Source organism: Megalops cyprinoides, chromosome 8 (genome assembly GCF_013368585.1).
Source record: "Megalops cyprinoides isolate fMegCyp1 chromosome 8, fMegCyp1.pri, whole genome shotgun sequence".
In the NCBI taxonomy this organism is placed as follows: Eukaryota; Metazoa; Chordata; class Actinopteri; order Elopiformes; family Megalopidae; genus Megalops; species Megalops cyprinoides.
In genome coordinates this window covers 22,014,890-22,132,761 of record NC_050590.1, presented here as the reverse complement: position 1 = coordinate 22,132,761, position 117,872 = coordinate 22,014,890, and the positions used below count along the sequence as shown (strand labels likewise).

General features: G+C 39.2%; 6 protein-coding genes across 8 annotated transcripts; 2 read left to right on the top strand and 4 right to left on the bottom strand.

Moving 5' to 3' along the window:
* Positions 1 to 26,590: 26,590 nt before the first annotated feature.
* Positions 26,591 to 30,516, top strand: tmem208 (transmembrane protein 208). Its single transcript, XM_036535360.1, has 6 exons — positions 26,591 to 26,739; positions 27,169 to 27,264; positions 27,477 to 27,536; positions 27,690 to 27,826; positions 28,717 to 28,801; positions 28,927 to 30,516. The coding sequence occupies exons 1-6, from the start codon at positions 26,734 to 26,736 to the stop codon at positions 29,062 to 29,064; spliced, it is 522 nt and encodes a 173-aa protein (XP_036391253.1). The 5' UTR covers positions 26,591 to 26,733; the 3' UTR covers positions 29,065 to 30,516.
* A 1,408-nt stretch (positions 30,517 to 31,924) lies between these two features.
* On the top strand, positions 31,925 to 33,588 carry fancf (FA complementation group F). Its single transcript, XM_036534640.1, has one exon. The coding sequence runs from the start codon at positions 32,158 to 32,160 to the stop codon at positions 33,190 to 33,192; it is 1,035 nt and encodes a 344-aa protein (XP_036390533.1). The 5' UTR covers positions 31,925 to 32,157; the 3' UTR covers positions 33,193 to 33,588.
* Positions 33,589 to 34,591: 1,003 nt separating this feature from the next.
* Positions 34,592 to 35,677, bottom strand: LOC118781627 (P2Y purinoceptor 3-like). The gene has a single exon (XM_036534638.1). It carries the CDS (start codon positions 35,675 to 35,677, stop codon positions 34,592 to 34,594), a length of 1,086 nt encoding a protein of 361 aa, XP_036390531.1.
* Positions 35,678 to 38,529: 2,852 nt separating this feature from the next.
* LOC118781956 (anoctamin-5-like) lies at positions 38,530 to 61,165 on the bottom strand. 2 transcript variants are annotated; one of them, XM_036535123.1, is made up of 22 exons: positions 60,937 to 61,165; positions 58,323 to 58,390; positions 57,136 to 57,192; positions 55,906 to 55,947; positions 53,038 to 53,145; positions 51,579 to 51,647; positions 50,207 to 50,491; positions 49,032 to 49,151; positions 48,351 to 48,466; positions 47,488 to 47,622; positions 46,454 to 46,559; positions 45,670 to 45,730; positions 44,919 to 45,070; positions 44,664 to 44,744; positions 43,022 to 43,250; positions 42,333 to 42,502; positions 42,093 to 42,190; positions 41,425 to 41,555; positions 40,279 to 40,484; positions 39,954 to 40,156; positions 39,595 to 39,700; positions 38,530 to 39,053 (listed from the first exon to the last, which is right to left on the bottom strand). In XM_036535123.1, the coding sequence occupies exons 1-22, from the start codon at positions 61,010 to 61,012 to the stop codon at positions 38,820 to 38,822; spliced, it is 2,853 nt and encodes a 950-aa protein (XP_036391016.1). In that variant the 5' UTR covers positions 61,013 to 61,165; the 3' UTR covers positions 38,530 to 38,819. The 2 variants fall into 2 exon arrangements, with proteins under 2 accessions (XP_036391016.1, XP_036391017.1); XM_036535124.1 differs by lacking the exon at positions 57,136 to 57,192.
* A 3,073-nt stretch (positions 61,166 to 64,238) lies between these two features.
* LOC118782405 (plakophilin-3-like) lies at positions 64,239 to 84,289 on the bottom strand. Of its 2 annotated transcripts, XR_005005138.1 has the most exons (14): positions 83,759 to 84,289; positions 79,716 to 79,801; positions 73,774 to 74,540; positions 72,569 to 72,692; positions 72,147 to 72,351; positions 71,248 to 71,422; positions 70,811 to 70,928; positions 70,391 to 70,555; positions 69,577 to 69,759; positions 68,513 to 68,666; positions 67,821 to 68,016; positions 66,848 to 66,935; positions 65,727 to 66,025; positions 64,239 to 65,138 (listed from the first exon to the last, which is right to left on the bottom strand). XR_005005138.1 is itself a non-coding variant. In XM_036535749.1 (13 exons), the coding sequence occupies exons 1-13, from the start codon at positions 83,985 to 83,987 to the stop codon at positions 65,987 to 65,989; spliced, it is 2,529 nt and encodes an 842-aa protein (XP_036391642.1). In that variant the 5' UTR covers positions 83,988 to 84,289; the 3' UTR covers positions 64,239 to 65,986. The 2 variants fall into 2 exon arrangements, 1 of the variants encoding a protein (XP_036391642.1); XM_036535749.1 differs by having other exon boundaries at positions 64,239 to 66,025.
* A 7,495-nt stretch (positions 84,290 to 91,784) lies between these two features.
* LOC118781991 (CD81 antigen-like) lies at positions 91,785 to 102,436 on the bottom strand. Its single transcript, XM_036535180.1, has 8 exons — positions 102,202 to 102,436; positions 101,584 to 101,698; positions 96,242 to 96,339; positions 95,533 to 95,607; positions 94,452 to 94,559; positions 93,461 to 93,538; positions 92,430 to 92,513; positions 91,785 to 92,118 (listed from the first exon to the last, which is right to left on the bottom strand). Exons 1-8 carry the CDS (start codon positions 102,265 to 102,267, stop codon positions 92,059 to 92,061), a joined length of 684 nt encoding a protein of 227 aa, XP_036391073.1. The 5' UTR covers positions 102,268 to 102,436; the 3' UTR covers positions 91,785 to 92,058.
* Between the last annotated feature and the right edge of the window lie 15,436 nt (positions 102,437 to 117,872).

Sequence of the window (117,872 nt, the reverse complement as noted above, 5' to 3'; positions counted from 1 at the left end):
TTCTGGGCCTTTATTATGAACAGACATAAAACAGTCTTGTATGATATTGAAAAATAACCTCAAGCAAAAAAGCAAAAAAATAAAAAACATTCTATTCCCCATGGTAATTATTTATTGTCTGCTTGGATATAATTTCAAAAGTGTGTGAAAGCCCATTTGGGTTGTCAAAAAAGTTGCTAAAAGAGTGAGTAATTAAAGCATGACAACTCACCCAACACACATGCCTACATGCATGGACACAGAATGTTTTTCAGACTCATATTTCATATCATTGTCTATTGGCAGGTACTTGAACAGAAGTAGTGAGGTCAACTGGGTACTGTAATTCCAGTGCTAAAATACACTGATTTATTTTATCTTTTTGACCTCAAATGAGGGAGAACCTGGACACAGGTTTACCCTCTAATGAATGCAACTATTCCCCAGAGGTATTCTGATGAAGAATAAGGTGAGCAACTATCACTGGGTCTCTGACTGAAAATATCACACTAGGGGTAATCAGAGTGTGTTTGTATTTCTATCTGCTAGGTTTATCTCTGTAATTAAATCAAAAGGGTTGTAACTTTCAAAAACATGTCCTGAAAAACATTCTCCACCCCTCTAAGATCACGCATGACTTCCATGCTGAATAAGATGCAACTTGATTTTTAATTATTTTATGACATTTAGTAATGTTAGACATGTGGGGATCCAGATCTGGGTTAACACAATAAAGGGAAAACCATTAGTCATTGCTGTTTACCCAAAAACACTTTACTGGAAGAGCAGAAGAACTGGTGCAATTATAAAAACTGCTTGTTAATTAGGGAGGTTTTGGTCCAAGAGTGGCTGAGGAGAAAAGGGCAGTCTGGCATAGGGGTTGTGAGTTAATTAATGCAGGGCATTTCTCTCTTGTTGGAAGCTGTTTTCCGCATGAGCTGAAAAGAGTGAGCCCTCTGTTTTTACTCAGCAGGTGGAGATATGCTTTCTGGCACACACAGGTGAGTCTCAGTGTGTCTCTCTCATTCCTCCTTTCTATAATGCCACTCTGCGCTTTTTCCCATTGGATGTGAAAGAGACATGGAGCAGCATGAGTTTGATGGGTGTCATGTTGCATCACAGTGAAATCACTGCAGATGTGTGGCATGAAGGAAAGCTTGGCTTCATGAATCTGTTTATAATGTAAACCAAAAAATTAGCTTGATTAGCTATGCAGGGACTGCACTGCATTGCATCAGACTATTTAATTGCTGGATGCAATAGTAGTTAGCAATTGTTCTTTTAAGGAGAAATTTATGGTGACTTACTAATTTTGTAAACAGTTGTAAGTTACAAACCCAAAATTCGACTACATATTGGTTGAACTCTGGAAATTCTCACCTATGACTATTTATGATAAGCCCATCATTTTATGAATTTCCTACCACATTGTATTGACTGTAAAATAATGTTATCTCTTTTTTATGTAGATGAAAAATGTGGATGGAAATGTTGCTGTCAATTTTTAATATGGCATCTGTCTCAGCTGTCATCTTTACAAAGCTCTTCCAACTGAATTGTGCTATTAAAAAGAAAAGGATGGAAATAGGATGTGTCTGTATGAACATGGCCTGCAAAAATGATTGAATAAGTTTTCATTTTAGTTAGCATATGTAATTCCCCCAGATCTACACCACATCCCTCATACTTGTGCCTGAAAACAAAATACTCACTAACCTAAACAGTATGACTGACTGATAATTCAATTAAATGTAGAGATGTGTTATTTGAACAGTCTAATAAAAAAACATACCTAATACAGACTGGATGAAATCTGAAAATCTGAGTCAGACCTAAGGAAGACTACAACATTTGTGTAGACAACATTTTTAAATAGCTTGATAGCTACTGGTTAAAAGTCTGACATGTTTTTGTTGATTTACACATTTTTAAGCTGACACTTTTGAAAGTATGTACAAAGTTTCCATACTAATAAAAATGAGGAAAATGGATTTATATTACAGTGTTGTATGGTTATAACTTGAAATGTCATTAATGATCCAATAGTTACAAAGGTTCTTAACTGATTATGAACCTATTATTATATTCATTTATGCAATTTCATAGAGCTCATTTGTAAAATGATTAGAAATTTATCAAAGAATGTTATTAATAAAAACAATCAGCATAAATTCTGAGAAATGTGTCATCTGTAAAGTGGTTGTCTCCACCTAAAAACCATTAATCACCATTAATTTTCACTCTCCTATTTTGTGTCAAAGTAAATATTTTATTCTCCAACAAACCTACATATGCAAACACTTTTATCTTTCTGTCCAAAGCAACTTTCAAATCGTTTCAAAATGTTTCAAATGTTTAACACTAAAATGTAGTTATAATTATTTAAAAGCAGTGTGTAAATTACATACCTTACTTCCATCTTTGTCTTAAAATCTAAACTGCACCTTGCTTCCTACTCTCACATTTTCCTAAAGTGGATTAAGGAATCCCATTCCAATCCCACAGATGGGGTTAAAACATACAAAAATCAAGGGCTTTAGAATGTGTCATTTGAATATGTTCATATTTTTTGCTTGTTCCTCCAAAACTCTATGTGTCATTTGTAGTTTACAGAGGGTTTCATACTCTACACTACAGTATTGTATGTTTCAGTTTTTTTCTTTAGACCTTTCTTGATTTCTGTGGTTTTGTAGATGCTTCCCATCTTGTCTTTGCCGATTCAGTCAAAAAATGTCCTGTAATTATATGGTGAAGTCTAATTTGAACAAATCATTCATGTCTTAAGTGGCAGTGTCTTAAGTGACTTTTAAAGCCTTAGTGAATTACAGCACAGGTAACAACCATGCAATTCAATGAACCTTTGTCATTGATGTTGACGAACAAATAAATCCAAGTGTTAAATATTTGACCTTTAACACTGGTAGTTGATATAGCCAGCAATGGTAGTTACCAAATACATGTCACAATAATCATTACATGTTCCTTCTCAACAAATCCTAATGAAGAAGCAGTCATGTTTTATCAAAAATGGTTTATAGACCTCACAAAAGCAGCAAAGCTTGTCAAAATGACTAAAGCTCTTGATTGCCCCCTTGGGGCTGAATATTGGCTTGCTAGATACCCCAGCCCAATAAGCAACACAGTAATCAGAAAAACAGAAAAACAAGATAAATAGCATTCACATGCATACTATGTTGCAAACTGAGACAACATTTAAACCATGATGTTGCTTTTAGTTTTTTTTTTTTTCATTAGTTTTTTTTATTATTAAAAAGGCATTCACAAGTAGCCTAAACACTGCATGAAAAATAGGTTAAATACTGTAAAGCAATACCAACAAGCATTCTTTGCTGACATTTTAATTTTAATTAACAGCAAACATCATCTTTTCTGATAACAGAATCATTTTGTCATGAGAAATACATTCACATTTTCATATTATTAATATTCATAAATAATTACAATCATAGTCATCATTAATACCAGAACTATAACAGACAACTTTTTAAAAGGTTTACTCTTCTGTACACTTGCAGTTTTTTTTCATTGGAGCAGTAGATAAAAATGCAAAAACAAAACAATCCGCTATGACATATGCTTATAGCTGCAACGTATAGCTGGAACATTAGTCTTCGTTACACTATTGTGTGAATGAAGTTTCGGTGAGCACTAAAATGCTGGTGTTTTGCCAGCATTATTGGTGTGAAAGTAGCTTAGGAGTCACCTACAGGGTTGCACAGTCATAAGCAGACCTATTTTAAATGTGTGATTCAAGAGGAGTATGTTGGCAGACACTTGTAACTGTAAAAATGGCTGAAAAATAGATCTGGAGGTATTCCTTTGTAGCAGCGTTGCTTCGTAGTCCAACTGAGGCACACACTGAGGGGAAAACTACAACCACAGTACTACCCACAGCACTGCCTCAGGGGATTAGGTAATGCATCAAAAATAAACACTATGTGACTAAACTGTCCAACTAAATGACCATCATGGGGAGGGATATCACTGATTTTGACTGTCTAATACAAACACAGCTAATGTTCAATTCATTTTATTGTGGAGGAAGAGCACAGAAATAGGTCATGATGGGAGCAGCAGGGTTCTCACTCTGGAGCACCATGCAGTTGGGCTCTTGTTTTCACTGTTACTGTGACAGTGGTTTAACCTGGCAGAGGCAGTTGCCAGCCTGTGTGTGATGGGGAAGGACATTAGGTTATAATGATCTTCATTTTGGGTAAGGAGAGCTTATGGTCTTTGGACTCTGTGACCTCACTTTCTGTGTTAAGATGATAGACGAGAAATGGCAGATCCCCTTGTCCACGGAGAAAAGCTTTCTCTTAGTTACACGTTGGGTTTCCCTTCTTCTTTTTCCTCGTTAATCTTTTCATCTTTGCTTGCCTCCTTTTCTGCCACCTCCCCCTCCTCGGGGCGCCGCTCAACAGACAGCATCTCCTCTCCTTGGTAGCGGGGTGTCATGCGGATCACCAAGGAACTGTCTGAGGTTTCGGAAACCGTGTCCTCATCCTCCTCCTTGCGCATGCGTGGGATGGGGGAGCGACGGCGAACAGGGGTGCAGGGCTGAAGAGACAAATACGGGGTGTCAGATGTGAAGCAAACACAGCAACTATGAAGGACTCGCTTGCATTCACAGTTTTGTCTACAGAGCAACAGACCACACAGATTCTTACTTTTATAGTTTGCTCATTTTAGTGTCATAAAGCAACAGGGCCATTGTCATTCATACTCAGCTCAGCATTGAGTTCTCGGGTATGTTAACATGTTCAAGGTCTACTCGTGTACCTCCAGGGAATTACTGGACCTGTGAACCTTCATCAGCTTGGAAAAGGTGCCTTCAATGCCAGAATTTTCTGTCACATCCAGCACTGCCTTAAACAGTTTGGGGGTCTCGGGTTGCGAAGAGATCATCTCTGTGGTCTCCTTCACCTCTTCCTTTTCATCAGTCAGCTTCCTGTCATTCGGCAGGATGTTTCTAGGGGTTGCAAATACAAATAGGGGGAAAGAGGAAGCGCAGATGCTCACTCACCCACATAAATCAGAGGATCTTCTTTTTCTCCCAAAATTATTGCAACATTGTGCCAATGTGCTCATGTTGCAACAATGAAACAGCAACTTCGTGAAGACAGTATTTGTTGCCTACAAACTACGAGCTAGTGGAAAAATAGGAATACCACTTCAAGTCAACATCAACAAAAAGTATGACATAAATATGCACATAAAGACAAATACATTAAAGCTCTGTGCTCATCTGACTAATCAAGTGACTTTCTTACAAGCTATGATAAAAAGCGCTATGTTGGCTGTGTGGAAGCTGTTTAATATTTAATATTGGCATGTAGGCTGCTTGCACAGCCAGATTCCCCTTCCCCTCTGAAGAAATAAAAGTCTGATTATGTAACCCAAACCCATGACACAAATAAGCAGTTGTTACAAAAGAACTACAACAGAGATGTAGAGGCTGGAGGCATCTGCAGTACATTGGCTCCTCTCTCCTTCTTGTGCACCAGCTTCTGCAATTTGGGATAGCAGACTAGGATCTCTGCCTGCTCTTTCTTGTCCAGGATAAACAGGTTGGCAAATCCTCGAACCACCTCAATGGCAGTGAACCTGTTCCCTCCACCCTCCGCCAGAAAGCATCCCCCAGGGATCAAACACAATGCAGTCAGGTGTTAGAGGTGTTCCCTCTCCCTAAACATGAATACAGTTCAAAATAAAATAAATCGCAGGAACAATAACAAAAAAGGCAGACTCCAGCAAAGACGTTTACCAGCTTGAAGATAATCTCAAAGAGCGAAGCAGGGTCAGGCAGGCCTCCAGTGGTGATCAAGGTCTTCACAGCAAAGTAGTAGCATCAGATATAACTGGTGATGATAGATATGATAGTGTCAGATATGGTAATTAATGTTAATTAGTCACTGGAATCACAGGCCTTGAAGGTGCACTATGGACTACATTATGGTTAAATACCCTGCTTGCAGAGCAATGTGTGTATTGTACTTTATTAATAGTGGCTACAAATGTTATCTGCATTGTGCATCTTCTATTGTAAATGGAAAGGGCCCTTACAAATAACAGAAATGCTACTACTTGTGCTTTCAAAAAACTTTTAAAAGCACAAGACTGCAATAAAAAAGCATTATATCTCTTTTACAACAAGGGGCTAGCAACAGGAAAACAGGCAGGCCACCATCATGGTACTTTTGTGTGTTCAAATACATTTTCACAAATCAGGGCTGTTGCAGACCTCAAAATGACATCACACTCAGAGAACAAAAATTCTGATGTTTGTACTGTAAGGGAAAAAATGCAGCACTGAAATGAACAACTGCACTGTCGTGAAACATTTTGCTGAATCCATTATTGTTGGCTAGTGGCATGGGCCAAGCAGAATAGTGAATAAAGGCATTAATATGTTCAACATGACAGCAAAGCACAGCAAAGCACAGCACAGCACAGCACCCACAACAGTTCACCTGAGGGTCAAGCAGAGGTGGTGCCATCTCTAGTGTGTAAGATTGGATTGCAGAGCCTCAAAGCTGTCTCAGGGGATCAATGAGAGGCAAGGGAGAGTAGGTGGAAATGTTCAAGAGCTCTAATGTTCGGAAGGGGAGGGGGCCCGTGATGTCGTGCTAGCCAGTCTAACTCCAGGTCCATTTTCTACCGCTTAGGCATCTTGTTGAGGCTTGAGGCTGTTGATGTGGTTGAGGACATTGTGGTAGCATTGCTGGGCTTGCTGGGGCAGTTTAGAAAGCTGTGGAGGCAGTTGGGGCAGATGCTGGGTTATATGGGCCAGCTGAGGCTTGGCAGGCAGCTTGGGCAGTGTGATGTTGTTCTCCTGTAGCATCACATTGAAGCGGTCAAGGCACTCTGATGTGTGGGGTATACGCATTAGCCAGTTCTTTACAGCAATGCAGTTGGTGGGGACTGGAGACAGAGGGGAGAACATAGCATAGTCATACAGTGTTACTGCCATGCTCTTACCAGCAGTACTGAGAGATAGGCCACACACCATCCTCACACACACACACGCACACATATCTGTACTGAATAACACACCACAGCATACAGCTACCACCTACACACTCCTTGAGCAAAGCCAGGGTCTAGATAAACTATATCTGACTGTTGATATTTATAAAATTATAGTACCTTCCTTAGGGTGCTTTCATGGTTTTTAGTTTTCAGTTAATTTGATATAATTTGTTAATCTGATAATATTCTATAGCAGTGATTGCTGGGCTAATGTAATATAGGCCTGTAATGTGATACTGGCTCCCATCCCATAGGTTGGCTGCCCAAACAAATACAGGCCTGTTGCAGTCAATAATGAGCAATACATTTATTTGTGGGGGTAGATACAGGGTTGCTTGTGAAGAAAAAAGAAGAAACATAATTGGCAAGTCACTTGGAGTGCTGCCTTTTTGCAATTTGAGGCGATATAAATATAGCGGAGCAATTAGAAGCTGAACACAGAAAAGGCTGGCAATTTTGGAGGAATCACTGCACAACCTCAGGTGAGGGGAATTAGCAGTTAGCAGTTGTTAGCAGTTGTTAACAGTTACACTAATGGAAAAAAAAAATCATCATTCACCATTCATTTGTCACTTTGAGAATCAATCAATAGTACCCTAAGAAACAGAATAAAAATGCCTCAAAGGTATGAGTTCTATCAACTCCTTTGCTCAGCACCAACAGCTTCACCAAAAGTGACTGACATTTGTATGCATTTACTATTAAGACTATTAAGTGGTAAGTGGTCTTACCTCCACATCCCTCGTCAGCAGTGTCATCTTCCTGTAGCGGAACAAAGGAACAGGTACAAGTAAATCAGCAGTTGGATAAGAACCAGTTGATAGTGTAGACACTTGGAATAATACCATGAGCAGAACCCATTCCTATCAGGCCTTATAGTGCAGAGTTACCTCAGAAGCAGGGGGAGGGCACGCGTCCTTGCTTGGCCCAGGCTGTGTTGTCACCACGGGGGTCTCTGCTTTAGCCAGTTGTGTTGAAACCTGGGCCAGGGAGTCTCTCTTCACAGTTTTCTCCGGCTCAGTCGACTTTGCAGATGGAGGGGTTTTCATTGTTTCTGATGCTGGCTGTTTTGCCACCTCCAGAGTGATCTGCCTGCTGGGTGGCTCTGGCCCAACCGGTGTGGACTCTGGTTGTTTTGGCTCTTTTGGAAAGGTAGTAAGTGCTCTGTCTGGTTCTGGGGAAATCTCCTTTTGTGAGATGAGCTGTGAAGCTGCTGATGCCACCACCAGCTTCTCCTCTGCTTTGGGTTCCATCTGGGTGGTGTTAAGCACACCTTCTTCAGGGCCTACATCCACCAGGCTCCTGCACAAGGAGGGGTGGTAGGAACCATTTTAGGAGAATGTGCTGTCACAATAGAGATGAGGCCATTAATCATGACAGTAAATTGCAAAGGTAAAACAGTGTCCTCCAGTGCTTCTTTGAGGTGTGTTCTCAGTGTAAACTCTTAATTAACATGGGACAGGAAATCATAATACTGGGATTTGTACATGGACAAATGAATGCACACACGGACTTCCACGTGACACAGACGGATACACACACACATCAGGTAAAATTCCACTGGGATCTGTCTGACTGAAAAATAGTACAGGTATGTGTTAAGATTCAATTAAATGAACAGCTTACACAAAATATGAAGCAGTTACCTGCACATTTATAAATTTTAAGGTTTTGGGTTTTACATCCAATGTGTGATCATGTTCAAGTCAGTGAGCTAAAGGACAAGCATTTGTAAAGAGACTCCCAAGTGCAGTCAAACTCTGATAAAAGAAATTCAATTAGATTGACCAAAAAGGAAGCAGGAAAAACAGAAATTGGGCTGTGGATAGGACTTACACTGAGTATTCTTCATTGTCTTCCTCCTTTATACTGGGCAATCTTTACAAAACAAATAGTGTGTAGTTTATTCACTGAAGCGTGTTTACAAAAATACAGGAGTTCTTAACCATAACAATAACCACAATACCACTACCACTATTCTTACAATACAGAAACCACAGCGTATTTGTCTACATAGCGCTTTTCATCACAGCTCAAGATCCAAACTTTACTTTACTTTACTTTGTACAGGGCTTCTCAGATGAGCAGGGAGGTTAAGTCACCTGTGTGCAACTGAGCTGAATGACTTACTGCTCTCCATTAATTGCTTCATGATTGGCCCCCTCAGGCAGCTTGGCTGCCTGCTCTTCCTTTAACTGACAGACTGCCATTTCCACAGCCTGCCTGGTCAGCTCCTCAGCTGTCTTTGCTTCCTCCACTCCGTCCTGACTTAGACTGGGAGAAAAACATAGGAGATGGCCTGAGGTTCCAGAGACAGTTAATGCAATTTGCCTGTAGTTGTTCTAGAAGGAAAAAAATTCAGTCTTTATTCCATTCCAAGAATAATTCCTCCCATGTCAAGTATTTGTCACAAAATATATTCCTGACATACAGTGTAACAACAAAATAACAAAAATAATGTCTAACACATAAATGAGGATATCATGACTTTTTCTATATATACAACATGCGGTCATTTCTAATGATGATTGGACAATAACAATTCAGACTGAAATTTATCTTTCTGAAATTATCATGGAATTAAAATATGTATAATATGCTGACACAAGTAAATACAGCTTCTACTGAAAAAGTAAGTCAGAAGAAAAACTGAAGAAGGAGGGGCATCTGAAGGAGGTTAAAAAATGGCAGAACAGAGACATACAATGTGAAACCACATAAAGCTTATGTGAAAGAAAGGCAGAGGGAGGCTCTTCTCTCACCTCTCCTCCACTGTGTCCTCAGCAGAAACCTCAGGCTCTCCTGTACTGTTCCCCATTGGGTGTGTAGATTGTTCTGCCTGGATATCGACATCCTTCTGCTGCATGGCCAACACCTGAGGCTGTGCGTTTAGCTGGACATTTGGGGTCTGTGGTTGCTCCTGCTTCTCAGCCTCCCAGTCTGAATCCACCTCCTCCAGGACCATATCCACTGGCTCCTGGCAGATACACACTGGTGGGGAGACAGCCAGGTCCAAGGGTCAGTTCTGACATCAATAACATCAACTTATAGATTTAACACACATGATAATCACCCATACGTAGCACCCAGTAAAATGGGAAATCAGGAAAGTACTGAAATATAAGGAGTAGCACTTCAAGTACAAATGAAGTATTGTTGATTATTGGCTGATAAGAAATTGTGTTTCATACTTGAAACTATTATGGCATATTATTTTCTCTAATACCTCTGCATATATGTTCCCATTACAACAAAGCAAACCTAACTGAACTTCGCAGGATATGGAGGCTACAGCTCTCATTGTGAAAAGTACAAGTGATTTATTCATTGGTCATTTAAGCAAGCAGATAACCCTTAGTTTAATGTATTGCTACAATGGAATCACGCAGATAAGGTACCTATGCCTGAAGGTGTAGGCTTCATATCATTACCAGATGGACAATGTTATGTTCATCTGGACATTTGTGTACTGTTTAGACCTACAATCTATTTTAGGGCTGAAATTAAATCAAAACCTTATCCATCTTAGCACTGATTATAAGGCAGCTTGTGCATTTCTCTACATGACTTGCTGCTTACCTGGCCATCTCTCTGCCTCCCTGTCTGCCTGTCTGTCTCTGCCTATATGTTGAACACTATGAGGGGGTAGTGACTAACCCTAACCCTAACCCTAGCCTTCATTCTCATTTTGTTTTAAGGCCTTCTCCCCTGAAACAGAAGGAGAAGAGGATCTAAGGTCTGTGTGACAGTGCTGGCATGATCACACACCAACCCCTTACAGTGATGCAGTTAATCCCCAGGACTGGAGAGAGCTGGAGGAGCACTACTTACTCTGACAAAAAGTGTCACTACTGTTGAGAGAGTTAAAACTGTTGGTGTGAGTGCCAATGTCGATTTCATGGCTCTCTGCACAGGCACAGATTGCCGACTTTGACAACAGGAACAATTTTGATGACAAGGATGACAACAATGATTTTGAGCTCCCTCTCTGTTATTTCACCAGATGGCTCCGCTACCATTCATGGTTATTTTGTTCGATAGTCTATGAATATGATATGAAGATATGAAGTGCACAACTCAATTGTTGTCTGTATAAATGAACATTCCTACCTCTATTAAAAGATTATTGTATTTTTTCATCAAGACCCCTGTTTGTAAGAATTTGCAGATTTACTTACCATTTTGCACAGTGTCAGCACCCTCCTGTACAATAAAAAAAAAAATATATATATATATAAAGTGGTTTATATTTAACTGAATTTTTAACCTACAAAGCAAAGGCACCTACAACAAAAACACAGCAGCAAAAAATGAATTAAATTTCCAGTACATCCTGTATTTATTATCTTGCATATCTCCAACAGTACACCACCAACGTGTATGGTACTTGCTCCAATGGTGTGCTTGAACCAACGGTTTTTGTAAACACACAGTATGCAATCCTTAGAGACAATTGTACTGCTGTGGCACAATACCTTTGTCTCAGGAGCATTGGGCTCAAAAAGTTACAACAAACAGAGTCCTAGAGGTGTCATCACCATTTACAGTGAGTCTTTTTTTTACAGGAATGCACGCTGTAACACAGAGTGTACCAGAGCTTAGAGTTTACAAGGCCTACTTTGACTTTATCATCATCCCCTTTGGTGCGAAAGGGTTACAGTATCTAGTGCTGACATTGCGGAATATGTTCTGACAGGGACCAGCCCTAAGTGCTCTCACTAGAGGATGGAGTGGTGTGGTGCAACATTGTTGATGGTCATGGATTTGTGCTCTGGTCTCCCATGGCTGATGAGACTGCACTGCATGAGAAATGGAGTATAACGATACTAACTTGTGTGTCCCCCTTTGGTCTCAGCACTGGCTGTGGCATCATGCGGCCCAGGCCCTGGACAAGCCAACCCATTACACTGCAAGAGGATCACAGACCAAGACATTTCAGATCAAATCTTCAAAAACAGATTCATCTATCAGATTACTATGTAGATGGCCTGAAAGCCATGTTCTCCTCATTAACTAATATATTCTTTACAGATGCATACATACATACATGTGTATAGGCACTGCACCGTACATGCACTACCTGTGTAGCACCTGCTTCTGCTAATACTGGTGATAAAGTTTTTATACACATTTTAACAGAACATTTTTATGTAGTCTAGCAGCATGCTACTGAATCTCAGTGAGTTAGTAAACAGCACCTCTGTCATTGACTGAAAACCATAGTTATTCTTACTTATTCAGTCTTTTCAAAATAGCATGTTTGTAAGATAGGCTGCTGGTGTGTATATAGTCCTTAAATGGACTGCCGTATCTCAGGAAGTGGGTAAATAGTGTTATCTGTGAGTCTTACTTGGGTGCTTTGGTCTCCTCTGCTGGTTTTGGTGATTCAGGTGGTGGAGAGGTAACTGTGGGAGTGGGAGACAAAAATATGCTCTTTTGACTCAGTATCACTACCCAGTCATGTAGTTGCAATCAAGTAAAACATAGCTGAAATCCAAAATCATGGACAATATATCAACCCTTATGCAACACTGATGATGAATCCAGTATTCCAGTGAGTCACATCCCAAGGCCTGCCTCTTGCATCCTTATGAGTGTAGTACGCTCAGAGATATGGATCCTTGCATGTGGTGCTGTACCTTTCACAGATTCAGAGGTTTCCTTTTTCATGGGGGCCTCTGATTGGAGAGGAGCATGGATCTCAGCTGGCTGGGGGACTATCTTCTCCAAGCTATGCTTTATCCAATCTATCACTCTGTCAGGCCAACCATACAAAGTTAGACAGTTAGATTCAGAAAAAGAGCCAGGAGGCAAAAAAAACAAAAAAAAACAGACACTCTGAAGAACCATGCGATGAGATTTTTGATGAACATGATGGATGTTGGAGGCAGCAGTCTGACTCAGAACTTACAGTATGTTTTTATGTCATGGAGCATTGGTAAAATCAAGGAACATTTCATCAAGAAAATGGGAATGAGCACAGAGACAAGGGGACGTACTTGGGAGGGAAGGGCTGGATGTTTTCTTGCACCTCACAGATCTCATCCTCTGACTCCACCTCCACAACAGGTATGTGTGGAAGGGGGTCTGAATCTGAAGACACAGAATAATACACCCAATAAGGCCAACCCAGTTGGTGACCCAAAAGCATCCAAAATGCAGTTTTGCTTGTTGGGAGACAAAAGAGCCAACAATAATGCTGCAATACATTTCACATTGCACAACCTTCTGCAGAGTTTTCTCAGTCCGGCAGCCCAGTCTTCACATTTACTACCATTTGTTAATTCCGCACTGCACATCAACACTGCATGTGTAAAAATGCATGGTGTAGTTGTTAGTGCTTTGTGAAGCATTTATACCTAGACCACATTATAAAGTGTTACCGACATTTTAACTTGTCATGAAATGGGAGTTTCTAACATCATGCTTTATATAGGAAGCGGGTTCAGGAAGTCATCATCTACAACCTACCAGGAACATCCTGTACATCCTGAACCTGGGAAACAAAAAATTAAATATGATTAGTAATATTATTTATAGTGATTAGTATTTATAATGATATTCATTATACACTGTAAATTTTATGCGGTGTTTGTTACTTTCTGAGGCCCTGCTGATACCTGAAACTTAAATGAAACCCTGATGCTTCTCAGTATAACATGAAGAAATAAAAAATTGCATGTTTATGTAATTAGTAAGTCTTTTCATCTCTGTCATCTCTGTTGTATGCTATGTGTAATGCTGTATTTAAGGTGAAAGACATGTACATTATTATATTGACATTATTATCTATACAAGGAGGCAATTTTTCTGTTTCTTTTTAATTTGCCTTTTTGGTAAGCATGCTATTTAAAAACTAATGAGCAAATGTTTTACATTGTTTGTCTTTGTTAAACTTTAGATCCTTAAAACATATTTTTGGAATATCTATTCCTAAAACAACACATCAACCATAAGCCACAAAAAAAAAAAACTTGAAATTTTTTATAAATCTCTCACCTCTGTATCCTCCTCTGGCTCTGAACCCTCCTTGTATTTTTCTTCTGGCTGGGGCACCACTTTTCCCAGTCCCTGCACGATCCATCCAATCACTCCATTTCCCTGCCTGCCATGGGGAACAAGAGTGCAAATTTAGAATGCAGCAAGCCCTCTTCAATTGGCTTGACTCTAGGGGGCAGCCAAAGCAAACAGCACTAGCCAAGTGGTTTTACTACAATGAAGTTGATCCTGGATGGAAACACCCTCATCATTGTCAAATTAGATACAGAGCTTTGTTGTGATACTACATGTGGCTCTATAATATTGTTTTTGTCTGAGCAGGTTTAGCTGTACACAATAATGGTATGAGATGTTGAAGCTATTGAGATTCTCAATTTTCTCACTTAGAACTGATTTCTGGTTTCTCTCAAATCTGATGTAATGTAGAATGTGTATAATATGTGTTTTGCACCATTTTAAATGTGGGAATTGTCAGCACTCTGCTGTTGAAAATCCTTGGAGCAAAATAGGGTTCTCTAACTTATTGTTTTCTGCCTTTATGTGGTTTTTTTAGGATTTAGAAGATTAGATTTAGATTTAGATAGATTTAGATGTTTTTAGGACATTATACAAAAGGTGACCCCCATCACTCAGAAAAGTATACACTACACAGTTTTTGAAAACTATATTATCCCACTGGAGTTTACATTTCCTTTTTTTTCTTTGAAGAAATTTGGCATGTGTACACAGGTGCAACTTGAAATTTGGCACATGTACATCAGAAAGAGACTTCTGTTGATCTAGTAACATCTATGTAACATACTGTACCTGGTGTCCCCAGCACCCTCGTCCTGTTGCTGTTGCAGGAGAAACGAAACAGAAACACATCACAGAGGCAATACGGGAGATAGTGGGAGGTATGAAGAGTTAAAATGGAGTATTTTGTAGAATGAGAAGTTAAATAGTCTTGCATCATTCAGCAACATCAACCTATCAGTGTCATATTCATTTTAATCTACAAGAAACTGTGATTGAGTAGTAAGTGTCGAACATGAAGTGTGATAGTCTGACATTGGTGAAGAGGTTGAGACTCCGCCCTGCACTGTTCACTCTCTAATGTCAATGATGCCATGTACAGCCATATATTCCCTATAACTGCACGATTTGCCACATTTTTGCTGTTTCTACAAGCTAGCCATCACTAACAGTCTCCATCTAGCCAGATAGCCAAATGTTTGGCCTGAATAACTTTATTTTCATGTATTATATGAAGATTTGATTTTTTATGACTTGTTTTTATGACATGTGTGTAAACTTTAAATGTCACAATACTGATATTCAGCTATGTTCATTTGTTTGAATGTTTTTATGTTTGATTCAGGTACTTTGAATTGTTATTATGTTGTATGTAATATGATCACACACTAGATAGCTCTAGTGAGCATGTGGCTGGAACACAGACCAGTAGGATTTCTCTGTGCAAGACAGTACAGGCAGAATATCTCTACATGGGAGCTCACAAATGTCATTCAGAGCTGCAGAGCTGTGATTGTTTAATCACAACATACAAGGAATGCTACAGTAAATATTAGTTTGCAAGATGAACTCACCTTAGCATCAGAGTTAGCCCTGCTGAGTCGTGGGGATCCTGCTGGTTGGGGAAGTGCATTTGCAAACCCATTTGAGATCCAGTTCAACATACCACTCTGGCTACTGTGAGACCATGGAGAAGAGAGACAAGTGAGAAGGGGACAAAGAGTTGGGATGGAAGGATACATTCTCCAATCCAGAGCCAGTTCTTACATTGCCTGAAGGTTTGGCTCCATCCAGGGACTTAACTAATATACTTCTAGATTTCATGTCTCAGCTCTGAGGGGGCCAAGGGTTTACAGGGGGAGTTACAGTGAGATGTCAGCATGGCTAAATGCCTAGAAGGACTAGAGTGGAGTGACTTTGGCGACTTTGTACTTTCAGCCACCTTGCTCAAACTCTTGCATATCTCTACATCACATGCTATCATGTTCACATCACAGATAATGTCACATCACACACAGATGGTCACATTAAACATAGTTACACTGCATCGCCACCACATACACATTCATATCAAGTGTACCATTTGAAACCACACAAAACAGTCACATCCCATCAGTATCAGATTCCTACCTGCTGTCCTCTGAAATCTCCTCTTCCTTGGGCCTTTCTTGCTTTGGCTTGGTTTCTGTCATTAAACAAAAAATAAGCTACCAAAATGAGATCAAGGAATGGTATATTTGGATGATTAAGATTAAGTCCTTCTTGTTGCATAACCATACACAATGTTTGGGAAAGATAATAATTACACATTTTTCATAAAGGCAAATCTCTAAGTCAATGAAAGCTTTGTGTTTTTACAAATCCATTTCTGTGGTGGTTTAATGACTGGCTTATCAACATGATTAAAATAAGAGCATACTTGCATTGTAATAGCAAACTTGTCATATCGATATGTCACAGAAACATTAAAATAATATTAGCTATCAGCTAGGTGTATGATAGTTACAAGCTGTAGTAATAATACTGGACGCGGTATTAAGAAAGTAGTCCTGTGTAAAAATCATCACCTTTTCTTTCTTCATCCTTAAAGCATACTTTCTTTTCCTGCAGAGAGAATAGGATATTATAAGAGAGGACTGTCACAGACAGACCACATTATCAATAAACTGTTGATATTAATTCTCTTTTATGTTAAATTGTATGTAATGCCTGGTACATGCCATCTTCACTCTGAATCATATTGTTTTACTTTTGATTGGTGTTGATGTTTTGGTTGGGTGTTCATACACACACAAGTATGGACTTGAGTCTTACAGGTGCTGAGGGTGGTGGGTTTGGCTTCTCTTCTTCTCCCAAATTTCCAGGAATTTCAGGGGGCTGGGGAACCACTTTCACCACCCAATTAAACATCCTGAAACAGGGGGAAAGGGGGTGGTCACTCCAAGAATGCAAGAGTTCTCCCAGTTAATTATGTCTTTATGAGTCATAATTGGAATAAAGCACCTAAATAGTTCAATTTAAGTGGAAGTTCATCTCCTCAACCCCCCTCTTTCACAAATTATTCCTATACCATAATAGGCACCTACATTTTGTAAAGAACGTCCAATTCTATTAGGATTTTAGATATACACCAAGAAATGTGCTGTTCTCCTCAGGAGAGAAAAAAACACAAATACTGCCCAAAGAACTTTAAGCACTGTATGCACCATGTGTGTTCCTGAAATTGTCCTGATGTTTCAAATAAAATATTTCTTGGGTTTTGCTATGTCATCAGATATCGTGTACTACATTGCTTAAGAAGTGAGTGAAAAGCAGGTTGTACATTGGAGGGACTTCCTTGTTACGTTTGCAGCTGCCCATGATTGTTTTGGGTTACTGGTGGATTAGCGTAGTTCATGTGGCTGTCCCTCATATTCATATAAGTACTAACTTTCACCCTAATCCCACTTGGTCAAGAACAAAGGCAGAAAATATCTGGCAACCCACATAAACATCATTCTTACATGCCCCTCCACAGAAGTATAGATGCTTTCTTGAAAAACAGAGTAATGGCTCAGTAACAAAATCTTAAAGGATGAATGATTTATTGTAAACTTTGAGTACATAGAGGCTCTAAACTGTATATACATAAACACACCTATACATAACAGCAGTATAGCATAGTGGTTAAGGAGTGGGACTCATAACTGGTTCTATTTCCCACTAGGCCACTCTACGGGCAAGGTACTTAACTCACAATTGCCCCTGTAAATATCCAGCTGTATAAATGGATAAAAAAAAACCTGTACCCAATGTACTGTAAGTCACTCTGGATAAGAGCGTCTGCTAAATGCCAGTAATGTAAGGTAAACTCAATACCTAATGCTTTTTCAATTCTTTCTGTCGATGCTGCTGACTGCTGAGACCAAAGGAGTTGGAAGAATTTCCTAGACCAAGCGGAGGCCAAGGAAAAATATACACCCTGTCCAATAGTTTGTTTTATAACCATAATTGTAAACGATGTTTGCAAGCTTAACATAACCAGCATCCACATAGCTAAGGTTTGCAACCTTCTAACTGGCTTCAGTAGAACCTTACTGAAGCCCATTAGTTGCTATGTTTTACAGGTAACCAAAATAATGTACAATTCATGGCATTCTAGAGTGCTGCTTTGGATACATTTTCACACTTTAAAATGACATAAGCTTTGAAGCTATTGTAGGGTTCTATTCCCAAGCCTTTCCTGGGTTTCTATGCATTTGAAGGCACTTTGTAGGATAGTTATCCATTTCTCCTCCCATGACTGTGGAGGTCAATGCCCACAGCTGATGATCCCAATATACTATAGTTAATCACCAACACTAAATAACAAATTAGATTAATTTGAGCAAATTTACTCGCTCACATTGCAATCAATGTGCCATCGGTTTTTACTGAGGAAAATAAGCTTTAGCCCATTTCAGAATGGTTACGCTTTCTTTTTAGTGATCTGAACGTCCGGTCCGTATGGCGGTTTCTAGAGATATTTTAGTACCATCATTTTTACCACCTTAACCTTTTTAAAGAAATCTATCCTGTCAAATCTGCCCTGGTTACAACCCACAAATGGACATCAGTCCGCTTCTGACTTTTATCCCTTCTTATTCCTAGTGACAATGACCACAAGCTCATTTAATACAAGCACCACTAACAGCATCACCACCTAAAACAGCATCAGCCCCCCACGAGGTTGCAATCACTTTGGGGTTAAATGAACATATCAAATGAAAAGTCTGTGGAGCTTTACCTGTTTTTGTTTTTAGCAGTGGTCGTACATTCCAAGGGGTATCTAGTAATGTAGGTCTGGAGGAATAGATCTGTGTGGAGATCTGAGATGAGACTCAGCTAACAGGATTAGGACCTGAAAGACACCACTGTCTTCCTGGGGAGGGGCTGGCTTAGATTAACTAGAAAACCTCAGAGAAACCAGACCTGCCCTGAGCAAGGAATTAGACTTACATAGTCCAGTTCAAAGCCTGAACCCCTGACCGGGCTCTCAGACATCTATTCATGACACTTTCCTTATATTTCATTGACAAAATAATTATGGACAATTTTGGGAAGCAGGAATGCAAGCCACATTTTGAGATTTACTTATTACATTTTCTAGGAGTTGACACATCACTAAAACTCACCTCTGAGAGTTATTTATGTTTATTGATTAAATAAATAATTTAGCATCCGCATTGTTTTATGGCACTGGTTTCAAAGCAGATACTGGATTCTGCAGGCTAATTCATATAACACTTTGGATAACATTCTCTGTCAACATTATGTATTATAGGCAGTTTAATTTCAATACCTGCATCTAATCAAACACAACTCTACTGCCTTGTGTAGCATCTCCTCCACTCTCAGCAGTGTGGGGTCCTGTGCAGTGTCTTGAGATGGTGGAACTGTCCAGGTACTTCATATACCACTTTTGTGAATTTCTTTGTGCTCACAGGGAGGATATGTACCCAGGTGTACTGCAGCCACCAGTACTGGAAAAAAAAAACACTTTTTATGCCAGAGCAAATACAATTGAAATGATACCTTATAACATTCAATGACAAATTATTATTTATGACACAAACAAAAAAAAAAAACATTTCAAGCAAATATTTCTCAATCAGTTCTGTCATTTAGCAGCAACCTCCTATCTTGCTTTTGGAGACCATGACACCAACCTGACACCACCATGCTGATAACACCACAAACTCCTTGTGATGTGGAAAGCCTGTATTTTATATTTTCAAATAAGTGACAAATGCAGCATGGGTCACTAATAATATAACTGGTCACCAGTTGCTATCTGGGGTTTAAACAACCATTTCATTGTGTTTCCTGTAACTGAGGAATATAAAAGCCACCAACAAAAGTAGAATTCACCTTTCCAGAGTTTATCTTGTTCAAGAATTCATTTTTTCATGATAAGGGTTAACTTATTCTTTCACAACAGACTCCCTTGATGTGAGACACAATACAGAATACAGAATTTAAAGAATGCAATACATGTCTATTATTGAAATTCTTGTCATACTATATAGAAAACTATACTATTCAAACCCTTGAATGACACAAAGATATTCTTTTCAAATTCATTCTGGTAATGCAGGAATTTCAGCTGGCTACTCATAAGACATCTGAGTGTAATTAATGGTACATCGTCACAATTTTTCAACTACAGCACTTGAATATCATAACTATTTTGTTACCGCTGCTGGGACCAGTGAAGAGTACCCCTGACCCCTCCCTGACATTGGGGACACAGGCACCACAGATGGGTTAAAACATCATGGGAGAGTAATCATGGTAGAGCAGGACCCTGTCAGACACTCTTCCATTCCCTGTTGCTGTCTCTGACTCTTCCTGCATGTCATCAGGTATACCAACACACAATAGTGAACAGATCCTTATCTTCCACCTTATTCACTGTCGTCTGTCCTCCAGTATGAGTAAAATTTCACTCCCTCTCTGACCATGTCCCCCTGTCTAAATCATGTTCCCATAATTTTTTATGCTTTTGTGAGTTCTGGAAAAGACCATCTGTTAAATGATTAAATGTAATGTAAAAGCATTCTGGCCCGTGCCTTTAAGGATCTGGTCACCTGTCCACTGTTCCTCCTTTTCTCCTTGTTGACCCTGTTTTTCTTACTATCCCCTCACTTGCTGCTTCATGGCTTCCTTTGCTGCCTGTCTTTCCTGCAGTGTCCTACACAGCCCTCCCTCCTTACTTTCTCCTCCATCTACCTCCCTCTCTTTCTGTCATTCTCTCCCAGTCCTCTGCCCTGCCCTGCCTGACCCTTAAAGCCAATCACCGATTCTGAGAATGATGTCCCTTTATTTTTGGTATCAAACTCTGGGTGGTAATTAGCTGTGTCACAAAACTTCCTGACTCGCCCTTCACATCTTACCAGGACTGGTGCATATAGATTGGTTTAAGAACAAAACTGACAGAGGAAACACAAACACAAGCAGAGAGATGTGTTTTTATGGGGGCGTTGAAGCAAAGAGTGGACAAAGCACCTACTGACTTTGAAGGCAACATGTGGGAAGACGAAATATGTTCTGTGTAAGATTTGAAAGAGAGCAGTACAATGCTGCAAATACTTGCCCATGCTTTTATATATGTGCATTTTCCTGTGTGTGTATGTGTGTGCATATGTATGTGCATGTGTGTGCAAAATGACCAACCTTATGTGTTCCTATGAGGCAGCAGTTAAATCCTGTGTGTGTGCATGTGTATGCGTAACAGTTACAAAATAGGCTTCCATACATCAAACCATTCCTTTTGCTTGTCCTCTCTCTACACTGCTTATGGGTGAGAATAAAAATGGTTGAAGAGAACTTGTTTTGTCAGTTATCTCAAAGGGCCACTGACCTCCACCAGATCAGGGATGGCTAGAAAAATACACAAAAAGCTGGAGCCTCCAGTACCCAGTGTAGTGTCTAAGTTTCTCAGATGAGCACTAACTTTCCAGGAAGAGTACACATTAATTTACCACCTTATTCTGAGAGGAAAGGAAATTTCAAGGGTAACCCAAGCAAAATTAGAAACCCCAGCTACTATGTCATGATTCATACATCTGCAGTAGTCATCGTATATCAGTTTAGTTTCCCCACAAATCCCCACATTTCATAAGATCTTTTTAACAAGAAGGACCTTGAGTTAACTGAGTGTTGTATAACTGATGCAATGTATGATAACAAGCATAACTAACAACCTCTAGCTCAAGTCTGGTGTGTCATTATCCAGCTATAACTGTGAGCCCAAAACAGCAGGTTATATTTGGCTTAAACCTGTAGGTGTAAGGTGGGTTTACTTTGGCGGGATTCATTAATTGATTGCTGTATCAATGCCTTGTCAAACACCTATAAAGTTGCTAGGTTACCATCAGTGGAAGGTGCCTTTCTCATCAAAATGCTGATAATACATTGTGAAGTCAGTGTCCTGAAAAAATCCATTATGGTTGTAGTTATGTCATGGTGTATTGAAAGGGAACACATGCTGTCTTCCTGTGTCAGCACAAGTGTGCCAGTGAGTCGTAGACTCAAAAGGCTGAGGAGAAAAAGGGGGAAAAGGGGGGCAAAATGTTTATACTGTTCACAACTCAGTAAATTATAAGCTTTTTTCCCCAAAACAACTAAATAAAGAGCAGAATGCACAGATTTATATGAGTGTACTATAATCAACTGTAATTGTGAAAACAATTTTCCAATAGTGCAGATTAACCAACAGAGATAAACCAGTGTCATGGAAAATAACCAAGGTCATGACCTCACTATCCTCAATGGTTGTTACGACCATGTGTACTACACGGTAACCACCCATTATCACCTCTGTCCCATTCAACCCTTGCTTCAGTTGTTGCAGAGCTGAATGGATGGGATGCTGCTGTTGAAGCTTTTGTTGTGGTGTTGCTGCTTGGTGTTATCAGACAAAGCATTGCTGGCAAGGTGCTGACAGGTGGGCCATTGCTAGGTTACATTAAGCCAAGCATAGCATTTCTGGATAAGAGTCTCCAAGCTGGATGTTGTTGGGTTGGTGTTGCTAGATTGGGTGTTGGTGGCTGAATATTGTCAGACAGGACTTGGCTGGGTAAACTGGTGCTGTTGGTCATAGTGTGGCTGAGCTCACTTGGCGCAGCATGGGGGTCTTCTTGGGGCAGTCAGATTCACAGGGGATACTAAAGCTGTTAATGCGACTTTGGGGGATTACCAGATAATGAGATTAATTCCCGCGTCACCAAAAGAAAGGATTGTAGGGCTGTGTATGGTCCCTCAACCCCAGCTGTGCTCAGCTGTGTTTCCCTGCTGGAATGAACTACAAAAAAATGGTGAGAGTTTATTTTGCCCACAAATGAGATCCATATTTCAACCCCACCTATCCCAACCACAGCTGTACAGGACCCTGAAATCTTCTGGCCACTCTCAGAGAATCAGATATGCAGACAGCCTGTGCGAGGAGTGCTCAGTCAGATGACACCAGTACTGTTACTGTCACTGCAACAGCAGTGTCCCTTTTTCTCTGGAGAAAGTGACTGCGGGTCAGAGACAATTCCAGCAGCACGAATGTACACAAGGGTGACAGCTTTCCCTGTTCATCTTAAGGGATGTGCCCTGTGGTAGGGCTGATAATGGCTAATGTCATGAATAGTATGAATCTCAAGATTTCTGATGGGCCTTTACTGATTTTCCAAAGGGGAAGCAGACACTGGCCATAAATGAAACCACGTACCTTGAAACACAAAGGACAAAGGCAGGACAAAAAAAGGATTGATATAACCACATCCATTTGCAACATCTCTCTGTTAAATTACAAGCATAATTTTATAAATAAATAGACAAATGTACATGTTAGATGTATATGACACAATATGTTGTAATTCTAGATTGTGCAGTAACTATTCCCTGTGCATTCATGTATTCAGGGTACCATGGAAGTGATTCATATACAGTAACTCACCATCAGGTTTTCATAATGATAGAAGGTGACACTACACCAATGCCTTTTTGTAAGACACATAGTTTTCCAGTGTGATTTAGATACTGATTATACAAACTGTATAATAATAATTACTGTATATTTAACAACACTTCATTTCTGTGCCAACTGGGTGTCTGTATGATCTATAGGATTGTACTCCTATAGAGTTAATCATCTAATAGATACATTTCAAAGTTTACCACTGTGATGACATTTTGAAGACACTAAACTAGCTCATTAAATTTTCACACCCAGAAGAAGCACTACAATACTGACATTTTTAAAGATAAAATCTCTGGCTTTCCCAAGATGAACACTTAATATGTCGCTCAGCTTTACTAGACATTCTTTGTCCACTGTCAATAGTATTGGTAAAGCAACACATTGACAACCACAACATCACATGGTCAATATTTAACTGAAAATTACTGTATACTGTATTTTTATTGGTTTTTGTTGCCAAAAATTTAATTTATTCCAACTACAATGCAATGCTAGCCCGCAGCTGTAACAGTAACTGTCTATACTGTCTACTGACTACATTTTAGTACATTATCGGCATTTAGCAGATGCACGTCTCCGAAACGACTTACATAGGTTACAATTTTTATATGTTATCCATTTATACAGCTGGAGGTTTAATGAGGCAATTGTGGGTTAAGTACCTTGCCCAAGGGTACAACAGTAGTGCCCCAGCAGGGAATCAAACCAACAAACTTTGGGGTACAAGCCCTGCTCCTTACCACTCTGCTACACTGCTGTCCTACATTTTATGAAGCAACAGTCAGTAGATCAAAGAGCAGTTACTGTCTTTGTTTATGAACAGGCCTCTATATTGGTCTTTATATAGAATAATTTAATGAAAATCAATAGATTAGTCAACTGATGCAGCTGGCCTGTATTTATGGTTCTTCCTATAAATATACCTGAAATGTATAACAGGACAGGGTATATTGCTATAATAATAATAGTAGGCCTATAAAAATCAAGAATTTATCTTTAATTTCTCTGCATAGTTATCGTTTTCTGCAGTAGTCTCTAGGCAGACTGAGGGAGCCCTGCACGTTGAGTAAGCATCAGTGAAAAGCAGCTAAAAGTCACATGATCCCATTAAGAGATAATGGCAGGTAATCCTGTGAAGTTTTAAGGTGTGGAGGAAGAGGTAGAACTGTGACCTCTGGAACCTCTCCAGGAAGCGGAACCATTAAAGATAATACCATCCATGTGATTGCAGGAGGGAAGGCGACAGGAAGAACTCCTGACTCCTGACCTAAGTCTAGAGTTTTGATTGTGCATTAAATTTTGGCCTGAACTGAACCTAACAACAGAAAGCCCAACACTGCCTTGATTTAACCATGCATTTAGTTTTGAGATTCCCCACGTGGCAAATATTTTTGACCACAATTCTCTTAGTTTACTCTGCATGTAATATGTAGATCACTGCAATTTTATTTGTTATTAGAAAAATAAGAAGTTACATTAGAGAACTCAAGAAAAATCCATGTTATTTTCCTCATTTTATTAATGAGGAAGAAATTAAAATATATACAGCTATAGTACTACAAAACTACTATACTGTTTTTACACACTCTCTCTCTCTCTCTCTCTCTCTCTCTCTCTCTCTCTCTCTCTCACGCACACACACACACACACACACACACAATACAATGTTACAACCTGCCATGTCCCTTTCCTTACACTTTGTTGGATCATTACAGCACAGCCCAGGATTACTTCTAGCCAACAGACAGTTAACTAAAATAATTACAGCCACAATTCAGTATAGCTACCTTTCATTTAGTATAAGGTAGACTGTTGAAAAGATTTCATAATGTCATTAAGAATATTTTTCTCATTACTTTTCTCTGTAACAATATTGGTCTTTCTGGTAAAATAATATTCAAACTCATTATATCTGCATTTAGAACAGTGTTACACATTTCCTAAGAACTGTTGTTTAAGGTAAAAGTATTCCGTATATTGGTCGTTTCCAGAATAGGCCTGCCATACATTATGCTGCATTTCAACAAACACCCTTAACTCAACTTTTACAGAAAGGATGAGGAAGAAGGCAAGGAGTATCCTAGCAGATAGCTCCCATCCTCTCTTCAGCCTGTTCGAGCCTTTGAAGTCCGGGAGGCGAATAAAAATGTATTTAAGAAGTCCTTCATCCCAAGTGCCATTAATATTCTTAACTCTACAGGTGACTTATAAGATTCAAGCCACAGACAATTTGTTTATTTATTTTTCAATGTGTAATATGACCTTGTCTACGTGTTTGTTTTATTAACTACCTGTCTGTTTCTTATGTTGTTGTTCCTGTGTTTTGGTGAGCCAAAGACAAATTTCCACCCTAGTGGGCATTAAAGATATTCTATTTTAACATGTGTCTTCCCAGTGAGACAAACTAGGTGGGATACTTAGTTCTCTAATACTTATTATTAAAGATTTTTTGCTTGAATATTACTTGAAAGCAACAAATGATTTGATACGACCTCCAGGTCATTTGAGAAATTTCAGACCTTTAAGGCAAGACGCAACTAGAAAAAAAACAGATAATCTGTGGTGACGTCATATAGTTGTGACAAGTAGTTTCTCAAGATAGCGCTAATGTTTTTAAAGGGCAGTGGCCTCGAAAAAATAGCATTTGAGTTCATTTTATGTAGCAGTGTCCTAGCTCACCAACACCATAGGTATAAGTAATGGCACTTAGTGGCGTTTATCTTGACAGTCACACTGAAGAAAAAAAGGCACCGTACACACAGAGATTCTAAATGACCAGATATTCAACTCAACTATTGTCCTCACTTGCTTGTCGAAACTCCCTTTAGCAGCTGCAGGTTTCCGGTGCTGTCTGTGCTGCTACGCTTAAAATCAAAATGTAAAATATTCTGCTTTAGACCATGCACTTTCAAGAATATTAATAACTAGCCTGAATCGCTTAGATAATGGTGTAAACAAAGCTTTTCATGTTAAGTTGAGCACAATATCATGCTATATTGAATGTCTGTGCTGTAAAGAACGTCATGACAAGATATTACCGCGCCGGAAGTGCGTGTGTTGAACGATGATGTGTTACAATGACCACAGCACCGTGGTAGTGATCAATCGGCTACTTTAAAAATATAACGGTCAGGTAGATGTCAAGAACAGTTGCTTGAAACCTGGTGGCACGATAATACGGGTGAACTTTTTGTGGAAATATGGCGGTATGTTGTGCTAAAAAAAAAAAAACCTATAACAGACTGACAGCAATATAGCTAATAAGACTAGTCTAGCTAGCTAGAATTTGTGGATACTAGCGAGCATCTTCTAATCAAATTCATCATTATTTCTGGCAAAATGTACACTATCTAGCTAGTTTGTTAGGTAAATGAGTCCAGATTCACGCTCATATAACTAATTTTATGGGAAACCAATAGCCGGTGTGTAGCTAGCTGTCACTCTTAGTTTACCATAAATGGGTAGGCTTGAATGTATTACTTAGTTTGCGATCTGACAGTTAGCTAGCTAGCTAGTTAACTACCTAGATGGTTAATTTTGCATACTCGGCTGGATGTTGTATTTATTGTAGTTTTAAATGCAGCTTGTCAGTGATATTAAGCGTCGTTTGAGGTTTTTTTTTTTCATTTATACAGCCAAAATGCAAGGTTGGTACCAAAGGAAAGAAGCAGATCTACGAGGAGAACACGGCAACTCTAAAGTTCTATACCAGAGTCATTCTTGGAGCAAATGTAAGACAGCCATTTTTGTTTTCCTCGCGTTTACGACTTCTTTTGTCTTGCACCATGCTATATTATCGATTTGTCCATTTGAAGATATGAAATTGAAAACTCCATACTGGATATTCTGTATGTTTCATGAAAATCGTTGATTGACATTTAAGAGGCTTTTCCTATGGATTTTGACTTGACCTAAAATTAATATGCCTAATCTCGGTTGGCAGGCCATATTCGCTGCTGTAAACCTCGTTCTCTTCTACAGTTCATCAACATTTTGGACATGGGTAAGGTTTGTTTCAAGTATGCATGCTCTCCTAATTCAGGGAAATATGGAACCTTTGTGTTTCCACTTAATAGGTATAGAGTTACTACTAAAGGGAATATGTCTGTATTTTATTGGGTCTAAAGTTTTTTCTGTTTATACCATATTCTTGCAGCTCTTGCTGATGTTTGCGCTGGTAGTTTACGTGGGAAGCTACCGGTCGATGTCGGCAATGGCCAAACCCGTATTTGCAGATGACGGCACCCTCCTGGACGGTGGGATAGATCTGAACATGGAACAAGGGATGTCAGAGTGAGTGTTGAGTCCACACCTGGGTGCCAGGTGAGCAGCACCTGCTCTCTCCTGCATTGTCTACAGTCTGTATTCAAGGTTTAGCTTAATTTGTAATAGATATATATGACGAGCCTGTACTCTGTATCTGTTATCTAATCTGAGGTTTATTGCAAACAGTACGTTTTGGTACAGATTTGCTTGAATACATTTGAAAATTGTTACAGTTGTCTGTCTGAAATGAGGAGTGCTGAGACAATTATTTTAAAATAATTATATGTTGGAAATAGATAAGTTGTGGAAACACATTAGATATGACTGTTTATATCAGGGATTTCATACTCATTCCCTGGAGTGTTGTATGTATGATGTGTATGATGTCAAGCCACTTCTCCCCAGGAAGGGGAATTACACTCAATAATTAATATATGGTGTTTCTTATTTCTGGAAAAGCTTTTCAGCTGAATCCAGCATGCATGTACTGACATGTAATTGCTGTTCATGTATCTCTGAGGTGGTCCTCTTGGCTTGTAAAAAATATACATATTTTAGACTTTTGATATATAGACTTTTGATGAATACGGCTAATTTCAGTGTTAAAATTATTACCCTTGGCAAGGTCAGTGTTTTTACCTGGTTAGGTTGTACTGTAATGGAGCTTAATAACATTCTGTGTCATCCAATATTTAATGGTATTAACACAATCCAGTATAGTGTCAGTAGCAGCTGATGTATCAAATTTTGGAATCTTCAACAATAACAGCTAAACTAAACCCAAGGTTAGGAGTTAATTGTCTCGGAAGAAAAAGTGAAAGTGGAAGCATGTAAAAGAGTCGAACACCATCAATGTCTGGTGCCTTGTGCTTTTACCAGTAGTGACTAACATTTATTGTTGTTTTCTCTTAATTCAGACACTTGAAAGATGTCATCCTGCTCACTGCGATTGTTCAGGTCCTCAGCACAATATCATTTTACTTCTGGTACCTGTGGCTCCTGGTAAGACATGGTTTAACATCAGCTGTGCTGCATGGTTATTTTAACCATTATAAATTTTTTTTCTGTGTTTTTTTTTCACTTCTTTAAAGTTGTGTGTCTCACTCCCTCTGCTTTCCTTGTGACAGGCCCCTGCCCGGGCGCTGTACTTGCTTTGGGTGAACTTTCTGGGCCCCTGGTTTACAGCTGAGACCCCATCTGCTCCTGAGGAGGTAAATGAGAAGAAACAGAGACGACAGGAGCGAAGACAGATGAAGAGATTCTAACCTGGTCTCTAACAGATTATATATTCAAAATGTTATATTGAATTATTCTGTAAAAAAATCTTTATGCTTGCTGGGTTAGAAATTGCAGAGGCACAGAGCTTAGAAAAAACATGCTGTAACTTCTCAGTCTGTCACCATGGACAACTGATAAAACAAAGTGTTTTGGATGCTGCATTTCTGTGTTCTGTAAGGATATCTTCTCTATTCCTGATGGCACAATGATGGACAAACACTTTTTCAACTGAAAACAAATATTCAGTTGAGAAAAATGTTAATGGAAGTGAATGATCTTGTGAGATTATATTTAGTAATTCTCAGTAGAGTAAGTGTTCACATGTGTGAGCACTAAATATGTCTTTATGAAATGTCATACCCTGTTGAATATCCCATGGAGTCACCCTTTTTGGGTGAGTTTACCCTCTTCCTAATGCCAAGAGTAACCACAGCAAACACAGATGTTAAAATTTATATTTATTAATGCCAGGGGCAACTGTGACGCAAAGGTATACAAAGGAGAGACATGGTACCATAGGTTAAGTTTTCCTGTGTGTTAATTTTAGGACTATCCATCCACTTACCTGAAATCAAATTTCAGTTACAGAAGCCTTTAATCACTGGAATTGCTGATAATGGAATACTGGGTTTAGGATTTACTCAGATTTAAATGATGATATTTTTGAATTGGATAAAAGGTAATATCCCACATTAAGCAAAATCTGACAGGAAAATAATTTTTAGTACAGTAAGACTAACTTCATGTTCTCATTCTATAAAAGTTGTCTTCTTCAATACATGTCGTTAACTTTAATACAAGATAAAACACGGGGCACTATATTCTCTAATGCTGACAATACGCAATGCCATAAGTTCACATTACTCAAGATACTGTACTTTGTTTAGCAGTAATATAATTGTTGCTGTTAATGCTAAATGACTACTTCTGTTAAACTACTAAAAGTAGATCTGTGGCGATATCTTGGTGCAAAAATCCTTGTTTGGTATTTGTAGATCTGTATAAATTGATTCTGAAATGTCTACCAACATAGGTTGTGCTCATGCATATGGCTTTGCACACAGGATGGCTGCACTACCCATCAAACATGAACACCCGCACTTGTAAATTGTTGTCAGATATTCTACTTCTAATTAGTTCTCTTATTTTAAAGTTATCATTCAAACAGAAGCCTAGCTAGTGTGTTCTGTTTTGAAGTGTAATTTCCTTCCTTTGGTATATGTGCAGAAACTGAAAATGGGAAGTCTCTGATAAAACTAATTTTATGGCATTAGATATGTTTACAGTTCCTTGCCTGTTCGGAACACCTTTTATGGATTTGGCCTGTGGATAATGCAAAGTGTATTTGCCACCATCCTTGACAAGAATTTGCATGATATTAGAGTTCTGTGGAGCTTCTTTCCTGCCAGAGTGTCTTCATGTTACCAGAGTATGTCTTAACGTATATAAAAATAAAACATCTTTTTCCAAAACAAACCCTCCACTTTCTATACATTTCGATGTGGTATTTGGAAAAACAAGTATTTTACAATGAGGAGATCACAAAAGTAGACTCCCTGATTCAGGTTTATTCCTGTGAAGCTGCAAGCATGTTAATTGTATCCTGGAATGTGTTTTGGCTGCCTGATAACAACAGGCTGAAAGGGCTATGCTGATTAACTCACCTTCTCATATGGGGTGCATAACACAAAAAACACAACCTAGTACAGTGAACACATTTAGCTGACTGCTGTACTGTCTCATTGATTTGTGATAAGCAGTGAAAAAGACTTGGTAAGGATACATCTATGTGTAGCATGACTATAAAAAGTAAAATATCTGAATGTCTCCAACGAAGTATCTTTGGCACATAAATATGAAAGCTGATATTTGGTTATCTTGCACAAATTATCTCCCTTGCACATTCGCAGATGTTACTGTCAGACTGTACTATTGAGTTATTTTGTGAGTCTAAAACTTTACTGTCGCGTAGCCTGCTGTATCATGGAGGTCTGTGACCAGGAATCAGCAGGTGGAGAGCTGCAGGAGATGCTTTCTTTGTAGTTTGCTGAGAAATAAACAGTCATCAAAACTTTACACATTCATTTTTATTGTGTTAGCAAACCTGCCAGCTATCAAAGTATGGGTAAGAAAAAAAAAAAAAACAGAAGTACACCTAGAGGATAACAGTTGAAATGGCAGAGCTATGTTAGCCAGTTGGTTAAGAAATCAGTCTCAGCATTGTCTCTGGCAGGCGGTGTATCTATTGCACCACCTGAAGACAGTGCTGTAAAAGCGCAATTGGTATTGTGAGTAAGCATTGGCCAAATGCATTTATCTAAAATGTCATTACCAAGACACAGAAATATGTTTAGTCATTAGGGATAAGTTATAAAGCATGAGATAAAAACGTGATCGGAATGTTGTTTAATCGTTATTTTATGTTTTACATTACTGTAAACTGAACTAAAACTTACACAGGATATGCACCTGTGCTTGCGCACTAAGGCTTATAAAATACAGATGGAGCAATCGTATGGTCGCGTGCAGGCCTGCCGCTCAGTCAGAATCAAAGCAAGAACTCACTGCCGGGATTTATGAGGAGCGGATTCAGAACGAGGTTAAACGGAAGTACAATTGAGTCTAAAACGGAAGAGTTTTCTCCATAGTACTGCTGAAATGTTACTGCAGTAAGTTTGTGACTTATGATAAAATGTTCCAACAAGACGAAAATACTCACTTAACAGTGCAGACCTCATTTGCACATGCGCGTTTCGGGGATATTTTTCCTCATCAAACTAGTGCAACTATGCATCAGAATACATCGACGTAGCTAAAACGGTTAGCTCGTGGCGATAACCCGGAAGTTTTTAAGTCGCGGTTCCGCAACTGATGCTACTTTCAAGTTGCAAGGTAACGATATGACTCTTCTAACATAGTTGAATTGAGAGAATATTTTTAACTAGCAACTGTTTTAGCCAAATTATTAGCTAACAACGTTCACATAAAAACGCAGGAAGATATACGGAAATTTGTACAAGCAAATATGTATTACGTTAAGCCGCGCCGCAACTAGCTGATAGCCGTAACTGTACAGGGCAATGCAGGACGTTTTTAAAAACTTGGAAGGCACCGCACAGTTGTTGGCTGTGGCCCAGAGCGAGTTTGTCTCATGTTGGGATGACCGTGCTGTGGAAAGAGCTTTTCAATGGACAGGTTACTGTGAGCACATTCACACCAGGTTTAATGAAAACCAAGACATCAGAAAAGCCCTGGAAAATAGACTACAGATGATTAACGAACGACTGAGAACCACGTTTATGGAATACCGAGATTTGACTTTTTCTGATCTGGCACAGTGTCAGAGCATATTACTCATGAATCTGCTGAAGAATCCAGCAATTTCCAGCTCGGTGGCTAAACTACTTTTTGACAGGTGCAGACCTTGCATGACAGCTGGAGCACGGCAGAGTAAACAGTCAGTTTTTGATCACCTTGCAGAACTTCTTAGATACACATCTGCCGCCAGACTCCTCTCTCACCATTGGAAATTAAGAAACTGTGCCCTAACATCAGACCCTGAAACCGAGACGCAGGGAGTCTTGCTGACGGAACGTTTGCTGAGGTTACTCTCCCGTGATGATTCTAAACGTCGCGCGGAGGAGCTATTGGACAGTATCCTGCAGGATTCCCAAGACGCAATGGACTACATGTCTAGAATTTTGGTACTGGCTATTTTGCGGGATGCACGCAGTACAGATGTCACAGACTTCATGCTGAATTGGTTGCAAAACAAACATTGTCTTCTTCAAAACATGTGTCTCACTTTGCCGGTGTCTCAGCTTACAGTGTTAGCCCAGCAATCTGTTGAATTCAGGGAGTCGTATTCTGGCATTTTGAAAGACTGGGCTTCTTCTCTTCAGTTTGACGTAAATGAAGGGGAGTGGGTTCAGAAGGACGCCACTGGCGTTTCTTTTACGACGCTAGTTGATCATTTTCGTTCGTTACTAGAGGGATGTCCATCATTGAAAGAGCACACAGAGCTAAACCTGATAACACTGAAGTCAGCTGATGGGGACTTCGACGCGAGAGGTTTGAGCGTGTGGGGCGATCTCCTCCGCAAACTAAAAAGATGAACTTGATGTTGATTTTCCTCCATTGTTTGACCGTATACTTGTACATATAGATGAGAAGACAAAATTAAATAAAACTATACATTTTGCACCCGAGTAGAAATGCACGTTTTTCGATCAGCATAAGTTGCAGTATGGCAAAATACTGAGAAATGTGGCAACAGTATATATTTATGTTAATACAGCACAAAGTTTTGTTATTTACGGCACATGCATGGGCTACAGTGATGCATGGACAACAATGATGTGTTGAGAAACTAGTTAAGTGTATTTGTAAAATTTGTGTCCAAACGCAGTATGACCAGGCCCAGCACTGTGGGGTGCTTTGCACCCCCAGACGGTCCCCAGTGCACCCCCAGCTCCTTATATCCTGATGTACAGCAATTATGACTTTTTGTGCACCCCCATGGACTGCAATTGCAATTGTGTTTTCTCCTGGTGCTGAGCCTGGGCATGACACAGTGCTGTTCTGTGATTTTCATGGCCTAAGGTTCCTACCATTAAAAGGTAATAATTTATTTGAAAATTTCAAATTGTTGAATAAACAATGACTGTATATCTCAACAACAGCAACATGCCAAGTTACTCACTTACAAATCATGTATTCTCCATGTCAGCACATATACATTTTCAAAAATGGCAATGACAATCAAATCCTTGATTTTTATGAGGCCAGTTTTAAGATAAAAAAATGTACCCTCGTTATCTCACGCACACTGAAGAGGTGGTATTCAAATTAATGCTGCTCTGTGTTTCCTCTAGTATTCCAAGTAGTTTGGCCTTATGCTTTGTTATTTTGCTAACTAAACATCGTGTGCTTTCCTCAATGTTCTGAGCAAAGTAGCTAGTGCTGAACATGGTCAGTTTCTTAGAAATGACTAGATTCTTGCTGAAAAAAAACAGTAGTTTGAAAGGAAAACTGCTGTTTGCAAAGAGGATCCTAGATTAACTGTTGGAGGCAGTACATATTCAGAGTTGAGTACATTTAAAAACCTTTGCTCCTTTCCAATAAATAATTAATACTTACATAGTCTTCTTCATGATTAAAAAGAAACGTATTTCTTATTGCTGATTTCATTTTCAGTAACAGTAGTTTCAGAACCATTGTGTATAATACTTCATACATAGTTCAACTATCATCCTTAATGGTACTCTGTATTTTAAACTATTCATGTGGACTTGACACCTCCAGCAGAATAGATAATTGGATTACGTTCCATCAGTTATAAAACAAGAAATTATATTTTTCACATCCATTTGGCACTGAATGTATCCAAATTTATGTAGTTATTACTTGCCTCTGTAGTTCCTTTGACACCAGACAACCTTAATTGCAGTGAAATGCACCAAGGTTTAATTTGATGATCTGTGGAATGGATGGTTAGGAATGGCAGTCAGCCAGCTAAAGTGTGGGTTCCCTCACTGGTCTCTCAGTGTAGGTGCATCTCCAGTTTTCCTCCTTTGTGGGCATAGTTTTTGCCATGAAAAATTCAGTCACAGACAAAGGTAAGATAGCTGCCTTTGTATGAACCTCTATCTGAAGTCTCCTTCCACCTAGTGGTTCTACCAAACGTCGATCTGAGTGGCGGTGGCTTCGGCAGGCAAAAGTGCCCCAGAACTCCTGACGAAACCGACGACCCACAAAACAGCTGAAGAAGGGGTTGACACAGGTGTTGAGGCTGCACAGGCACATTTCCAAGGCAAAGGCCAGGTCTGCGGGCTTCCAAGCCACCGGGTTCCCAGGATAAATAGCACGTATGACAATGGCTGCATTGCGGGTCAGGTGGTAGGGCAGGTATAACAAGGTGAACAGGACCAGCACAGCACTCAGCACCTGGGTAAGGCGTCGCTTCCTACAGTGCCGGTAGGGAAAGGTCTGGCGGGCACGCAGCTCCCTCACACTGCACACACAGCAGTAACAGATGGCAGTGAAGGGCAGCAGGAAGCCTGTGCAGGAGCAGCAAAGGGAAAAGGGCAGGCTCTCACCAGTGTCCTCCAGGAACACGTACAGTGTGCAGATAGTGCGGTTGCCCAGGGGGCAGTGCTGGGTCAGGCTCATTTCTACCACTGGGTAGCTGAACACCACAGTGACCACCCAGATGGCAGCACACAGCAGGCAAACCTGACGCCTGCCCATCAGGGAGAGGGCACGCAGTGGGTGCACGATGGCCAGGTAGCGATCCACACTGATGCAGGTGACAAAGAAGATGCTAAGGTAGAAATAGTTATGGTACAGCAAACGAACTGCCTTGCAGAATGGTTGGCCAAGGCTCCAGCGTACCCCATCAAGGTGGTATTGCACCAGGAAGGGTAGGGCCAACAGCCAGGAGGCATCTGCTAGTGCAAGGTTGAAGAGGAAAAAACTGCTGCGGGTCCAGCGCTTGAGGCGGTGGGAGAAGACCCAGAGGGACAGCACATTGAGAGGCAGCCCCAACAGCAGCACTACCAGAAAGAAGGCTGGGAGTATGTAGAGCTGCATCACTAGCATGGTTCTATGTCCCGGGGAATACAGCTCACAGAAGGCAAGTTCTGGGGGCTGCAGGGTAAAGCAAATTTCCCTAAATTCACTCACCAAAACACTCCCCTGGTTAAAAACTTTTCCCACATTAACAATACATGTTTCTACCACATCCAAAGAAAAGGATTTAGGGCATTACTGAATCTGTCAATCCATTATTATGTACTTTCATAGAAAATGGAGACATTTTTGTAATTTTACAAATTTTACCACAGCAAACAATATTTAAGCCAGATGCAATAATTCCAAATAATTTCATAAAACTATGACAAACATTTTTTTTTGCAATTTCACATTAAAAATTTAAGTCATAGTCTCTCCCTGCTTTGGCATAAAATCATTTTATATATTTTGTATTTTTCAGTCAAATTTTACCATTACTCCTGACAGTTTAAGGGAACTAGACATTGGGAAATCAGCTTGAAACATATGTTTGAAAACATGTTTCCAATGTTTTGAATAAAACAGAAGTCAAATTGATTTGTAAGACTATAATAAAGTAAAAATAATCCTTATTAGACTTAAAATTAGTTCACATTGGTCAGCTTCTCAACTTTAAGTATCTCTTTACATAAAATGGCCAAAGTCAAAAGTGGTCACACTTACCTGTACTTGGTTGTTGCCCATCTCTGAAGATGTGTTTTCTCCAGTGTTGGAGCTGGCAATGTGTAATGAAGGAAATGGTGAGCTTGCTTGCAACACGGTCCTGAATTCCTGGGTAGTGAGCACGCCTGTGTGCTTGCACAAATATGCTTTGCAGCAGTGTTTCTCAACCCTTTTCATTGAGGGAGTAGTGTTTTCATTCCACCTGAGCTCTCAGTGAATAAGGAGTACAACAGATATTCCACTTACTATACAAAAACATAAATGTTTTTGTATAGTAATATATCTTCTTTGAAAACATTTTTTGAAAGTCTGAAAATTTCCAATCATAATAAAAAAACCTAAGGCATGCAAGACTGTCTTGAGGCATTCTGTACATTCAAGTGTGTAAAATGTCAAGTGTGTGTTTGTTTTAGCATCCACGGCACTGTAAACAAACACATCTGTATAGTTTGGCTAGCTGGAGTTCCTTTTTAATTGTGTAAATTTTACAAAAAATTACATATGCTTATACTGTAATTATACACTCCAAAGTGAGGTTGAAGGTGGCCACCATAACACCCTGACAAAGGGATTAAACCATGGGAATGTAATAACTGTACCCTTTATTTACTTTAAACAAAAAAGGGTCAATTCATTACTGATGCATCAGAAAACAAAAGAGAATAAATACATCAACACAGTTTTAATGTGTAAACATAAGATATGTCAAACCCTATTTTACAATAAATATATACATTCAGTTAAACACACTGTAAAGTTTGATTTTTAAGCTTGAAGTTGAAATTACTGGATATAAAGGTAATGCATCTACAGTGGAAGGTGATTTAGTAAATTATGCAAACAGTAAAAATTACACAAATGTACTTTCAGATAATTTAAATGCATTTCCTAATGAGGGAATTACTAACAGGTGTAATACCCAATTTTTCCAGTCCAAATAATCAATTGTCATCTTACCTCAAAAAATTGATAAAACAGTGTAATAAGACCAATTAGATGGGCAAGTTTGCTTTGAATAGTGCAAGTCAGTTTTCATTAAGTGTTCTGTTCAAAGGGAAAAATGCCTTTCTCTCCACAAATATGGCGAGTAAACAGAAGTACAACAAAACAAAAAGATCCACATTGTTCCGTGTGCAAGGAGATTGAAACCGCCTAGGCACTACAGGTGAGCTTTCATTAACTCTAACACTTAGATAAATAGAGACACATTAAAAGGCATTTACTCACTACGCATTGCACCCTGTTCAGCGTAAGCACAGCACATACAGATATGGAACAGATGCTGTCCCCAATTCCCTTCACTGCCCAAATACTCACTCCCATCCAACAGGTCTGTTGCTAAAATGGTTCAAACACACAACTTTCAGTTTGTCAGGTCCTGTGGAGGACTACTTCAAACATAAGTGATATTCCAGATAAAAATGTTTTAAGTGACTATACAAGTTGATAAAGTTGAAAAAGAAGGGAAATCATTTTTAAAGTAGTACTGCACCATTTAAGACCAAGTGTGCTTCCCCATCAGTGCTCAGTGAAGTGGTATGCCAAGGATTCCAAAATTCACTCAGACAGCCTAAAGTAGTATCTTTGAGGACTGTCGGCCTATTGTTACAGTATGTAATACATGTGCACAGCTCATCGTCAGTATTACGCATCTTAGAAAACTGGTAATTCTCTTTTAATTTGATCTAACAGATTTAACAAGCTCTATCAAAATTTTAGAGACCAAAAACTCAGCTTTTTACTCAAGATTTGAAAAGAACAGTGTGTGGAAACTAATTTCTAATAGTATATTCTGTCTTCTACTTACCACAGTGCTTTTGGTCAGATGTGAGAGTGTTTTCTGCACTGTAGTTGCAGTGTCATGATTTCCTTGCAGAGTTCCAAAGCTTTGATATAACCTTTTTGACTTATTATATACAATGTACAATAATGAAAAAAAAGGTTATGGCATTACATTGACATTAATTAAAAAAAAAACACTAAATTGCCAAACTGATGAAAACTGACGATTGCAGAGATGTACACATGCTTTTCACCATTTCTCACACTTTAAATAGCTGCTTAAACTACATTTTCATCTTTATGCAGCATAATCCGAAGTAATATTTAGAGAATGTCAATGCAAATTACTGTAATATGTAATAAATCAGGTAACATTTCAAAATGTAATAAATAAAACAGTGGCAGGCACAGAGACTCTTTTGTATCCATTTACCTGAGAATGTTTAGATTTTTAAATTTTAGAACAAAACCTTACAGCTGAGATGGTATCTTGGAAATGCTACATGCTTAATCTTCTCCATCTGCCAGCCTTTGGCACAGTGTCATTCTCATTATTGTGAACTTCCTTAGCAACAGAGAGCAAACAGTGAGCGCTATGAGCCATGTAGCCGGAGGGCATGCTGGTAGATAGATAGATCTCATCTTTAATTAAGCTTTGCATTGCTTTGACACTCTACTCTTGCTTTCCAATCTCCACTCAGACAGATCTGTGGATTGAGAAGTGTCACATGTAATCAGAGAAAACCTCACGTTTTTCAATGACAACAGCTTCTGGGGTTGTGGAGTTGGGGTTATTTTGGTTGTGGCTCTGGCTCAGCTGCACCTTCAGCTTCTCCACTTCATAGTTGTGTAGGTACTCCTGTATGAGATAGCGCTCCCGTTTGATTCGGGCCTTCACGTCAGAGGGTACGTCTGGAATCAACCAGGCCACGAAGAACTTCACCACAAAAACCACATGCTGAGGAAGAATGTCAGAGGAAGTCAAACAGTGGTTATTTTTTTGCCATTCTTAAATTGGAAAAATGGATCCTGAACTCTATCACTGAATAGACCATTACGTACCATTATCTCATCAATGATTAGTCAGTACAAACCAATCTAGGCACCTATGTTTTCCAATAGCCAAGTCATCCTGGTTTTGAATGTTGCTTATCGTAACTTGCCAGTTTACAAATTGAATAACAAGTACTTACACTGCAAAGACAAACTGGAGTAATAATTAAGCAGAGAAAATATGATGTGGAATGGAAACTACTGCCATAAACACCTTAATTAGAGTCATGTCAGGATAGTAAAAAATAAAATCTGTTATTATGTAATAAAAGAACAAATATATTGTAGTAGAACAGACAGTATCCCATCGAAATTAAAAGGTATGAAGATGGCCAGCATTAACATTAGTGTGATAGAAGGCCCCTCTGAAATCCAGGAATATTAGTGTAATACGTGGCCCCAGCCAGAAATTCAGGATGCTGGGAGGACAATGCAGGTTGCTGTACCTCCATGATAATGATGAAGGCCAGTTTGGCGGCCAGGATGTGCCAGAAGTGCATGGTGTGGGAGTACTGCTTCTCATGGCCTGGGGGGTAGCGGTAATCACGATATCTACAACACCATGTGACATGGTATCACGGCACAATGAAAGCTTACACTTAATACTTGCATGCACCTGGTTAATTCAGAAAGGAAAACACACATACTCAAATTCTCTTAAAAAGTCTTATACATAGATACACATGCACAAACACAAACCCTCTCTCCTCCCTTTTGACTCATACTCAGTATATACACATTCAACAATGCTTTCTCTCTTACAATCATACCACATGCACCCAAACCTGCCCATGGTGGGTCTGACCTGCAGGTGGTTATGATGGAGCTTTTGAACCAGCTGGGATTCTCGTCGTCATCAGGCAGATTTTGCTCGGGGAATTCTGAGATATTATACACTGACAGGCTGCTATTGATGTAGCCCTGCATGGTGGGCTCAGTGCCGGGGTGGTAGGCATAGAAGTACACCAGGCGTGGAATCATGTCAGAGGTGAAGGCCACGATGAACGCCTAAGGAGTGGGGCAGGTTTAGTGAGGGGGGCTGATGACACCATAAACACAAGAAAAACTGCAGAAGATAGGTATAAACCACAAAATCATATGTACAGGCACATAAACAAGTGGAGGCTCACATTGGTGACGACAGAAAGGATGGCCACTCCATTGAGGATCTCCTGCCAAGCTCCTATATTGCGAGCTTTGGCAGCCACAGGCCGACGGAACTGCGTGGTGAACTTCCAGGCATCCACGCGGATCTCTATAATGTTATTTAAAAGGGCCAGCAGGGGCGCCAGCGGAAAGGAGGCCACGAACAATGTGATGAAACCAAACTGGATAACTGTCAGAGTGAGGAGGAAAATACAACTGAGGCATGGGAAATGTGGAAGCAAGACAGTCTTGCAAGAGCACACAAATTTCCATGACAGGTTTGATACTAAGTCATGTGCACAGTTCATACAACAAATTTATAAATATGAATCCTACAACAATGTAAATGCTATGTACTTGTCATTTACTGGAGTTTTGCAATTTAGCTAACATTTGCAATACATAATTAGAATTAGGAGCAATCATCACTGATGTGTTAAGACACTCACTAGCTAGCTAACTAATATTGTGGTGACTTGCAAATATCCCACTTGTGAGCTTGCAAGCCAGCTAGCTAAAATTATCTGTGGGACAGAAATCAACAACAGAAAGCCTTATATGTATACTCCAAACTATAACCCACGGCAACTAGACCTGAATGCTTATTATTATAATATCACACTGAAGTATGAGACAAAAAAGGTGGTACAAAATAAGCAAATGTACCTAAATATACCCTTTCCCTAAGTGAATACTGCCCCCCGTAGATAAAACAATAGAAATGGCAAAAATTAGTAGGATTAGTAGTATGGGCAGTATGACCTCTATAAGACATAATTGTAGAGGTAGATAGGGTAGAGGCAATGTATATTGTATATTGTACGTACAAGTACAAGTACAGTTATATTAGTCAGCTGTCGAGTCAAGAGTCAGCTATAGATAATGTTGTTTTAAGATATAAATAGTTATGTCACTTCACCTATATTCACCATGTTTAAAACATATTATCCATATGTTTGATTTACAACACAATGTTTGAGTGGAACTGGTATATATAGGAGTGGAAGTACTTGTAGAAGTACAAAGGGTAGCAATAGCAGATCTATTCTCATGCTTGCTATAGGACATATTCCTATGTGTGCCATGAATGGGTAACGCTGATGTGTAAATCCATGATGTGTTCCTCTCACCCATCTCCAGGTACTCATAGAAAAGGCCCAGCTGGCTGAAATTTCGCAGGTCACGGTCTTGCTCCCAGCGACTGTAGAGACTCTCTGGGTGATTACATGCCTTCCTGTTAGCCCACCAGTTCCACAGCCATCTGTGGACAGGCATTTAGGGGTAGTGAGACAAGCACCTGCCTAGTTACTTGATGGCTTTACCTTTTGTCACTGAAGGCTAATGCAGACTAGGCCACATAGAAACATAAAATTGCCCTGCCTTCCATGCGAGTTGAATACAAACCAACAGTTGGATCCAATGACCCACCTCCCCCAATTCTACATGTAGAACAGTGGTGGACAACCTGAGGTTTTGACTGGGACACATTTTGAAACTCCCATAGTATAATGGGTTTCTGGTTATCATGTCACCTGCTTTGCATCAATCGATTTGTACACAGTAGCAGCAAGTGAATGGTTTCCAAATTCACTTGCTCCTGTGTATGATGACCAAATATCTTCATAGTCTTATTTTCAGCTAAGGAGTCTGATGAACAACGTTTATGTTCAATATTTTCTTGGGAGCTGCACATGTGAGGTTCCTCACACAGCACCCAGAAAAGTTATCTTTTTATATGACACTTAATAGTTTCTTTGCAGCCCATCCACCCCTCTTGGACACTCAGTGCAATACGTACGGCTTCAGAGCCTCTTGGATGTTGCACAACACCTGCTTGCCAGTCATCACGATCACCAGCTGTGTGGTGAGCTCAATCAGACAGCCACCAGGGTCACACTGCAAATAGAATAGGGGTTTAGTTCTACTGCCAAAAATTGACACTGGCCCAAAACCTGATCTCCCTTTTCTCTACACACACTAGAATAAGCATAGGCATGAAGAGCAGGGAGGAAAAAGAGCTTAGCGTAAATTAAAATACCTCTTCATTCCTCAGTTTACCAAACATGTAGGTGTAGTTGCCTGGGTAGCCCACAAATTTTCCTTTGAAGAAAGCCACATAGAAGCAGGAGGAGTAGTAGTTCACAAACTGGAAGAGGAACATCTTCCTGGTCAGGTTGTTCTCATATTCCAGATGGGTCTTTGGGATTTCTGTTGAAGTAATAATCAGTAGGTTTTCTGTATAAATAACACAAAATTCCATTTGGGGCAGGAGCAGGATCTCATAGTGGGTCAACAAGATATTTGGTCACAGCTTTGATTCCCTTGTTCGAGATGTCTAGAAGAGTTTTGGTAATGATGAAATTGAGGAAAAAGTCATTGTGACTTACTTTGCTCTTTGCTTTGTATTTCCAGTGATGTGTAAGAACAAAAGGTAACACTTACTTTGCTCTTTGCTTTGTATTTCCAGTGATGTGTAAGAACAAAAGGTAGCACTTTAAAATTGTTATTAAAATACAGTGCTTTGTTAGAAGATTGAATTCTACCCAAGGACTTTTAATTGGCAGCCACCTTCCCCTTTTCTGTGCTTGTCACTGCCTGGCTAAGTTAAAATTAGTTGACTGCAGGTATGTACTAGTGTTTCTGTTTGGCGTGTGCCTTTTATTCGTGCTGGTTGTTATTTCAAATGAACGTGCATTTACTGACAGATAAAAAAGAGCAATATCTCACCCATGTCAGTAATCCAGATGGCCACACGTTCATACGTGACGTTGAGAATCATGATGATAACGAAGTTGATACAGGAGGCAGTGACGGAGGTGGCCAGCTGTGGGGTGATGAGGGATCCAACCAGCTCTAGCTTATTCGTGGGACTTTCTTTCATGATGCTGGCAAAGGCTGCATACACAGCCAGCCGATATGCAATCACGCCAATGATACAAGCAATGATGAGTGCCACCTAGGGGGGATGAGTTCACATGTTCCACATACAAGCTCACTGGTGTCATGGACAATATAAATGACTCAAATGATTATGTATACGTAAATGTCTGTTTGTCTGTGTTGAGTGTATATTGTAACCATGCGATGGGTAATAGAGCATCTTGTGATGCTGTTACAAGTGCAGGATCCTGTAGACTGCAGAAGCTTCCATTTTTACTTTAAATAATATAAAATATGATCACATGACCCTAATACAAACAATCATGGGATTCATTTCTTAAACAGAATAATAGCATCATGCAGCCATGCACTGTTTCTACGTCTGTGCTGCTTAAGGCATGCTGTTGCAGTAGGTGCCAGTATTATCATTCCTCAGTGCAGAGCCCCACCTACAGTTGAACTGATCCCTTGAGCAAAACTCACATGTATTACACACACAGATGTTATGATTACAAATATGAAGTTGATGAGGTAATAACAGTAAGAAGATAAGGATGATGAGGATGACAACAATGATAATAGTAAAGGTGGCACAATAATAGTAAGAGACAATGCTCACCCTGAATATAACTTCGGACACTGAGCTGCAAACACAATTGTTAGGGGTGAGTAGTCCACTTCCTACATAGTGACCAAGCAAAGCATGGAAAATTCAGTCAATAGCCACATGTATCATACCTTGCTGACCAAGGGACCCCATGCAACCAAGTTAGCATTGGACACCAAGTTAGATCCTGGGGTGTGCTACCTGCAGGGGTGGACCACTCTGGACACACACCTAGAATCTTGCATAATGACCATTTTACCTGGAAGAATACAATTTCTGACCTTTTTAATCCCATTGCAGCAAAAGGACTTTTTTAATATATTAAAAACTCACCCAATATGAATAGTTTCCAGTTTAAAAAATGGTTTTGCATATCATTTTTCCTTTAACTAACAACTGAAGAGAGTTGCTGAAGAAAAATGCCATGATTTGAGTGAGATCCTTAAAGGATTTTCAGAAGATCAAAGTCAATGTTTATAGTTTTAAACCCATAAATGACCTTCATAAACAAAGGAGTGTGTGTCAGTCATCCATTACATTACATTATTGGCATTTAGCAGATGCTCTTATCCAGTGCAACTTACATCAATTATGGGTTTTCACAATGTTATCCATTATTACAGCTGGACATTTAATGAGGATAGAACAGCAGTGCCCCAGTGGGGAATTGAACCGGAAACATTTCAGTTACAAGTGCTGCTCGTTAACCACTATGCTACACTGCCATCCCCTTAGTCAGCCTTAATGTTACCGTCCAGAGGTGTCCCTTCTCCAACAGCTGCCACTCCAGACTTCCCCTTAATGCACCTCTTCATCTAGGCCACTGCAGACACATCTTCTTCGTTCATGCAGGCCTCACTCATCCTCCCTTGCCAGTCTTACCCACAGGACCACTGTGGTCCAGCACAGGAGCAGTTTTGCAATAAAATCTGCTGTGGTCCTATTCAGAACCCATTCCATTTCCTAGAATGGACAATGGGCTGCAATGATTGTTCAATCTATTCAAATCATATGAATACGACAATACACCATGGTAAAAATGCACTATGAAAATTCATTGCTTGATTAGTTGTGAAATTTAAGCTTCAGTTGCCCCCACAATTCATTTTAAATACAGGAGGATTTCCAGAGGTTTACCTGAGTGACACGATTGAGTCTTTGGCTTGTGCACTTATTCTCGTACTCTGGCCGGAGCTGGAGCTGCTGCTGCATCTCTTCAAAGTCCACCAAGTCCCATTCATACTCCAACCTAGCCTGCCGCCGCTTCCAGAATTCCAGGAACAGGGTCACTATGAGGGCAGGATTAGAGCAGGAGGCTGAGCATATTACACTTTGGCACACACCCATACTAAAATGTACAAGCAGTTTAGTACCACACAAAGATGTCAGTGTGCTACTAGAGATGGAGGATGGGATGCTGATGACAATAGATTCAGAAGATTACACAACCAGAAAGGTGTCCATTGAATAAAAAATAGGCCATTTTTGTGTTTGGTCAATGGAGAAATGATCAAGTATAATTTGTAAATCTTAAGTGTCAGGTCACAGAGAGGTAAATCCACCAAATTTGTGTAGGTCAAGAGAAAGCTCCTGCCTTTCAATCATATTGCACAGGGGGTGAATGGGGACATAGTTTACTATTCTCTGATTACTTCTTGTGACATATAGGCTGATATAGATGGGCACCTCACAATAATGCAATCAATAAAGCTGTGTGCACACATAATTCCCAACTTTATAACCCACACATTTTTGCACCATAACATACCACAGCATGCATATGAATGGAGGAAAGGAGTCCCAGGCTTTTTACACTCTTTATGCTTAAACTGTCTGTCTACAGGCAGAGGAAAGATATGCACTGCTATTTGTTCATGTAGCTACTCACCCCAAATACCCATGAATATGGCAAAGAAAACTGTCGCCATGTTGTCAAACAGATGTGAATACTGAAAGACAAAGTAGATAGGTTAAAAATACAAGTATACTAGAGTAAAGTAGCAGACAGGTACCATTCTGAAAAGAATAACATTAGACACACAGGTCTCACTTATTCACCTGTCACAACATGACTTGTTTGGGGCACCTGAAAGATACTAAGGTAGGTCCAGGGGCTTATTTGCACACTTCTGTCTGTCTTTGGGTGCTATGTGGGACTTGTTGCATGAAAAGTAGTCGCACTGGCTCGAATATGTTCCAGAGGATTGTCTTGCCCTGCACTCCTACTCAGGTTGTTGCAGTGGGGTGAGTTTCATGTTCAACTGTTACATGACATGTGTCATTGGACAAGACCGGGATGGCAGCCTGGACTTAGCCCGCAATCTAAGTCAGGATCTTTCCTGAAATGCCAGACTCCAGTATTTCCCTATTTTATGTACACTTCAGCTTGCAACCTCTCATTAATTGACAGGGGTGATCAGTGATGGCATTGTGCTCCTCAGTTTATATCCTCAGTTTTAGCACAAACTGAGGAAATATACAGTCATGCAGTTTGCACAGTCTACGTAGAGCTCACTTGTGTATATGTCTGCACATGTAACAGTAGCAGGCTGAGCTAATATACCCAGATCTTGTTTGGCTTATCAAAACGCATAATAGAAAACTGGGGAACCAGGGCAGTCAGCCCTGTTCTAGCCTTACATTAGAGAGAGTTAAGAGTGCAATTCACTCACCTTGGAGGAGTTGCATGTAGAGTTTAACTTCCAGTAGCCGCACTTCTGATCACACAATGGACACATTATAATGTTGCCTCCAATCTCAGGGTCACAAATCTCTGTACTGCAGGTGGTAGAGAGAGGCCAGTCCTCAAAAATGCCCGAAATGACTTCTGAATCAACATTTGCTTGCTACAGTAAAATCATCCAGCATTTCATTTGCATGTTTTTAGGAATGGTGGTGATTATACTAAGTCCCAGTTTTATAACAGTGGAACCTCAACGAGGTGAACCTCACAGTTACAAACACCTCAGACAACCATATGAAACCAGAATTATGCAATAATTGCAGAAAACTGACAATTCAAAGTGGCAACTAAATGTTAACTAGTAACAATGTCAATAAAAATAAAACTTGAAATAATAACTATATGGGGAGATAGGACTTAGCACCCTAGAAGTAGAGTATAACATATGGATTGCCACTGTTTCTGACATCACAAGGGACCACGATAAGATCAAGTCTAAATTGTTCACATTGTTCAAAAAGTTGAGGATGAGAACTTTGATAAAGCAATGCATTTGTGGTTCTCCCAGGTGAGAGCCAAAGGAAGCTACCCTTTCGTATACAATAATGAACCCACAGAGAGGGATATTTTAAGGCCTGCACCAGGTGGCTACAAACGTGTAAAGAGTGTCATTGTTAAAGACAGATTTAGCCTAATTTGAGTGGGTGGGTCTACTGATGTTAATTAGGTTACATTGTGCATGAAGATATGGGGAGATGACTTAGTTTGTGCTGTAAATTTTCATTCTGAATAGATTATTGTATTCTGACTGCGGCCCATTGTTGTTTTGCATTTGGATATGCACATAAATGCAGATAATTAGTGCCATGATTACAAGTTGGGTTCTTAAGGTCTATATTTTGTGTTACTAATGATCTTTAATTATATATTGAGTTTAAATGACACAATCATAATGAGGCAAAAATCTTTTTTCAGAGAACAATCCCCATTTGTCCAATGTAATAACCCTTTCATAGGACCTACCTCCAGGTGTTCTCATGGTAGGTGAGGATGCCATAGATGAAACACATTACACCCATAACAGCAGCGAAGAGGAGCATCTTCGTGTAGAATCCCAGCCAAGCAAAGTAAATCCCAATCTTCTCCCCATAGTATTTCCTGATACCAACACACATCAGATAGCAAGTATGAATGCCTATCTGGCTCCCACATTCATGATTAATTCCTCTACTTTTAACTGGTAGCTTAGTGCCATTGATATCATTTGTACTTCCAACAGTATATCTTTAAAATATATTTTAATTAAGCAGGTAAAATAAGTGATGTATATATTCTCAATAAAATCCAAAAGTGTATTTATCAAGTATTTTCAAAATATATTTCAGCATATATTTCAACATATATCTCATGTTCATATATTATGGATTATGTAACAAATTGTATTCCCTTTAAGTTATATTTTAAGGAGACAATTTAATATTACAACAATGCAATATGATGACACAATGTGACAATATGATAATATGATCTAAGTAAATTTTCATTATTACTCTTTAATTGTACTTGTAAAATGCATTTACTTACATATTGTTGGACTGAACAACATATTTTCAATATATTACAACACATTTCATTGACGGTATATTACATACAGGTGTGTGACTGGAGAGCAGAAAGAACCTGTAGAACTATTGGTTTGATTGTGGTTTCTTATTTATGAATTATTTGGAGTTTTTTTTGAAAATTTCCTTCTATGGTTTTATATGCAGTACATTGGTCAGCACCATAATATAGCCCTAATATTTGGTTCAACTTCACGTTCCTTGGCATGCAGGGATCCATATATATGTGAAAAGTCCAGTCAGTTTCATGCCGATGTTCCTCACCGAATGAGGTTGAGGGGCTGCTCCTTGTAGAAGCGGGAGAATGAGGCCCAGTGGTTGTATAAATTGTATCTTTCACTTTCGCAGTTGGGATCTCTCGCTCTCTTCCAGTACTTACACTGCACACAAAGATAAGAGCATTGTTTTGCCTCATGCTTTATGGAAAAACTTCATTTTGCATATGAGTTCTTCTGTAGGGACTGACATGGCTCTGAATATCCAATTGACCACTCCTGAATTCATGCACTTTTAGACAGAGAGGCAGTGTGAGAATAGCTAAAAAAAACAGTCCCACAATGAGAAACTAGTGAAGAGTATATTTTTGTATCATAGAAGTAGTAAGAAGTGAATGTCCAAATCAATGTGGCCAATTGACCATTCATGTTACTATATGGTATCAGTGGCACTTCGGTACAGTGTTCATTTTATTCAAATGACACTTCTATAAAGATTGCACTGATGAGTTCCTGCTCCTGATGTGTTGGCTAGTTAGCCTACTAAAATGTGTGGATTTAGGGTTGAAATGGTATGGCTAGGTAGATTTACCACTTGAAGGTAAAAGAAAATATAACCACCCTTGTTCTTGGATCTGTTTTGAGTTAGCTGCTAGATAATTATGTGGTGTGAAATGGAGTTTTGATTATTTGGGCCTGGACCAATCAAGTGTGTTACTGAGACTCTTACATCGTGCAGGGGGAAGGCAGAGGTGTAGGTGCCATTGTTCAGCAGTCGCTTGATGCCCTTCTTGTCTTTGTCGTTGCTATCCTCTTTGCGATAGGGGCAGCGGGCCAGAATGTAGTATACCTGTGAGGAGTGTACAAACCATAGAAACCATAATTCTTTCATGTAAGATAAGCACTAAGCTGACTAGGTAACTTGATAATCTAAATAATGTTTTTTGTGGCCTTTCATCTTCTCTAAAAGAATCTTACCTGACAGAAGCATTTAAAGATACCCCTTTAGGTACCAATGTGCAGAGCTGTTAACATCAGCTTTTTCCATTTGATTATAGGCTCTGTTGAACTAATTTATTTGTTCATTCCATGAGCTGGAACATTGTTATTAAGATTATAATGAATTTATTATTGTTAATTCATCACTGCAGATTTAGGCTGCAATCATATTAACTGTTTTCCATGCTCACTTCTAAATTTTACAGAGTCTATCCTCATTAATTCAATGTATGAAGGACTTTGTTTAGCCCAAATTTTGTGTGGCACCAATTGAGCAAAGGGGAGTATAGCCAGTAAGGTTGTGCTCCTTTTGGCATGGTCTATGAAACAGATAAAGTTGCAGAACCGCCATTCAGTTGCACTTCAGTTGTGCTCATTGTGATGAGTGAAAAGGAATGTGGGAGGCTATTTTAAAAACAATTGATGACAAAAATATTGATTAGCACATTCTGTTACTGATCACCAAAATGTATAGGTAATTGTCTATAATGTGATATGGTGTCCTATGACTGGATGTAAGGTATATAAGATTGCATCGATCCAGGTAACTACAGGTGAACTCACACCTCATGTAAAGTTCTGGAATCTATCATTAGGGACAGATCTGAATTATTCCTGGAAGAAGAGTAGTATTACTGGTAATATTCAACTTGGTTTTCATAAAGGGAGATTTCACTTAACAAATCTCAAAGTGAAAACCTTGCAGACTGATCCACTTCAGATGCTGATACTAACTTTTTTTTAGTTTTTCCATTTTGGCAAATGAGGTACCAAAACATATTTGTGCTAGCTAGTCCCCATAGTTATTTGATATTCAGCAAAATAAGCCAGACAGGATAGTTTCTCAGTTAACAGAACTTCAAATTATAAAGAAAATCATGTGTTTGTTTTTGCCAAGGGACTTACAATCCTATTGCGTGTGGAGGGGGGAAATAAGGTCTCTGTGTTGTCAATGAGGAAGAAGTCAATTTTCTCCTTGTCAAAGGCTGAAGTAAAATAATCAGGCTCTGGATGCATGACATCATCTGGCAGCTGGAAGGGCTTGAAGAGCCACTGCACTGTGATATCCCGGGTGCTGGGGATGTCATTGGCCTTAAAGGGAACCTTAATCTTCAGCACATCGGCATAGGTGGCAAGCACTTCCCAGGGGGCATGGATCTTTAAGAAATAGGTTTTCCCATCATCAGACTCCTGTTGGCAGAAAAATGTGTGTTACTCTTGTACATGTGTGATCACACTCATTGTCATATATGGTTATGCTCATACTAAGATGTAATGCTGCTGTAATGCCTGTAATGATTTTTACATCATAACTGGTTCTTGTTTAATTACCCCACATCAGTAGGACAGCTTTTATAGATTTAAGCTAATTGAAGACAGTTATCCATATCTTTCATTCACTTTTGTCATTAGAGAAAAGCAATAACAAGATGATTATGCATAAGCCCTTGTGAATCAGAGCTAGCTAAACAGTTGCTATGACAGACACAAGACCCTGATATAAACACTTTAAGCTCCAAAATCTGGTCAAAATTCTGCAGATCATTAAGCATCAATTCACATGTGCAGTGTAGCACCTTAGTGGGCCAGTAAGTTTTCAGACCTAATGGCCCAGTGAGCCAGTGCCAAATTCTCCTTATTGCCAAGTCCTGATACACTGAATTGCATTCTCAATGCATGATAAAAACTGTATGCCTGTCCTTCACAGATAAGATATTCCTGAGACAACTCATTCAAGTTAGGATTCCCATAAACAACACATCTTTAAATCAAACATGTATCATTTGAGTTTGCTGCTTTCGCACCACAAAACTTTGTTTGTGTTGCTTTTGTTTAGTGTCAGTTAATGAAGATTAATTTTTAAAGAGAATTACATCACTCAGCATTTCTTCAATGCCCCAGTTACACCAAACATGTATTAATCATTTGAAAGTGAACTGCATCTTTAGCTGCTACATGGTTCTGCAACCTTTTAGAAGAGCTTTCAGCAAATGTAGTGATAGCTGTTTCTGCCGAATCAGACTTTGTGAAAACACACCATCTGAAAACAGACAAGAATGGCTTGGGCTTGGGCATTTGGGCTTTTCTCTTAAAAGTTTTACTAGTTTCATAATATGTGTTATCATTCTTGGTCAAACAGTAGGCTTATCACAAGAATAGTGTTCAGTCTACTTTGACCCATAATGGGTATGAATTATGTGTACGTAATGTGATACATTGCTACACAGTGATCCTGTGGATAGCATCTTGGCATTTCTCTTCCTTTCCTACAGCTCACCGATTTGTCCTCCATCTCCAGCTCAAGCCCTGCCTTCTCCAAATTGGCCTCATACTCCTTCCTCCTTTCCTATAGACATGAACATGAACACATACACACAAATGATACAGGTCATTAGCAGGCCCATCCTGGTCCCGAATAAGTGCTGTTCTAGTCTCATTTACAATTGTGATCTGATCTGAAAATGTATACACAAAGGCTGAGCAATAAAAAGCAGTGGGTGATTCACCCACTCTACCAGCCTACATTGGGTTTTTATTTTTCTTTCTAAATCTTAGATTTGCTTGGTAAAATACTTACTTGTTGGACCATAAAGCTAACAATATGACATAATATTTGGTTTTCAGCTTTAAGATATGATAACCTGGAAAGTATATTTTCCCTTTTGAATGAAGGGAATCTGTAATGTAAGACAATTTGCATGTCAAAGTAGAAATACCATAATCTGTGGAAAAATTGAAAAAAGTATCAGTTTACAGCATTGCCTACTTGGGAATTCATTTGTGAAGTTCAGCTAAAAATGCTATACAAATGTGAAAACAATAATCCCTATTGCTAGCTGTGCAGGGGCAGGATGCATAAGGCATTCTGTGTGAGATATTGTGCATTCAGAATATACCTTATATAAAATTACTCTGAGCTGCCCTTTTCATCTATCATGTAATGTAGCCCGGTAAGCTACGCATTAAGCATATGCATTAAGCATAAATAATTAAATATGCACAAAATGGTAATATAATCTGGTATTTCTTCTGCCATGACAGCCTGCCACTCACCACTGTGTACATGTGTTGCTACAGCATCTGAGTGAGAACAAAATATCAAGGATTCTGATCATTTTAAGAAACTAATTTCATGGGCATTCAAAACATATGATGAGATTTAGCAAACATATCTTCATATGAAATAGATTCAGGTGTTCTAGTATCAAGACCATGTTTTCCCCATGACCAAGTTGTTTTCATACATACTGCAGAATATCTATGAAAACAAGATACTGTCAGAAATGAGCTACAGCACAGCAGATCAGTGTGCATTGCTCTCACAGATCCAAGCAGTCTGGACTGTTATTCCTAGCAACCAAACAAACAAACATGACATCATCCCACCTCTAGGGGTAAACCTATTAGTTTGTTGACCAATGGTCACTTTCAGAGGACTAAATTGTACCATATATGGACAAAGGATTTGTATGTCCAAGCTCCTAGTAAATAAACTGTATATACACTGTACAGTTAACTTCATAAGTCACAATCACTACTTGCTCTACTGTGTTAGAATTCTATTAATTGTGCATCAGGATTGTTGCTGAATGGATTCCAGGGTGGACTGCCTCAGTCAATATCTAGATGTATTAATGGGTAAAATGTACATTGCTCTCAATAGGAGCATCTGTCAAGTAAATGTAATACAGCAAGCAAGATGGGGACTGTACATAAAAACCCTAGCCCTGGCTCACCTGCTTCCTTTCATCACATCTGTCATCTGTGTAGGACAGGACAAAATCAATCCTTCGCACCCCGTCCCGAAAGAAAACGGAGTCTTTGCTCTGTTGCTGCTTGTCAATCTGCAAGAAGACAGCCAGAGAGGATGACAATGCATACAAACAGCTACAACTACAGTATTTCAGACACGTTGTAGATGAATATCAAATATTCTTCTACAGGAAATACACGTAAAGTAGACATGCACTGTTAAGCCAACACTAATCAGTTAAGCCGACACTAAACTGGAAATGAACTAGGTTATGAAGATGTCTGAAAATAAACACCGGAACAGGACCGAAAAATGATATTTGGGATAAAGTGGGCATCATGCACCAGGTCCTATTGCTGGCTACTGATCCAGTATCCATGGCAAGTGCTAGAGGGTGTTGGAATGCAACCCTGGATTCTCATTTCCATTGCCTCAGCTTGGAGTGGTGTTTAACAATAGGATGGCTACAGGGACATGTTGCCAATGCTAGTGCAATAACAAAAGCTAAATATAACCAGTATATGCATGGATAAAATTGCCTGCTGTCTGAAAGACAGTTGTCTCCTACTACTACAGGTCCATGTACAAACTCTTCTTGGACAATATGCGTACAGAAATGAGAGGATGCTGCACTGGGGGTCCAGCCACACAGTCCGCCCTTGTGTGCTTTTGTAATTTCTGTACTGGCAAAGAACAGACTTGGTCTGAAACCTTGTCCATTTACTTACTTATAATATTAATCACTTATTTGGTGAGCTATACATTTGTGTGTTGGTCTTCTGTTCCATTATTATTTCACTCATAGTAGGGAGAAATATTATGACAGCCTTTAACAAATAAACATAACCAACATGAAAATCCTTTTGTTAAATTATAATCCCAAAGAATACTGAGGAAATAATGAAAAGACGTCCAGCCCAGTAGCAGCGGGTGAGCTGGAAACAGGGGAAGCCCGAACACTACCTTTTTATCTATCATTACTTTCAATCTGTTCCCCTTTATCCTCCTTGATTAACAATAAAACAAATAATTCAAAGAATAATCAACACCAGTCCCATAATTAGAATAAACGATTATGCTCATGAAACACTGCAGATTGTCTGAAATTTGTGTGCTATTGCGAAACCTACAGCATGAGATTGATTAATTGACAAGGATGGCTATTTGAATAATTAAGTGGCAAGTAATCCCAAAGCTTTCTCTTAAATGTTTCACATTATAGCTTTCTTGTGTTACAAAATTCAAATTACAAAATGGAGCTAAATTTAGTTAAATGGATTTAAATTACTGAGAATAAACTTTTAGGTTAGGTTGAGTGCAATGAACAATAACGTTTAGAATACAGACCTCACAAAAGCTGTGATGTGTCATGAGCATTTAACATAATTTAAATCGATAAATGCCATCCTTGTTAAACAATCACGTTGTAGCTTTCGCAAGCACACATATTACAGACAACCTGCGCTGTTTCGCGAGAATAATCATTTATTCTAATTACGCGACTGGTCCAGCCCATCTAATCTGAAAAAGTCATGATTCACAGCGTTTTTCTATGAATATCCCTCACCTATTCCCATCCTATTATACAGGAGCTTACAAATATCAGTGCTAGATGCACTGTAGTTTATGGGAAAAGTAGTGAGCACTGAAGGACTGAATGGCCTGTTCTTGTTGTTAAACCTTGATGTCTTACTGTCTTGTTGTCTGGACAACATTTGCTGAATGACAGTATGTGCTGGAATAGGTATGCAGCCACTGACAATTTTCAATGCAAACGACAATTGTTAGAAAGAAATCTCACAATATGGAAAAAATACAGGGGCTTCCTACTGGCTCAATTTAGGTGCACTCAATATCAGCACAGGTCTGAAGCTGCTTTTGTTCAACATATGAGTTTTAAGTCTTGGAGCGAGAGAAATCTGGCACAGGCCTGGTATTTTACAGACAGAATTTGTGTTTCATTTCAACCAAGAGAGTGCAGTGTACTGGCGACATCTAGAAGAAAATGCAATTCATCTCCATGAACTGAAAGATGTAATTTGTCTCTTCTTTCAAGGAAGTGCAACTTAAATTTTAGATTGATTTTCAACTGACATTTAATATTAAATTGTAGGTTAACTGTCAATTGTAGCAATATGGATATAATATGGCGCAAAGATACCCCCATTTAATAACCATTCATTTTTAACCAGGGGGAGACATTTTTAATTTGCTCGTTCATTCACTGGTCAGTGTCAGATGTTTTCACTACTAATGGTATTTGTAGTTTGTTCTTAGTCTAGCAGTCAACTTTTTCCCCCTTTTTATATATCCAATTTTACATTGCCCTGTGGTCAATGGGAGCTGAATTACAGAAAACCCCATTTATGAAAACTGTAGGAAAAAGAGACAAGGGATGTATCACAATAATCTTAAGAAAATCCTTAAATCTTGATGTAAACTATTGAGAAAAGTCATTATCTGGTCCAAGGACATTTCAATGAAATTTCCCTGAGTCCTGCATGCACCCTTTCATTCCAAGGTTTGTGATTCTTGGTTTCATCAATGTGCCATCAGGTTTCACTGATTCTTTGTAATGCATTACTGAACTCCATCTGTTGTTGTTACATTCTTGTCCTTTTAATTGCAAATTCTTCAACTGATTTAATACTTAATTCTGAAAGGATGTGGTTAGCTGATCTAAGAAAGCCCAATAAGGGCAGAGAATATTTGACCATCCTTATCATCTTATGGCGTAGACAGGGTTTCTGCTGGTCTAGGAGGGAAGTGAGGGTCAGACTGTCACATTACACTCCGAGACAATCACATTCCTTAGCAGAGCAGTGTAATAACTGCCTTTACCGGGCCATACCCTTGAGCGAAACTTCAGGAACAGTGCTCTCTTCCTCCAAATCTGTGGAGCAACAGAGCAGACAGTGAGAGGGGTGGGGCACCAACATAACAGAATGGCATGAGGATGACACCCCTCCATACACACACACGCACGCACATGCACACACACATACACAGGCATTTACCAATTCCACAAAAGGCTAAGCACTGCACAATTTGTTGTCAACAGCATTCTAAAGAGGCCATCTCAGATGCAGGGGTAACACAGACACAGATAAGTTTAGTTTCAAGAGACACAGGCACAGATAAATTTAGTAGTCCCAGTATGTTAAACCAATTAATTTTGGTCACTATGGTTAAACAAGTGCAATATGACCAACAAAATATCTGCAAAAATCATTCACCATATCTGAATGCACAATGCCACACAATCAAGCACAGGAATTATGAGTCAATATGAGTCATATGAGTATCAGTAGTTTCTTCAACAACTAGATATATACACTATATAGACACTTTTTTATCTCCAATATACTCATGTATGATCCTGTTCATGAAAAGAAGTCTTCCACTGATTTCCCACTGGGAATTGCATTAAGGACACTCATCAGCCCCCATTCCTGCATATGGGTATTAACATTCTCACTGAAATCAAAGTGGATTTTGAACACAGATTCTTACAACAACCCAGTACTCTTCTGACAAAAAAAATAGCTCACAAAGATTAAGACATCACATTATTGGCATTTAGCAGATGGTCTTATCCAGAGCGGCTTACATAGGTTACACTTTAAAAAAAAAAAAAAAAAAAAAAAACAACATTATCCATTTATACAGCTGGATAGTTACAGAAGCAAGTGTGGGTTAAGTACCTTGCCTAAGGGTACAACAGCAGTGCCCTAGCAGGGTATCAAACTGGCAACCTTTTGGGCAGGAGCCCTGTGCCTTAACCACTATGCTCCACTGCTGCCCACAACAACCATGTTCCACGGAAGGGAACTAATCAAATTTGTCTCCTGACTCAAAGAGGCTGGTACCATACTAGACTCTCATGTCCCTTACTATAGCAGACACTCTGCTTAGCTCTGATACAACAGCACATACAAGAGGCATGTCAGCACACACAAACAGGTGTTAACAGACCTTGTCAGATGTTATGACTTCTTCTAGAGGTGACCATGTGTTGAGAAAATACATGAACATGCACAGATGAATGCACATGTGCGGCAGTAGTCCCATCACTTCTTACCCCAGAGACACCAGACATAAGGTGTTTTGGCTCAGCTATCTCTTCACTTTGAGTTGCCTGGGCGTTGAGCAGATAGGGATGTAGGCAAGTTAGTGTAGGGGTGGAGAGAAAGGACAGGTTCATGGATGCTGTTAAGGAAGATTGTTAATGTGATATAAAGGACAAAATAAACATGTACCGAGGCGGTACTAGGAGATGGTTAAGGCAGTCGGGCTAATTAATTCTATTTTATTGTAATTTCTCTGACAGCCATGTGAACTCTTACTTCTATCAATAAGATACAGATGGCACTTTTTTTTTTCAGCACAACTCGCTATGGCTGATATCTCATAAAGAACTTTACTGATGTAGTGGAATAATCACCCTGACAATACCCTTATACCCATTAAAGAACACATCCCACAGTTCTATGCCTGGTCAGAATCCTTACAAGAAGCAGTAAATAGAAGAATGGAACAACATACTACACACACTGACAAATATGAGATGTAGAGGTGAGTGTCTGTGGACCCAGGGACAGTACTAGTGGCTAAAGACATTTGGGGCCTGCCTTCATCACCCCTTCACAGTCATTAAGATACTGATGAATTTCCAGACACCTCTGAAAGAGGATCATAGGGTATCACTATTAATCAATGAAGCAACAAGAGGAAAAGATAATAATAATAATTTTAATAAAAAAAATAAACAGGAGTGTCTCACACTAAGTGACTTTCTCAGTGCTCTTAGGGTATCAGGCTTGAAGCATTTTTCTGAATTTTTCTTGACAGCTCAGTGGTAAGGATTCAAAAGAATATCTTGTTTAGACTCTGCTATAATGTAAAACATAACTGGGACCAGGACACTAATTGTATATATGACCAGCAGTGATCTTTAAACATTCATACATTAATTTAAAGTTAAAATAGCCAATTTGGAAAGAATTTTTTTTTTTCACAGAATAGTTCAATTCAAGTCCATCCCTTATGAGGCATTTTGTTTAAAGGAATCTATTTCGGTCACTTCCTGCTTTGTATTGAAAATACTAAAAAAAAAGCTTTGAACATTCATTATCTTTATACATAATAAGGAAACATAAACTGCTTTTATATGACAGTAAAAATACCTTCTTTCTTTTTTTTTGTCCAAAACTGCTACAAAACACTTTAAATCATTTTTAAAAAGAGTACAGCACAGGTGAGTCTTACCTCATTCTGTTCTGGAATTTGGGGCCCTCTGTCTGACATGGAGTTTAGACTGCACTCATCTTTGTCGTCTACAGGACAGATAGAAGACATGTTAAATTTTACATCAGACAGACCTGAAGTTCACCAACAGGTTAATTTTTTCATTTTTTTTAGTATTGAGGAGACTTTGCATAGTGTTTTATAAGCCTGAAAGGATGTAGGCCTATGAGTTTTTAAATTATTTATGACAAATTTATTGCCATTTTGAAATCAGGTTTCTTTAAAAGTAGGGGAAACACACATTCCTCCACCTTTACAAATTAATTGACAAATTGGTTCTCATCTTAATTGCACCCCATGGCTGACTGAATGTAATTTCCTGGCTGCCATACTTTGTAGTTAGGAGCCATGTTTCAGCAAAGAACATACACTATATGGACAAAAGTATTCAGACGCCTGACCATTACATTGTAATGACATTGTATTCAAATACATATACTTTAATATGGAGTTGGTCCCCCTTTTGCAGCTATAACAGCTTCCACTCTTCTTAGAAGATTTTGGAGTGTTTCTGTGGGAATTTTTGCCCATTCATTCTGTAGAGCATTTGTGAGGTCAGCCACTCATGTTGGACGAGAAGGCCTGGCTCGCAGTCTCCGTTCCAGTTCATCCCAAAGGTGCTCAATGGGGTTGAGGTGTGTGGGCCAGTCAAGTTCTTCCACACTGAACTCATCAAACCATGTCTTTACAGTCCTTGCTTTGTGCACTGGGGCACAATCATGCTGGAATAGAAAAAGGCCTTCCCCAAACAAAGTTGGAAGCATAGCATTGTCCAAAATGTCTTGGTATGTTGAAGCATTAAGATTGCCCTTCACTGGAGATAAGGGGCCTAGCCCAAACCCTGAAAAACAGGTGTGCCAAATACTTTTGTCCATATAGTGTACTTTCAATTTTGAGTCCTACTTTCAAAATATTATGTATGACATCCGAACAGACCAGGATTGGTATTTTAATAATTTTAGACAAGGGTGGAAAGCAACTTTGTTATTCATATATAATAAAATGTAAAACATCCTTAGGTCCATTTTTTATTGTGACTGTGAATTGATAACTCTGTTTATTGTAATGATTTATCATATTATATATCACATATAGTACATACCAGCTTCAGCTTGTGGAAAACCATAAGTAAATTAATGGCAACACAAAAATAACAAGCCTCTGTGTGTGCTTCACACACTAAGAGGAAAGCTTAAATGTTCAGCTTCTTAACATCAAGGTATATAGGTATCTTACAAATATTTAATACCACAACACTGTGTTGATACAATGCACATAGACCTAGTTAAAATACATAATATTCAGAAATGTTTATATAATGTTACATCAAGGGCAGCAGTGTAGCATAGTGGTTAAGGAGCAGGACTTGTACCCGGAAGGTTGCCAGTTTGATTCCCCACTGGGGCACTGCTGTTGTACCCTTGGGCAAGGTACTTAACCCACAATTGCCTCAGTAAATATTCAGTTGTATAAATGGATAACATTGAGGAAAAAACTGTAACTTATGCAAGTTGCTCTGGATAAGACTGTGTTAAATGCCAGTAATGTAATGTAACAACTTTAGGGCATTGCATTAAAATGTGTCTGATGGCAATAGATATATGTTCTTGTTCATATTCTGCTATGCTTAGGGATTAAATCATCACTTTTCTTTTCTAAACCAATCAATCTGCTGTTGCCTCCTGGCCCTTTTGACTTCTTTAACAGTGACTCTATCTCAGCGGGGTCCTGGAAAAGTTTGCTGACCCGATTTAAACAAACTCAACCCAAATCAATTACTATTAGCTGTGCTGACTGAGTGGAGGACAGACCAGCAAGTCATGGCATGACAACCACATTTCCATCTTTAGACGTTAAGGAATTCAGACGGTGCGGCAGGCATGGCACTTAAAGGGGAGGTAGCGGGTTGCATACTGACATACTGGCTGAAACTGTTTCGATACTTGGTCTTCGTTTAACATTAAATGTTCTTCGTTTTACACATCTCGACCGCTGGGTCTAATTATTGAAACAACCAGTAGTCCCCTTGGTTAAGGTTAGAAAAGGTTATCCATTATTGATTTGCTGGAGCATAGATATTTCTAACACTTACAAGCCAACATACTCTGACAGGGCTACGTGACAGCTGAATACTCCAGTTCCTGCCCTGCTGGTATATTTCGTCCCATGGCTACGTTCCCACTCTCGTGTTTTCTCAAGTCTGTCTGGAACTAAAGGTAACATTAATAATTTCTTCTACTCATTACAGTCCTAGTCTCCAATTTCCTAGCACTGTCTCTGTAATTATTACCGCAAAATATCATTATCACAGCAAAATAACGGTTCCCTAATGCACGTCCACTTTGTTTTTCTTCCGTTCTAGAATGTCTTCGGAAAACTGGGAACAAATACGAATATTCTCATGTGTGAAAACCTTTCGTCATAACCTTGGTGAACATGCAGTGTAACTCATAAATAGCTTATAAGCTTATATAGGCCAGCTTTGTCACCAACAGCCACCTCATGTGTCTCACCAGCAACGTTTTGGTGTGACGGTGACGCTTGGTACTTAGAACGCTCTGCCCCCCAAACTTACCTGAACTCCTGGTGTCCACTGTGCCTTGCATCTCTATAACAGTATCATCTTTGTTCTTTACGAATATTGGATTCATTTTAGCGACACAGTCCACTGTGAAACTTATGGGGAAGACTGCAAGACTTCTGTTCCCCTGACCGGTCCTCAATTGCCAAAGTCCATAGCTGTCAGATGACTAGACAAGAAACAAGCTTGGTCTTGCATGTTGAACAAAATCCATACCCCTCACCATGCTGTGTCGAGCTAGCCACTTAAAGGGGAGTGGCTACACATACCCACTTTCCATCCACGAATCGTACTGCACAAGCCGGCGAACACACGCATTAGAAACGGCAACACGGAGAAGACCTAACATTGTAACATAAAATTAACAAAATGTAAAATGTGGTATTTATAGACACTCTCTCTCTCTCTCTCTCTCTCTCTCTCTCTCTCTCTCTCTCTCTCTCTCTCTCTCTCTCTCTCTATCTCTCTCTCTCTCTCTCTCAAATTTCAAATTCAAATTCAAATGAGCTTTATTGGCATGACAAAAACTCCATTTGTATTGCCAAAGCATTTCTACATACATTAAAACAAACAAACAAACAACAAATACAGAAGTGTGTGTGTGTGTGTCTGGTGTGTGTATGTGTGTGTGTGTGTCTGGTGTGTGTGTGTGTGTGTGTGTGTGTGTGTGGTGTGAGTGTGTGTGTGTGTGTGTGTGTGTGTGTGTGTGTGTGTGTGTGTGTGTGTGTGTGTGTGTGTGTGTGTGTATTTATTTCTTGAAGTGTTTTACCGATGGAGTGACTCTCTTTCTCTGTGGCAGGCATCCACATACCTAGCTGCGACTCTGGCACAATCTTGTTCCTCTCCTAGTAATATTCTTAGAACCTTACTGTCCTCAAACTTTTCAAAGTCTGGGTAGATGGTTTTGAATTCAGGAAAGAATTTCTTCCGGATAGCTTTGAATTTGCAGCATTCACTCAAGAAGTGGAGCTCTGTTTCTATCATGCCCTGGCTGCAATGGGTACATAGTCTCTCTTCTGTGGGCAGCCAGGTTTGTCTGTATCTGCCTCTTTCAATAGCCAGGTTATGGTTGCTTAGTCTGTACTTGGTCAAGGTTTTCCTTTGTTTTGTATTAGACACTGTGGACAGGTAGTCTGCTACAGTGTATTCTCTGTTTAGGGCCAAATAGCATTGAAGTTTACTTTGATTTTTTGTTGTTTCAATCCAATATGTCAGATAGTTTTCTTTTTGTGTTTTTATAATTTGGTTAGGCCGAATTGTTTGTGCGAGGGTGTGTGGGTCTCTCTCTCTCGGTGTGTGTGAAAGAGAGCGAGAACAACGGATTGACTATTGTACTCAACTGTAATTTCAATTGTGATTGAAAAATGTAGTCTGTTTTTAGTTTTGTTTGAATTTTTAAATGTGACTGTCTACAACTGGAAACATACTGTCGACACCACAGTAATATCATCAACAACAATCTTTACACCTGCTTCTTAGCAGCCTTTATCTTTGCACATCAACAGTGGATCCATTCCACCACAACCTACTTCAAATGGTGCCCTCAGCTGGTGTTTTCTCTCCCCAGAGAATACAGGAAGACCTTTTCCTGTGTCATCACCATTAGACATTACAAAACATGGCAAAAAAGAATACCTGAGAGAAGTCGATTGTTATTATTGCATGTGATATGCAATATGCTACACATCCCAAATCACATAGGCCTATACAGAAATATACCAACAAAAGATGTTCTCATTGGAAATAAGTTTAATGGTTGACTGGATGTCATTAGTTGTTTGTTTGAATGCATCAACCAAACACTAGTCAAATTGTGTACACAGTCATATAATGCAATTGTTTTTATCACTTCTGACACAACTCACTGGGTGTTTTGAAACTTTTTTCCCATCAGGCCCCCAAATTCATATTCCCACACTTTTCGTACCAGTATGTTGTGCATTTAAGTAAAAAATATCAAGCTGGTAAGTTACAGATGTTCTTTAAACTGCTTCTTGCTAGCTAACTACATGGCTAGCTAAAATAGCATCATCCACACAAAAGTCCAAATTGCACAAAGGCAAATACCTTAACATTTGCATACATAGGGCTTGACACAAAACCATAAAACAATCTATATCTGAAAACTTGCATATTGGTCAGTTATTCATTGAATGAACTTCTGTAGAATTCTACAAAGCAATAATAATAATAATAACAACAACAACAACAGTATTTGGCAGCCTTGCAAACTTAATGCAGCTTGGTGTTCAGCATAAAGTCTGTTCAGTAAATTAGTGAATGATCAGGTTAAAGTTCAAATCACTGACGTTCTGCGGTCAAACCAATTATACTATACAGAAAACAGCAATGATTCCCCCTATATTCATTCTACAGACATATTTCTTGTCACCATAATTAATCACCACATTCCAGTCAGTATCTTACATATATTATTCAGAAGTGTGTTATAATTATTAATATACAGTATATGTTTTACATTTAGAATCTTACAAATGAATTTAATGACCTAATTAAATACATGAGTGTAATAAGGCAAGATATATATTTAGCTTAAGGCACATTTTACATAAGTCACTACATTTCAAAAACACTCTTTCTTACATCACACCCTAGATAAAATATGAGAACAAAAACGTAGATCTTGCAGCTATTCAATTACTCTGGATCTACCACAACCAATGCAATTTGCTATCTGACAACTTTACACCACATGATATTACATGCACATCACAGTTCAAATGAACAGATTCCAGAGCCTGGAACCTCCAAAGTTCCAAAACTCTCACTCAGTCTCAAATATTCACTTACATCATCCTTCATTGTGTGTCCACTGCAACATGTCTAACCTAATGTTTTTTTGCAGTTTAAGAAATGCATGATAACTTACATTTTTATAACATCTCATTACATTTTCTTCATTTTCTTCCATTTCAAACACCCATTGCTAATCGTGTCTCATAAAAAGCATAGATTCTGATTAAGCAACAAAAATAAAGCAACACAGATAAATAAATTCAACAATAGTTACATATTTTCTTCTAATGAATTTGACACAATGTGAGTTGTAGGAGTAAGAGCATTCCTCTTCATCCTGAAAACATTAGAATTTAAAAGGCACTCCAAGATGAATTATTGTTTCTCCAAACCAATTCTTAAATATATGCAAAAAAAGGCAAATGTATTAAATATGATAAAAAGAGAATTGTTTAATGTAATTCTCCATCTAATTTTCCATTAGTAATTCTCCACCAAGCAAATGTGAATCTGAAAAATCAGGTAGCTACACTCTGGGTGCACCTTGATTTGGGACTTTATATTGGATAGGGTAACTGGACTACTGAATATCTATGAAATTAATGTTTTTTTCCCACTCAGTCAAAGAAAAATATTCTAGGTAAATTTTGCCCTCTGCAACCAAAGTAGGATCATATTAACCAACTGCAAACAGACTCCAGCCATTAAGTTTAAAAAGCAGAAACTGGTCCAGAGTCAGCGCTTCAGAGGAAGTCTAGAACTAGACCATGAAAAACTTGAAACTGTCTATCGTCAACATCTTCAGATTTCCATCAAATTGATACTCACTAGAGTTCCCATACAAACGTTCATTTTTCATTGGGGTCACCCCATTTCTATTGTGTGTGCCTCCTCTTATTTTAATGATCAGATTTAGATACAATATGAATAACAGTACTGAAAGTGACAATTGCACATGTATTAATTTGGATTGATTAAAATGATTTACAACATTCGAGTGGAGATCCAGAGATAAGGCTGGACAAAGACAAATATATTGGGGCTTCCAAATGACTCAGTCGGTAAGGCACTTGTCTTGAGTGCAGGCTGAGCCCTACATCTTGGGCTCCATCCCATTTGAATCATCGACAGATAATGACAAAGAGCCCACAGTGCCAGAACAAACTGGCTTTGTTCAATGACAATAAGGGTGGGTAGGATGACTGGGGTTTCCTTATCTCACCACTATCAGCCAGCTTGCAATTCATCAGGTGCCTGTGAATTGCTTGGATGACATCTGTGGAGTAGTGCCTATCCTCCATTGGTATGTGCTTCTCTGTGATGCATTGTAAAAAAAAACTTCAGCTCTCCAGCACAAGAGACATTCAGGCATGGGTGGAGCTACAGATGAAGCACAAATTGCAGTAGGCGAGATCCATCTGGACATGGTTGGGCTGTTGCTAGAAAAAAGCAATGATCAGCTGCAGGAAATTCCACACATGTCCACTGCACATGCACCCAAACGTAGTATATATCTTATGCAGAGATCCCTTGTAGTGCAGCTGATGTAATTAACAACACCATCTTTGCCATTATTTGTTGGTATGTCTCTCTCTGTTCATAAATACAGGCAGTCCCTATTTTATGACAATACAGTTCAAGATGATCCATGTTTATAATTCATATAAAAATAGCACCATTGTTTAACAACACAAAATCTTGATTTATACCATTGCTGGGGAGTGAAATTAATAAATTATAAATCTATTCATCATTGGAGGTCTCTGCTATAGTTTATGGGTTGGAGCTGAAGATATTTTATCCTTCACTTCACCTTGTAATGAACACCTGTCAGAGGACCATGATTTGTGTCTTTCTGTTCCCCATGTTCTTGCATTCCTAAATGTCACGCACTGTGTGTCAGAATACTGAATATTTCTGCTGTCCTTCATGTGCAAGTGCATTTAAATATAGAGATATTGAATTAAATATCTACAAACACTTATACAGTATTTATATCTTATAAGCAATATTAATCCCTTATTTACCTAGACTTTTTGTGACAAAGTTTACTTCCAGTTTGCATTCAGGATCATGATCCTTGTGTCTATGAGAAAGTGCAACTCAGTTCCCAATGCTTTTATGCTAGGGTTTCCCGGAACACGTTGTGCTGTAAATGTGATGATCCCCTGTACAGTTTCAGGTGGGTTTGATATATGTCCCAGGAGAAAAGACTTTTCAGACCAATATAACTTGCTTCTTTAAGTATGCATGTTATTGCTGTTGTTTTGCAAAGAGCAGTCCTCTTTTAGATTATGTCCATGAAGTCATGTTTGGTGAATCCTCTCTGCAAAATACAAAAGAGAAAGAGATAGAGGATTTGTCAAGGCACATGAACTGGTACAACATATGAACACCAGAGAGGTTTGTAAGGGGGTGTGGACGCATGTGAATGCATCAATGCTAGAACTCATTGTAGAGCTGAAAAAGCCAATATGCAAGGAAAGGGTCTGCATGCTTGTGTACCATGTTACCAATGATATATGCAAACAAGAACAAATGTATGGGTTGCAGAGCTCTCACAGACACACCCCTGCACGTTTGCTGTGTCTACATTCCACACATACAGGAGTGCTAGCATGGGTGCGAAGAGTGCAACAATTCAAAAATATATAAATGAATAAATAAATACATACATGAGTGGTGGCCTTTAAGCAAAACATGTGGGTGGACAAGACCTTACTTAAAACTATGTGTCTTGATCAAGTAGATGGTTCCTTTTCACTTTGTTTTATATCCATTTTATTATTTAATTGTATCTAATGCACACAGTATTGCCCTTTGAAATTTATATTAAGCAACAAATTTAGAAATTATATTTCTGATATATTTACTTGTTTACTGTAGTTGCAGCCCTCTTCAAATATACTTGCTTTATTGTATTTGTTTGGTTTTTTTTTTTTTGTTTTGTTTTGTTTTTTTTTTTTTATTTCAGCAAGCAGGCACTTCTCACAGGTATTTTTTATAGGCTGACATACTGCTTCATGACTATTGATCCTTTGAAGGACCGAACATGCAGCCCTTATTGATGAAATCAAATTGCTTGACCATCAGCTCATCTGGATCCCTACTCTGTGGTCTCCACTCTGCCAGGCCACAGAATCCTCACCTGTTTGTAGTCCTTGCGCAGCTTCTTGTACTGGAACATGTTGGTGAGTACCGTCGCTGCCGCCTTAGCTGCATTCAGCTGCTCAGGCCTGAGGGAGACAAAGAGAAAAGACATTGGTAAAATGAAACAACAACATACCAAACAGCACAGCAGCTTAGCAGCGAAGGAGAAGGAGATCAAAAGACATTCTTTTCCCTTAAAAGGCATTGCACTCCCCATGTTTTACTAAAGCTGTAAAATCTATCAGAAGGCAGTAGAAAATATTTGCTGTAGGCAAAAAACAAAAATCAAAAAAAATATATATAGACATACAAAAATGGCTAGTTCCCCAAAGCTGCAATCCATATATTCTAAGAAAAAATCAAAAACAGTGAATTGTAATTGCTTATTACATTTCTAATTAATTGTAAATGCTTAAATGAGTAACATTACCTCAGAAGATCACATTGTGTCATCTCAGTATTAAAAGAAAATTCTTCTGTTATGCATCAGCCAGCTAGCTCAGCTACATAGCAAGCATGTTGTAATTTAGCTCACAGGCTAATGTTAAACAGTCTGCATGCATGTAAATTTAATCTGGGTACAAGTGTAAAGACTACATTAATATTAAATTCCATTGCAACAACTTAACTACTGTTTTTGGTGTTATTTGATGTATATATGCTTTGAATTTAAATCTGTTTTTGTGTACATTTTAGCTTTTTCAGATCAGGTATTTTTCACAGCATCATTGTTACAAATAAGAGTTTGGATGAATACTTCCAGTTTTCAGAGTGCTACCACAGAGTATCATGTCAGTGATCAGAGAGCAATTGTAAGTATAAGCTCCTCCACACACCCCCAACTTATTAATTTCTTTTTGTGCATGTATACTTTCATAATGAAATGTAATTTTATAAAGAGACCATAATTCAAGGGCCCAGACCCCTAACTTACTAACCTTCAGCTCTCCTTCCCAGCATTTTTTCCTTACCTGTTGCTGTGGGAGGTCTTGATAGCCACCAGTTTTGGCAGCCCATCATAGATAGTGATGTATCTGGCAGCTATGCTGCAGCATGTCACAAGGTTGTTGAGGATTCCGCAGATATTGACCACCACATCACTGGAGGGCTCCTTCTGGTGACCATCACTAGGCAGTTTGGACACTAGGCTGTTCACCACCTTGGTTGCTGGCATATAGATGACAGAGGAACACATCTATCAGTCTGCGGACTGCCCTCATGTGGTGACACACTAGTATCCATGCAACAACAGAGAATCCTTTACCCAGTTGTAATGGATAATATAATCAGTCTTTATCTCTTGCGCTTACTCTAATAGTCTCAGGAAATCTGCTTTTTCACAACAGATGTTTCTGAAAAGATTCAGAAAATTGAATATATACAGGCAATTATACATACAGCCAGCTCACCAAGGTAAAAGTGGTGAACAGGATGATTTATGAGGCAAACTTGTCCAACACCTGCAAACCTTCAGCCCTCCAGAAGTAAGGTTACCCATTTCTCAACCAAGCCCCTACGTGAACCACTTATGGTATGTGACCAGGTGTGTGCATTTACTTATGGAATGCACACACATAAATAAGTCAGGGGTAGGGGTATTTTGACATTGAGAAGGCATGTTGTGATCACTTGGCAAAATCAGAAAGTAGGACATGTGGCTCACCCATGTCAGTTTTGTCCTTGGCATGGCGAGACAGGTTTCTCAGGAAGCCTGTTATAGAGCGCAGTTCTAGGTCACTGTGGCTGCGCAGGTGGTCCACCACTACGGGCAGCATGCGCTCCTGCTCCAGTGCCACTCGACTTAGCACCATGGCCCACTGAAAGAGGATAGAGAGCCTTTCATTTATAACACTGCTCACTAAGAGACTGACGGAGGAATCTTCAGCACTGCTCCCCACAGAGCAGGGAAGGGACTTGTTTGCACATTTTCATAAACTAATGGTAAGTACACGCATTATGCTTTTACTCATAATTTAGCTCACTTAATTGGCCTTCCGGGTTTGCTATGTGTTTACCATGATTCTTTGTGAAACTTGGTGAATGCAATCTTAAATTATACTATACATAAACAGATTATGTCTTGTAGTGTTACTTTCTACAGGTGGTCTTTCAAGCACCTTACAAGATGTAAGTGGATATTAAGTGGCCTTTACATTTTTGCTGATTCTTGTTCAGTGTTGGGTTTTGTGAATGGTGGGGGACTGCCCACATCCAATGAAAATGAGCTGTTTTCACTAAACTGTTACAGCTAGAAAACAGCTAGAACCGCAACAAAAGACAGCAAGAGAACCTAGTAATAAAATAAAATGTGAAAAACACAGCACCAAGCCAAAAGTCACTGATGAGGAATTCACTAAGCTAAGGTTTATTTATCTGTCAATAAACAGCCATCACAAGGCTAGGTTGCATTATAAAAACCATTACTGACTTTGTGTGTCTTGGAAAGTGCTTTATAACCTTACAATGCGACACCCTGTTTTCTTCCAAAAATGTTGCTGAGGTGTTATATGGGGGAGTGAGGAGCCTGCCATTTACACTGAATGCTATAGGTAAACAGACAAGAACCAGAGTGTTCCCTCCTTGATACCGTCCACCACTGAGTCATCTTTCACCCTGGGGTCCACTGAAAAGAAAAACATGGTAGGGGCCTGAATTTTAAACTACTGTGTGATTGTGGACCATTACGCTGAGATTGGTCACCAGAGGTCTACCCTCTGAGCATCCTACCCTCTTATCTCCAGCAGTAATGTTCTGTAGCGCCCCAGCAGCTGCCTCACTGCTGGTGCTGCTGATCTTGCAGCGCTGCAACACTTGATTATACAGCCCAACCACCTGGGGGTGCCACAGCCACTCCTGCCCCTTGGGCTGCCTAGCCACCTCCGTGAATATGGCCAGGTCTTGGTTCCATTTCTGGAAGATGGAACATGCAGGTCATTGACAAAGATATAGAATCACTCGACCATTTGAAATATCTGAAGTCTGTTCAAGAGTCCTTTTCAAAACAGTGTCCTGAATGGACCTATAGGCTTTTGTTACACAACCACTACTTTATTTAAATCACAGCAGCTTCTATCCAATATTAAGAAGGCTATTCCTGTGTAACACATCTGTCCACCATACACGCTACCATTACCATGCTTTCCACATATTGTCATCATAAAATTCTGTATAGATTGTTCACAAATGTTCACTCATTGAAAAATTTACAGCACAAACAATACCCATTGCCTAACCAGAGAAAATCTCTTTATAGAAAGGTTATTTCTGTTTCATTATAGTACATTCTCCTGCATTAGTATTATATTGTATTGTCTATACTATGTAATATACTATATACTATATTATATTGTACTATGTAATATAATATAATATAATATAATACAATATAATATAATATAATATAATATATTTTAATTTCACAAGTGTTTCTAAAAAATCCTCAAGAATTAGCTAAACAAGTATTTGGTCATTTTCTCCTTTTTCATATTCCAAACTTTGTCGAGTAGGATGTGATCAGACCTTGTGACTGACACACACTTACATCCTTAGCTTTCTTGCTCTGAGGGGTGAAGCAGCCAATAGCTTCACTGCTTTGATAGTTCTGCCCTCGTGTAGGTCCTTCCAATCGCAACAGGGCAGAGGGAGGCATCTCACTGTACAGCTGATAGGACAGGTTCCTCAGGACACAAACAGCATTCTCTATTCCCTGGATGAGACACACGTAGAGGGCAGAAGGAAGAGGACAGATAAATCTAGAGCACATGGAGACATCTGACTCTCTGGGCGTCCACTCTCAAAAACTGTCAGATTTCGCACCTAAAACTATACTAGAATTATTAATATAAAGAATAAAGGACAATGGCTGTCTTTTTGGAAAGGGAATAAAGAAAATGACCACCTAACACATGTTCACCATTAAAGGCAAACTTTGAATGTATTCCCACTATACACCTAAGCTTACTTTCTCCTCCATCTTGTCATTTTGGAGGGAGTTCTGGATGTATTCCACTAGTGCATCCACCAGCCCTGAGGTCTCCCTCATTTGTTGCCGTGTCTTCTCATTCACAGAGCTTAGATTCCTAGGTGGAGATGGAAGAGCAGGGCACAACAAATAAAGGATGATGCTGGCACTTAGAAGGGTGGGGAATTCAAAGATACTAACTCCATCAGTCAGAGACTGGGGGAAAGAAAAGAGGGTTACATTAGCAATCAGAAAGAGGAATAAGAGGGTTGCACAAGCTGTGTGATTAAAGGATGAAGATGTTCATATAGCAGTAATGAGAAGGATTTAGAAAGAAATGGAAGGTCATACGAGTAATTGCAGACCAAGGGAAAGAAAATACAGGTATACTGCAGGTCAAAAGGAGAAGGGGGACATGAGGCCATCTGTACTGCTACCTGAGGCAGCCGGTGGTGTTGTAGACGATATCTGCCTCAGAAGGGCTTTGCTGGATCACCTCGGAGTCTCCACTACCCGACAGGGGAATTAGGATCATTTTCGTCAGCACAGACAATGTCTCCTCTGCCAGCTTCTCCTTAAGGCTGTCTTTGGAAGACAAATTCCATAGGATCCCTGCAGACAGTAAGAGGGGGGATTTCTACAACTCAAACTGTTTTTCTAAGTGTAATGTTTGTGATTACATACTTGTGTCATTTCCAGAGTGTTTCTCTATGTTTTAAACTTGTTAATGTAGAGAAGGCGCTGGCAAGGAGAGGATTGTGCTCTTCATGATTCCTCACACTTATCAGGCCATAAAACAACACTAAGCACTTTGGCAAAGTACTTTGTTGCATTACTCTTGATATAAGATAGGCACAAACATCTGTGCAGCCATGCATGTGTGGTATGTATAAAAATTTATAAAAGTAAAAATGCATAAAAATGTATAAAAGATGGCGGCTCACAGCAGTGCAGCGGCTTCTCCGGCTCCCGGTTATGGTATAAAGTATGTAATGCCTCTGAGGCACCTGGCACTTCCAAGGGGAGCTCCAAAAATTGTCACCCAGAGGTTACCAGAAATTCTCATTTCTGTGCACGCAGTGTCTGTATGGGCTCCCATTGTCCAATTATATTGCACTGTAATTTGAGGAGCGAGTTTTCTACCCATGACCAAACTGTGTGCCCATGTGGAGTATAACCTGTGAATTGGCCCTATGTAAGTGTAGCAAGAACAGTGTCCTTGTTGGTTCCCTCTTAGCTCCTCTCTGATGGCCTCAAACCTCCGAAATAACACAGACTGTGTCAGAGTTAGCAGGACATTGAAAAGCAGTGTCTAATGGGTGTAAGAGTCCTGTACCAGTGATGTTTTTGCGAAGCTCATCATCAGTCTCCTTGAGTGCCTCGATGAGTTTGGAGATGCCCCCTGCCTCGATCAGCGCTGCTTTGTTTTCCATGTTCTCATAGATGATATTGCGCATAGCACCTGTGGCATAGCGTTGCACCTCCTGGTTGTCACTTTCAAAGAGTTGCACCAATGCAGTGATGCCTTTCAGTTCACGCACCTGAAAAAGTGACAGGTAACACATGAGTACATGTCACTCACACTGTAGGCAACACCATCTTTCCAAAAGGGATTCCATTCTCACCTAAATCAAAGTACAATTTTCAAAAGAGGTGACAGCTGACTTAATAAACAAAATAGATTTTATATTTTGGGTGTAATTATCCTTGGATGGCAAACAATGACAGACTTTAGTGACAAAATGACTGGACTGTCACCTGGTTCTTTGCCTCTTTTTTGTGGTAACACTCATGCTGGAGGTAGGCAGCTCCAAGCACCTGCAACCCTGCATCGGGCATGGTCAAGTAGTTGACTGCCGTAAGCATATCCAGACTGTTTATCCTGGAAATAGAGTAGAGGGCAATGAGGAACAACTTATTTTACAGACAGACATATTCAATTCAATCCATCCATGCTGAAAAAATGTTTGCTTTCTCCTTTCAAGATAATTGTTTAATTTTTTCCAAAAGGGGTCTAACTCTGTGTAAGGTATAGAGTATGCCTGTCATTTGGCAGATGGCATACCCGCCACTCCCTTTTTCTTTTGCTTTTATTTGAAAATGTATTCTTTGGTGCTGTTAATGGAGATGGGTACAAACTGAAACAGGTTCCCAATACAATAATCACAAACAGAGTAACAGACTAATAATATTCACAGTGTTCACTGATTGTGCCAAACAACCTGAATTTTGTATAAAATTTGGTATGAAACTGTTTGATTACTAGGCAAATACCCATTTCAGTTGACCTATGATAAATATTCACAATATAGGGAAATACCATTTGTTCACAGCTGTTCCATATATATTTCACAGATGAGGTACCCAACATCCTGTGTTGGCTGTGTATGAGGGAGTGCAACTTCTTGGGTGCCCCACTCTGATTACTTCTTCGAATGTGACATAACAATGTATGAAAACTGAAATGTTCAAAATTTTACCTTCAAAGTGTTTAACCTGCTGAGAAATAAGAACACATAAGAACTAACTGCACATAAATGCCGTGATTCTCCTTGCTATGTGGGGATGCTGGTCTGAAAATCACAACATTTACAAATTTAGAGTTCTTCCTAAGTGGCTGGAATAAAGTCTACAATGTGTTTATGCATGACTTACTTAAAAAAAGATCAGCTTTCATTCTCTGACAATTCCAAATAGTAGATTTGGGAACAATAACAATTTTGTCTGTATATGTATTAGTTTATATGTTTTCATGTGTGGATAAGGTTGGACGTGTATCCATGCACATAAAATTTAAAGCCCTCCACAGAAAAACATGGGAAAGTATGTTTGCACATGTGCATGTGTGAAAGCTCCTGTAGTCTGTGTGTGATTTCTGTCAGCTTCAGATCACATTTATCACTAGAGGGATGGCCTATGCTCACTGTGTAGCTATGCCAGGGCCCGTTGAATTTTTTCCTCACCTACTTAGGCCTGTCATTTCCATGTCTCCATCTAAGATGTCCATCCCCTTGCCCACACTAGCACACAGGCTCTTGACAGATAGAGCACGCCGGCCTGAGGCTGGCTGATGCTGAAGGACGAGCAGGTTGCCCTGAGAGTGGGTGGACATCTGGCCCATGCCGTAGCCTCCCCCATAGCGACTGACTCTGGAGGACATCTGTCGCTGTGGGACACCAGATCCAGAGATGGAGCCCATGCTCATGCGATGGTGGCGATTGTTAATGCGGCTGATGGTTCGGTGCGCTGGGCCCTTGAAGGAGTATTGATGCATCACCTCCACCCCTCCCCCTCCCCAGACCCCACGACACAGCGTCCCGCTGAGGGAACGGTGCATGGTTGTGGGTGCTGACACAGACGGCGCTGTCTGCTGGGTCTGGACAATGTAGTCATTGCTGGCACTGTAGAGGGGCTGATGAGTGATGGTGCCATCCATGTCGGAAACCAGGCTACCTTCACCATCATCCTGGGACATCCAGGCAGCCACTGGGGTTGGCTGCTGAGGCAGACTGTTCAGGTGCATGGAGTGCATGGACATGGTCTCCAGGTCAGCCTGGCTCATGGCACGACTAATGCCTTGCTGACGGCTGGTCTGGTACCCACCCAAACTCATGTCTTCATGGTACATACTGCCCCATCTCCTGCCCCCCATGCTAATCCTACGCTCAGGGCGCATCTCCATGGCAGAACGTGAAGAGTAACTGCCGGCATACTGTGACGTGCGGGGCACCTAGGAATGAGGGTGCAGAGCAAAAGGCAAGAAAAACGTGACTGCTGGAGACAGAAGGGACACGTTTCAATTAAATTAACTCAACTGAACAAGAAGTTAAGTTAACAATAGAATGGCCAAGGTCATCAAATTTACAGCATGCACTTCAAAAATGTAAAATTCTTTACTATTGCGAAAGATTGCATTGTGTATTGAACACATGTCCATTAAAAATGGCTTTTAAATTAAACTCTACAATTAAATTTACATTTTACCTGACAGGCAGATACATAAAAATCATTTAACTAGTTATTCAACTATAACAGTTAGTAGTATAACCATGGGACAAATAAGCAATTTTGCAAACTATCCAGTTAGCCAGCAATCAATGACAAGGTCACCCACTCTTTGCTAGCTAGGTATCTAGATTGATAAAACTAAATAGCATTTAATGTAGCATTTATCCAGCTATGGTCAGTTTGTTTTGTTAATTAATGACTTGAGGGGATATTCAAATTACCAACTGCAGTAGTGTATCCATGTTTTTTGTTTGTCTTTTATATGTTTTTTTTTCTCTGTTAAACTATAAAATAATATTTTTTTAAAAATCTAATGGTTTAACGCACTAATTAGCTTTACCTGCTAGTTGGTACCTCGCTTGGCTAACCTTTGGAACTTTGTCACACACGCTTCTAATATTGTTGACTCTGTAATGGTTTTTCGCTAGTGTTGTATTGTACCTCACTTGAAAGTTGCTTTGGATAAAAGTGTCTGCCAAATGAATAAATGCAAATGTAATGTAAATGTAACTGCAGAAATTTTAGCTTGATAGCTAGCTACCACAACTAGCTACATAGCTAACTATAATTTGCATGCTAACTGCCTACATTAACTCCCTTTTCCACAATTTGAAAATATTGTCTTGTGCCTCTTAATTCATCAAATCATTGATGAAGACTTCTGAAGTTACTTTCTGTTCTCATGTGACTTGTGTTTTCGTGGGATAGACTGATAATAGCTAGGTAGCTAATTTTATGTACCTAGCTGGCAAACCTTTTAAGTCAAAGCACAGAGGCTAACTGTCAGCTAAGAAAAGGCTAACCTACCTAAAGTAGCCTTCTATGTTGTTTGAATCTTAAATTTTATCAATATTGACACCTGTTTGTGAGATCTATTTTCTATCCAAAGTGGTCACTAATGAATGAGATCCACATGTCCTTTGTCACTGGACCACAGCTCAGAAAGTCACTGTATCAGATTCATGGCATGAATGTTGCATCACATGAGGTCTTCCAGTATACTAAATATACACCCATTTTGTGCATCGCTACCTTAGTGGCATATGCAAAGAACATCCTCAGAAGCAAATGGACAATGTTCTAGCTACTACACAGCTATATTGCTTACTGCCATTTTCCAGCACATCCTACCTAGCAACTGACAATACCATCACAAAGTAAAAGAGGACAAAAAAGTCCTCTTCATATGCAGTATGTGCAGCTGCAGTATGACCCATGTATATATGGTGAAAGTCTACTTTGACATTTCATAATTAGAATAATACAAAATTGAACTTTTGTCAATTGCAGGCTCCCGAGTAGCTTAGTGGTTAAGGCGTTTGCTTTGAGCTCATACTAAGCTCTCCACACTAGGTGGATCTCTGCTGTGTCATCAGACAATGATGACTGGGAGCTCACAGCAGCGGAACAAATTTGCTTCATTCCTGTGGGGATAGGAATGGGTATGTTGGCAGGGGTTGCCTCACCGCTCTCAGGCATGCTGCTGGGATGATGGCAATGAAACCCTGCCCATTCTTCAATTGGAGCTCATTTTGGTGTGCAGGGCTGCTTGCAGTGTGAAAAATAGTCACATTGGCATGTGAGTGTATCAAAGGATTGCATCTGCTACGCCTAAGCACTCCTGAATGAATGCTGTTTTTTTTTCAGTGTGACAAATATAACATATCCAATAGGTGATTCCAAACTAGGGTTACCTATAAGGGGAAAGGTATAAAAAATAACCTATATATAAGCATGTAAAATGAATCCCAATATCACAATTTTTGGAAAAAGTAAAAAATTGTCCCAATCCACCAGTTATCTCTTCCAGATCAACTCCAAAAAGGTGCAGATGTTTTAACAGACCTTTTTAACAGCATCTGCTGTCCTGTACAAGTCAGTCAAAACACTTTTCCTTCTACACCCTGTAATGGCACCTCATGGAATGCTGCTCTCATTGGCTGACAATCCTGTGCAGGATTCTGACTAGAGCACTGGAAAATCTTGAGGCTAGACTTCAGCCTCTAAACATAGCGATAGTATTCTCTTGTGAAATATCACACAGGCAGACCAATGCACAGAACGACTGTGGGAATGGCATAGGAAAAAGAAATGCCTTGTATTTTTAATTCATAATAATTATCTTAAAATATTTTTTGTTACTCATTTTATAAACCTTTCTCCTAACCATTTTCTCCAACATGAGATTTCATGACATTTTCAAATAGTGAAAATACTTGTATTTTAAAAAAGGACTAAAACCACTGGTGACATGTATACAAACACTTGCTGATATTCCATATTTATGATGCTTCATTCCTGCTTGAAAGACCATGTTCCTGGCTGTAAAACCATACCAGACTTCTTCATCTGAATGCATCACTCATCTCAAAGGTTTGTTGATCGTATCTCTATCTCTGCTTAAACAAATACGACATTGCAAAATATTTTCCATCAGGAACATTCCAAAATGAGGATTGTGTCCTTTCAGGATATCCAACATGGGTAAGCAGTGTCTGAAGTACAAGTATTTGAATAAAGCATTCCTATATGTCTGTGGTTGTGTAGAAACATGAGATTGGCTTTTGGGATCCCAGGTTGCTTATTTCTTCGTTTTGCTAAGTTTCAAGAGCCAAGAAACAGAAAAAATCTTCAGAATACATGAATAAGCCATGGCCAGCAATACCAGAGCAACTCACATTTCAACAATAACTGAAAATGCAGCAAATGTATTAAGGACACTGACTGTGTTCTCATTAGAGGTAAAGGAAAGTGACTCAGATAAAGAAGAGGATCTTGAAGTAGGCAACGTAAAACAGCAGTTTGCCCAAATAGGGTCTTCACTTTATTGTGTAATTCATCACCTGTGACGGTCTGGAACAATCTTGTCCTCGGAAAATTTTGATGGAAAAGGCTGGAAAAGTTTTTAGCAATTTACTTCAAATCTTAGAAACCTTCCCAAGTCCAAGAACAACTTTTCAAACTGCAGATTACAAATGTTACTTGCAGGAATGCTCAACCTGATGATGATAATAAGGGCCATCCTCCAAGTTCCTGGGGAAATTTTGTTGCAAAATGATGCACTTACTTGGAACCCAATAAACTGAAATTAAAAGGAGAATTGTGAAGCACCAGAGCCATTTGCTAAAGTTAATGCTTAAGGTAAATGTTTAAAATTTGCCATTATAAAAAGCCACTGCTATGTCAGTCAAGGAAATTTAATTTTTAGAATGAATTTAGCATCCCCATAATGCTGTGACAAACTTATGGGCAACCTACAAGAAGAAGCTGTTGGTGACAACAAAGCTCTCAACAGAAAAACACCACACCATGTGTGAAAACGTGAAATATTTCCAGATGGCTACCATGATGGAAACATGTTTTAAACTAAACTGGTGCATGAATGGAGAAACCTCAATTAAGGAAATGTTGACTGACAATGTCTTTCTATAAATATGACAGTCATGGCAAAGGATTTATCAGTCCCAGATTGTCAATACACAAAGAATACATGAACAGCAGATCCACGATTCTATCAAAAATATGTTCTTCAGATGAAATTCTTGCTTAGTTTAGCCACCCATGTCAGTGGCCTCCAATTCACTGTCATCCTGGAAGGAAAACCAAAACAGCTTCCCCTACTTTGGCCTACTTTCCAGAAAATACCTTGCTATAACTGCCCCTTATCTGCCCAGAAGAGTGATGTTTTAGCTGCAGAATTATGATTTATTGAGTGGGACCCAGGGCCAACTACTTCAAAGAAAAACATGTCTAACATATCGAAGAGGAAGAAAAAGAAAAAGAAAAAACAATGTTCTGTGAATGTAGAGAGAGCATGCCTTGGCACTTGAGGAGGCAACCTGAATACAAAATTGTTGAAAAACAATTTTAATTTAAATGCTACTCTGAAACAGTTCTAGCAGGTCATTAGTCATTAGCAAGTGATAGGCTAGCACCACTGGCATAATTATTGATAGTGCAGTACACTGGGGCCCATGTAGGAAAGTGGTTTTTTGTTGCTTTACTATTTGTAGGTGGGCCCTCACGCACATTGACCATTTCACACAGTCTTCAAAGTAACCATTCAACAATACCACCGAAATGATTTGTAACTGTGACAGCTATATATACCACCTTCCCACCTTGTGTATCACACTTACAGTTTGAGTCATAGACTTTTTATATGTATTTTTATTTGTCCTTACTGAAATGTTCCAAAACGACATGTTTTATTAAAAATAAATATTATTTCTACCTACCACTTATTTAATTTGGTTACTTTATTCTCAAAAGTTATGACAGAAGAAGGCTTGCTAGGAAATGCTAATTTGTTTGTCCAATGATCTTGCTCCCTGTCTTCTCTGATAACTTGCGTGACGTTCAGGGGGGGGGGGCAATCACAATTATTTTACGCTAGTGGCTAGCACTACTACTGAGTGCAGTCCCAGCCAAATGGCTAATGGCTTCAGAATATGTTTGTTTTATCAGAACCTGTTTGCTACAGAAGTCCAAGTAGATGCAACTCCCATAAATTACAAAAAAAGTTCAAATAGAGTATTTAGTTCACATTTGTGGGATACACTAACAGTTACATCTGAGTGTAAAACATGTACCTAACTAATTTGAGAAGCAAATAAAGACTTTATTTGAAACAAGACCATGTGTATTAGATTCTTCAAGCGGCACCCCTGACAAGCTTCCATTGTAAACCGAGGTCTACCACAACTGTTTCAAGTTAACAGAGAACTTTTATGGGATTCTGTCTCAGTTTGTCTTTGATGTCTGGCATGTAGTTAAATTACAACATTGACTACTGACGTTTGCAGCTATGCAGTTGAAATTAATGATGAACTTTAGAAAGTTCATTATAATAAATTGATGGAAATTAATCAATGGGAGTCTAGGAGGTCACACTCACCATTATCCTTCCCATGGTGAACAAGTGGGACTTGCTGAAGCCAGGGTTGAAGGTAGAATACTTAATTGTTGAAGAATCGCCATATTCTAGGAGCAGTAAAAGGTATGGATCACATGTTAAAAACCATGCATAACAGCTCCATTTTCACTTTAACTTATCAGTATAACCTTATGTGGGCAGTATATCAGTATAGCTACTCAAAGTCACAAAAACAATGACAAATCAGACAAAGAGAAAGACACAGACACAGAGGGAATAAATCCGAATATCACACTGAACACCATCTCAAAGCTGAAATGTGTTCATTTTTCATGTGGCTAACCAGAGCTCAGCACAGTGGCAAGACATGGAGCACAACAAATTCAGTCTGAATATGTATTTACTGTAGTTCTGGCATTGTCCCCTTGATACACATGACAGCCTTCTGCAACATTTTGTGAGTTTACACAGAATTTTGCAGAAACACATAGCATATGTGTTACTGCAATTTGTTGCAGAAACACATATAAACACATATAAAATTTGTTGGTTGCTGTCTGATTTACACAGAAGCCATCTTACACCCTGCCTGCACGATGCCATTTATGCATTATTCTAGCTTTCCTATCCTATACTGGCAGATGTTCAGCTGGGGGCCAGAGCCAGACTGAGGGGATGGTGTGACTGAGGGGATCTGGTATTTCACTGCATAGGCACATTCCAATACCATTAACAGTGACAAACCTTAGTTGTATTTTAATGGTGGTGTGGGTGCAGATTCTGTGAAGTGGGGAACTGACAGGGAACTTACATGTCCAGTTCAATTTATCTCTTTAGATGTTATCTTCCAATTATCTACTTTGTATGTTTTTTTCCTGCAGGTCATATCAGTGAGGGTGCTACCACAATTAATTTGTGGCTATTCAAAGGCAGTAACTCAGTATAACCATGTATTGAGCGGTTGGTTGCTATAGGACATAAGCAGGGAGAGAAAGTGACATAAATATGACCAATTATGTTAAACATCGGTTGGGTTTGAGGTGTACATCTAGGTGAATAAAGTCAGAAAAAAGGCTACCACTCATCAGCCCCTATACTAACAAGTCTACTATTAGCTCCATGAGAAAATCTACTGGCCACTAGGCTTTGAGCAGGGAGGAGTAGTTTTCCAGGGAAATTCTCATATATTCAAAGTGTGCAACTTTCTACTAGCCAATTTGAGAGAAACATGGGTGCAAATAAGTCTGTACCCTCAAAACTGAGTAAAATGTAAGTGAGGCATGCAAAAAAAACACTAAGCACCATTATGTCTGAGTTGGTCATTAAGTCTTAAGTTTGTGTAGAAAGAAAAGGTGTTGCTGGCATGTAACACTTTTTTCTTCAGTTTAGCTTGATGATAAATAATAGTCCCCAGGTGTTTTTAAAATTAGTCTGTTGTGTCTTATTCATCAAATATGCAATATGTTGGTGCATCAGCACAATGGGGAGTAGATGAGGCATTAACTTATTGCAAAAAATATAGTTATAATGGAGTAATATTTATGTGCACCTGTCCATCATGATTTATTTTGCCCCTAAAAGATCTGGTTTAGCTGTTTTAAAGGCCCTTCAGTGCAGCTGAAGGGATGAGAAAGTACCTGATTATGATCAATGAAAAAATGTGGTCAAGCCACAATACTGGTTCCACAGCATGCCTGCATGAACAATCTGATTTACCTGTATACCCTTAGAACAGCATTTCCCAAACCTCTCCTGGGAAATGCTGCCCTAGAGGATGTCGGTAGTGTAAAGTGTCACTTGTGTCCTATGAGGGGCCCCTATGTAAGAGAACTGTGAACCATAAGTGTTAGTTTTTCCTTCACTAAAAGGTGGAACTCACATTTTAGGTACAGTACACACCTTTAGGTAGGATGGGTCTATGTTCCATTTTGCTAGCAGCAGGAGATTTCCGGTATCACCTCCTTTTTATGGAACACATTTTCTCAAACTTAACCTGCCCAGCACTAATTTTTAACTTAGAATGGTATGAAATTTCATACACAAGAATAAACAAATGTCAGCATCAACCTGGCAAATACAGTAAATAGAAAAAATATTTACTCAGGTAAGTTTGGATGTGGAAACCTGGGACAGGCTTGGAGATTGTAGTTTCATTTGGAGCATATGTTGGTGACCATTACCTTTGTGTGGACTGGCCCCTAGCATAACTGAATGGGCAGTTTCCATCACCAGGAGCATGTGTTCATTATTTTTATTTATTTTTTATTTTTGTCAGTTACCACTCTCCCAGCTTGTATGCAGAGGGAGGAGATATTCTTGCCTTGGGTACCAAAAATGCTACAGCTGGGTCTGGACATGACTGGAGTGAGTGTGTGTTTGGGATGGTATTTTGCGGTTTGCACCTCAGTTTGGACATGACAGACATGTGGTCATGATGGTATGGTGATGAATTGAGCTGAGTGTGTATATAGGCATTATGGAATTCAGGGAATATGGTGACAATGATATATGTGTAAGCATGGGGTAAGAGAGTATAATGGTGTAAGGCTGCATTTGGCTGTAAAGTTATGCTGGATTTCCGTGATGGTAGAATAAATTTTTATCACAACTTTTTAAAAGAATCCCTTGAAAACTCAAATAGTAATCAAATACTCTTTATCAACAAAATGGATTCTTAACACAATTTTGGAATCTTCGGTTGTATGACACAAAGCTTGCCTTTCCACCATACCCTCTATGCTTGCAGAACACTGTCAAAGTTCTTGAATACACTTCTCATGCACAGCCAACGGCTTGAGGTTAGGTCTGACCAGAAAAACCATAGGGCCCTGTTGTCACAATCCTTCCAAAGGAAGACCAAAATACAAGGAGATATAACCAGCTGTGTTTTGCATCACATTAGGGTAAAGATGTATTTACATACAGGTACCATAAGGCCACTGTAAAGCACTCTAAATACTGTATAAAGATAGTTACAGCTTAGCATTATTCATTGACAATGGGTAAATCATTACAATCTTAATTGTCTTAATTGTAATGATGTATGTGATTTAACATATTGTCCCAAGATATATGCATCAATAGTTCAAATCAGACTATAGACCAAATTAGAGACTATAGATCAATGATTACACTGACAAAAACTGGATCTGTTCTGCAATTAGTGAGTTTCCAGGGGTGATAAAATTTAGCCCTGTTGGTCATATGCCAATTGCAATTGATCACTGTCATCAAGTCAGAGAGACAACAGCATCATTTAAGCTGCCTCTGCATATAGCAAAGAGACTGGACGATAACACTAGACAGGCATATGTGGAATGTATACTTGGACATTTAGGTTTTTAGCATTTTTAGCTTGTTTGGCTGCAACAACAGACAGTTTCACTTATAATATATTTTCCAAATAGACATGCATGTTTTCCACTAATTGTGATCTTTAGAGCAGGCTATGATATGTACATTATAAGCTGTGTACCTATAGGTTGACTCTGAGGTCACAAATGCCTGTCTCAGTTTCTTCCTTATGTACAAAAAAAGAGGCAATTATAATATAAAAATGTCAGCTTTGTGGCCCACCAAATGAAATCAGATTCTTCACTAACATTCCCCAAAGCAAATGTCATTGTTTGCAATAACTCCCTTTATTGGCTATTTAATTTATTATGAAATTCTGAAATATCAGATATGAGATTTTCTGTCTGCATTCTATGCATCTTGAATGAGTCCAATTTTTAATCTGACAAATTAGTTACTTTTACATCACACAGGGGACTGATGACCACCTGTTTATTATTGGATTATGGATTATGGAATATTTTAGTTGGCTATTTATTTAGTGTACTTTCTTGCTAAATGCCTCTTTATAGCAACCAAAAATAAAATAGAAAGTTTTACTGATCTACAGTGCTTTTCACAGTGCCCCCATGGACTTTGAAAGTTTACCCACTTCTTCCTTCACAACACGATCACGCATGATCGAAAACTGTGAGGCATCTTCTGAAACTCACAACACAGTAATGTATGAATTGTGGAAGCCCTTGCTAATGTCAAAGAAGGAGACTCACCTGATGAGGCGTATTTTAATCCACAGCCGTTGATCTGCGGTAGAGATTTCGATAATTTCTCGGCAAGTCGCATTTGAACCTGCTGTTGCACCCTTTTCGCCTTAGCGTCCTCGTCCGAGTGGGAGCCTCCATTTTCCAGCTGTGTCTCCGAGGGGACTGCATAGGTGCTGACAGTAGTATTGGGAGCTATAGCAGACAGAAAAACGTCAGAAGGTACGCTCACACTCATTGCTACGGTTGATATTAAAGAGCATGAGAGCGCATGAGAAAAAAAAAATCCAAAACACTCCCACTTCCAAAAAACAGCTGTTTTATTGGTAGTGGCTTTCTTCTGTATGGAAGAATCAAGTTCCTATTGAAACAGGTGTTCGTCCATATTTCACAAGAAAATTAATCTGGTAGAAAAAAGTCAGCAACAACAGCAGCGGGGGAATTAGTACACACGTATTAGTCCGTTCGACGTAGCTAATGTTTTACGTCTGCGTTAAGAAACACATTCTTTTTACAGCCGAAAGGTTGTTTTGTGTCCAGTTGCTGAGCATAGTACACTAAGCACAGGCGGCGCGGGGTGGAGCTTCTATCAAGTGACCGATTACCTAATACAGGTGCCCCAGACAGAAGTTGCCTGTAAGCGCTGATCTGGGACCAGTTTTGATGTTTACTTTGTAAAGGTTACGGTGAGAATTGTGATTGGAAAATCTGGTCCTGGGTCAGAATTTACGGGCAACGTTTGCCTCAAGCAATAACTCTAGCCTGTGCAAAACCGCCACCTTCTTGGTGGGACTTCTCGATTTTTAAGGTAGACTGGAGTCAAAAGAAGCCGTTGTATGTTCACTCACTGTCAGCTCACCAATAAACGTTTCCAACGATAGACACACTGAATGATTGATGCGGATGGATTATGGCTCCTATCTTTTAGTGATCATACATTAATATTACAAGTAATAGAGTAAATCGGAGGCTGTAATTTAGAAATCTATAATTACTGAGAATAACGAAAAGCCTTTATGGACCTATCTTGATTTACACTTCTTTCTACAAAATATGTCAATAACCTATTACATTAAAGATGAAACAGAATATAACTATCTGTTACCCAGTAAACATCCGGGGCAGAGGCAGGCTAACGGGAGTTTATCAACAGTATCACATTTTATTATTATTGGTTACAAAGGAAAGGAATTTAGTAGCTATATCACAGTTGGTGCTGATGAAACTGCTGCTGTGAACTTCTGTTGTATACCATGTTCATTTTTGGACATCCTTTGCTTTGTGCCTGTGCCCATGACCTTCCAAAGAAAAGAGAAATAGGTTCTGGCTCCAGCTCACCATCCACCATCTCTGGAACACCACTCTCAGCCCTACCACAGAAAAAAAAAACATTAGTCCTGCCTTTGAGACTCACCATCTGCCTCGGACTCTGGAATACCTGTCTCAGTTGTACCACACTAAAAGTCAGACTTGACTCTACAACTATATACTGCAGTTCCACTTCTGCCTTACCACTCATTCCCAGTTCCACCAACATTACCTTAAGTCTATTAGTCCATACATGGGTTTATTGCCCCTCCTAGCCACTGAAATATGTAATATAAAATAGGTCCAAAAGTAATCTAATTAATTACATGCTTTGTGATTAATTAATTAATCTAAATTAATCACATATATCATTATTTGCCGTGAGAAGCAGTTAAAAATATTTTAAAATATTCCTAGCTAGCCTGCAGTTGGGTATGATAAACACTATCTAGCTTGCAAGCCTACTGTATATCTAGCCTGTCCGTGTATACTAAAAAGCAGCTGATTATCTTCGGCACTCAGCTTGCAGCCTCGTACCTACAACCGAATCACAGCCATGCTGATATTCAGTATAACAGTACTTCCTCTCGCGTGATATTGCTTAAATGCACAGTGACATATGGGGTCAAGGGGCATCATAGAGTGCAATTAATCTGCGTAAATTTTTTTGACATGTTTGTAGCAAAGGACGAGAGCAGTCACCCCACCCAGCCTCAAACCTGGGTCTATGGGGTACCAAACATGCAACGTTGACCGCGACACCAAAGAGCCAGGCTCGTTGGTATGGCAGTCAGGGCGCATATTCAACCGTAGTGACGTCACACTGCCCTCCCCTTTGGGAAGCGCGCCCATGCGCTTCACACACAGAGGCGTCCCTCACGCATTCCCCTGCTGTACTTCTCCCATCCAAAATAAAATGATTGTAAGAAATAAATCTGAATGCTATTATGTTTGATTTTGTAATAAATTCATTTTTGAGCCTTCACATTGAGGATGACATAACAGCAAACCTATCACCTGAGAAGTTAGTGGACACATACGCGGAACGCAAAAAAAGGCGTTTAGTCAAGGCTGGATTATGGACCGGGCCAGTGCCAGGGGGCCTCCAAGCCTCTGGCTGTGTACGGTGTGCGGCCCAAGACTTCTGAAGGAAGTTAAACGCCAGGGCCCTCAGTGCGCACAGCGCAAGCTGACCACTAGGCCCCTGGGTGCTTATAGTGTGAGCTAACCACTAGGGCCCCCCAGACCCCTCAGTGCTTACAATGTGAGGGCCCCCAGACCCCTTGATGTTTAAAACGTGAGCTGACCACTACTACTCCCCAGACCCCTCTGCACTTACAATGTGAGGGCCCCCAGGCCCCTTGGTGTTTAAAATGTAAGCTGACCACTAGGGTCCCTGGGCCCCTCAGCGCTTACAGTTTGAGAGCCCACAGGCCCCTTGGCGTTTAAAGAGTGATCTGACCACTAGGGCCCCTGGGCCCCTCAGCACCAACAGTGTGAGGGTCCCTGGGCCCATCATGCGCTAAAAGCATGAGCTGACCACAAGGGCCCACAGGCACCTGGGTGCTTGCAGTGTGAGTTGACCACTAGGACCCCCAGGGCCCTCAATGCATACATCAAGTGTAACACCTGGGCCCCTTGGTACATACAGTGCATGCTTAAAACAAGAGCCTCTCTGAGAGTACAGTGCTTCTGTACAACTGAGCTGGGGGGGGCCTCCAAAAGACATGTGTCCAGGGGGCTCACGGGACCATGATCCGGCCCTGCGTTTACTTCTACACTAGGTGTGACACTGGTTATTTTAAATATATATATATATATATATATATATATATATATATATATATATATATATATATATATATATATATACAGTACATATTTTACAAGCCTGCTGTAACAACTAACAACAGGCAACACTGTTGCTGAGCATTTTCTAATTGTGTGTGTGTGTGTGTGTTATAAGTTGGATATGAGTGAGTATGCATATTTCATAGTTTTAAATTTAACATGAAATTAGTTCATGTGTACACTAAATGTTTTAAAAGGGTACATGGAAAATGAAAGCCTAACAGTATAATATAAACAAATTGATATTTCACTTTTAATAGACTTTAAGTTTATGGTTAGTGCACTCATGTGTGAAAGACAAATACCCTGTGTAAGCCTATGTGTGATATATTACAATGTGGTCAGAAACTGATTTGATGCGCTGTGTTGTTTGGCTTTATGGCAAGCTTGGCACTATTGTCTTCTGTTATTGCATGTATATGTGTAACACGCCTCGCAATAGTTGGACTGTGTACTGACGTCAGTTAAAAAATGTTTGCGCCTACGGTGTTCTTTAAACTCTACTTGTAGTTCATGAAGGATGTTAGAAAACTCACACACTTCAAGTGTTCTCAGCAGTTCTCATGAGCCAGTGAGTGGGTGTGGTTAAATGTGCGAAACTGGCTAGCACCTGAAAATGAGAGGGTGTAGCACCCATGTTTCTGCTAACTGAAAGATTGGCACAACTTTTTCTTACCAAAATTTGTACTTGTGCACACATTATAGGTGCTCTAACATATATGTAGGAAGAGAGCCTGGTCACATGTTCAGGAAGGAGATGTACAGTCAACAGTCCAGGTATACAGAGATAAGAAATGAATTCATTTATTGCTGTACACGTGGTATTATGCCATTATCTCTGAAGTTATTTTGAAATAAATCATTATCTACGACGTCACTGAAAGTTAGTATCTTCTAGGCTGTTTCTTAAAAGCAGAGGTCTTATATCTCTTCAACATGATCATGATAGTCATTTATTTCAGTTGAGATGGTACCAATGTTGGTGATCAAATGGTGTGTCTGTGGAGTCAGTAATGGATAGTCTAACACAGCTCTCAGTGGGTTTCACCTCAGTTATACTCCAGTTACACATTGAAAGGAAAGAGGCCAGTACTACAAGAATGGGAAGGTGGAGCATAAGGTCCCTTTCATGGATATATTTTGACTGTAATTTTGAGGGAGATATATTCTGGATAAGAAAGAGAATCTTTTTCCTTTAAGATAATCTTATATTCTGGCAGAGAAGTCAGGTGTGGACAGGGATGAAAATACAGCTACAGCCACCCATTACTTTTACAGTCATCCTACCATGGTTACATTTTGCTGAATTTTTTCCTTTACCCAGCTCAAAAGGAAAAATTAGTTCATCCCAGTACTTTTGGGCTGATAAAGATCTAGTGCAGTGTCAGCTGCACTGCATTAAAATAGTTACAATAATACTGAATATTATGCAGTGTTTTTAAATTATTTTTAACTGCTCATCATTGGGCTATAATGTTTGTGTAGCTTAAATTTCATGATGAATTTCATTCATCTCATTCATTCATTTCATTCATCTTATAGCTCCATCAGTCCCAGGTTCTCCCCTGGGACATTGTCTTCATCAGATGGTCTACATACTGCAGTAGCTTTCTGAAGACAATGGCTCTAGGGATGTGATAGTGATACAGGAAACATTAAGCAGCGTTCATTTGTTATAGTGTTTTTGTTAGTATGTTTTACACAATGTAGACAATGCTTTTTGGAGACATAAAGCATTTTGTTTGATATTTATATAACTGTTAGAATATGTTACTCTAACGCTGTTAGGATGTGGTTTAAAAAGGGAGAATTTAATGTTTATTCCAGAAAAAGGTATGGCAATAAGAGAATGAGCATTTGGAGAAATAAACAGAAAGTACACAAATAAACAAAACTACCCACAAAATTATTAACTTGCAGCATTGGGTGTTGCACACAGTAACACTCTAACAATGTTTAAACTGTATTGTAAAACCTAATATAAGTTCAGGGAGCAATTTAAAGTCACAAGTTCAACCTGTTCAGTAGTACAACCCAAGACACAGAACTACAGACATTAAGATGCAACTCATACAGCAGCAGTCAAAAGTTTGGACACACCAGATTAAGACAACAGGAAACATTCAAAGACATTTTGGTCTAAAGACTTATGCCTAAGTGCTTGGAATTTGTTTCTTAGTCAAATATAAAGAGTGCAATTGATGCCTTTGTATGAATTTCTTTCTAAAAAAACCCCATTTTACTATACCTTTACTACTATTTTAAAATCTGGAAGATAGTAAAAATAAAGAAAGAAAGGTGCATCCAAACGTTTGACTGGTACATCAAAACTATGAAATAACACAAATTGATTTATGCAGTGACCAGTGTTAAACAAATAAAACAAATCTTATATTTAGATTCTTCAAAATATCCCAAAAATATTTTTTTTAATTAAAATGTTTTTAGAAAGAAATTCATACAGAGGGATCAATTTTACTTTTATATCTGTCTAAGAAACAAATTTCAAGCAGTTAAGCATAGTTCTTTAGACAAAAATGTCTTTGAATGTTTCCTATTGTCTTAATCAGGTGTGTCCAAACTTTTGACTGGTACTGTACACACAGTACACATGCACTCATTCTACACAGCACACAATTACACCGAATGTGATGGACTACACTAGGATACCAAAATACGCTAGAAGTCCAAATAACAATGTGAAAAATGTATTGTGAACGTGAACGTATTTATAAAATTGCATTCCCATTATGATCTTTGGCCTTGTCTGCTGTCCTTCCATGGGATAAAATGAAAAGGCAAGAAAGGAAATACAACATGATCAGACAAGAACAATGATTATCACAAGTTCTTGAAACACTTAATGTAAAAAGGTGATCATACCATTACCTCCCCTTTACCAGTAGGAGACCAGGCACAGTCTCCTCCATTAATTGTGATTTTTTTTTCTCACGTGCCTAACCCTAACCCTAACCCTTATTGCAACCCTGGATTATGGACAACCTGAAATGAAAAGTGGTGGAAATACAAGGCCTAGTGACTTAAATGATTATTTGGGTCTTTCATCCAGTCCAACTGCTTGAGCACGGTGGTCAATCCCCAAGGTGATGTGCTTCCCAAGATTATAGAGGGGCATGCTTTCCATGACCCACTTAATTATCAGTTACCCCTTCTTGATGCTAGCATACCTTTGTCCTCCCCTTCCTCAGAGCTTACAATTGATAAACTCTACGTCTGTTTTAAATGCATTGTACTTAGTTCGTTAGTTATACCAGTAGTAACACTGAAACTCTCCAGACGTGCACAAAACCTAACTCGGTAGCTAGCTAGCTGTATTTATAAAACCTGGCTATTTGTAAAATATGACAAAGTAAAGACATACTGTAACTTGCTACATATCAAGCTTACATATTAGGTAGGGAAAAAATTCCTTTGGTACAGTTTAGCTAGCTTGATAAGTAAATAGGTTCATTTTAGTTAGTGGCTAGCATTAACAACATGGCAGCAATTTGCAAACCTGGACTCAGAAGGTGCACTCAAATATAGTATATAATACGTATGTAGCCATACATGAACTTTTATTACAGCTATATTGTATTACAGTTAACTTGTACTACACGGCAGTTTAGTGTAAGCACAGTCAACATTACACAGCTGAAAGATGTTAGCATGCTAGCTTGATATCTTGCTAGCTCAAGACCTATTTTGAACTGATAGCTTGGTAGATTTGGTAGGTTGTTAAGTGATCAACACTAAGGATTATGAGGCGTAGTTTTTAATCTTGAACGCTGCCATTTTGGAACACAGCACATGATGTGATTTTTGTACTGAAAATTACAGAAAATGTAGTTGAGACATTTATTGTACTGGCCTATAATATATATTATATATTATTAGCAATATTTTAAATATTTTCATATTATCAGTTAGTCTAGCTTGCTAGCTTTAATACATAACAATGATGGTGGCTGGCTATTGTTTTGAGTGCATACTCCTAAAATATATCTGTTAATGTTCTTTGATTTGAAATGAGCTACAGTGAACATATGTGGTCAGTAGTTGAAAAAATAAGGAAGGAATTAAGGTCAGAAGTGTTATTATTGGTAGTGGAAGATTTGTAATGATAGACAATACAGTTAATAAAGAGATGTAGAAGAAAAGAAGCTTCAAAACAGTCCAGGATTGATCGTTGGACATAAAACTGCATCTTAATTATATGTTAAAATGGGGTTAGAAGGCATAAAAGTAACTGTTTGTAATGACTCAGCCCTCAGGGTTATTACGGTTATTTATATAAGCCCGCCTCCTGGTGCTGTACAGCTATGGGGTATGCCCTGCCCCTCAATAACTTCATGAATGGCATGCCTCTCATCCTAATAAAATGTACAGTGTCTTTATAACTTCAGAATGTTCTTGAGTTGTCACCATTGAAATAGTACAAGTGATGTCCATTATGAGAACCCTTTTCTAATCATTGGAGAAAGGTTATAGAAATGAATTACATTTGATGTTCTAACTGCATCCTTTAAAATACGTTGGGAATTCCTATTTGCAAAGACATTTGCATCTTGACCAAAGCACAACCAACACCCAGTGCCTGGGAGGACTGCTTGAAACTCTTCTACCTTGTGACTGCCTCCCCTTAAACAAATACAGTTCATACAAGTATTAAAAGAAGTTTCTTTTAGTTGTTTCTCTGGAACCAACTCAAGCAAACAAACAAGTAAATGACTACAAGGAAGGAAGTAACTAAAGTATCCAAGCACGGCACGGGATTACAAATGCATATGCATGGTTTACATTAAAAACAATAGTAAATCAAATGATACATTCATCTTTGCACAAGTTTTACATTACCATTAAACTGTGTGTGTTTGTCACAGTATTAGCTTTGTAATGCATCACTTTGTAGCTTATTATCAAGACTTGGCTGCTATCATACAAATGTGCAGAATATATCACTCACACACTAGCACACTAGCATTGGCTGTAAATTTTTAAAGAAGAATTTTATTTAATACAACTGAAGTAATTGCCCAAACAACTACACAAGGAAATGATGGGAACTACAAAACAAAACAGAAGAAATATCATTTCCATCTGATTAAATATTTACAGGGGCAATGCTCTCTTGGCCCTCTGCTTCAGCTTCAATACATCGAGTTGCGGATGGCACAGCACATGAACATGCTGAAGATCATCTCGAAGATCTAGAGAATAACAATTCAGAAAGGAGTGACAGTTAGGGGCATGGGACATGTCAGATCTATTTCAAGCATTGGAGATAGATTGCACACAGAGGCACAATCATTTCTCTCTAGCTTGTTAGAATGTTAACATACAGATGAGGCAACCTCCTTTTACCCTGAGGAAAAGCGACACATGCAGGGCCTCACACCTATTTCTGAGCATAGACACCTCATCAGCCAAAGTGAAGTATTATACTGAACACATATGTGGAAATTACAGCTTATATATGAACAAATATGTGAAAATGCAGTGTACCCAACATGATACCCACCATGATGATGGCAACCACAAGGGCTGCTATGCCAATCAAGTAGACCTTATCAGAGAAGAGGTCCTGAATTCTGCTGTGACAGTTCTAAAAGGGGAATGGAAACACTGTTTTTAGTCTGTGTGGAGGAGAAAACACAGGGATACCACATAGTCCTTTTGAGCTTCTGTTGCTTTTTTCATCTTGCTGCATATATACTGCTTGCAAGAGCCATTCTGTTTGAGGTTATTATGACTGGCACTGTAGGAAGTCAATGTTCGGGTAGGGTGTTCATTCTAGGGACTGTTTGTTGAGCATATGTTGTTTTAGCAATTTACATGTTACTATAGACACTTTTACTTTAACACATCAGCTCCCAGGTTATGTAAGCTTATGTAAGATTTTGGAACAAACTTTATCAGCAACTAGCTTGTTATTGGAGCTTGTGGCTACCTTTGGAGTCATATAGTTTTTGACTATATTTCTTTGTCTTACATATTTCTATTCACAAACCATGCCATACAAGACTGTATTGTTATTGCACTGATATTCAAATATGACAGTGGAGTAACTGAAACATATAAGCTTTGGTTTTTGTGGAAATACTGTGGAATTGTGGATGCATGCACCTGACATAATGTGTTTGCCTGCAACCCAAATTGTCTGTCAACCTCCCATCCTGTCATCTGTGTCTCTGAAGTCATGAGTAATAAATCTGTTTGTGTGTATCTCATTGTCCCGAAGTTCCATTCTGCACATGTGAGAAGTTGGTAAGACAAGTGGATACACATGAATTATCCAGCCACAAGGTTAGCTGCAAGCTAAGTGGCTATATTGGAATGAACAGGAAGCCACTATCTTGCTGTTAGTCATTTCTGATTAACATGTCCCTCGGCATTTAGTGTACAAGTTTATCATATAATAGGTAAGTGCATTTGAATGATAAAACTTGAATGGTAGCGGTGATGAATATTGATGGTCTCTTCAACCCCTCCTCTTTCTCCTTCTCCGGGGTCCAGGGGGGATAAGCCACACAGTGTACGAGACAGTCTTACCTCCACACCAGTCTTTCCACCACACACCTTATTGGAGGTATCTGGGGATGCTATGCCACCCTTTCCACAGCAATCAAGCTTTGGGGGAAAAAGTAGGGTCACAAGTCAGTCACTCCCCCCCCCCCCCCCCCCCCCGTGTTTTGTCTCTGTGTACATTTTTATAGTATACTCTATGAGAATCTAATAGAGTATACTGTAAACATGCACACAGGAGTGCTAATGTTTACATTGTCTCCTCAATCACAAATCTCATACTCTCAACCACTCTTCCTACACAGCCAAATAAAGCAGACCTTAAGTTTCTTTTTAGGAAGAGAACAGCTTTCTTTCAGCTTAACAGTCATGAATTTTTGTTATTTTATTGGACAGATGACCTGTTTTCAAATCCTGTGAATTCCAGAGTATTAAATACCATGTCCAGTCTGTGAAAACTTTTACAGAATGTAATCTTTTAAAGAATTAAAAAAGTGAACTATACTTTTGTATCATTTGACAGCCAGTTATTAGCCCATATTGTGTACCTCCTTCACTACTGTTCCCATCAGGGCATCCTACCCTTCAGGGAAAAAATAAGATGAAGTTGATGCAAATGCAGAGACGCATAAAAACATGGAACTGAATTCTTTCATCCACTATTGCTAATTGTCTAATGCAGAGGTATGCTGGTAAGTGATTAATTTAATGATTATATGTGGATTGAGAGGTCATAACACATTGCTATTGCAATCGTATAGTTTATTATTCCTGTGTAATTCATGACTGCTGAATACAGGTGTGCAAGAGGTACAAGAAATGACTGAGGCATGGGGACACACTCTGTGGCTTGGCTGTGATTAGGTTAAATAACTGGTTTATGGAAACCAGTGGCTGTTGTGATGTACTCCCTTTACATTTTTGGCCTTTGAAGACAGAAAACAGAAAATTGTTGTTTTGAAAAGTATTTTTGCAAGGTGTCACTTAGCCACATTACAAGAGAGCGGGGGTGATTTACCGTTTCATGGAAGACGTTTAGAACTGTGTTCACTTCCGAGGTGGTCTTCTGTTCACTAACAGCTTTGTCATATGCTGCATCGTAGAAGTTAATCAGCTCCTTTGAGATCTGAAAAGGAGAAGGTTTGTTTGTTTGTTTTGTTTTGTCTTGTTTTTAAACTCTCCCAACAGGATACTGGTAAGAGAGCTAGGCTGCACAGCACAGAATGACTTAAATCAAGCTGATACAAATAACATAAAAATAACCTCAGTTGGAACAAAAACTAGCATACTTTGTGTACCCCAAAGGCCAGGACCGTAAAGAACTGACTTATTGTGCACAAGTGCTTTTTAGTGTGACACATTCTACCTAAGAAAAACAAGGGAGAATAATATTTTGTTATCCCAGCTCCTGGACATAGTAACATCTTTTAAAGCCCAAGCTACAGAATAACAATGGCTGAAAATGAGCAGTATATCACAGAGGTCTCAAGCCTGCTACATAGATACTAGTCCTTGTATGGATCAAATTTCTCTCAGGGTCCCATTAGGTCTGCCTAAAAGTTAAAAGTTATCAAGAAAAAAACTATGGCCACCTCCATCAAATTGATATATTACAGTTACACACAATATGCAAATGATAACCTATCAATGTTAAATTTGGTGTACTTACACATTACAACATATCCACGTTTCCATTTGGTGGTACTTTCAATCACATTGTCACCAAAATAACTAAATCACATTTCATAATTATCTGTGTTATGTAACTCCTAGACTCCTGTATCTCCTAAACTACCTGACCTATTGACAGGGGACTTCAAATAATTGGTCTTTGGACCGTCTTCAAAAAAGTATCTTCAGAGTTCCTACAGTCAGTAAGAAGCTGTATTTGCCAATGGCCAATCAAATTTCAGTAACGTGCAATAAATGTACAATAAAAGAAAAAACTAACTTATAGTCACAAAATATGAATAGGTTGTAGATTGTCATATGTAGTCTAATAAAAAGTAGAGTCTAATAAAAGGATGCCCTGACTGTACATGTCAAATGTATGTACATGTGTGGTGGGAAAAAATAACTGCAAGTCTGAGCTTTCATACCGTGTCCCGGTTCATGAATCCCCAGATTCCAGCCGCAACCTCACAGGCAAACAGTATCACCAAACAGGCAAAGAACTGAGAAAAGCGGAGAGAAAAAGCTACAGCAACATTCTTCTCTAATACCAAAAAGGATCTTTTGAAATTTGATAGAGTATTAAGCCAATGGCTATTTTTCCAATGACACTATCTGAGCAACTAATAGGTGTCTGTGGAATTGCTGGGTACCTGAGAGAGGTGAGATGTGGGAACCCTGACTGACCTACCCAACCCTATCTTTGGTGGAATGAAGCCAATCAGTTGTATTAAAGTAGGTAGTAAATGACACAGCCATTTTTGAACATTGGCTATGGTACCTAGCCTGTTTCAAGCAAACAACTTGCTGACTGAACCACTTTGGACACAAGCAAGACACTTTCCCTATCTCTGTGACTCAAGCAACCATAAACAGATGAATTATATACCTTTTAAAAACAGGTTTGTTCTTAGATGAAAATAGTTCAGCTGCTACTGTGCTGCAACCTCTACTTAACTGTACAAACAAAATATAAATTTGTGATTACTGTCAGCTTTTTTATTGTGTTTTCTTTTACATTACTGAATCCTTCTTTGTGTGGCAGAATGTTGTCCATGTATGCATTCACATTCCACAAAGTAGACAAAGTTTTCACCACTCTGCTGCTGGGGCCCCTCTCTCCTGCAGGGTACTCACCGTTCCCAGAAGGCACTGTGACTCTTGGATGGCACCATAGCAACCCAAGAATCCTACGAACATCATCACAGCACCTACTGCAATCAGTATGTAGACACCTATGGGAAATATAAGAGGAGATAAGACAGAGTTCTCACATACCCCTTTCCACCAATGCAAAATAGGTGCTAGTTCTGGGCTGGTGCTAATGCCAGTTTGGAGCTGGTTCACCTTGGAAACCTTGTAAGAACTGGTTTGCTTTTCCACGGGCTAGAGAGCCACCACAGTGCTACGTCATTACGTCACTGTATACGTCTGTATACTTCTCCTCTTTCCCGCAAGCGCCAAGCTAGCAGTGGAGGCTGGTGAGCTGGAAACAGGGGAAGTCCAAACACTACCTTTAAATCTATCATTACTTTCAACCTGTTCCCCTTTATCCTCTTTGATTAAAAATAAAACAAATAATTCACAAAATAATCGACACCAGTCACATAAATGGAGTAAAACAGCGTATTCCAAACCTCTCCTGGAGGACCCCCCTCCAACACATCTGATTTAAATGATCAGTTTGTTATTAAGTAGCTTCAGGAATTCATAACGAGTTGATCATTTGAATCAGCTATGTTGGAGCAGGGAGAGATCTAAAACATTCAGGACAAGGGGTCCTCCAGGAGAGGTTTGGGAAACGCTGGAGTGAATGATTATGATCGCGAAACAGCGCAGATTGTCTGTAGCTTGTGTCCTTGCTAGAGCTGCAACGTGAGATTGTTTAATTAACAAGGATGGCATTTATAGATTTAAATTCACATTAAATGCTCATGACACATCACAGCTTTTGTGAGGTCTGTGTTGTTGTGTACTGTTCATTGCACTCAACCTAACTTAAAAGTTTATTCTCAGTAATCTAAATCCATTTAACTAAATTTAGCTCTGTTTTGTAATTTGAATTTTCTAACACAAGAAAGCTATAATGTGAAACATTTAAGAGAAAGCTTTGGGATTACTTGCCACTTAATTATTCAAATTGCCATCCTTGTTATTTAAACAATCTCATGCTGTAGCTTTTGCAATAGCACACAAATTTTAGACAATCTGCGGTGTTTTGCAAGCATAATCATTTATTCTAATTATGGGACTGGTGTCGATTATTCTGTGAATTATTTGTTTTATTGTTAATCAAGGAGGATAAAGGGGAAGAGGTTGAAAGTAATGATAGATTTAAAGGTAGGTTCAGGTAGATAGATAGAAAGATAGATTCAGAGGCAGGTTCACATTGCATTGTTTTCTGATGTAGTGTAGGATGGTAAGTACAGAGTTAGTGCTTATAGTTTTTCAGTGTGGAGATCATAAAATCAACTTGTCACCTGTTTGCATCCTGGAAAGAAGGGAATTTCTGCATCATATTCTAAACTGTTTACTCCACTCACGCCTCTGATCTCTGATCATCAAACAGTTCCTCACATGTAGCTTGCTGACCTGATCAGACATCTGGTACATCACGCATCCTGTATTTCATTATTTAACAGTCCTTGAAAGCTTAATGCACATCATAAATTAAATTTACACTTCAGCAACCTGTTATTCTAAATGATCATCAGCAGCTAGCTGAAGGTCTGCTCGGCTAGCTGAGCAAGTGTTCATCAAAGGACATTATACATTAGATATAGGGAAAAAACAAAACAGGATACTCAAAATCATTTCATTTCGGTTACAAATCCTAGTATAATTTTTACAACAATGAAGTGAGGTTATTAACCCTCCAACCACCCATATCGTCCCCCAATTTTTTTGCCTTGTTGAAGGCTTCATAGGTAAGTAAACATATAAACTACTGATCAGCTCAATCAACCAGAAAATACCACAAAATGGGCACTTCATCTCCAGCGAACTCACATCCAGTAGGCTACTCCCATAGCAGCTGTTAATAGCTTTGCCTGTTCTACGCCAAAAAATTAATCCAGCACAAGAAGAGCCTTGCTATTGAAGTTAGCAACTTAAATGACTAGTGTTAATTAGTGACTGCTAATATCTAAAATTCAAAACAATTGCTAATACACTTTGTTCAGTTGAGTACTGCTAATTAAAAAGTGTTATTTTGGAAAACCATAAAATCCAGAGTCCAATAAAGCAACTGAAGACCTCTTGTTGCTGTAACTTTTTACATATCCCCATTTACAGCAGTGGAAGAATGTAACCATAACAACAAGGTCTGCAATGCACTAAAATCTTGAGTGTAATTCCGCAGACTAAACATTCTGCCAGGCTGATCTGCAACTCAACATTGATCTTAACTGTCCTGGAATTTGGATCCACGTGTGGCTTGTGAAGTATAGAAGCAATTACTGTTATAAATTTTGAGGTAAAAAGCTGATAAGATTGTCCTCCCAAACAACGTGATAATGCTTACCAACTACCAGAGGATATATTTTAGTGGTGCTACATACAATGATCAATGTGAGCCACGTGGGGGGGTGACAGCTGTAAGGTATTGTCTGTTTACAGTGTTAGATTCCACATTTCTAAATGTGGAATCAATACAATGTATAACTTTGTATTTTAAAATGGACACACATTTTCATGGTCAATTACCAATTTAGAAATTAGAAAAAAATGGAATGTCCACATTGTTTAAATACAGGAGTCCCTTTCCAGTAGTGTAGATTATGTTTGTGAATTTGCCTGTTTTTGACAAATTCTAGAGAAATTCTCATTTGGAAAGTAGGGATTAGTGAGAGTGATCTTTAAGAGCCCAACCAAAATATTTATAACACACACATAAAAGTTTTAAATAAGCATGCTGACATAAAAATGTTTACTTATATTATAGAGAGCTGAGAAGGCAACACAAGAATAATACTCTGGAACTGTACAGAATAGCAGAGAGCAAGAGTATTAACATTGTCAATTTTCAGCACACAGCAGTGAGGAGCAGAGCTCATGACCAACATTGCTGGTTCACTTCCCTGCTGGGACACTGCTTTGGGCAAGGTACTTAACCCAGAATTACCTCAGTACCTATCCAACTGTATAAATGGATAAAAATTGTAATGAATGTACGGTGCTCTGGGTAAGAGTGTCTGCTAAATGAAAATAATTCTACATAATGAAAATAATGCAGTGTAATATATCAACACGGCATCAGTGATTAGCAGTGCTCAGACCTAGCCCCAGGTTCTAACAAGAGTAACTAATAACATAAAATGCTCATGGTCAAACACTGGCAAAACCTTCATCCTGGTAAGAATGGAGATTGACAATGAAGAACAGAGGAGCTATCCCTGCTCATCCTGCTGGGTGCCTGCTCTTGCTGTCAGATTATCCCCCTTGTGACACCCTTTAGCTATATCCTGAACAATGTGTTCCCACATCTTCCTGAACACATTTTACAGGCCAAATAAGTACAAACCTAAATGTTTTAAAAATGTCAACTTCATGTTCACACAATGCCACTCTTCACCTCCTCAGTGTGACTGCTGCCTTGCACACAGCTCTGAAGCAGGTTAGTCCTCAATAAACCTGTTATAAAGGCAGTAATCTGTCTGACATGTTGACATGCCTCTTTCACATGCCAATACATGGAGGCAGACAGTGAACGCAGGTAGTTGCATGTTAGTGACTGGGAAATTAGTAAACACATCTGGACCAGGACATGCTAAACACATTCAAGACATGCTGAACTGTGAATCTTTGAGACAAAGGACTACTGTTGGGGAAACTGTATAATTCATACATCATGTAAAATCAAAATTGGGGTTACCAAACCTGCTGTTTTGCGCAGAGTCAGCTACAGGAGTCCCATTTCAGCAGTATACATTTCTCCACCCATATCCACAACAAGGACGATTTACAGAGATTTTCCCTGCTTGCATATTCAGTTAATTAAAAAAAACTAGACTCTCAGTACATAGAGGATAGGACAGTGATCTCTTCACTCCACAGTACATGAATTTATGAATGCAAGAAACTGGGAAAGTGAGAAAGAAAGGACTCAGAATAGTACCAACTATCTCCACGCATGCAAAACTGATACTGGTGTACTAGACTAGAGCCGTTAATCAGGACTGTGTTTCCGATTCTTAAGTCAGCCACTGCCAACAGCATTGTGTAACTTACAAAAGTCCAGTTTATCTCAACTTCCTCAGGGCTATTACAGCCGTCTTCATTTCCTGCCATGATCGTGAAAAACAGCTTGCTTATTTTCATTTAACACATGCTGAAAAACGGGTCACTTGATCGCAGCTTTAGGAAATGTGAGTGTTCTGCATGCAGATGAGGAGGATGTGTCCACCAGCACAAACTCTGTAAGGAACAATGGCAACAAACAAACAAACAAAAACACCTCCATCCACCTAAACATACATAATTTTGCTTCATTAAGATCTGCCCAAATGATTTCACTCCACAGATTGACAGTGGGTGCTCCTGGTGACTATATATTTGAGCAACACAGAAACAAAAATCACCAGAATGTGGTTATTGTTCAATTTCTATTTAAACATCAATGCTGGGTTCATGGGATTGACGCAGTGTCTACTTCCTTGCCTTCTCAGAGATGCCAGCATTCCTGGCTATTTATGGAAATCCCAATGACAAGAGCTGCCATGAAAAATGAAAAACGTCTTTTTGTCATCTCTTACGTTCACAATAACAACAGCTTCCTGCAAAGTAACATGGAGGTCGCTAGGTTACTGAGCAGGAGCAGAACCAGGCCTGAGGAATTGGGGCTGAGGAGAGGGGTGAGGAGGAAGTAGCTGTGAGTCAACACAATGGGGTGATTCGTGGGAAGACAGGACATGAAGACAGAGGGGTGTAAAATGGAGAGGAAATGTGCCCCCAACCACCCTTCCTTTGAGCAGACCACGCTGTTGTGACAACAGACCCCAACCCACTTCCCCCTCCTCCTTGACAGACACAACACAAAAGACAATTTGGCCCTTAAGCTGCCAGCTTCCTGGAAATAGCTGCGCCTAAGCTGCATTTTTTCTGCTGATGCATTTGATAAAATTTGTCTCCAGGAGGGTACTGGTTTTAATGTACAGCACAGAAGGAGAGTCAAACATATTAATAATCATTTCATAAAGGACATTTAGGACAACTTGAGTACTGCTTGTGGTGAGGGAAATAGAGGTTTGCTGGTTGCACAATTACATTACATTACTTCACAATTACTATACTGAGGCCACTGATATGATCCTGGGGCCACAAAGATCACAAACCTGACAAAATAGCACAGTGACTGATCTGGCCCAGCAAGGACACCTTACCACAGGGAATAGGACATGTGACATCTCCAAGAAGCTGGGCAAAATATGCTTACAAATAAAATTAACATTTGCTGAGACATGGAACGTGAATGCTCTTACTGATGTAGAAGGTGGTTGGTGCCTCGTTGCCCTCCAGTTTCAGTGTCAGCAGGTTGCTGGTCTTGTTGTCATGTCGCAGCCACAGCGATACACCCAGAATGACACCCCCCGCCAGCTGCCAGAGGTTATAAGCAAAACTGAATTGCAGCCACCCCACCTACGTGCTTACACCATTCATTCCCTACAAAGTTCTGGTCAAGGCAACAACTTGTCCTAGTACAATTTTTTAACAAGGATTCAGTAACGCTAATTGATGCAAAGAAATTGTTTTGCCGAATCTTTTTAATACAATTACAGACAATTCTATGAAAACAAATCAACTATTAACCTAAAGTTAGAATATTCCTCCTATAACCAGTATTCCTCAGAATAAATTAGGGAGGAGCGACTGGAATTAAAATGAATTGTTTTTTAATTTATCATAGATCCACCCCATACATACTATATATTGGACAGCTATTTCAGACTAACGGTTGATATTTCAAATTGAACAGACGTGTCCTTGTTTATATGTTTCGCCATCATACGTATTACTTTGAATTTTCATTATTTTTACTTATTTCCCAAAATTGAGCAAAGCATTCGATGGGTTCAAGTAAACAAAATGAAACAACTCACCCAGAAAATAAAATTGAAGAAAAACAGCACGTACTTTATGCATTTTGTACAACCGTCTGCTCCCATGACTGACGTGCTGAACTCCTTTTTAGTTGAAATACGCAAAAAAAGTACAGAGGAATTGTTCTGCGAAGAAGACCCGAGGCCGGGGCGCGCGCGTCTAGTGGAAGGGATCAAACCAAGCGCAGCATCCTGCGACCGCGACGCCTTCCCCTTCCTCTCCTTCCTTTAGGTCATAATGACTAGTAGTTCGATTCTTTTAAATTTGAACTGTTCAAATGGATCAGTTAAACATTTCGAATTTCCCGTTAATGTCGTTCACTTGATTCTACGAAGTCGCATCGCGATGCCGGTTCCTATTTTTTCCCTATATTTTTCCCAAACCTAAACCATCTAGATATTATTTGTACATCATGTTGCTCATGTTTACTGTGCACATCTCCATATTTTGAAACGCGTAAACCACCCACCGACGCGAACCACCTGTTGGATTGAGTTATGACGCTTTTGTAGATTACAGCCAATCCAGTGGTACATTATACACATATAATTAACTAAGCTTTTCCAAACGCTGTATATTACAAAATTGTTTCAGGCCTAAATAGATGACCTCAACTCATTAGTTGATGAGCGAAGAATGTTTAAGGATTGGCCACTTTTGTTTTTCTTGTCTATATTTTAGTGTTTAACATTGGTCACTAATTAGTTGGTTGTGTTCATTATCAATTGCACATACATTTAGTGTTTAATAAAACACACACATATATATATATATATATATATATATATATATATATATATATATATATATATATATATGTATATTTTCCGTGTGTGTGTGTGTATGTATATATATATATATACTGTATATACAGGCCTATGGAAAATTGTATTTTTGTCACAGTTTTGGTTATATTTGGACTTGGTGGTACCCGGTAGGACAATTTTTAGACAGATTAGATTGCTTTTGAAATTTGTACTAATATGAACTGTAAGTTTAAAATTATCAAGTCACTATTTTAGGAATTTAACATAAAATTTAAATAACATGTATTATTTTAAATAATACGTTTAATTTGAAGGGAGAGTGTGTTAAATTCATAGTTAATGTGCTGACGGATTGAGACAATACATTTCAAAAGCACAAATAATATTTACTACAATATGAACAAAATGTAATGCAAATGGTAGTTTAGTGAATAAGTACTGTCAAAGAGAGAAGCAGCATAAGACAGTTACACTATATATGAAATTTGTACACGATAGAAAGTATGCGGCACTTGTCCTGACTTGTACCTGTAGCTTTATATCTTACCTTGTATTGTGAACGTTTTTGCCTAGGTAATATAGCGGTACTTTACTGTCCCTGTGATTGTATTTGATATATGTAATCCTAGATCAGATTAGCTCTGGCTCGCTACACCGACCTTGCGCTCAGCTTAAGCACTATCTGCATTGTATGACCTGTACACATCTTGCCCTGGTGCCTGTCTGCCCACTATATGCACTTTTGTATATCGCTTTGGATAAATGCGTCTGCTAAATGAATAAATGTAAATGTAATGTGGGAGTAGATTTTGCAGATGTAAGGCAGGAATAGAAGGTGCACGGCTAGATGTAATTAATACTATACCATCAATTATATGTGAGTCTGATTTGCAACCCTGTTCTCTGGAGTGATTTGGACATAGGGCCCTCTTGTCGCCATTCATCTGGCGGTGAGGCCCTTATGTGGAGGACACAGCAGACAAATGTCATTTTGCACACCCTCTCTGCTATGTAAAAAATCGTGCCACCTGCTATGGCCAAACACATCCATCAGCCTTTTAGCACACTGACAGTGTACTCCATTGATGAGCAAGTGTGCATATATTGTTGTATTCAACCTTCTGTGGAGGCTGTAGGTTCACCAGCAGTGTCATTAGCCAGGTTTTCAGAGCATAAAATATCTAAAAAGCTCTATATAAAAAGAGAATAGCAGTGATGAAGGTCACTTGACTGAAGCTCTTGCTGATTTGCACTTCAACCTCTACACTTGGGTGCTTCACTTGTATTGTATGTATGTATTTTCTTTTGCTGGGATTTTTGTGGTCCCAGATGTGAGGTTACTTTGGTACTTTTGGTTTCCCTAAACAGACAAACTGTGATAAGAAAGAGCTTTTTTTTACAGGCATAGAATCAAATACTTTTCGGCATGTAACCTCTACCATCTACAGTATAGACAGAATCACAGCCATAATTTGACAAGTAAGTTAATGACAATATAAGCCTACTGATTAGATTAGAGTTACATTATATATTTTTGTTATTGCAGATTGAATTGAGTTTTTATTGTATTTCAGCTCCAAAGGGTCATGTATGTAAGGCCAGCATGGATAGGATGGCAACTAATCACCAGGCCAATTTTAATCAATGTAACCTTTGAATCATCGCATTGCTAATCTAAAACTGGAAGATTACTGGGACTCTCTTGTTAGAGTAATGGGAAAGATAAGTATGAGAGAGAACCCAATTTTTCAAAATGGGTTAAAATACACTTTCATATTTACATTTATTCATTTGGCAGACGCTTTTATCCAAAGCGACTTACATAGGTTACAGTTCTTTACAATGTTATCCATTTATAAAGCTGGATATTCCAATGATGGCGCTATCGCATTTAATCTGCTTTTATTTCCTTCTCGGTCTGAAACACTGGGAAATATTTATGTTACTTAACGTGGATGGCATCACTTGAACTACAGCCTACACTGGCGTGGTGATCAGCAAAGTAGGTCTACTGTCGCTTTTCTGACATTATAAGAAAAAGGCTTGACGTGGATTAATGTACCTAAACATCGATCAAAGAAGACCAAATTTCTCTCACACATCTCTTGTCATAAACACGTTCACATATCAAAAAATCAAAACCGAAATCCAAAGAATATGGTCGTTATCTTACGTTAAGCGTTTTCCTCTCCATTGATGCCCATTATGAGGAAACGGCTTAACGTGGCTTAATGTCCCAAAACAGCGATTATTGCGACAGTAGGCCTACTCATTGCTGATCATACACATTGCTGATCACCACGCCAGTGTAGACTGTAGCTCAAGTGATGTCGTAAGAGGTTAAACATGAATATTTGCGTTAAGCTATTCCCAGTAGGCCAACTAGGCCAGCCGCAAGCAGTGTCTTTATAATGGGTTCCTATGGGGAAAACTTCAATGAAGACGTCAGTGTTTATATTAAACCCATGGGATCGTCGTACTGGTTCTTTAACGTGTTCATGATCAGACATGTGTTAGAGAAGTGTAGTCCTGAAAAGTCGCTGTTTTGGTCCATATGCTATGTTAAGCTTTTTCCTCAGAATGGGGGTCAATGGAGAAGAAACAGCTTAACACAAGATAGTTACCCCTTTCATAGAATTTCAGTTCTGCTTTTTTGATAGGAGATAGTGTTTTTGGCATGTGAGATGTCAGACAAATTTGGTGATCATTGGACGCTTTTTTGGAACATTAAGCCACGTTAAACCTTTTCCTTATAATGGGCGTCAATGGAGAGGAAAACACTTAATGTAGCCTAATATAACGTCCATACTCATAGGATTTCGGTTTTGATTTTTTGACAGGTGGAAGTGTTTATGACAAGAGATGTCCGAGAGAAATTTGGTGAGCATCGATTGCAGTTTTGGAACATAAGCCATGTTAAGCGTTTTAAGCGGACTTGAGATACCTGCGCAGTGTTGACATACTAATATTAATGCCATCCACATTAAGTAACATTAATATTTCCCAGTGATTCAGACCGAGAAGGAAATAAAAGCAGATTAAATGCGATAGCGCCATAATTGCCCACTGTCTTATCCTGTAGCCTAGGTTAGCAACGATTGATAACTAGACTACTTTAACTTTTTTTCTCAAGATCTTTTCTGCAATGCAATTTGTTCAATGGATCTCATTCAGTTTGTTCAGTGCATTTCCTTCTCTGGACATACGGTGGCGAATTGATGACACTAGAATTGCCTCAGTAAATATCCAGGTGAATAATGGATAACATGTAACACGATTGATAACTAGACTACCTTAACTTTTTTTCTCGACATCTTTTCTCGTAATTATGAGATCTTTTCTCACATATATATATAAATATATAGGCTACACAAACAATTTAGCGATCGAAGACATTTATTTCACAGCCTCTCTTATCCAAAACGAATGTCTATACACGTCCCTGATTAATGATAACCATTCAAACACGATCCAGGCCAATATGGTTATAAATAGAGGGTTACAATAAAGTCGTAACTTTAGTTCCCTTTCAGACACTTCAATGACGACAGGATCCAAGAAGGGTCTTATTTACTGCAGGGAAATAAACTTTATTTTTGGCGGATGTGAAGTCAATTGTATAAAAAATACATAAGCCTAATGACAATTAGCCTACAATAGCATATATTTATATAACATCGAGGATCCAACTTGCAAAGAATCCTAAATTAGGTCATTAAGTGGCATTCTTGTTAGCTCTACGTTCTGGCAGAGAATATCTATATAGACGGGCTCTGGTTCTGGCTAGATCTCCAATTTCCGGTTTCCAGACAGTTTAACTGCGAATCAGCTGAACCCATGCGTGTTGTTACACAGCAGTCAGTTTAGCTTAACACACAGCTGCGCGTTAAACTCGTGATACTTCCGTTTTAAGTAGTACAGTTCTAAAGCGCAGCTAAGTTAACCGACAGAGCAATTGCCCCAATTAGTTTGTTCCTTGCGTGTTTATTGTTTGATGGCGAATTAGTTTTATTGTTTTGATAATTAGCGGGAGTGGAACACACATGATTTTAATTGCATGGGGGACTCGGTGTAGATCTGCTCTTACACACAAGGCACTACAGACCTGTGGAAACATTATGTGTTTCAGTGGGCTATGACCAGCTCATCACCGTCTTGAAGATACACTGAACAGCAACGCACTTTTGTTTGATTTCCCATAGGAGTGTCCAGGAACATGGACGTTAAATGAATAAAGAGCTCCATCCAGTGGGTGTTTTGGTGTAATGCGATGATAAAATATATTTAGATAATCACTTCCAAGCTAGCAGAAGTATACTGTGTTAACTGTAGTGCAAACACTGGATTGGAAATGTCAAGAGTATAGAAGCTGACTGCAAGCAATTTCGCAATTATACAGGTAATGTTATTTGATCAAAACAGATAGGCCTACTTCAGCCACAAAACTTCAGGACTCCAGGCTGGACGTTAGACAAGCAGTACACGATGCTTCTCAGTCATTTCCAAACCCGTTTGTTGCTCATAGAAGTGATGGTCCTTTATTGTTTTGCATACCATATGGTGATAAATACTGCACCTTGCCTGGTCACGTTCATTTGTACAGTAGTCAGCAACACACCTGGAACAGGCAGAACTACTGTTAATTCAGCAATCATAAATTCTTAAATTCAAAAACTTTGTTCCAAACTAAGATAGCCTTAGCCTAACTAAGATGTAACCTTTCTCACTCAGCTTGCTGAAGAAGCAGCAGACAGTCAATCTCAAATGTGTTTACTTGGTACCGGATATCACAATATAACACAATACACCATTGGTCAGTTTACATAGTATATCCAGTCCCACATTTTCTCAGCACATAATGGGACTGGCTGCAGAGTCCATATTCCAATGCCAGTACATGACCAAAAAGTTGTAAACATATAATTTTTGTTCTGTTCATCTTATCAATGCATATGAGCTCTACACTTTTATAAATAGTGTCAACCGTGTGTATAACGAACTAATTAACTAAACATTCTTCTATAAAATACATTCGCAAACCTGCGTAATATAACACAATGCACCATTGTTCAATGTACATAACATCTCCGGCTCTGCATTTTCTCTTAACACATTATGGGACTGAGAGAAAATGGTGATGATTAAGGCTATGTCTACTCTGAAATAAGTACCTCTGACCATTAGGTGTCTTCATATAGTCTTAAATGTATGTGATCTTGCATGTATGATATAGAAAATGTACACAAAATAAGCAATACAGACAGCAACTAACTGGCAAAGTGGTCGGAGACACTTTTTCACTCTTCTACCCCTGTCAGCTATGTCACAGTAGGCTGCCATGTCCCGTCTGGAGATATAGCTACCATTTTAAAGATTTCAAGCATTGTTGTCAAACAGCCAACTGACTCATTTTGCCAAACTCCCCTTGCACATGACAACTGCACAGTACAACACTTTACAATACAACTGTTTACTTTTGTATTTATTAGCTTGTTATTGTTTTCAAAGAGAATTGGCAATCTTAACCACGATTTCCTTAACCTCTGGAACATAAAAGCAGATGGCCTCGGACACATAATGATTTGTTCTTACAGAATGCTATACAGTATAATGGGGGACATTATGTTGAGGTGTGTGCGCATATATGACCATTGAGTATATTAGAGTAGGTAAATTAATCAGTCCGATTGACTTAATTATTGAATGTCCATTAATCAATAGCATGCGTCTCTATGATGTATTGTTGTGTGAGGATGGGTTGTGGAAAAAAAAACAAACCAGACTGAAGTGTCAAGTCATAATGCATGTGCCTTGGAAAATAATTGGACACACCCTTATTTAGATCATAACGCCCTTGGTGTGGACAAACTCCACCCAAATCGTGCATCGCCTACATAGGAGCTTAGACAGCCCATGCCTGAATTCATTTAGCAGTAACAGGCACACAGCTCCCCATGGAAGCACTTAAGTGGGTGTTACACCTTTGTATCTCAAGTCTGAATCGACCAGTAAATGATCACATTCATGAAGAACTTTACAAACATTTCAAGATGATAGCCTGGCAAGTGTAAAATCTGGACAGAAAAGTACAAGCAAAGGTCAGCTGCAAAAATCAGAAATGTGGAATTGCATCATATATGATGGTGTGTGGTGCTACAATTTGGAATCTGTTCTTTCTTTACCCTGAAGACAAGAAATGCATCATGGTTGTATTTCCAGCATACAATACGAATGCTTTCAGTATTGCTAATGATTCAGTGAAATTGGCTGTTATACTGAACTCAAGGTTGCATTAGGACATTGCCTTGATTTGTAAGCATATTGTTTCTGTGGTCCAGTATGACCTACCAGCTCATTACCATCTTGAAGATACACACTGAACAGTGAAACAGTTTCTATTTCATTTCCCATGGGAGTGTTCAGGAATATGGATGTTAAATGAATAAAGAGCTCCATCCAGTGGGTGTTTTGGTGTAATGCGATGATAAAATATATTTAGATAATCACTTCCAAGCTAGCAGAAGTATACTGTGTTAACTGTAGTGCAAACACTGGATTGGAAATGTCAGAGTATAGAAGCTGACTGCAAGCAATTTTGCAATTGTACAGGTAATGCTATTTGATCAAAACAGATAGGCCTACTTTAGCCACAAAACTCCAGGCTGGACGTTAGACAAGCAGTAAACGATGCTTCTCAGTCATTTCCAAACCCGTTTGTTGCTCATAGAAGTGATGGTCCTTTATTGTTTTGCATACCATATGGTGATAAATACTGCACCTTGCCTGGTCACGTTCATTTGTACAGTAGTCAGCAACACACCTGGAACAGGCAGAACTACTGTTAATTCAGCAATCATAAATTCTTAAATTCAAAAACTTTGTTCCAAACTAAGATAGCCTTAGCCTAACTAAGATGTAACCTTTCTCACTCAGCTTGCTGAAGAAGCAGCAGACAGTCAATCTCAAATGTGTTTACTTGGTACCGGATATCACAATATAACACAATACACCATTGGTCAGTTTACATAGTATATCCAGTCCCACATTTTCTCAGCACATAATGGGACTGGCTGCAGAGTCCATATTCCAATGCCAGTACATGACCAAAAAGTTGTAGTGTTTTTAGTTAAAATATTTTAAAACAAGTGTACTGTATGAGGCAGTTTTTGTGACATACATGCATCCCCTGGTGGAGACATAAAAGCACGACTGAACAAAAAGTGGCAGTAAGGGTGGCCATATAAAAAAGAAATTGGTATGTCTTGGCAATTATGGATTACCACAGATAAGACAGATATTTTGAGAGCTTCCTCTGTACATTTGAATCCACAGTTGCTTGAATAAAGGTACCAGCATCAAAGCATGTAAAATATTCTTAATGCAATACATTTCCTCCTTTGCATTTCACAGAACTCCATGCTTGTTGCCAAACACAGCAGTATGTTCCTTAAGATAAATTTGTCTTCCTGATGAAACACAGTTTCAAGTCCAATGTAACCGTGCCAGCTTTTGGTAGTTTTTGAAACACATGCATCCAGACAAAACAGACATCTGTCAAGCTCTTGCAGATTTTGAATATCTTTCAGTATTGTTCTTGGGTTTAAGACTCCTAAATCATTTCCCTCAGAGCGCATTGTATACTAATTTAGACAAACACTTTCACAAACTAGCAATCATCATGGATGGTTTAGTGGAAACTGTGGAAAGGAAATCTCACCAAAACTCATTTCAGAGAATCAAATGAGTTTTTGCATACTTGTGTAATCCTTTTGTCTGATGACTGAAGGTCTACTCACTTAAACCATGATAACATATGTTACACATGCTTTACTTACTCCTTGTTTCCCGTATTTTGAACATGTACCTTTTTTTCTGTGCAATTGATTTTGTTTTCTAGAGTTGAGATTCCATTCTGAAAGCATCAAATCTCAAACTTTTGATCAAAACACTTACCACGTTCAGTATTTTGAGAACAGGCCTACGTTGTGCAATTGAGCTCCGTCCTTGGATGCCTATGGTAGGTAAAAGATATGCTCTTTCTCTTTGAAGCAGTGACAATCCCATCCATTTGAATGTTGTCATTTAAGAAATGGAGTTTTTTTTTTTAAGAGAAATACAACTGTCAGTTAACTTGATTAAATTAGCACAAATTGTTATTAAAAACCCCGACACCAATTTTATCATATATGTAATGCATTTATTTGGTACCGGGTATCATAATATAACGCAATACACCATCGGTCAGTTTACATAGCATCTCCAGCTCCGCATTTTCTCAGAACACATAGCCTAATGGAACTGACAGAAAATGGTGACGATTAAGGCTATGTCTACACTAAAAAAAACTCCCTCTGGCCATTAGGTGTCTTCATATATCCCTGAATGTATGCCTGTGTGTATGATATGCAAAATGTACATTAAAATAAGCAATATAAAAAGTAGCTAGCTAGCAAAGACACTTTCTGACTCTCTACCTGTGCCAGCTATTTCACAGTAGGCTGCCATGTCCTGTCTGGAGCTATAGCCATCATCTACATGATTACCAGCATTGTTGTAAAACAGGCGTCTGACTCATTACGTCCATAATTACTGCTCACTTTGTGATCACATGATCGTTTCCAACCTCTGGTTGTGAGCTATAGGATCTCTTAATGTGGCATTTTTCACTGAGTTCAGCGAAGAAGCGGACGGAGAGGAGGCACCCCAGCTCAAATGCTTGTCGCTGGTGCCGGGCGCAATACACCGCCGATCAGTTTACAGCTCGGCGTTTTCTATTAACACATAATGAGACTGGGTGGAGAGTTCATACTCTAATGCCAGTACATGAACAAAAAGCTGTGATCTTCTCATTTTGGTTCTGTCCCATACCAATACATGCGAGCTCTATATTTTTATAAATAGTGTGAGATGGACACTATTTTGGAACATTAAGTCACGTTAAGCCTTTTCCTTATAATGAGCGTCAATGGAGAGGAAAACGCTTAATGTAATATAACGTCCATATTTATAGGATTTCGGTTTTGATTTTTTGAGAGATGGAAGTGTTTATGACAAGAGATGTCCGAGAGAATTTTGGTGATCACTGATCGCTGTTTTGGAACATTAAGCCATGTTAAGAGTTTTTCACGTTAAGCGTTTTAGTTGGCTAAAGGTAGGCTATTAGGCTAGTTTGCAGAAGTTTGATCTGTCTTCATAACGTGACTACTTCGGTATGTACAAATAGCCTATGTGACTAGCATCATTAAAAAGCTCTGGTTCCGCTCTCTTGTGATATGTGTTCCATATCTGTGCAATGAGGAGTTCATGAGTAGGCCTAGGCTAATTCAAACAAGAGTAGCCTAATGGGTGTGGAGATGGACACAGAGTTGTATGCAGATTGTAACTATGATTAAATTTGACGTTAATTCAATTAATTATTTTTTTCTCGCCAACACTTCGTCGCATAGACAAGTAGTCTAGTAGGCTAGCCTAACTAGCACTGTTAGCGAAGAATAGCCTACTTCGTGAGCAATTCAACCGAAAAGAAAGGATGTGAATTTGGACGCAGGCTACGTCTGTCGGTCTTTAAGGGTTAAAATACATTTCCAGTGACAATTGCAAGTGACAAATAATTTTTTTTAAAAAATTATTATTTTAAATTATTTTAAAGATTTTTAGAGGCACAAGTCCCCCAAAATTTTCATTTTGAGGCTTTCAGAGGTTCTCAAGCGTCAGTCAAGGAATTTCGGACCCCCAGACCCCTGCATTTGGACCCTGCCAACAACGATGATGAGAATCAGAATCAGAATAGACTTTATTGTCATTGCACGGTGGGGGTACATCGAAAATGTGGGTGGTCTGCAACAACAGCGCACCGTGGAACATTTATATAAACACAATACAAATAAGGCACACGACATTGGGTATAGAAGTGATATTAAACATTATTTAGCCTACTTTATAGCCTAGGCCTACTCTATACTTTAATTATGAAAGCTGATCAGATTCTTGAAAGAAAATAGGCTAAAGGCGATCTAGAACAGACACGAGACTTTTCAATACGTCAGTATACATGGCTGAAATAATAATAATAAAAGGATCAGGATAAGATATGTCTAGCCTACTATATATATATGTATGGTTTTCAAAGAAAACCTGTGATCTTAAGGACCTGTGGTGGAAAATTTTTGATAAAGTGTATACCCCATATGTAAATTATGAGTATTGCCACTTTCACCCGCCCCCCAGAGAAAAGCGGAGCTTGACGTGGTACGATTAAGCTTGTTACATGGTGGAAATAAGTTATTGCCAGCAAACATCGTAAGCATTGCCAACAGATGTTAGCTTTTGATTTTAACCACAGCTATTGACATATTAACTGAAGTTATTGATATATTACATTAGCTATTTACTTTATCTTTACTGTACATGTGGAGGTCTGGAAGTGTATAAGGAAACCAGACAATCTAATATGTTAGCCTTAAATAATATGTATTCTATAATACTTTGTATAGTGGAAAATGTTGTTTGCATTAAGCACTACTACTGAAAAGTAATATGATGTGATTCTATGCCTAAATAATGCTGGGGGTTACCCTAGGTCATAAACATTGCATGTAGGCCATTGTAAGACACCGCTAGGGGGGTAATCTTGGGGTTATTACAGGACAGTGGGTGACCTCGGAGAAGGAACACTGGCTTCAGCATTGGCCCTCCCTGGAAGTCACCCCAGAACCTTCGTGCACTATGTTGCTGTTCTATAGTCATGCCAACTTCTGTTGGTTCATGGTCTACGCTTATTGTATCTTTTTTGCCTTCACTTCTCCTATTGGTTCATAATCTACGCTTATTGTATCCTCTCTCCCTTCACTTCTCCTATTGGTTTACGGTCTACGCTTATTGTATCTTTTTTCTCTGACTCATAGTCATGCCACCTTTGCTTATTGTATCTTCTCCCCCTGACATGCCCTTACAGCATGTCAGCCTGTTTTTGCCCCTTTAACATATGCATCCCATTTTAGTTTTATATTTTCTTTTATGAGTTATACAGCTAGAAAATAACAGCTGATTGCCTGCATTGGCCTAGCTGACATCTACTGACAAAATGCTTGCAAACTGTATGTGGATTTACTGCAATTTGTCATAGTTGCCCATCATAGTAGTGCTGAGCTAATGGCCCCCCTTTGCAGGGTTTAGTTCTTCTGGCCCATCTCCTGGGCCGTGTCCAGACGGGGCCTAGTTCTTACATTAACCCTTTGCTTTAAGGCCTAACCTTGTAGCTTATGGCACATAGATATCTGTGTGCCTTCTTACAGTCTGCAGCACCGTGGTCTGGCTAACTGAGTTACTTAACCTTTTTTATTATTTAAATGTGGGCCTGGAAATAATGGTAATATTCCAGGCATATATGCTGTGTATTATTTAATTATGTTTAAAAATCATATAGGTGTGGAGTGGAAATAATGGGAAATTTCAGAAGTGTTATGTTTAAAAATAATACACAATTAATGACTATGGAGTTTATGAGACTTTCCAGGCAGGGTAAATGTAACAGCTTAAAAATTAAATAATGGTGTATTAAAATGGAAAATGGGATGATCTTGAAGGAGGAGCCTGGGAGGAGTTGGAAGTTGTGGTCTGGGATAGGAGGGGTGAGAAAAGGCATAAAGGATGGATGTAGGCTGAGGGGAAGGGGAAGTGATTGAGGAAGTGATTGGGGAGTGTTTGTGAATGTATACACACGCATATACACCTGTTGCTCCGCGGACCAACCCGGTTTACTGTATGTGATTGATCACCATATGCAATAAACCAAACAACCATGATTACATCAGACTCTGTGAGGACTTATTATTTTCTGGAAGGCATCAAAATGTGGAGGAAGACCCTCGGTCCATTTGGCCCAGACCAGGGGGATATCCACCACATTAATTGGCGACCACGAAGGGACAGGCTCGGGGCGGCCGAACGCCTGGATGGACGTGCTGATTCTCGGTGCAACAGCGGCCGCAAATAAAAAGTAAGCAGCGCTTTCTTCCAAAGTCTGCTAGTTTGTTGTATCCGAGAGCAGTGTCTCCACCCAGGCCAAGGCAGTGCTCGCCTCTCCTCAAAAGAACCTGAAGCAAAAGAAAACCTACTTTTATGGTAAGAGAAGTTAAAAACTAAATCTGTTAAATTGTTAAAAACTGGTGACCTAAATGTATATTAAGAGAAATTTAAAACTAAATTTGTAAATTGTTAAAAACTGGTGAAAAGAGTCTGATGTGATATTGTGTGCATGAGTAGCGTGGTGAAAGGGTATGTGAGAAGGCATGCTTGAGTGGGAGCTAAGAGAAAAAACAGTGTGTTGGTTTATTGCCTGTGTTGCCTTTGTAGGGGGTTTGGTTTATTTGTTATTGAGGCATCTCAGGCAAAAGTAAGGGATAGAACGGTAGAAGGGTGCACTGGTGCAGTTGTTAAAATGATCAGAGGAGTTGGTGTTCTATGTGAACTCAAAGGAGTTGGTGTTCTATGTGAACTAAAAGGAGTTGGTGTTCTATGTGAACTCAAAGGGGTTGGTGTTCTATGTGAGCAATACAAATTTTGGCAACTGTTTTGGGGTACTCTGCAGGGTGTTTTGGTGTGAAGTCCTGTGGATATCGCTCTCTCTCTCTGTGTTATGGTAACTGCCTTCTCTGTGTAAGGGAGGTGTATCAGGATGTGACAGCCTTTCCCTGTGTAAGGGAGGTGTATCAGGATGGTACATTGTCTTTCCCTGTGTAAGGAAGTGTATCAGGACGTGGTGTTGTCTTTCCCTGTGTAAGGAAGTGTATCAGAGTGGGGTAAAAGTGAAATATATCAGAGGGAGAGGTCTGAATGGGCAGGCATTGTGTGTGTGCATGAAGTGTTAAAGAGAATAGAGTAAAAAGAAGTAAAGAGTAAAAAGAAGTAAAGAGTAAAGAGAATAAAGAGTAAAAAGAAGTAAAGAGTAAAGAGAATAAAGAGTAAAAAGAAGTAAAGAGTAAAAAGAAGTAAAGAGTAAAGAGAATAAAGAGTAAAAAGAAGTAAAGAGTAAAAAACAAAAGACAAAAAAAACGGGCAAATAAAAATAAAGAGCAAAGAATAAGAGTAATATTGGCCAAAAGTAGCGTATGAGTGTGCCGGCAATTGTATGAATGGGTATGATTGAAGAATGAATGAGGAGACTTTGTTGTGTTGTCTGTCATATGTGTTAACTCAGCTGAGCAATTGGGCACTTGAAAACGAAAGACAAGAACCTGCATGGGTTTGGAGTCATAATTCAAATATAGAAGTGCATGCATGGGAATATTTTGAAATTGGAAATATCGTAATAATAAAATTAAGGGTTGAATTTGATCTAGATCTAGAAGTGTCGCTGAAGGTAGCGATGAGGAGAGCACACAGAGTAGACAGGAGACGTGTGATTAGGAGAACAATAAAGGTTGTAAAAATTTGTGTGGGGGATAGTGTAATTTGGAAAACCCATGGGAAAGAAGCAGAAAGGGAACTGAGCTTACTGTCAACGGGTTATCCCAGCAAATTCTCATTTGAAACAGATAGTATACTGTTAAATACTGATTCTGTTTCCCTAGGTAATGCAATGGCAGATGAAGCTGCAAAAGTGGCCGCAACCACTCCAGCCTCCCCACAGATGGTGTCTTTTCCTGAACCGCTTAACCCCTTTTCTCTTAATGATCTTTCCGTTTTGCAGACGGCAGCCGAGGAACGAGATAAGACCTTGAGATGAAAGGACTGCATCTGAGATGAGGGCCATAAATTTTGGCCCAAAAGGCAAACCTGTTTTGCCGCGCGCTGCGTTTTCTTTCCTTGCTAGGTTTAGGCATGATCAGGACCATGTGTTAAAAGGGGGGTTTGTGTATAATATTGTAAATATGCATTGGTATGCATCAGGGTTTTTAAAATATGCTGAAAATTTCTCCTTATGATGTATGATATGTGTGACTAACAATGTGGGAAAGGGCATTTTTGTACCTTTGTTGGTTCATCTAAGACCTGAGGGGCCTTTTGAACATTTAATGATGGACTTTATTGAGGTGACACCATGCCAGGGTAACCGTTATTGTTTAGTGATAGTAGACATGTTTTCTAAGCGGGCAGAGTGTTTTCCATGTAAAAGAGCTACAGCTTAGTCTGTGGCTAAAGCACTGATGAGAGAAATCATACCCAGATGGGGCCTGCCCACAAAGTTGATAAGTGACAATAGCTTGCATTTTGTAAATACAGTCATACAGAGCCTTTCTGAAAGCCTTTAAATTGATTTGAAAGCCCACTGTGCTTCCCACCTGGCCAGTGGATGTACAGTGGAGCAGGCAAAACTAAACTTTGAAAATTAAAACTTACTCAGCTGATGGCAGAAACTGGACTGATTTAAGTGTTGCCTTTAGCACTGGTGTGCATGCGTGGGCAGCCCCATCGGATCACTGGGTTAGTGCTACATGAAGTTCCTACAGGAAGACCGATGCGCATGATAAATACCCCTTTTTCCCAGAACAGGTAAACGCAGACTGGACTGGATGACAAGATGGTACAGTATTGTAGTGCACTTAATGGTGTTTTGAATTAGGCTGGGTTGCTGACGTGGCTGGGGCCATACCAGGTGTTGCTGACGACCCTGACGGCTGTCTGGGTGGCTGAGAGAGATGCCTGGATACATGCTACTCACTGCAGGAAAGTCAGCTGTGAGGGGGCCACCTCGACAGACCCCCCTGAGAAGCAGTGAAAGGATGGGACCCTGGAGCCATGCGACAGGATTCCTGGTTGGGGCCCTCCTCCTATGGGCAATGCGAGCAGCGTCAGTCCAACGGCAGGACTTAAATAATAGCCGCTCAGTCCAACGGTGGGACTCTAAAGATAACCGCACAGTGATGAGTGCCCAGCCAACGGCACCACCGCAGGGTCGGAGT

Excerpts from the sequence above, each read along its gene's own strand:
- LOC118782405 (XM_036535749.1), bottom strand. The coding sequence starts at position 83,987 with ATGAGTGTGAGCGTACCTTCTGACGTTTTTCTGTCTGCTATAGCTCCC. Across the intron at positions 74,541-79,715 it reads TCACCATGGGAAGGATAATG|GTGCCCCGCACGTCACAGTA; the intron begins GTGAGTGTGACC and ends CCTCATTCCTAG. Across the intron at positions 71,423-72,146 it reads GCTTCGCAAAAACATCACTG|GGATCCTATGGAATTTGTCT; the intron begins GTACAGGACTCT and ends TACTGTCTGCAG.
- LOC118781991 (XM_036535180.1), bottom strand. The coding sequence starts at position 102,267 with ATGGGAGCAGACGGTTGTACAAAATGCATAAAGTACGTGCTGTTTTTC. Across the intron at positions 95,608-96,241 it reads CACAGTGCCTTCTGGGAACG|TTCTTTGCCTGTTTGGTGAT; the intron begins GTGAGTACCCTG and ends CGCTTTTCTCAG. Across the intron at positions 92,514-93,460 it reads GTGGAAAGACTGGTGTGGAG|AACTGTCACAGCAGAATTCA; the intron begins GTAAGACTGTCT and ends TTCCCCTTTTAG.
- LOC118781956 (XM_036535123.1), bottom strand. The coding sequence starts at position 61,012 with ATGAATCCAATATTCGTAAAGAACAAAGATGATACTGTTATAGAGATG. Across the intron at positions 51,648-53,037 it reads GATGTGATGAAAGGAAGCAG|GAAAGGAGGAAGGAGTATGA; the intron begins GTGAGCCAGGGC and ends TCATGTCTATAG. Across the intron at positions 46,560-47,487 it reads TACCATGAGAACACCTGGAG|TACAGAGATTTGTGACCCTG; the intron begins GTAGGTCCTATG and ends TACCACCTGCAG.
- fancf (XM_036534640.1), top strand. The coding sequence starts at position 32,158 with ATGCAGGACGTTTTTAAAAACTTGGAAGGCACCGCACAGTTGTTGGCT.
- tmem208 (XM_036535360.1), top strand. Across the intron at positions 27,827-28,716 it reads ATGGAACAAGGGATGTCAGA|ACACTTGAAAGATGTCATCC; the intron begins GTGAGTGTTGAG and ends CTCTTAATTCAG. Across the intron at positions 28,802-28,926 it reads TCTGGTACCTGTGGCTCCTG|GCCCCTGCCCGGGCGCTGTA; the intron begins GTAAGACATGGT and ends TCCTTGTGACAG.
- LOC118781627 (XM_036534638.1), bottom strand. The coding sequence starts at position 35,677 with ATGCTAGTGATGCAGCTCTACATACTCCCAGCCTTCTTTCTGGTAGTG.